Below are 119057 nucleotides of genomic sequence, written 5' to 3' on the forward strand. Positions count from 1 at the left end.
TCGTTTGTCCACTTGCTGAGCTGATGCCTTTGACCTGCATGTACAAAACTAAGTGATATGAACCAGTTAAACACCAGCATATTTTTCACTTTTAGACTGAAGTGAACCCTGATGGCGAGGCTGTCCAAAACCTCTCCTGCTTCCATTGAGTGTATTCTGCTATTTGCCTCCACACAGTCCACACAGTGTGTGTGTGTGTGTGTGTGCGCGTGTGTGTGTGTGTGTGTGTGTGTGTGTGTGTGTGTGTGTGTGTGTGTGTGTGTGTGTGAGCGTGCGTGAGTCCCCACTGATTAAATTCCACCATAAATGATTATACTTAATGAAATGCAAGCAATTAAAGTAAAAGCCTGATCAAATGGTGGCTGACGGTCAGTCAAATATGCTGACGTGTAATTGAAAATGTCCCCTTTCTCTCGTTCTCCAGCACGCCTGTAATATGAATCCGTTTAAAAACAGATCAGGTTTCCGGCATCAACAGGGGAGTAGATGATACTTAATCAACTAATTGACACAACAAAGACCTTTTCGAATGTGTTCAATGACAACTGGCCCCTCTCATGTTTAATGCTAAATTATTCACCAGGATGAGTCTTTTGCATCCAAACTAGCTGTAACTTAACATTTCAGGCGCTGGTGAACACGTCAGGCAGCAAAGGTTAAAGGTTGAACTGAAGTAAAGTAAGATAAAGTAAACTTAACAACTTTGTGGCGATATCGCTGGTGTAAATCACACTTTCTCTTTGTGAATATGATAATAAACAAGCTGGCACAAACCGTCTCATCGAACATGAAAAGCATGGAGCCTCAGTTTCATTGATCAGCTATAGCATTAAATGTTATTACTCGTCAGGCTTTTTGGATCAAAGGCAATTATTCATAATTCACCTTTCCAAAATCCTGTGGTGTCGCTCTGTACTACAAAAGCAACAGAGAGCAAGGAATACAATTTAATGGATTACCATTTTTTCTTGTGCCTTATGACACAATGACACAATTACCTTGAAGCTTATTTTCGAGGCGGGAAAAAGAGGATTGGGTGACAGAAAAATAAGGCGGATAATATGCTCTCTTGTATTTAACTTTGACAAACTTACAGGCTCAAGGCGTAACCGTTTCCTAGTCCTTTCTGTCATGCTTCAGAGAGTGGGAAGGGCCCTGTATACTGTAGCTACAGGTCATTGTTGCCGTTCAGATGAACTAAGTGACAATAATTGAGTTAAGAGGGGAAACAAATGATGTCATGAGTGCATGAAGTGGAAAGAGTCGACTGATTTATTTTCCAAAACAATACATGCCAGAGCAAATCAGTTTTATTGGGAGGTGCTGCGGGGGTGGTGGGGTGGGGGTGTTCAAACTGTAGCTCTGGTTCACTAGGCTTCACCACAGTGCCACGGAGGGTGACTGTGCGCACCGAAGATTAACTGCTGACAATAAGTCACTTTTATCGGTGATTAGTGGCAGAACAAAGAGCGAAAAGTCAGGAAGTGGTCGAGGGAGCAGTCAGATATGTTTCCTACAATAAGGCAGCAGTATGACGATGTTTAAATACTCCTTTACAAGTACAAACACTGCAGTCGAAATGTGGAGAGGCATTATCAGCATTATCATTATTAAGATCATTGATATATTCTATTATTGTATTACTATGATCACATCAGGGGAAATGTCCATTTCATTAGAAATGCATTAGACAAAGTCAGTCACACTTATGAAAAAAAGAAATGAAACCAAAAGCCAAGTATGTGTGCGTGTGTGTGTGTGTGTGTGTGTGTAAGTGTGTGTGAAACAACAAAAACAAAGGCCGTTCAACACGGCGTATTATGTTACTTACTACATTTCTGCTAGATTTGTCATTCAGCAGCATCAGTGAATAAACATATTACTTAAAGCCCTTTGCAGAGTATTAACTGCTCATGTGACAGTCGTTATGATTGTCTATGTGTCTGCAGACAGTGAGACAAAAAACGGATATGTGTCCCCAGAAATCTTCTTTTCGTCCTCTGGTTCTGGATGCATGCTTGTACTACTTTTATGAATGAATAGATATATTAATAAAAGTCAGTATTTTAATATATTTAATGGCCTTGTGATGACTGGTTTATTTATCATTCTGCACACAACTGTGATAATATCCCAAATTCTGATCATATTTGCTATAAGAAGTTATTTTGCTTGTTAAATGTTAGTGCTGGTATAATTTAACACCATATAACGGTCTCACAGCGTTCTGTGTTCAAACCTAACTGCAGACTCAAGATCCGTGTTGGAAATAACATAAACATAGTGCACAGTGCTTCTAATGCCCCTGGGCATGCAGCACAGGTTGGCAGTGTCACAGCATCAACTCAAAGAAGAGCACTAATGATGTGAAATAGGCCTGAAAGACACATCGCGTTGTTGACATTCAACTGTGGGGAACTCGTTCCATTCCAGTGTGGATTAAAAAAACAACCAGAAGAATGATTAAAGTGACAAAGGTTCTGTCTGCTCCTGTCCTTTATCTGACTGACGACTTCACAGAAGAGAGACTAATTGCGCGGGGGATGAAAGTGGCCACAATTATTTCCCTATAATGGCACAGATGCATCTATTTCAAAGAGAGTTTGCAACTTCAGATGAAGTTCACGTAATGAAGTCTGAGGTGAGGGACTTTGTTCCTGCACGTTCATGTTGGAGTGCGTGTACAACTGTGACTCTGCATGCAAGAGTTTAGATCTAATTAATCTATCTATCTATCTATCTATCTATCTATCTATCTATCTATCTATCTATCCATCCAGACCTGGTAGTTTTAAATGCAGTACAATGCAAAGTTTCAAAGGTCAAAGGCTTCATCCGTCACCATTTCCTCACCGCTGTGGAGGTTGTTTACTCCTCTAAAGTCAGTTTGAACTTGATCCAATCACATCTGTCGAACATTTGGGCTGTGCTACCAAAAAAAAAAAGAAAAAAAAAAGAAAAAGCGATTGTCCCAGTTTTAACATAGTCGACAGTCGCAGGCATGCTGAGGTGGTAACTTCAGTCTGTCAAAAGTTTCCCTGTCTGTAGGTGTGTGGTAAAGCAGGGGCTCTTGTTGTACTGAGGTAGAATGTGACTCATAATCCCTGATGACTCATGTGGTGCGTTAAAGTCACACTGAGGTTCTCAATACACCCTGATTTTCATGCTGATACGGAATGGGTACAGTGTTGACAGCGCTGGAGCTTCCTCTTTTTGTTCCACTTTTTTAACAGTTTTTTCTTTTGGAAGTGGAGGGGAGTGGAAGTTCTTAAACTGTGCTCTGAGACGGGCTTATCTCTGAAAAGCTTGATATGAATAACTATACAGGAGAAACTAGAGTCTGTTAAATATGCACTTAACTGCAACAAGAAATACACTCGGTGAAACTAGCTTAAAGGGATATGGTAGCTTTAGATATCACAGCAAATGATGCGCTGTGAACACAGTCCTTGCCTCGGGCCAACACGGTGACTAATGCATTTAGCTGCGATTAGACAGCCTATATATTTAATGTGAAAACTGGTCATGTTTTACAAGAAAGAAAAGGGAGAGCATCAAACTTGTGCTGGCCAGGAAACTGGTTATATAATAGTATTTTAGCAGATTCCAGTTTAAAAAAAAATCTTCTTTAAAGTTTATTTAATAACCATTTAAATGGAGCTTTTTCTTCTCTTCAGTATGAGGCAGTGCATTGTGGGAAAAGGGTGAGGCACTAATTTACTGTTTACTTGTTGTTGCGTGCTAAGCTTTTTCCTTTGTTTGTCACAATCCAGTCGTACAGTAAAACAAAAGGATGAATACTAAAAGAGGTCTCAGCTCAGGAAAATGTGTGGCCGAAAAGAGACGTACCATTAACGTGTTCTCAGTCCCAGCACATGCATGCACACACACACACACACACACACACACACACACACACACACACACACACACACACACAATTTAAATAAATGTAACTGCTTTATGTGTATCTTTGCACTTTTCAAACACCACTGGGAGAATGCAGTTTCTGGGTCATAGCATGGGAAAGAAGAGCCTCAGAAAAACGCGTTTAATACATTTGACTTTCCAGTACTGCATGGGTATATGCATACTGCGCTGCATATGATGATGATGATGATGTAAAAACACCCTTTGATGTCCTCTCACTCATAAAACAGCACCGCATGCGGTCTTTAGTCTAAATTTACTGGATTATTAAAACATTTGATCACATCTCTGAGTTTAATATTGTGTAATTGTGTGTCTTGCTGTGAAACATTCAGTTACACCATAAGGAACCATTTAATATGCACTATAAATATGCATTATACTTGAGGTGATGCTACAGTGCTTCATTCAAATATAAGATATCTGAGTGGAAACCTGCTCAGTGTCATATTCCCATGCGGATGAGCAGAGAGGACATCAGATCCCGTTGCTGACATTGGACTCATTTATTGATGTTTGCTGGCAACATGTACAGGATGGACGCAGACAATGTTAACGCCATACTTGAAGGAGCTCATTCCCTCTGTATTTTCAGGTCAGTGGCTTTCATCAGATGTAATGGGGGGGTGTGTTAAATTATGAATGGAGAACCACTCTGCGGACGATGAGGATGATGCAGATTATTCATCCCTGCTTCCTTCGAAGCCACTTCTCAGCAGAGGGATTTATCACCAGAGGGATGAGGACTGTGTTACCCAGAAGTGTAAAATAAGTAGATTAAAGGCCGCAGCCAGTGACTGGTATCACCATCTGGATTATGGTCTGGATCAGGGGTTCCCAAACTTTTTAATGTCAAAGACTTGCACATTGATATATATGGGTCGATAAGATTGCATCTGAAATGGCCTGTGTGGAGATTTGTTTTGCAGTAGGTGTTGATTTTTTTCTCACTGACACTTTATCTGTCATTTAAATGTAACCGTTATTTTACCTGGATAGACTCTCAGATCAGGATGTTTTTAGGAGAGTCGTGGTCAAAATGACTGCACAGTTTACAGAAGAAAGCAAAGACGTAACATCAGATGACAAAGAGTCAAAAGGCAATAACAAATGATGGGAGGAACAGTAAATACCGACAGTGGGGTGATCACAACATTGTTTAGTTGTAGGAGCTCCCAGTGAAAAAAATTAGAAAATGAAACTGTTCCTCATGTTGAGGTTTTTGTCAGTTCAGCATTACACAATATTAAAATATTCTTTTAGCTAACCTTGGTCTAACCAGGACAGTCTTGAGGGTATATTGACAGAGTCCTGGCAGCAGAGTTTATAGAAAATATATTACAAACAGAATAAGCAGAACAAAACAACAAAGACACAATATCCTCTGACTGCACGGGGTGGATTAATATGGAAAAGGACCAAATACAATGACAGAAGAGGGCATAAAATGAATAAAATCAAGCTATTTCTCATTTCTCTGAGGGCCTCCTGGAAAACAATAAACGACCTAAAGAAGGTAGCATGGATCAGAGCTTGGACAGCGCTGAAAGATGATGATGATACTGATAATGTGTAGGTGGAGGAGCAGACACATGAACGTGACGATGATGGAGAGGATGATGACATAGTCAGAGCACCCTGAGCTTCATCCTCCATCCTCTCTTCCTCTGTTTGTCATGATTATAAGCGAGCTGTTTAGCAGCCGAATAAATGTTTTAAATTTACTTGTAACACACGGGCATGCCCGACGGTTTGTGGGCCCCCGGGCTAAACACCAGCGACGTGGCAGGGGAAGAGTGATTGCTGCTGATCATGCAGTACGCCGGCTGCTGATCACTTTATCGGAACAGATCAAGTTATGGCTGATTAATTTAGACACCGAATCAATGCGTGCTGTTGGCTTCATCAGGGCTCTGTTCACCTCGCAGGCCTTCATTAGGTCGTGTAAAGTGACATATGTAAAAGGCTTCTTCTGAAGTGCTTGATTACTTTAGAAAATACAAATGTCAAACTCAGCATCTTGTCCGGTAACTGGGGCCAGTCTTCCTCCACATTTCTGCCTTTTTTTAAAAAAAACTTTTTTTTTTTACCTTATTTCAGACAATTGGCCCATAGGAAATCAATAAGTTAACCAGCAAATCAAGCTTTACTCTCAATTTGTTTGCAAATATCACCCGTGTCCCAATTCCTCTCTCATAGTAATGAAAATGTGTCAGTGAGCAGCCACCTGAGCAACACGGGGATAATAAACACAGATACAGTAGATGCTCATTTGTGAAAGCTCGAGTCTGATCCTGCACTGTTTCCCCTCTGCCGTCTGATGGAGGTGTAGGAGGAGAAAAGGAAGGAGGGGCGAGGAGAGGAGAAATGAGGTTGAGCTCTGATGAGGATGAATAGTGAAGAGAGGAAGAGGAAAAAAGAGGAGGAGGGTGGGGTAAAAAGGAAGGGGGGTGGTGGTGACTGAGAGGAGAGGAGGGGGGCGCAAAGGGAGAGAAAGGAGAGATGGGGAGGGAGAGAAAGGGTGCTGAGAGGGGTCTAACTCTGGCATAAAAGTAAATTCAAATGCATTATTCATGGCTCTCTGTGTCAAAATATCATTTACGTGTGCTGTGTTGACTCATGGCTCGTAAAATGAGAAGGACATGAAAAGAAAGAAAGGATGGAGGAAATAAACAACTCAGGAGGCTTTCTCTATTCCTGGCCCGAAAATAAAAAAAAGGAGCCCTGGCGCGCTCTCCCTCAACTTATTAGGCATCAATTATTTATTGTACTCTCTGTTTACTATTCTTTATCTGTGTAATAAGCAGCCACCTTGTCAGAGAACGTCTCAAAAACCGTCTTCAAAGTTTGCACGTTTGAAAGGGACTGAAGGAGTGGATCTCACCTTGCTAATGCAGCAGAGCCCCAGAGGAAAAAAGAACTCACATCTTGTTATTGACCTTAAAACCTGACGCATGTATGAAGGTGACAATTATCAAATCAACCCCAATCCAATCATGTCAATAAATCTTTGAGTCTTCTCGCCTGCCTAAAATCTGGGCCAAGATAACCAGCTGCTGTGAGATTTCTTCTTCTTCTTCTTCTTTTTTTTTTCCATTTTAATTTTTCTGATTTTCTGTATAATGAGAGCTGCCACTACTGTACCATCAGCAAGCCTCCAGTCTCTCTGTCTGGGACCGCTGGCTTCATACAGTAAGTACACTGACACCACAGCAGCCCCCACAGGCGGAGCGCAGTACTACCACGGCTTTCAGCTTCAGCGTTTAATCACATTAACAGTGGTTTCCAAACTAGGGGTCGAGGGCAACAAAGAGGCCCTCAAGATGAATCTCAGGGGTCATGAGGTGATTAACAGGGTAAACGCACAAAAAACATTTCCGATCTTTGCTTTTTCTTGTGAATTACTGGATTATTTGACCTCTCCAGGCTGCTAAAAATATTCAGATGAAACAGAGGTGCTCACAAAAAGCACTTTGTGGTTGACCTGGTTATAACACGAGAGCATGCATGCTTATTTTTTAAGAGGTTGCAAAGAAAAAAAGCTGCAAAAACAGTTCTGCATTGTTGAGAGATAGGATACCGGTGTGCATGAAGTTTAAAAATAAGAAATTTGATCATTACTGGGCCACACGTATCAAGAATAAACACATTTTTACAATTATATAATGTACAGAAATGACTGATGTGTGTGCAAACAAACAAAAAAACAACAAAACACACTACGTTTGCTGCAAATAGATGGTACACAGGTTTTCTTCTTGTACTTTCCCCTGCCTTCTTCTTCTCTTCTCACCCATGTATTAGTATGCATGCATGCGAATGTGAGTGTGTATATATATATATATGTGTGTGTGTGTGTGTGTGTGTGTGTACCCAGTGAAGGTGGGGGCACATATGACCTGCTCCACTTTTATTTTGATTTATAAGGCTGGTGGAGAGCATCATCACAGAATCGCTTCATCTTCTCTCCTTTATTACACCACATTTGTTTTCATTTTACTCCCAAGGCCTGGCTGAATATATTACAGATTTCCCATGGGGCCGCGGGGGCCAGCTCCTCCGCCACGAGAGACAATGGGATGACGGGGAGGGATTTCTGAACATGCTTCATCATTAGAGGTATTAGCATTATTTTGACTTCAAAACATTATCACAGGATTATCATTATTCTCTGTATTAGCAGGATAAGTAGACACATTTGTGGGAGCATCGGTCAAGCGTGTTTGGTCGTAATAATAAAAGCAATAATTGCTCAAGCCAGTAAGAGATAATTAGAGACGTTAGAAGTGTCAGGTGTCAGAAGGGACTTTTCTAAAGAGATCATTTTTTTAAATGTGCTGTTTCTAATGGAAAAATAATAACGGTGACTCTGTCTTACATCCCTACCTGAATCTTTCATTTGCAGCAGCAAAAAATAAAAATGTCCTTTGCCCACTTTACTGATGCAGCCTCTACCTCAGATCCCATTTTTGGTGATTTAAATGAGACAACCCGCCCCTACCCCACCCCAACTACCTACTCTCACATCCTACCATAGAGTCTGGCAGTGATTTGAGACTTCTTTTATGCCTGAGGGTGAAGTGGGGCACAAAATCTGATTCAGTCTTAGGAAGATAACTAAGAGCAGAACATTACGGTGGAGATAATACGGCAATTGGGTTTAGCATGCAGAGGTCAATGGCAGGCTAATGCACAATGTAATACATGATTGACTATGGGAGCCCAGGGGGGGCTCTCTGGTCCTTTCTGGGGCCTTGAGGTCAATGGGTGGTGCTGAGACTTGTTTTGGGTCAGTCTGGAAACAATATGAGCATGAGGTGGGGAATTATGTCCATTTATCATGTTTGTCATGTGACTTTGGCCCAAAAGATTTCTGTACTACACCATCATTTTTTCCTGTTTCCATTTTTGAAAAAGGAAACTGATGTTTTGTAACATTTAATAGTTAAATATTTAATTTTCTTATAAACTCAATTGAATTTAGTATTTGCTGTAATCTTTAAGATGCTAAACAAGAGGTAGATGTTGAATTTTAGAGAGCCAGTAATAATAAAATACTGCAGTCAACTATTAATACTTGCTGACGTGTCATCATTTTACTCCATGTCAGCCATATCTTCCTCTCCTTCGTCCCTTTATGCAAGCATTGTTCAACTCTATCTTCCATCTACGAGTCTGTCTTTAGCAACAATAGAAAAGGCACAAGGAGCCCATAAAAATGGGCAGACCGCCTTATTTTAAACTCTCAACATTTCCCACAACTCCAGTCATCATGATACGTGCTCCAACTTCGACAGTCATAGCGAACCATCTTTTTAACACCTCATTCACATGTTCAACATTCACAGCCAGCAGTGAAACTGATAGCATCTACATCATTTCAAGGACATACAATAACACCCAGTAGCCCAGCCTGGCTACACGAATGCATAGAGGAAAGGTTTCCAGCAACATTATTCCATGATTGAATTCCCAAGGACAAGAGGAAAGAAGAAAAAATGGAAAATGAGGAGATGGAACGGGAGGGGAGGGAGTCGGAGCAAAGCGTTTGGTGTGGTGAGAAAGCAACATAAAACACACACACACACATACACACACACACAAACACACACAAGTACACACACATTTAAAAAAAAGCAAAATATAAAAATGCATTAACCTTGTTTACATGTACGCGTTCTGTGTTCTGGGCATATATGTGTATGCAAACATACGAACGGATGCCCTTGCAAGTGTCAGATATGGCAGATAGTGCAGGAGAGTAACAGATACTGTATTAGTTGTTAAAAAGCTCACATCTAAGATCCTATTGGCTACTGAGCTCGCTGTAAGCAATGCGGTTGCACATGTAAATTGCATGGCCTTTCCACTCCTGGGGGTAAAATTACCCCTCACTGCTCACTGCACCCTGTATAATAACCGTCTGGATTCTCCCTGTTTGAGAGTTTGGGGGATAGCTGTCAATCAAATCAAAGCCAGACAGAATACATTTACATAGTTACACTACATTGCAACATCTGAGAGACACTGAAAAGATTTATTTCACAAAAAAGATCAGATTTCCACCCAAGAAATAGACGATACTGTCAGATTTGATGATTTTGACCTAAACACACTCATATAATCACACTAATGCTGAACCATGTCTGTCTTTAAGAAGTTTCTGTTCGGCTGCAATCAACTTTCATTATAGTACTTATTTGACAGTAATTATGTTCAGATTGATGGAAGGTGAACTAACATGCCTGGGCTGCTGACATCTTTAAGTGGAGACCCCCACCCAGAGGTTATGAAGGGTACTGCACCTCAAACATAACAATTTGTTGTTCTCAGGCCAACCTGCAAAAACATTATGAATGAAGTGCTTATTACAGTTTGAGTTCAAAACAAACCACGTAATTACTGTGTTGTTGATTAAGTACATTTACTGAAGTACTGCACTTTACTAAATCCTGAGGTACATGTACTTTATTGAAGTAAAACCATTTTGAATTGGCTTCTTTTCAACTAACTCATTTCATTGAAATTACTTTTCACTGAGGAAACAGTCGTTATGAAAACTGTTAGGGTGACCCTCTCATGAATCTGTTGCTTTGTCCTGCACTGGCTGGTACACTGTGGCACCACCTTATCAGGATCAGGGGACTGAATCAGATAGACAGCCCAGTAGGGCACAGGGAGCTCGTCCAGACTCATCTGAAATCAAATACATGCTGTCTCATGGAGAAACAAAATGTAATTGTACTGACTATCTCATTCATTTGCTGCTATCATGGCTTATGGACACAGAGTTTCATGATGCTCTGTAGGACAGAAGTCAGATTTCATCTACAGCTGACAGAGGAAGAAAAGAGCGAGAAGCAGCAAGCAGTGACACAAACTGCCGTCACTGTGACGACTGAGGTCTGCATTTTACTGACCGGTTTGTATGTTGGCTTTCCTGACAGACTAATGAAAGAAATCTCAGTTCATTAACAGATGTTGGTGCAGTGGAGAGTGTCTGAGAGTCTTACAGGGAGTAAAATAAGAAAATGGCAGAAAATGTGCAACAGAGGGAATTAAAAGGAAAGAGAATTAAAAGAATTAAACTTTTTAACTCCCAGGAAGAATAACACTGAACCTGCATAGTGGATTCACAAAGGAGGTGTAAACAGCTTGTCAAACTTTCTTTCTTTTTAATTGATACTTTTGGAGAAGTGTGTAATAATCCCCCCCCCCCCCCCATTTTACACTTGCAACTTCAGTTGCGTATTAACACAAATGGCCCCTAAAAACCTGCCTTGACAAGAGTGATACAAATTTTAAAGTCGCCCTCCAGTCAAAAGTTTTTTTTTTCTTGTTTCTATAGTTGAATATTTGGGCTTCACTGCATAGAATGATGGATGTACAGGGGCTGAAAGAACGAGCACGATTTGTGACATCTCAAATAGTTTGGAAGCTTGTCCAATATTCCACATATACAGTAGTGATGTGGAGACCTGAAGCAACCAGTGCACATACACTTGTGTCCAGCAGTTAAACTTGCAAACTGAAAAAAATATTTGCGTATTCATACACTCAAACAGACATGACACAACTTTCATGTGTGCCTTGATGCACATGTGGAGAAATTCTTTAAAGAAACCATTTGAGGCAGCGACCAAAAAGAAAATATGCGGACAAGCTCATAACCACCACAGTTAAATCTGTCATTTCTGCTCTTCCTCGGTTTGGCAGACTTGTTCAAATACTCACTGAATATGGGAATACACTGTGAAACAGCTGCGATGTCTTAAGAACATAGTTAAGACACTGATGGTATTTATGACTAAACCACATGTAACTCCTGATTATGCCAATAGATGGCAACACAGGGCCAGACTGAGAACGCTCCACACTGTGACGACTGTGAGCAAAGAAAAAACACTATAAATCTCAGTCAACTGATGCAAAACGTTCAGGGAACAATTGATTGTGACGTGATGCATACGAAAAGCCTCAAATCAAGGTTTAAGTTCAAGTGATGCTTTGTGTAAAAACTAAATCCACAGCACAAGAAAATAAGGCAGCACAGACAGAAACAACAGGATAACAGAAACGCTGCTAAAGTGCTGCTGAGATTAATGTAACTGCACAAAGATGAGATAATCCTTTATTAACGCAACAGTGGGGAAATGTGTAAAGCTAAAGCCTTAAAGAAAATAAATAGCATCACTAAGGTGAAGTGCAGAAACGTGAACACTGATAATCTATTCATAACATTGTCATCAGATCATCATCTTCCACAATCTGCTCAAGAATCCAATATGTTACACCTGAATTGTCTCTACAAGCCAACAGTCACACTTCAGGTATGAATCAGTGCAGCCTTTATGCCATCCAGAGCATTTTCTACTGCGACATTAATCTTGATTATATTTTTTCAGTTTTCTAGCTTCATTATCAGTCAACAAGGAGAACTTGGAAAAAGTGTGTCTGCTGTGACATCCCATCAAAAAGCTCAGGACCCCTGAAGTGCAGAGGTGGGGATGTAACTCTACAGGCACAAGGACCCAGCTCCCTCTGCCTGGGCTGCTCAGCCTGCAGGTTGTGTTCTGGGATATTTGTCCAAACAGGAGCACATTCTTGTGAGCAAGAAGTTGACATGGAGAAACACTGGTCTGCAGTTTGTGCACTGGTTCTAACACTCGGTGCATTTGTGCACTTTAACACAGTTTTTGCTGCAGAGGCTGATGGCAATTTAACAGGTATGTTTGTTTGGACTGTTTCAGTAAAATCTGCCAATTTACTGTTTACTTCTGGAAAGAAAATTGCATGTTTGTCTGTTTCATTCCACAACAAGTTGTTTAGCAAGCAGACACCTTCATTAATGTAATCCCAATTACTAACCACCAGTTGATCTTTCTCCTTTTCTGCTTCACTGCCTCTTTCTCTCAGTGATCCTTCCGAAACCAGGCCACTGCCCACGTCTCCTTAATGTTGTCCCATCACATAAGGGCTGTGTGTGTGATGAAGACTGTCCTGCAGACCACAAATGCTGTGTCTTTGACTGTGGAGCTGTCTGTGTCCCTCCTGCTTTCAGTACGAGCCACAGTGATTAACTTTTCCTCTAGTGGGCAGCTGTTAAATCTTTGGTTAAATCTTCTCAGTGTCTGAGCTGACCGTGGATGGACAGTCCAACAGAAAGTCCTGTCTAAAGCCATGTTTTTAAATTAATTATCTTTGTATACATTCGTTCCTCTTGTCCCTTCAGCCAAGCCAGGAGTGTGTCCTCGCAGGCGCTGGGGTTCAGGGCTGTGTGCTGAATTCTGCTCTAATGACAGCGACTGTCCCAATAAGGAGAAGTGCTGCCATAACGGATGTGGACATGAGTGCATTGCACCATACACAGGTTAGACATGTGGCAAAACTCACTCCAGTAGCTTTTGTGTGATCACATTTTGTATTTTGTGACCATGTTTTTGTGTTTGGTGTGTCAGTGAAGCCGGGCCGCTGCGCTCTGCCCCAGGGAACCCCCATGTGTGCTGAGTACTGCTATCATGATGGTCAGTGTCCGGGAGAGCAGAAGTGCTGCAAGACAACCTGCGGCCACGCCTGCAGCGAGCCCTGCTGATTGGACGGCCAGCAAGTCAGCTTGTTTGGTACTCCATAGCAGCACACTTTGGTCCAACATGTGAGCACTGGTTCGCAAAACGCCTCCATGTTAGTTGGAGAAAGTAAATTGCTCTCCTTAATATAGTTGAGGAGACATTTCATGTGCCTGTATTTAAAGTACGTACAAGAATCAGCATATTTTTTGTGAATTTTCTTTTGATGAAGTTTTCTAATCGACATTTGAAAAGCAAGAATTGCAGGAAAATCTGCTGTTATGTTATTATGACACAGTCGGGACAGTAGTTGGTAGGGTGCCGTTCAGTCTTCAAAAGACCTGCAGTTTGTACCTGAATTTGATGAGTTTACAACTTTGCAATACTGTATATTCTAGTATATTCTGAGTGGAGAAAAATGTATTGTACTGATGTATCTGTTGCTTGTATAGTTTGAGGTTATGGAGCAATCTTTATTTCTTTCTATTTCAACTAATAAACACGTCTGGAGAACCTAGAATTGTGTTATGTGTTTATCACCTTGCTGGTTATCGGCCTTGAGTCTCACAGGTCTCTTTTATGGGCTGTTTAGGAGAGAGCTGGGCTGAAAAAACAAATGATGAAATATCCCAAGAATGAAAAGTGCTTGCTGGCAGAAAGGAGACTATTTAAAGATGTGGCCAAGAACGTCTGCTGCCCCAAGATTTCAACACTGCTGCACCACAACCTCAAATGCTTTTCATACAGCCACATTTCATTCTGTGACTAGTGTGACTAAGTGTGACTAAAAAGAGGACTTATCGAGCATATGTGCTAAACAAAGTGAGGGCTATATCACTGAGAGCTGTGACAAGCCACTTATCACAGGAATACAGACCGTGAAGGGCCGAGCCAGCCGTGCTCTGTTCTCTGTGTAGGTCTCCTTGCTTGGACAGATAACACAGTTTACAGCTGAACAGATATGAACATCTCTTATGTGGAATGCTGCTTTTTTTTTCCTTTGTTTTTGTTCCACGTTGTTGCCAAACGTGCAGGGGTGAGAATCGCTGACCGGCCAAATACAGAGACGTCTGTGTTTGTTCTCCCTGAGTGTGCCAGAAGTGGGGCCAAGTTTGTTTACACAAAAATGTGGGCACTCAGTGGGAAGTAACACAGCTCCAGCTTCGGCGCAGCTCAGCGCGGCGGACCTTCTTTCACAGCTAGTAATTTGAATAAAATGACAAAAAGATGTTTATCAGTTTATTGAAAAGGCAATAAAGGATATTTTATGTTTTTGTCGCCCCCCCACCCCCGACACACACACACACTCACACACAGAATATTGCTTCAAACATTCACATTTTGCAAACTTCACAGCAACTGAAACAGAATGCACCTCGAGGCAGAAACGAACCACGGAGGATAGTGTTGCCCTTGTATGGTAGTATTTCATGGTAAAGACTTCTGTTCGCTGTAGACCAGCTGAAACTGCATCAAACGGATGAATGAGACAAGACCCTGATTAACTGAAGGCCATTCATTATGAAGAGACCTGCAGACAACCGAGATTAACATTCCAGCATGCATCCGACAACCAATGAGTGCAAAATAATGGTTTGGTAAGAGGGGCGTCTTTTTAACAAGTAGATGCAGACATGTGACGTTACTGCTCATGCTAACGTCTGACCTGCAAAGGCATGGTATTTTTGTGGCCATGTGTTCTTCTCTCATATATTACAACTTTTAGAAAACGCTGATCAGATAAAACAAATGAAACTGGAAGCATTTGACACAGAGGACATGTTCCACAGTTAGACTCTGATGTAGTGTTAGTTTGTGGCTGGACGTGGGAACCTCTGTGTTTTAGAGTTATTTGATATCTTGGCATTGAGTGAGGTTTGAGGAAATGTGACACTCTAGGGAGACGACGGTCAACAGGTCTGCCGTCCTTTTTCCATCTGAGCTCTGAGGCTTTATAATGTGGTGTAATGCCATCAGTCTCATGTTTGTGGAACCAGAATTTTACCACAGTTTCCTCACAGCAACAAAATGCCTCAGATGTATTGTGGCTATATTATGATGCACTGGAATTATGGCTTCAAACATCCACGAAACCAAAACTATCTGATGCAGCATACTGCACAGCTTTGGTTCCTTCTACTTATTTAACGATAGCAAAGCTCTGACTTTCCATCCCAGCAGTCCAAAGTCCACATTTTCTTACATCGTCCTTAGCCCGCAGGACGACATCACCCTGCATACAAACCAAAATACAAATCCTTCAAGCCGTTTTAAAAACATTCATACCAGTGCTTGACTCAGTTCCTCCCTGAATATCATGTTTACCAGTGGTTTCACCAAAAGGAAAACTTCCTCTCTAAATGTAGCGTTAGCTGGCACGTGTGTCCAGCCTCAGAGTGGCGGCACGCCCCTCATCTTGCGGATGATGTTGGCTATCCGCTTGGCCAATCCCGGGCTGGGCTCTTCGATCTGGAAGCTGCGGGTCAGTAGGTTGTAGAGGGAGCCGTAGCCCACGGCCACCACGGTGCAGGTCAGGCAGATGACATTATAAGGCATGCTGAAGTCTGGAGTCGGCAGGTTGACCAGCAGAGGCTCCGTGTAGACGCGCACAAAATAGCTGGACTCCTCTTTACAGGGAAAACTGGGGGGAAATGGGAAATTTGATCATTCCACTTTCCAGACAAATGTGTTTCTCTACAGGAGCTCCAAAGACACTCGAGTGAGCTGCAACGAAAGACATTTTCCTCAGCAAAGAAACAACTTACAAGCTGCTGAAAAGTGGACGGTCCTGGGTGCTGTTTGTATCCATGGCGACAATGCTTGGTACAAGCGAGCTAATTACTGAGGACCTAAATGTTGAAAAAACACATTTTAGTCACCCTGAAAGTCAGGAGTGCAAAATCCAAACAATAAACAAAGACCTCCAGAATGAAACCTTTACGGATTTTCTAAACTTACAGCCCTCAAAAACACCACCTGCAGCTCTCAGAGGGACACCGAAAAACAACGTGTGCCTCTTCTTTTCTCAGCTTCGACAGTGACTCCACGTGCTTACCCGACATAGAAGCCGTGGTTGGGATCAGGGGTGTATTCGGTCCACTTGAGCAGAGCCCTCTCAAACTGCACTGTGACCTCTGTGACGGAGTTGGGAGGAAGCTGGACCAGCATCTCCAACAGGTGGGGTCTCACACGGTCCTTAGACGGCTGGTAGTGGATGTAGCCTGGCAGAGGAAGGGAGAGCATGAGTGACCACTTTTTTAATGTTCTCCAGAGCTGTTTGTAGTCATACACATAATACACAATAATGCATGAATAACAATACTCATTTCTTAAAATATACAGATAATGTGCAAAAACCAAGCACCAAGACAGACAGAAGAACATCTACTACAGCTTTCATGACAGAAAACATGACTCATGTTCTCCTCCTTCTGGTGAGCGGAAGCATCTGCATGGAACTACATGAAACAGTGATTCCTGAAGGGAAACAAGGAATGAGCAGCATATGTAAGTCATGAACTCATGCCTATCTGTGTAAATCCAACTTTTTTTTAGGCTAAAAACCTCACAACCGTATGATCAACAGGTAGAAGAGCAACAGTGGTGCTTTCTGAATCTTTCTTAAAAATGTCATTTTCACAGCATTTGGCACATTTGTTGTTGTTTTCAGATCTTGACTGCAATTTTGTGTGCACACTGATCCTTCTCTGCTGCCTAAAGGGACTCACTGGGCTTGTTGTCCTTTCCCTTGCTGGTGACGGTGAGGGTGTGGATGTAGAGACGAAGATACCAAGGCACTGAGTCCAGCAGCAGCACGGGGAAAGACCTGTAGGGGTGGTTGTTGTACATCAGCGTGTGGATCTCTCCCGTCTGCAGCCCATAACCAGCGACGTAACGCTCGGCGTGGAGCAGGGGACGCAGCATGTCACCTGAGTGTGAAATATGTCAGATATGACAATGAAACTGCTCATTAGAATGGGAAAACTGGATGATGTATAACTGCACTGTTTGCAAATCACGACTCCAGTGTGTTTCTCTTCTCGAGTTTGCTGAAAACGTCTGTTACTGAACAAGTATCACCCTCATGTTTGACAAATTACCAGGGGGTTACATAACAGGATCAAATCAGGACAGTGCTGCTTTTGTACAAAACACAACAATCTCAGACACAAATGGTTTTTTTTTTGCTTTTTTGGTTTAACAAAAACATGTTGCAATCTGAATGTGGCTTCAGATGTTATTTGTTGAGGACTTTCTGTCCCAAAACAGAGAACAGGCTGCAGAGGAACAGATTGCAGACTCATAGGAGGAAAAAAAAACATCGTCAAAGGGCACTTACATTACGATTCAAAGGCAAACGCACAGACAACACCGAGAACAGAACAGTAGCTACGAGATGGCGCCAAGACAGACGACAAACAGATGCAGCTGATGTATTTTCGTTAACTCCTTCATCGTCTTTCTAGTTGAATTGAATAATTAAGACGAGAGTGCGTGCAGCCTTTCCCACAGAGCTGTGTGTTCTGCTGGTCTCGCTCACCCTCACTGGACTTCCAGCGGATCAGCAGGTTGAGGGAGCGCACGGTACCAAAGGTGATTTGCTGGGTCAGATCGTAGACGGAGTAGGTTCGCCTGTCGCCCAGCACCACTGCCTGGCTCAGCAGGGGAGTGGCCGGGCTCACCTCAAACTGCTCCCCCTGCAAGATGACATCCAGTTTCTATGAGCCATAACTGTTGCTCATCTCCATAAGTGCTATTATAAAAGACTTTGCCTTAAGAAAGCATTCAAACTGTAATCTGGGACATCTGTTTTAAATAATAAGAAGGTGCCCTGTGGAGTTTTCTTGCCGCATGCAAAGCCACTCTTAAGTATTGCTTTTAGGTATTTTAGATCCTGCATTGTTTACATGCATGTTTACTTGTTGGCAGTCTTCTTCTTCACCGCCTTTGTCGGTGCACTGCAGCATACCTCAACAAAACAGGGATCTGCTCATAAATAAACAGCTCCAGAGCGCGACTGGAGGTCAAAAACTCCACAGGGATCCTTGAAATATCTCCACCTTCACACTGCTTTGACAGTTTATCCTCTTTTGCTTTCTGTGAAGTTTGCATTAGAGAGGATAACAGCATATTATGTGGGAATCAAACCTGAGGGTTGTCTGTGATGTCGATGTAGATTTTACTGGAGGAGGCCAGTGGACAAGCTTCTGTCAGGGTCCGAGCGAACATCTTAAACAGAGACCACTCTGAAGGAACAAACGGCTTCAGTTAACTAAGGCCAGGGGGACATTTTTTTCTACTACAAACACAACAAACGTTAAAGTCTTACATGTGGGACAAATGTGGGAACAATGTGCTTTTCGCTCACCTCGTTTGCCCTGTGCAGAGGTGTGCAGATCAAAGACCACATTCAGTGTCTGCCTCAGCTCCCAGGATGTGGTTTTGCACTGCCAGTCCTGACACACGGGTCTGATGTGCACTGCCTGGGAATGAAAACTGCTGTGGAAGAGTTTCTCTGACTTCAACAGGACAGCGAGACCAGCCTGCAAGTGCAACACAAGAGGAAACCGAGTTAGCGTCCGTGGCTGACATTCCAACATGGAATGAGACGTTTGAAGCCTACGATTATGGATGCCGGTATGTGAATCATTCAAAGGAGCACACATGGGATGAGAGTTCGGCTGTGTTTCTCTTTTTCAGACAGACAGAGACACACTCACCTTGGATCCGCATGGCAAGAGTTTCTTCCAGGGTGTCAAATTCTCTGTGCAAACAATCTCTCGTGGGAGGGTGGCATAGCGAAGGAGGCGGTGGTCCGTCACTTCAAGTTCAACACAAAAAACAACATCAGTCCAGTACGTAAAGCAATGCATCTGTAGCACCTGCACGCTGCAAGACTTTAAGGCGCCTCATCACATCCTTAGCTTTCATACGGGCTCATCACTAGAGAGCTTCACAAAATGCAAAGGGAGACTGAAGGAGACTCTCTGTACCGTTGTTTATACCCAGCGGCTTGAAGGACGCACTGGGCTGAACTGTGTTGGTGGAGTCAATGAAGTTCAGCGAAGCGCAGAAGATCCCCGACAAAACGTTGGTCAGCTCCTTCCACGTGCCATCCACACTAAAATGGGGCAAAAAAATGGTGTGAAAATGTATAAATAGCACATAATAGACAGTTTCTGAACTCGGTTTGGTTTGAAGAGTAAACTGACATTTCCTTGTGCTGAGCATAATGGTGATTTCCAAACTTCAATAATGTGACCGTTTCTCCAGCCAATCATTATTTGCACAGTGAAATGGCTCAATGCATATTCCCCTGGTTAATAAAGGAGCCTGATTTCCCTGCCAGACACATGACATCACTTTACGAAGTGATCTTCTCACCGTGTTTAAGGAATTCACCCCTGGATTCTCACTGCTCTTTATTTTTGATGTGGCCAGTTTTCAAAGTGTCTTGTGTTGAGTTAGTTATGTCTCCCATTTCTAATTTCCATGACATGTTTGCTTTCAGTCAAAGGTAGCAAGATGGGTATAAAAAAAATACAAGCAAGCCAGTTTGTCTTTGTATCATGATGCAAAATGTGAGTCTTAAAAAGGCTCTCATATTTCTCGAAACCCTGACGTAGAAGGTTAAAACTTTCTGCTGTCAATCTGAGTGAGTCGGCATCATCACTGTCCGGCCAGCAATGCAAAGGATTAAGGAAGAAGTGCTTGTTTTAATGTGAATTTGAATACCTAACATTTATTTCACCTCCAGTGCTCTGCAGCCACCAGAGGGCCGTACTCACTCTGTCACAGAGTCCTGGAACCACACCCAGAGTTCAGCCCCAGGAGGGGACGGCTGAAAGGGCTGCCCCCACTGCATGGTCCTCCAGTAGCCCTGCGTGAAGGAGATGTGCAGCTCTCGCACCGAGAACTTGGATATGACCTGGCCCAGAGACTTGGGAAATAGCCGGTAGTGGGACACTGAGAAACATGACAGAAACATTACACAGTTTAGAGCTGGAGTGAGAAAGACCATTGTCTAATGAAGTGCACATTAAAGAATACAAACAAAAATGTATTTATAGAATTCAGGGTACGTGTATCAAGTCTATTTAATATTCTTTCACAGCTCACCACTGCTAGACGACTGTAAGGCTACAGTTGTGGTAAAAAGGCCTGAATGAATGAACAGTACGTCTGTCTCCTCACTTGGACTTTACTAATATGTCATTATTAACTTAATACAAAAAGTATGGGACAAATTTACCTAAGGACAGATGTGCCCTGTTGTACAGAACAAGGTGGCTGCACATAAGGATTTCAGAGATTTTAAGACCTTGTAATGTCAGTGAGAACAGACAATAAAGATGAGTGAAAACTGAAAAAAAATAGACCACTTAGAAACGTGAATAATGAACGTAAGCATTTAATTTCTATCCATTTCCGGCCTTATAGATTTTATGACGTATTCATATTCCATATTATCACCGTCATTTTAACGGAGGGTATGAATTCCCAGATGCACTCTGTTACCATTAGAAGAATGAACACCGTGTTTCTGCCTGGTAATGAATGGCCTGTCGAAGGACTGCTAACAGTTAGCTACCTTTGTTTCCTCTCATGAATTCGGTCTCCCACACGGTGCGGAACTGGAAGCTGGCGTAAATATCTCCGGAGTGCAGCGGTCTGATGACCAGCTCCTCCTGAAAATCGTCTTTGGGCAGTGGTGCCGATGAGGGGACGACGGCTTCAGGGTGTTGTTGTCCGGTCGGAGCATCATCCGCAGTCGCCTCTTCCACCTCAGTCGCTACCCACCGCCTCTTCTCCGTCGCAGACTGCTCGGCCGTTTGTTCAGCCCTTTTGGTGGTTGTCTGTGGACTATCGGTCGCGGGGCCGGGGCGATCAACATTTGGTGCCGTGTCTTGACTGTCTGCTACAATAAACACTGACAAACTATAAATAATCAACAGCACGGCCGAGTAGCTGCACCTGTGAGCTGCCATTTTTCTCTTCCGGCGCTGGTTCACTTCCGCATTGTCGCGTCGTACGTGGAACCGGCCAATGGGCTGCTTCCGTATGGATTTCTATAACACTGACAGGCATTGTTTCCAGCAAAATGTTTTCAGGTTTATATTTTATGAGTGAATGATAATATGTAAGGATTGTATGCAATATGTCAAGCATTATGGCTTTTTTAAGATTCAGTTTAGGAGTCATTTTTAATGTGGCAGAACGTAGTTTTGATGCGTTGCTTGGATTTTAGATTCGGGGTTTTGCAGACACTGTGCTTCTAACAAGAGGCTGCCACGTTATTATTATTATTATTATTATTATTATTATTATTATTATTATTATTATTATTTGACGAAATAACTTTCATAGATTTGAAATAAAATAAGATGATGTGTGCATTCTGCTGAACTACACTGTGCTTTGTAATGGACTGGAGGAAATTTTTAAACTGTAGGGAAATTACAGTGACATAATAAATACATAAATATCCCTACAATATAATAATATAATATATCTAAGAGTACAGTAAATGCACATCATTATTTGACCAACGTCACGTGGCCAGTGGTACATTCTAATTAACCAATTACAGACAACGTCATATAAATTGTCGATTAATTCAATCTATTACAACGCTTGTTTGAGTTAATCTGGCATTTTATAGCGTTACCTGGGCTGCTTACACCAATAACAAAGCTTATAGACCTTAAATAAACGATACAAGGGAGGTGATGGGAGCATATAAAAGGATTCTGGTGCGTTGCCAAAAACCATAAAATACGTAAATATTCAATAGGCTTCAAGAAGGGATCAATGTGTGAAGCATGTTGGTTGTTGTGATGAATATTTGGTCGTGTTGCTGGACAGGGACGGGCATCATCGGGGGCATATACCCCTCCCACATCCACACATCATCGCGCACTCAGCCCAGACTCTCTCTCTCTCTCTCTCTCTCTCACACACACACACACACACACACACACACACTCAATCACTCACTCGCACACACACTCACACACACATATACACACACAGAATTTCTGCTCAGCCATGGCTCCCTGGTAGATGCTCAAAGCGGCTGTTGTCAGAGCGAATTAAATCTGCACTCGCTCGCTGCTTTCCTCCTGACCTTGCCTGCCTCTGGTTGGGTTTTCAATATTTTATTCAGGATTCCTGTGCTGTCTCCCCATGGCTACATCGGATGGACTAGACGGCTGTCTGCAACGAGGCAGATCTCAAAGTGACCCGAACATACTCACCGAACCGGGCATCGATTTGGCTCACGGCACAGGTAAGATAGACGCGTCATTGTCTGGACACTTATTTGCTATTTACGCAAATGTTTTTATGTTGGTCGCTTGTTTGAAGATGCAGCAGTTTCCAAAACGCATCCCTTTCTTGCCTAGTGGGACATCAGAACACCAAGGGGTAATTAGCACATATGCTTCCAACCTTGGACATCAAATAGAGACTGTACCACCGAATCGCGGAGCAGGAAATTGAAAATTAATGTGCCATATCAGCGTCTATGAATGGTTGCATGCCCCTCAAGATTTGCGCGTTATAAAGACGCCTGTAGCCCATTGGGGTGCTATGGCTGCAAATAGTATTTAGGAATCAGTATGTAGGCCGTTTAATATGATATTAACGCGTGCATCATGTACAGTAGCCTATCTATCGCCTCCTGCATGATGCCAGCCTCCCCATTCAGCGCATGTATTTATCATCACAGATTCCGCATGCATGTGTGGTCCATGATGCCAGCCTGAGCGTATTTGTTGTCTTATCTAAGCCACCATTAAAGCCTCATCAGTCAGGAGCCACATGGGTTTTCGCGTTAGGTTTTTAGCGTGTTGCATTTTAAAGAGGTGCATGCACATCTTTTTGTATTAAGCCTATAGCTCTGACGATGCGTATTGACAGCACTGTCATCCGCACCCCCTTCACTCTCCCCCATACTGAACCGATAGCTGGTGTGATCAATGACCGGCCGTCCACGTGATGTGGTCTATAGGTGGAAACATCCCCAATTCAGCACAGCCATGCTCTCACAAGAGATCGACCAGCCGATTCATGGACGCTGCAGGTGCGCTTTCCAACATGGAGCCCTTGTTTATCTCTGTGGTCTGTTAGTCATCCCCTCTGCATATGGAATAATGAATTGATCTTTCATTAATAAGAGGAGAACACCAGGGAGCAGTCATGATCTGCACTCCTCTGATGAACTCCTGCAAATAGACTTCATGTGGTTCCTGCTGTGTTTGCTTCTTTTTCTTGAGTTACTAATATACAGTGCAAACACATGGTTAGATTTTTATGTAAGTGAGGCTATTTATGGTCATATTGTGTGGGCTTGGAAAGAGTCATTGCTTACTCCCACACATGGTGAGTTTTACACACCAAGAGTGCTTGACTGAATTATTCAGAAAAAAAATGCCCCAGTGTCATTCACCTTTCACCTGTTCACTAATGAGACCCTGAGTTTTTCACGTCTCTGAAATCACACCAGTCTGAACTCGTCAACTGCGCATAGCACACTTTGAACGGACCCTTGCTGGATTCATTCACACATAGGTGGATGATAATGTCACACTTTGACACACCTGAATAAACAAGAGAGCAGCTTGGCACATCGGCCATGCTAGTCATGAGAGCTAACGCTATCAGGGAACACTGAATATCAGCCTCTTCAGCTGGAATGTGCACAACTGCATTACTGTTCCAGATGTGAATATACTATGCAAATGAAAGACAGAGTAAATACAGTTGTCACTGCAAGGACAATGTCAGTGTCTGGTGACCCAAAGTACACAACCTCACCCACCCCCTCTCTGTGTAGATCATCACTGCGCTAGCGTCTGGGACACCAGTCTTTGCCAAAGGATTACTTTGGCTGAGACTGCCTTTTCCCCCAACACACTGGCCCTTGCAGCTGCAGAGGCTGACACTGTATTCATCCACTCAACACTGGGGAGAAGAGTCAATAGAGACAGCAGTTACAGTTGCCCATCACAGAGAATCAAAGCAATGTTATCTCTTGAATGAAGGTTCAGTAATCATACAGCAGGAGCCTCAGAGAATGACGAGCCAGTGCAGAGCTCAATCCAGCTGTCCAGCAATCCAATCCTACTTTTTATTAAATGCAAGGGATAACACTTGACATTGTTTAGGTTTGACTCTGATTATATTTTCCCTAATTCTTTACTCTGAGGGCATGTCTTGTTCACTTTGGAAATGGAGACATCCTCTTTCAGCTGCTGGTGTACAACCATATTTCAAAGTTATTTAGGTACTACGTACGTCCTGTAATGGGAGCAGCAGTATAAAAACTTGTTTAGTGGGTTTGTTCAGACAAGGACTCTTTAGATTCTCCTGCTAATAAAATGTCACTTTCACTCAAACTTCCACTTAGTCATTGCAGAGTGTCGACCAAGGTAATGGTGTGGAGAGGACACCTTGACGCTTTGCGGACAGGGAGCGTGTCCAAGCAGGGCTGCCCCTGTGGCTTCATTCCATAAAGTAATTCCTCTGTCCTACAGAAAGATATACACAGTGAGAGAAGCACTGGTGAGGAAGATCTAGGCAGTAAGTTTGTAAAGAGTTACATGTGGCACATATTAGGAGAGAAAAGTATAGTAAGATCAGTACAAATGTACAAATACAGCTGTAACTAGCTATTATTTCCATCATCAGTTACCCTGTTTTTTTTTTTATTTTAGTCGTGAGTAAAAAATGCACCCAAACCAAAAGTGGATGTCTTAAAAATGCTTGTTTTGTTTGACCCACAGTCAAAAAACTGTTGCACATCCTCCTCCTTGAGAAGCAGAAACTCACAAATCTCTGGCATTTTTGCTTGCTTAATAATGAAATGAAAACAAAAATGATTTAAGTTTTTGTCAATGGACTTTTGTTTATCAGTTATTTGATTAATCGAGTAATTGTTTCAGCATTACTCTAGGTCCAAATGACAAACTACTCCACTCTACTCCAAACAAAGTTGTCGTAATTCATTAAAAAAAATGCTTTTCACTTTCCCCTTCCTTTTGGGGGGTGTAAATGAAAGAACAGTGTCCTCACAAGAATTTGTCATTTTGCTCAAGGCAACTTGAACATGGTGGATCTTCGCTTACATGGTGGCTTAAACCTACGAACAGTTGGACCCAATTTGTTGGGTTATAGGACAGTGTCTCTTACTGCGAGTGTCCGCTGATAAGTGTTTTTTGAGGTTTCATCCTCCTCTGCCGGTCTCACTGATACCTGGATAATCCTCTCAGATCTGACATCAGAAGAATCTCTGAGGACTGCAGGTATAAGTGGAGCCCCCCTAATGAACAAGGAGATATATCAAACTCTGTGAAAGCTGATATAGAGCCAGGACAATGACTCACCCAAACCGGAGCAATGTTTCGTACATAATACCTCCCTATGCTCAGGCCTTGATGAGTAAATATGGGAAATTTTGAGTCAGCGGGTCTTATATAATGTGCTCCCCATATAGCAAGACCTTCTTTGAAATGAAAAAGAAATAATGTACACAAAATGGTGTTAGTGCCACAAGAATTCCTTACATAATGCATAGAACAGCAAGCCGGTGCTAATATTTGAATGAGTTGCTGTAGTATGAAACAACAGTAAACATGTACACATTTATGCAGACACACATTAACACAAAACTGCACTTAATGCACACATACAGTATCACCTGAGGATCTGCTCGTGAGTCGCTGTGTTGCTCAAAGACACATTAGAGAACATTGAGAACATTGATACCACTCTCATTATTGTGCGTTAACTATGAAACTAGCAGACAGTAAGCTTGGTTTAGCATTAAGACTGCAAAGCAGGGGAAACAGCTAGCCTGGCTCTGCCTAGAGGTTACAAAATCTATCTACCAGCACCTTTAAAGCACAACCATTAACATGTTAAATTTCATTTGTTTAAAATTTACAAAAACAAACAAAAAAAAAAATAAAAAAAATAAATAACATGAAGCTAGAGCTAGCAATGGGCTAACTTTACCCTCAAAACATGGGGAAACAGCCTGCCTTACCACCAGTAATGTCCTAGGTTGCCTGGCACTGGTCAGGTACGCTGTTTCCCCCTATTTCCCACCATTGTGCTATGCTAAGTTAGCTAGCTGTAGCTTGCTAGCTGTAGCTTCATGCTAACTGTATATACTTGAGAGTGGTATAAACTTCTGATCTAACTTCCAGCAAGAAAGCAAATGAGAATATTTCTCAAAATGTCAAACTGAAGCATTTCAAAACCACAGAAATGATGTTTTAATACATATTCTTGTGGTTTTTTGCTTTCGCTACTATTGAAGATAATGTCAGGGGATGTAAAAAGCGAATTTGATAAACAGTGAATTTGTACATATGCTATCTATCTATCTATCTATCTATCTATCTATCTATCTATCTATATCTGTTTTTCTGAATGATTCTTGGTATCACAGTCTGGAGACAGGGTGTGAACTTGTTGTATTCAGCTGTGGATAAAATAACAGCGAGAGCAACAGTGACTTAGAAGTGAGAAGTTTTTCCATCTAAAAAAAAGTGGGAAGAAGTGAAAATCAGACAGCAGAAGAGCTATTACAGTCAGATCTGCAAAATCTCAGTATGACATCATGCTGTCTTTTACTAAGCATTACCAGGAATACACCTCAGCACAACTGAGTAAGGCATTGAACGCGCATTGGCTGCCAAGTGTTTCATTTGTGTTTAAGGGGTGATTTTGAATTTAAAGTCAAGTTGCAGTAACATTTGTGTCTATTTGGATGATATTTCTTCCTGTGCTGCCTTGGAAATTTCCTCATTTCTCATAAATGTGTAGCCTATAGCACTTTTAGGTTGCAACACAAATTAAATGTATTCCCACTAGAGCTGAAACCATTTGCTGACCATTTTATGACATTTTGAAGACAAAACAATTATTCTATTTTCTGATAATGTAATAAGCAGATTAATTGGTCTTGAAAACAACCACTGAGTGCAGTCCTAATTCTCACAGTAAATTCTGTGGCTTCATATTTGTGCTCACTGGCCAAGTCCCCACGTGGTGCAGCCTCAATCAACAAGTAAACTTGCATCTCCTGTATTTGAATTGTTCTTAAGCTATATGCACACACAGAGATGCGAGACACGATCAGGTTGTACTGTAGCTAGTTCTCCAGAAGAAGCACCTGCACCTCCATCAAGCCCAGCCTAATTAAGTTCTTACTTCCTATTTTCAGTAGCAGAGCTGTAATTCACACCAGTCACGACTCATTCGTCATGGTCAGCCTTAAGGGACTGTGAGTCAGTCAAGGCCACCTGTTAGTAGTAACCACTGGAGAGCTATTCATTTCTCTCCTCCATGATGCAAAGAGGTCCCCACAGAGGCCAAGGAGATACACTCAGCCATCTAAAAAAAATTAGCTCTTACATCATGAAATATTTAGTGTTGTATATTATTAAATGATGTAGCTGAGACTGCTGTATACATATATTTCTTGAATACTTGCAGGCTGTAACGACTTAATTTCCCCGGTGTGGGATCAATAAAGTCCTATCTTAAAGCTGAGGCTTTGAGATAGTGATACATAAGTGAGTCCATGGTGACAAAATTGCTCTATAACACTATGTTATTTTACACCATAGAGACGGACGGCAAAGGAAAACTCGAAATAAATTAGTCAAAAGACATGATGCAGATTCTTCTAGACAGCACACCAGGAGTCAGATGTGCTGCGGCCTTAACAGTCGCCAAAACACCTACTGTGTCAGACAGCGTTTTATACATGAGGGACGATCTGTTGGAGGAATGATGCTCATACCTCCAGCTGAGTTCTTGGGGAATATATGCCAAGAAGAAATTAAGCTGTTCTATTTTTAATTTGTCACCCAACTGATTGTTAATGTTGTTAAATTTCTGGAAATTGAATTGAAAAAACGTTTCATTTCAATAGAGTAATTAAATTCAGTATTGTCATGAAGCAGACCTGCTTGCTGATTTGCAGCACTGCCCTCAATGTCCTCCTTGGAATACCTTTGTAGAAATTTGATAGCATTATCTGTACCGCATGACAGATCTCTTCATCATTGTCTCATGGATGAGGCCGCTCCTAACTCATGTTTATTAATTAATCTACATCTGTTATTTTGTAAATAATTGAAGTTTTAAAAAAGTTTTAAAAAATGTGAAAAGCAACTTTGTCATAGCATAATTTCATCACAAGAGTGCGCGAATGTCTTGTTTTATCCAATCAACTGTCCAAAACCAAAGCATAGTCAGTTTACAATGATATGAAACAAGCAGCAAATCTTTACATTTGAGGTATTTTTATATTGGTATTTTTGCTCGATGTTACTCTTTCGTTCCTTACTCCTCTCTGTCTCTAACAAAAGTGTACTGTTACATTGTGGATCCTCGACCACTGAGTAGTGAATGGGGGATAAGCTGCATCTGGACGCCGTGTTGAGCTCTTCTCTCTGTGGACGCCTTTGCTGTCTTTCAGCCGCCCATGAAAATGGAGCACAAAAATGACAACAACAACAAAAAACCCTACATCACGCCTGCTCCCTGTGGATGCGGGAGCAGATTAGGCATTTGACAGTGTTTGAGCCATGTGTTGCTGCGGCTGTTGTTTTCGTGCATACACCTGCGTTTCTGCGTGATCTTTGGCGTGTGCATCCATGTGTGCACTGATCTGCAGGAGAACTGGCAGGTCTGTGCAGATCAGTGCTATGAAATAAAACCAAAAAAATCACAGAATCACAGAAGAGGCTAGAACGAGACAGTCAGGCAGTTGAACAGGCAGCCCTTGGAGAGTAGAGAATGAAGACCCGAGCAGCCCTGAACACCTGTCAGAGACCCCAGCGTAAAGGCAGAATGTAATGGAGCTATTTAGCCTTTAAAGGCTGAGGTTAAATGGAGTTCAGGAAGTTGCATGCTCTATGCTGTGAAGGGTAAAGAGCTAAGAGAGGAAACTCCTCTGGGCATCAAGTCTGGAGAACAGTGGAGACATTTTTTGGAGGAAAGGAGAAGAAAAGGAGCTGCAGACTGAATTAGTGAGGCAGAGAGGAGCAGGAAAGGAGGAAAGCAGTGCGAGGAGAGGAAGAGATGAAGAGGCGGCGGCCTTCATTGAAAGAACGCCAAGAAGTTGTCCTTAGTGCTAACTGGCCACAGTGAGATGATGGATGGTCTATAGGAGGCCATTAACAAAGAGGCGATGGCTGTGTGGGTCTGATTTGGGAAGCCTCTGCATGAGCTCCAGCGCCAGGCCACTTTTTCCATGCATCCTATGGAAAATGATACCGTTAAACCAAGATTCCTCTTTTTACCTTCTTCTATATGATTTTTCCTGAGTCATTTTCCCCATTTATTCTCCTTGCAGAGACTGTAATTAGGAAGTGTCAAATTGTTACTTAATAAATGACTTAAACAATTAATATGAATGCTGTAAAATCAATGTTATAATGATTAACTTTATATGAACTGACCCTTTGAAGTTATTTCAGTATTAGTGACTTACATTGAACGGGTGACTTCTTTCTTGAAGGGCTGTGTGGAAAGTAGAAAATCAGCTGATCATGCTGATCAGGAATATAAAATGTATGTGATTTATAATTGATATGCTGCAGCATGCATAACCATTGTGCATTGCCCTTTAAACCAGGAAAGCCATATTTGCCACGTTGTCCATGACCTTTTGTCTCCTGATTTCAACCACCTGCAATTTGGTTAAACATGTAGAAAAAATAGCTGATTTGTTTGGGCCACTTGGGGGCAGTGGAAAAAATGACTGTGAACACACCACTGACTTATTATCACCGTATAAAGCTGATAAAACTTATTAGCAAATAGTTGCCTATTTATGCATCAGATACCAACAACATTAATATTCACTTGGAGTCGTGTCTGTTCTGATAGAAGTACAGTGTCCAGGCTCCTTTTAAATCTGTTAAAAACTGTTGTTGGTTTCCACCAACTACATTTCTGTTACTGAATGCTCATATGTTTACCAGTTAGTAGGTAACTTCAGTTTAGTGCTGAGCAGATAGTGTATAATGGGATTTTCTAACAAAAAAAAAGCTGCCCTCTGCTAATTGGGCTGCCCATTCAAGTGATCATGTGACTTATCGTTAATATAAAAATACTGACTAAAGCTGTGTATCACAAAACCAAAAGCTATCTTATAAGTAAAAAAGTCCCATTCATCTTCTTGCTCCCACCTCTCTGCAGACCTCCCTGTGTCTCTCTATCTCTCTCTTTAATTCCTCTGTCTCACACACAGAGACACTCATAAATCGATGTATTGTATCCTCACACCTGTTTGCAGCCGCAGTGTCCCTCTCTCCTAACGAACCTGCCAGATTCAGTCAGAGATAGATGAAGAGGGCAGACGGGAGTGCAGGGCAGATAAACGCTCCTGTCTAGGACTTAGAAACATAGGGGACAGGCAGGAAGGAGGCACAGATTAAGGCTGTAGGGAGAGCGAAAGAAGAAAACTCATGTACCTAAGGCTGGGGAGATATAATGAGGCTAACTGACAGACTTTAAATCACCGCAGAGATGAGAGAAAGTGGTGCGAGGTCTTCCATAGAGCGACTGTTTGATGGGCACTTACGCTACAGTATTATTGAACATCTCTGCCAGGGCCTCTCAGGAGATGGTAAATTAAATGCATAGCCAGATCAGATAACTGTAGTAGAAGGTATACCGCCATAAAAAGGAAATGAATGGAAGCTTTTCATTGTGTTGTCGGACCATGTGCGTCTGTGAGGTGAAGAGAGTACCCAGTGAGCGAAGGGTTAAAGAGACTTTGTTCAAAATCACTCCCTTCAATATTTCCTACATAATAAATGCTCACTAATCTATTTTTTTAATGTATTTTGAAGGTTGTTTTATAGGGAAAAGTACATCGCATCTATCAAAGCCAAACAGCACAGCATTGAAAGCCTAAGCCAGAGTTGGACACCTGGACCTATCCACAGCTTCACACATAACAGAGAGAAAATGCCACAAAACCTCAGGAAATAATGTATCACCACATAACTCATTCTTTCATATGTCAAGGTGCTGTGGACACTTCCACTGTGCCTGAAATCATTAACACATTTACTGTCCACCACTCACAATACAGGCAGTTCTACTGTATGTAGAGGATTAGGATATACAGTGTATCTGAAAGCAAGGTCAGAAATCTATTTCAGATACTTCTACAGTAAAGTCAGCTTCCTCTCATCTGCCAGCCGTCTAAACGTGATTTTTTCTGCTGTCTGGAATAAACATGGTGGTAGATAAATCTTGGTTAATGACCATTAAATGTACACAACTTTTTACAGAGCATTGTTGGAAGATTTAAGACATTTATATAGAGTGAAATCATTCTCAGTAGCTCTTCAGAAAACACTACATCATTTTTTGATTCATTTAGAAAATTCTGTCAATAACGTGTGAGAGAGGACTAAAAGATGGCCGTTACTATTGTTCAGAGTCCATGGTGACATTTTTAAATTACTTCTTTTGTACGATCAACAGTCCAAAACCCAAAAGCATTCAATTGGCATTCACACAAAGAGGAAATCAGCAGGTTAGTAATTTATGACTTATGGATCACCATAATTTTTCTCCATCATCATCAACTGTCATTTTTACATCTATGGTGTAGAGCTGGAATGATGAATCATTTAGTCAATCGACAGAAATTTAATCGGCAACTATTTTGAGAATCAATTGATCGTTTATTGTCATTTATCAGGTAAAAATGCCAAACATTTGTTGGCTTGGGCTCTGGGAACTTGAAGTTTGCTCATTGTATTTATTAATATTCGTAGACTAAATGATTAATTGATGAATCAAAAAAACAATTAACTGATTGTAAAAATAGCCATCAGTTGCAGCCCTACGATGGTGAACACGCTCTCTAGATGGATGTTGAAAAGACACAGACACTCAAATAAAATGGTGGAAAGGAAACATATCGCATACTTGGAAACATATTGTCCAATTAGGGAGTGATTTTGGACTTGAGTCCTTGTTGTAGCAGAGTGAGTTTCAGCACCATGGACAGCACCAGCCTTTGCATCGCAGCAGGCTGCTGGGCCGAGCAGAGCCGTGTTCTGGGTGCTGATGAGTCTGTCCTGGATCACAGATGCTGCAACTTAACCGGAAACCTGCATTTTTTTATATATATGTATTGTTTTTTTGGGTTTTTTTTGGCACCAATGACACATTAATGAGGGAAGCACACTGTGCAGATCTAGGCACAAATTCCATTTAATTTAATCATCCCATACATCCATGTAAGCTGTAAGCCAAAAGCTCCAATCCAATCCCATTAAAACTGCTATTAGAACTGTGGCCAAGCCTGTACTACAGAGTCTGTGGTCATTATTGATGAGTGAGTGGCTTCTAGCAGCTTCTTCATCAACACAGATTCATCATATGGGCGAAACCATTCGACAACCGGGCAGTGTCTTTTTCACCGCGGCAGCATCCTTGTGGCACAGAGCGACTGCAGACAAGCTTGTGGTGTCACACAAGTGAATGTGTTTGTGGAACTGGGCAAAATCTTTTGTAGACAGTTTTCCTGTCTGCCATCAGTCCCAGACAGCTCTCACAACAGATTCTACTGAAGGACTGACTCATTTGTGCTCCAGTCAGACCAAAACAATTTTCAAAACAGCAACATTTTCTTCTATTGACATCATCAGCTTGTCATATCATTGTGGATCTACCTGTAGGTATTTTGGGATCTATGCATGAAACCAAAATGTTCAAAATCTATCCTAAAATCAAGGTGGGAGCAGACACGCATCACATTTCCTGTCTCTGGTGTCTGAATAGAACCAGCAGGGCAGCAGCGTATTTGCCTGACCCCGTGCCCTCGGTATGTCGTCCGTGACATGCATGAAATGGTTATTGACATGGTTATTGCATGATTTAATGACAAATACAACCATGCATGTAACGTCTGGCCTCTTTAAGTATATCCCTATGTATATCCATGACAAATGAGGTTACTGGAGTGTTAGCGCACTGACACATGTCCGTACTGTCTGGCGTCACAGAATGAGCTGTTGGCCGCTGTTCATCCTGGCCCGGGCGTGATCTGTCCGCGGTCCAGCACATGGGATGAACACAGCTTTTCGGACAAGTAACGTGGTGAAAAATGTCATGCTATTTTTACCCTTTTGTGTTTCCCTTGAGGAGTAGCAGCTTTGCACACACACTACGATACACCACGGCTCCCTGTTCTGGTTCCAGCTGCTGCTCGAGTGGTTACATCAAGTTGTTTTTAATAGGCTCAAACCGTCCCACGCTCGCACTGCTGCACACTTGAGGGATTCCAAATGTAAGTGGCGTCCTTGCTGTGGGAACGTGTTTGCCGATTGCAGTGTTAACAGTGATGATTTGTACTGTTCCTCTGTGCACCTCCCATTGTCTTTCCTGCCTGGAGACCATGATGTGCTCTCCTCCCTGCAGAGCGATGGGCGCCCGGCGAAACCGAGCTATCGGCTTCTGTATCAAGTGTAGACACAAAACCATGTCCACAAACACTCATGTGGTGGCACACGTTGTGGTTTCAGTGAATATTTACTCCCATATGCTCTCTCTCTCTCTCTCTCTCTCTCTCTCTCTCTGTCTCTCTCTCTCTCTCTCAGTTTGCTTTATATGAATGTTTCAGGCACTGGCTCAAATCAGTGGAAATAACAGGAACAAATTACACACTATTGCTCACCCACCTGACTCCTGATACTGGAGTCTATAACTAGCATTGTTGACTGAAAACACCCACGCCCTGTGGAAGACCCACAGCTAACTCATCTGTGCATAAACTTTGAGCGTACCGGCTGCTTCCAGGAATCTGTGACTGCATACATTTGCTTTTATCTCGAGGAATTGAAACAAGTGAGTAAGTAGGAGTTCAGTATATTGTTCAAGGACACTTTTAAAACTGTTGATAGACATATTGGCCGCTGCAGGATTGAAGCTGTGACCTTTTTCTTGGCGGGAAAGTCTTTGTAAACGCAAGCCTGCCCCGCCACTTTTTAGACAGCAGGGTCTAAAAGTGTAATTTTATAATGAAACGTCTTCGTCAAGAGGCAAATCTTTTGAAAGCAGCACTTTTGAAGATATAAAAGCAGCTGAATGAGTCAATATGAATCTTGCAGTTTGTTAGATTAATGTGATAGACTGCGGGAACAGCCCAAGGTACGAAGGGTGAACCAAGACTTCCATTACTTGATTGGAGGGAGCTTTTTGATGGAATAGGATGAGATTTCTTATAGCAGGAGCGCAGCCCAAAACTTAACTATGGACTGGAAGTCTTCCTGGACACATTCAGGGTCTTCCTCCGGCTGGCTGTTTTTTGGGGAACAGGTTGAAAGGACATTTTCTCAGGCTCGCCCCATTGTGAGGGTGACAGGAAAAGCGCTTTTAGCAGGAACATTTTTGGTCAGCTGGGTGGATGTGATGGCTGCGTCGAGGCTTTCACAGTCAGTCCAAGATAGCCCGTCTTTTTTTGGTTAAAATGCAGAGGTGTGTCGGTGTGTAAATGTGTACGCACTTGTGTATGCGTTAGTCAAGGAATTGTCGATATTTTGAGCAGCTGTGTAGAAGCAGTTGTACCTATTTTTAACATTAATGGTCAGCAACCATTCAAAACCATTTAATTTTAGATGAACTGTAACAGAACTGAAAAAAGGGAGTTTGAGAACTGTTTGAGAACTTCAAATGTCTTATAGTATTTCAAGCAAACAAAACCTAATTACAAATAGATGAGAAATGACTGTTTTGTTTATTTCACATGAGAGTTCTGTATTCGTGTTTCCCACTGGTTTGAGGTGGGCGAGGCTCAGTTAGAAATAGATGTTGTGTGCTTCCGTGCAACAGTTTAGGAACATCACAATCAAAACGTGATGACAGTTGATGCTAATTAATCATGCCACCCACCCATCCATCCACCCACCCACACACATACACACACACACACACACACACACTCACACACGCACGCACGTACGAACACACAAACACACACAGGCTTTGTGAAGCAGGTTAGCTTTTTGGTTCTTTGACCATTAAACTCTGCATTAATAATAACTAAGATGTTTTTTTTTTGTTTTTTTTAACTTTGATTGTTGCTTGTTTGATGAACATTGTTATCGATCACAGTGTTAAAGAAAATGAGATTTAAAATCAAGTTTTAAGGGGTTTTAATAAGTGAAACGCACTTTATTTTAAGAATCTATCAGCCTTTGAGATACTTCTCAGAAATAGAGCTTTGAAGTTTAAGCATGATGTACTGTAAGTTAAATGAAGATTTGGTCCATGAGATGTTAAAGCACGAAGGTTAGCAGAGGTGTGAGGGACAGATTTTTACGTTGGTAAAGTTGATAACATCACTCGGGATCATTTTTCTCACACTTCTCAAACTCCTCTAGAGCCACATATGACACAGGCCAAGATGTGCTGCTGTGTTTCCGGACTGAGTAAACGAACCATTGCTGCCTTACATTGAAGATTCTGTTTTGTTTAAGAACATAACTTTGCTCACATACTAATATGCACTTACTGATAACTTCCAGCAATCGTCACCAAAATTGAATCAGTTTGCACTCATCCCAGCATCTATCTGCCTGCCAAGTTTCGGGAAAATCGAAAGCTGACGAGTGAAAACAGCCTTTCATCTGAAACGCAGAATGAACTAGATTCTCAGTTCTCTTTGTTGATGCTGCAGCGAAGGCTTACACATGAAGCCACCCACTAGTCCTCATTCTCAACACCAACATATGGCAACAAACAAGGGCCTCAGGCATTTCCTATTGGTTGCTGGCCTCACTGACATAATTTCTCTCTTGATGCCAGTTGCCCACACACTGGAGTTTTACACTTAGGCTGTAATCACTATGATGATCTGGAGGCTTGACCTTTGCAGCCACGCTGCCTTACACCATAAGAGAAATTACTTTCATTTCCTAACAAGTTACAGTACACAATGTACAAGTTGGGATGAGTTATTTTCACACATTTACCTCATTTTATTAGGGTTGATATGGAATGTCCAGTAGGGCAGACAATGTGTTTTTTTTTTTCTTTTAATGTTCATAATTGAATTGAGGGTAGCTGTAAAATGAGAATGTTTTACTCTAGATTGGTCATCCATTTGCGAAAAGACCCCATTCGAATGAAGTACAAAATGGAAATGAACAAACATGAGAAAATAGAAAAACAAGGACATGACCTCGGCGTCCTCAATGGCGGTTTTGACCCTCTACAGAATTGTTCAAAATTCATTTTATAATTAACCTGTCCAGGAGAGAAGAAAGCTCTCTTGCTCATTTGTGATTTTATTATTTGCGTATTGTTGAAACGCAGCTCAATGGGATGAATATTGGTGATTGGATATGCAAATCTGTGCTATGGGTCATTTCAGGGACGAGGTTCAGAGGGGCGACAAAACAAATGTCATAGGAGAGAGAAATGTTCATAAGACAAGGCTTTCAGATATTATTAATGTCTATGCTGGGCAGACTTTGTTCTTTTGAGAGCCTGAATAGAGTCATTGTGTGAAGGTGTTCATTATTCTTTTAGCTTTTCCTCTTATAAATCACTTTATGCTTGACCACGACCATTCTTGAGCTCAGCCTGTCTTTTCTCATTCATTCTTTTCTCATTTTACATTGCTTCAGCCCTTCTGCTCTTCACTCTCTCCCTGCGAGTCATTAGCTGTGTGCCCTGACTGTGGCCGGGCCCCTGAGGCAGCCGGGCTACAGACAGATGGCGGCACAGTTGTAAAGCCAGGGGGGTAAAGTGAGGAGGTTCGCTGGCGTGGCAGCGGGTAAGGAGGTGGTCCATTCAAGGGCACATTGTCAGTTGTCTGGGTGGAAGGAGCAGGGTGGCTGGAGTGAGGAATCCAGGCTCTGTGGGGTCTGCAGAGATGATGGGAGTCTAGGGTCAGTCTGATGTTGTTATTTTTTTAGGTTTCACAGTGATATATAATTTGTTGTTCTTAGTCACAGGTTTGGTGTTTACAGCACAGCAGAAGTCTACAGCCATTCTAGCAGAATGCTAACGCTAGCATGGGAACAATGGCAGTGACAATGCTAACAAGTTAATTTTTATCAGCTGTAATGTCTACCTGGTTTGATGTTTTAGTTTAGCATATTAGCATGCTAACATGCTACGCTGCCATATGGTATGCTACGTGTTTACATGGTCATAAACCAAAGTATTGGACTGACAAAGACTTCTGACCTGATGGTGCCGCACGAGCAAACGTAAAGGGATCAACAAAGTTATTACAGTTCATCCTGAGGGGAACATGAATGTTTGTACCAAAATTTGTAGCAATCCATCCAATGCTTTTGAGACATTTCACTCAAAAAGCACAAATATCAACCTCATCATGGTGCTATAGGGAAGGTCAGGGGATCACCAAAGTCATTCAAACTCATCCTCTGGGAACCGTGAATGCCTGTACAAAAATTTCTGGCAATCCATCCAGTAGATGTTCAGATATTTGTCTGTCTCAGGTAACAGATCAGCAGAAATAGCACTGCACTGTTGACTGTACATTTAAGTTGTAAATGTTGTACTGTAACTTCACAACCCTCCAAGGCCTTTGCAGCATTACTATTCCAGATATCTGAGGGTTGATTGTGTTCATGACATTGAAACTACTTGTAAAAATGAGACATCACATGTCAATACTTGAATGTGCAATGTATCTGAACTGCAGGCAAACGGTGCCGTTATTGGTGCCATTTGTGTCCCTGTGAACTACTAGATTAATGCTGGAGAGCTGTTTATTCTGATTTGTCTTTTAATTGTAGAGAGAGAGCTTTAAAACAAACCCACTCATTAGCTCAGTCCATTAGGTAATTCAGCAAAGCAAGGCCTTGCCTTTCACAACCTCACTGCTGAAACTACGCTGTTGATTTTATCCTACCCCTCAGAGTGAATCCCTTTCACTGCAAAATCTGAAAAGGTCACAGAAACATTCAGTCGTGCTCACTGCTCGCTCCCTTTCTTTGCCTTTTGTCAGTGTCACGGCAGAGCAGGAAAATTGGCGCTTCGTCATTGACAAAGCACTTATTTTTTTTTTAAACTTACCTTTTCTTTTCAGAATTCTTCCATTTTAATAGAACATATTCCTGTTGGTTAGCTCACCTTCGGGAAGGGGGATGTGCTCAGTGTGTACATGAGGGGAGAGATCTTATGCTCCTGAATGTGCTGACAAGCTGGTTAAGTGGGGTGTGGTCCCTGGTGGCACGCTAACGCTCTCTGTTGTAGTTTTCTTGCCAAGTCACATTATCATATTGCCCACTTTGTGCCACTCTCCAATCATTTTTGAGTTCACTCTGCACTAATGCAGTATAGAGCACAGCATTCAAAGTTTATACTGCCCATTCATGAGGTGATTTATGAATTATATTCTGTTTTCTGTCGGGAATTCAATCTTTTATCTTGTGTAAAGCCATGATGCCCCCACCTGATTGGAACTACAGTGTGTGCAGACTTGTGCTGGCGAGGACTATGGGCGTAGCGCAAACAGACTATTGGTCCACTGCATCAGCATGACACATGGATTTAATAAATCCCATTTAGCATTAGCATATTAATTAGAATCGCACATCATCGCCACATGGTGCATGTAGTCCATTCATGCTTATCTGACACACATTTCGATGCATCCTCATCCGGTGGATAAAAGAAATCTCCATGTGCGTGCATGTGTTTTCACCTAATTCCTGTGCCCTACCCCGACTCCTGTCATTTTCTCTGAACAACCACCCCTTCTATGAAAAATGAAGAGTTACTTGATATGCATTATAAATAGCTGCTCCGTGATTGGACGAGCCCAGATTCTCCTGCAAGCTCTTCCGTATAGCAACAGTCCCCTCCCATCTCTCCTTCTCGCCTCTTCTCCCTGGAATCCCCCTTCTCTCCTCCTCCTCCTCCCCCCTCCCATCTCCTTCCCTCTTTCAAAATGCAGACAGATCTCATCCTCCATGTGGCTTCACCCCCCTGCACACAATGCACTGGGTGCTGCCACTGGCTTTAGATGTGGCAGGCAGTGTCTACGTAGGGGGCTCCTCTGCTCTCCTCTCTCCTGGTCTCCTCTAAGCTACAGACTGACTCGCTCCTCCCGCTGGCTCCCACTGCTGCGGCAGCATCTGGATGTGGTCGCCATGGCAACAGCAGCGGGCCTGACCCCACCTCCTCTCCCCTTCTCTTCTCTCTCCACACACACACACACACTCTCTCTCTCTCCCTCTCACACAAACACAACGCCTTTACCCCTCCTACTCCCCCTCTCCTTCTCTTAAGCTTTTTTTTTTTTTCTGCGCGACTGGGTGCGTTTCCTTCAAGCTTGACCTGGATTCTGCGTGCGGCGCCACGTCTGCCACGCTGCATGTGTGACAGAAGTGATGATGACATGGTGAGATGGGTGTGCATGGTCAACTGACCTGTTTCCCAGAACTTTTACGGTCAAACAGGAAATTACCTCCTTTCATCTCGTTTATTCTCCTTTACTTCTCCCCCTGTTTTCTGTCTGCAGTTACTATTCCTCTCCTTTTCATTCTTTTTCCTTTCCTCTCCTCTTTTTGTTTCTCCTCTCCTCTCTTCCTTCTTTCCTCTCATTTCCTTGTTTCTCCTCTCCTTTACTTGTTTCTCCTCTCCTCTCCTCCCCCAATCACTCCCACCGTTCTCTTTCTACCCCCTTCCCATGTGCTTCAGGGAAGAAGCAAGGGGCTGCAAAAAAAAGCATGAAAAGGAGTCAGCTGTATCCTCCCTCCTCCATCACTGTACTCCATATCACACCCTGAGCCACTCTGCAACCCCCCCTCCTCTCCCCAACCTCCCCCATCACAAATCCTTGCCTCCTCCTCAGCTGAATATTTGAACAAAGATATCAGCCTCCTGAAGGCAGATATCGCTGCGTTTTTGTCACACTGACGTATGCAGCTCTTAAGTACATGGAATTTATTGTACATTTCCTCTTTTTCGGCTCTTTTTGTGACAACATGAAGGCAAGCCGGCAGCAATGTGTGCATAGATCTGTAGAGGCACACTTTGCCTGATATGAGTCACAGCCATCATTCATTGAAATACAAGTTTCCTTTACAGAAAGGAAAGGCTCTGTGCAGGGATGGCAGCACAGTGGATGGGGGCAGCTCATTTATTATAAGAGATAAATGAATATCTGCACTTGTCATAGATAGCTGCGCACTGTTCCACTTGTTTTAATTCTGCCTATCTGAAACATAATTTGGACATCTTTTTTCATACTTTTTGTACATTTCTTCTTTTCTTTTCTTTCTTAAGCCTTTCATTTGCAAAATCACCTTTACAGCACATCTGGTTACTGCCTTCTGTGTGCCTTTAAGTCGCTCTTATTTATTATTTTTATGTGGACCTCTGGAAGATCATCAAACACTTTGTTGGAACTAAGTGAGATACAAAAATTGGAAAAAAAGATATGAGGTATAAGGTATCTGCCTGCATGCAGCACATGACATGAACATGAGCACATGTGGTCCAACCATCCTTACACATAAGCAACATGACGAGTCCTGTGCGAGCTCAGACAGAGAGCATGTACGTGTAGCAGAGGAACAGTATGTTGGAAAAGCACACGGTTGCCACGATAAAACAATCAGCCGTGTTTTACCAGGCGGCCGAGTCCAACGTCGTTTGTGGGAAAGCATCAAGGCCGGCACACCTGTTGGTCTCTGGGGAAATGCATCTTTTGTACTCTTCTGTCCGTGTCTGCGTGCTCTTATGTTCCCTCCTCATTTGGACTGTGAGAGTTATTTATTTGGATCCATGACGTGTGGCTCGGTGGGAGGGGATTCACGGGGAAGTAACAGCCGTGAGGGAGTGTGCCTTGATCAAATTAGTCTTTCTAATTCAATCTGTTCACAGCACTTGGAGTCCATCATGCTTTATTCAGTAAGGTGAGCATACTAATTGTGCTCTGATCTCTCTCTCTCTTTCTCCTCTCACCTACTTTTGCACATTTTTTTTCTTTTTTTCTCACCATCCCCACCTTCATACTACGACACGTTCTTTGCCCTCTCTTTGCCTTCTTTCCCTGCTTCGCCTCAACACACCTCCACCCACTCTTTCCTTACCCAATTTCATCCTCCTGTAACGACCCTCGACCCTCCTCTGGGCTTCTTTTCCATCTCCACTGTCTCTGTAGTAGAATTGGTGGACCAGCAGAGGGTGCTGAGGACCGGTTGCCTGGTGACCGGCGTCCACACTCCACCCATCCGACGTAACAGCAAGCTGGCCACCCTGGGGCGCATCTTCAAGCCCTGGAAGTGGAGGAAAAAGAAAAATGAAAAGCTCAAGCAGAGTTCCACAGGTACAGTGCTGGGTGGGTGGGCGGGTGGGTGAAGGGTGAAGGGATGGTGTGAGGGTGGAAGATTTCCACATTCACATTTGCAAATGGTTGCGCACACACATTGAAATGCTCTCCTCATCTCTGCCCTAACGAATTAGGTTAGGAAGGGATGATGAGAGTGTGGGTGGGAAGGTGTGGCAAGTCATGGTCCAACTGTCTGAATTAAGTCAGTTCTCATCAATTTCATCTTATTCTGTTTCCAGAATCGTCAATGACATTCTGTGGAATATTCTGCTTCTGAGTCGATTTGTACATGAAAACATTCTGCTTGAAAATATGAAATACAAGAAGTAAAATCAACATAGACAAATACAAGTGATAAAGGTTTTAAGTTTGGTTCACATTGTACAAATTGAGCAAGGACACATGTCATTTCTGGCTACCATCTTTGTATGGTTTAGGAAACAGAGTCAAAACTGGGGAAACGGTTTTAAAAATATAAGTTTTATTGTGTATTTTTTCATCCAGTTGGTTAAACGAGTCTTTGAGGATTCTGGAAATAACTTCAGAGCAGCAATAAGCTTTGTTAAACCACTTTATGGGCTTTTCAAACTGGTATTTATTTCTCAGAAAATTTGGACCTTTAGCTCTGTGAGTCAAATGGAAGTGAAACACACGACAGAGAAAGCTGTGAAACAAAAGTCCAACAACTGCATGTGTTGATCTTTAATTCCAATCATTCATTTGGGAATCAGAATCTTAAAATGATGACACAATACGATCAGCTCAACTGAAGCAGTAATATCGACGTCTGGTACAGTCACCTTGTGTGCCTGCTCTTAAAAGCAGGCGTTGCATGCATCCACAGTATGTCTGGCGTTATATGCTGAACACAAGGCTAAATGTGATGCACGTGCTGTAATGGAGAATGCTGTTGAATCAAGGTGACATAAAGAGCGAATGTCACTCAGGGAGAGATGTGACAGCTGGTCACTTCAGAGGTCTGTTGCAGTGCTTCTCTGCTCACATGTGCACCTGATCCATCAGGAATCAGGCATGTAAGATGCTCTCATAATGCTGTTTCTGAGTATCTGTACAGATCAGCTGCATCATGAAGCAACAAGAGGTACAGCATCAATACAGAAATGCCCCTCTCTGAGTGGAGATTATTTATATGAATGCAACATCATTTTTGTTTATCCACAGCACAGAAATCATGGCAGCTAAACACCTTTCTCCACCTCTTCCTCTCTCACAGATGTAGCATTATCCAGCGGTCTTCTATGCCACGACCCGAGCTCCCCCACCCAGGGCTGCTGCTCAGATGGCACAGTCCTGCTTGGAGGATTCGGGGGACCTTTGAACCCAAACCTCACAGTCAGCAGTGTGGAATACCTTGGTCCTGAGGAGGAGCACCCCCCTCCAGGTAGGACAGTCCCTCGCTGTTCTCAGAGTCAACAAATCAATGGAAATTATGGAGCTGCAAAAGCAACAGACAAGAGGAAAAATGGATTAGTATAATGGCTGGGTGTCTTTTCCGCCCCTTAGTAGATCAATATGAGACTGTATAAGATTGCTGTGGTCAATTTGATAAAATACTTGAAACCAATGTGAATGAAGGTGGAATGACTTTTATGCTGTTTTCATACTACAAAAGATGCTAAAAAAAACTGTTGACATCATGATATAATTGAATTAGTGCTATATGTACATATAATAAGTAACGTAATGCAATCCACACAGCTATGAAGCTCGCAAGACATTTGTGTGTGAATCAATCCCCTACACATGAACCATTAGAGGGCAGCAAAGACAAGTCAATGACGTTCTTTGCCTCCACTCTCATCTGCCATGACACGTCTACTGCGTGTATATTTGAGTGTGCGAAAGCAGTACAATATAGTACATTTACGTTGTTTTGATTACAGTTTGTATTATCCAACTTTTTATTTCATTTATAGATCTAGTTGTGTCAATTATAACCACACTGTGATGTACAGTAATTCCTGCATAACCGCCCTGATCTACAGTAATTGCTGCATAATCTCCTTTTATGTTTTTCCTTCATTCGTGTCCTCCAGTAGCTGCCCCTCTCCAGGACTGTGAACGGGTAGAGGAGAGCGTACCGAACGCAGAGGAGGACGGAGGTGAGGAGGTGCACCCTGCTGGGGATTTACCTGAGGGGCTGCAGGACTTGGGAGAGCAGATGGAAGACAGAGCAGAGGAGGAGATTCCACCTGGAACTTCCCCACCACAAGTACCTCCAAAACTGTTGTCCCAGCTGAGTGCTGGAGATGGTGAGTGCTGAGAGGAGAGGAGAGGTCACTTTTATCTCAGATACAGTAAATGTGCATTCACAGAGGAGCTGTATAAAAGCTCGGTCTGATCTACAGATGGGTGAGAAATGAAGAGAAACTGAATGAATTAATGAACAGAGGAAAATAAAAAAGCTTGATGTTTCCATACAGGGCATGAGAATAGTAAGACTAAAAGTAGAGATAACGCATTAAAAGTAAAAGCTTGTTCAGTACCCCTGTGACTGATTTATTATTACTGTGTGTAATGTGAGAGCAGCATTTCACTGCTACTACTTCAAACTATATAGTTCAGTGGTTGATGCCAGTGAATCTGAGGGGTCGTGAGAAGATTAAAGGTTGAGATCATATTGCCCCAGGTTTAGCTCATCTGCACTGACGGCTTGTAAGATTTAGATCAGATTTTAAGATTTACTGATTACTTTTCAAGCACAGAAAGCCTCGAGCTACATTATGACCTTTTAACGCAGCCTTAGATCCTGTGGAGTTCAACAGTGCAGGTTCAAGAGGAAAGGTGACTGTGCTTTCTCTGTCAGGGCGCCTGCACTTTGTAAGGACCTGCCTGAGGAAATCAGTTTCATCTTTTCAATCCCCTCTTAAAAAAAAAAAACGAAAAGAAAACAGGCTTTTATGTGAATCACTCCCTATGGATGGTTTGGAACCACTGAAGGGTCTTTTTGTTTCCTGTGTTGTATAACCATTTATTTTTCAGCACACACTTGTGTGTAACGTTTTAATCTGTATCTTTGTTGGTGTGTGTTTAGTTATATCTGTTTACCTCACATATTACTATTTTATCTTTTCCTTTTTTCCTTTTCCCTGCGTTCATATTTTTCCTGCAGATGTTCAGATTTCCTCTCAGCTGTGTGAGTCAAACACTGGAGAGTCTAAACCCCTTAAGCACAAATGTAAATGTATTTCTCAAACTTCAGCTCAGTAAGATCTGAGTCTAAGAGACACCCCAGCCCTGATGACCCTGCAAACCAATATGAGGATTTATAAAAAGACAGAGATTCTGTTCATTAACCTCCAGCGTTTCTCTGCTCGTTCCTCCCTTTCAGATTCAGGCCCTGTGTCTCTCCCCGCTCACCTGCCCAACTCCTACCTCCCCAAGGAGCCCCTACCCAGGGCCACAGAAAGCCTGTCTTCAATGACCCTGCCGCTACGAGGGCCCCTGGCCAACTCCTCAGGGTCCCCACATCTAGGCAATATGATGCACCCTCCCATGCCCCCTAGCTGCATAATGGAGGAACTGCAGAGAGCGTTTGCTTCCAAGAACAGACAGGAGAGGTGAGTTCTCAGGTTAACCGGTACATCTGTTTCTATTAGCTTCCTCATTCACACATACTGGACTGGACCATGAAAAAGAAATATGTTGCTTTGTTTGTTGTCTTACTGGTGTTCAAGCTAATGCGGGCTGATGAAAGGCTTCTAGCCCTTTTGAAAGGATAAGATGATACTATATATGAGAAGCATTTGGTGGCTACAATGAAGCTCACTAATCTCCCTTTGAATACATTTAGTCTTGCTTTGCTTTACCTCCTCCCTCTGCTATCAGCATTCAGGTGTCCTCCTCCCTGTGTCTCCTCAGCATCCATGACGGGTGTGAGCAGGGCTCACCCCCGCGTCTCTGGTGTTCTGACGGACGGCTCTCTCGCTCCTGCAGCTCTGAGAACCAACACACATCATCTCTGGGGGGCGGCTGTGTGGGAGGTGGAGGGTCCGACTGGCCCAAGAAGGAGGCGGAGGAGAATAAGGAGAACGTGCGGCTGGACCAGTGCTTCTCCAACACCTCAGGCCTCCCCACCGACTTGGACGGCTGGAATGAATCCGTCATCTCTGGTGGGTTGAAGTATGATTTACAGTGCAGCCTGTAAACATTTTGTCTATCACACTCTGTTGGTTTTGGGTCTGTACTGTACGTGTTAGAATTAAGAGTTAACAATGGATGATAATAAGTGACGAGTTTTCCGTGTGTTAATGCGCGTATGCATGGTTGCAGGCACACTTCCTCGCAGGCTAAGGAAGGAGTTGCTTGCCGTCAAACTACGAAACAGGCCCAGCAAGCAGGAGCTGGAGGACAGGAATATCTTCCCAGCAAGGAGCGACCAGGAGAGGCAGGAAATTCGCCAGCAGATCGAGATGAAACTCGCCAAGTGAGCAATGAAATCTTCTCTGCATTTCTGTCTGTGTGTCTGGAGCGTTGATCATTGATGGACGCCAGGTTGTACAATGTATTTCATCCTGGCATATGAAGCGTTTTAATGATATCAATAACACGTCTTTGTTCCTGCTGAAATATCTTCCGAGCTACAATCCCTGAATATTAATCTACAGTTAGTTAATGATTCCATGTTCATCCAGGTGCAACGATGCAAACCCATGGCAGAACTGGAAAATGGATTTTTGCAGGGTAAACCTGCTTTACATGTTTAATTGCATCAGTTGCTTAACATCCAACAGTAGGCGGTGAGATAAAAAATCAGATCTAAGAGGATTACCTGATTGTTTTGACAGACTTGATTTGTGTAGTGTAATCTGCTGCTGCTCAGATGAGACTCAATGGGTGTCATACTTTCACTCGGGAAGCCTCTCTGTGATATTCCAGTGAAGCAACCGTTTTGACTAAAACGAAACTAAAAGAAATGATATATCTATTCAAACCAAATGGAATGAAGTCATAGAAATCCTTTGGCACAAAAAATACACAAATGCTAAGTATGCTTTCAGTGCAACAAGTGCAGACAGACCCTGCTTCCACCTCTGATGTTTTCCTCTATGCCCTGGACATTAATAGAACAACTGGCTTTTCTAATCCAACCGAGAAACGTAATTTCAAAGACTGACAGCAGCAGTCTCGTGTGTGAATGTGTCACAGGACCCAGGTTCTTTAACACCAGCGTATCAAACCGGGGCACACCACAGCGTTACATAACCTGCTGTGCAATAACAGCCGAGCACAAAGCACCGCCCACACTATCTGGAGAACAAGATGTATCGTCTGTCTGTGAGACGGCTAAGAATACTGCATCCCTGCTCTATTCTTAGATTAGCTGGAAGAACACGTCTTATTGTTATTTGAGAAAAGGTGCGTAAGTGTTCACAAGCAAACAGCTTATGTAAAGGTGAGGATGGAGCACGACGGGTCCGTGTCTTGAAAGACAGAGAGGTTCCACTTGTAGCACGGCAGTGAGAGCGCCTGTTACATAAAGACCTGCTGTAGTTCCACACTAGCGCTGGGTTAAATTGGGTTGAAAAAAAAACCTTTGCGCTGCTCCAGGATTTTAGAGGCGGTGTAAAATGTAAAAGGCTTCATGGAAAGGCAGTGGTTGAAGTTTGTCACTTGTTTGTTTGGAGTTATCATCACCGGCAGAACCTGTAAAGCTCGAGGCTCTAAATGAGTTATTTTGATTCGCCTACACTGTCAAGCACATGCAGGAAAATCCGTTTCCATCCCACAGTACTGTATATGCATATATTGAAGGCACACTGCACCATTTTGAAAGGAAATCCTGGTTAAATATAGCTCATGGTGAAGAGGAGGGAAAACAGCTCATTTCCCTTGTGAATTCACTCCAAATGACAAAACAATCCATCACACACTCCTCTGGATTTCTCCGGGTGACTCCCACCATAGATCCAGTCTGCTCTTTTTCTCCATCCTGTCCGCAGCTCACAGTGAAACCCTACTGTTGCATTTGCTGCAAATCAAGCAGAAAATGCCAGGAGGACTCACGGTGGATAATGACACCTCGTCTCTCCGTTGTGTCAGTGATAGATGACCTTTCTATCTTTAGAGGCTCCCCGCCGAGCACTTGTGCTGCAGCCGCACTCTGCTGTTTCTAATCTTAGCCGCTGATACTGTTCAATAATGCACTGCCCTCCCTCCACAAATGTGTTGTCGGGGAGTCATATCAGCAGAAATGATAGGGGGGGGAGCAGGTGGGGGCCTGCCTGCTACTGTACTCGACAAAAGAAAAAGCTAGGAATGGCCAATTTTGTCTCTTTGCGCAGTTGGCAGCTGATATAAAAGACTGAAAGCCTCTGCCACCCACTCGTTGGTTTTCATTCCTTTGTTTGGATTTTTCATTCCTCCCTTGGCTGGCGTGCTTACACTTTCTATTCTAGCTCATTTTATTACAGAACATCCTGAGTGGCAAATGGAAACCCATCTGCCAACAGGCGTTTATGCGTCATCACGGTATTCTGGGGATACCTTTAAGCTCTTATTTCAGCAATTAAACCCGGATGTAGAGAGTGGTGGGAGGGAATCTGGTGCAGTGAGTCAGTGTGTTGTCCCATGTAATGATATCCTCAGTTATCCCAAATAAATGATCTTGTGTCACCTGAGAGCGCCACAGATTCATGTCTCACAAAGAAGAAAATCTGACTTTCTTATCAAAATAGTGTCAAACATTGACGGTGATCTCTGGTTCATTCAGCTCAAAGATGAGCAAAGGTGGTCTGTTTCTAAAAATAGCCACAGATGCTCTGTACAGCACGCCGGCTCTGTGTGTAACAGTGAAGTCCACATTAGTGTGTTGCTAGGGAGAAGTGAGACTTTCTGCGGGAGCACTCTATTGTCTCAAAGACACGAGTGTTGTTGCTAAGCAACTCGCAGACCGGGTCAATGATACGGGATGGTCGTACTGGCTGAAGATGTGGAAATGATTTTTCTGTTTCATCTGTTTGAAATGTAATACTGTAAGAGCTGTGGGAACACCGGAGGCTCGTGAAGCCTCAGAGTGGTCGTGCTGGGCTGTTCCTCACCTGATGAGTGGGCACGAAACGTTTCATTGGATCAAAAACGTCCCTTTTTATCAAAAGAGGATACAGATGGAAATACAAGTGAATCAAATACTGCTTATGTGCAAAATGCTGAAAGTGTTCCAAAAAATTTTGTTGTGTGTTTTTGTTCCATTTCTAGTCAAAGTATTGAATTGCTCCTCATGCTATTCCTGGACGTCTGGTCATGCATGTGGTAATCAACAGATTGATTGGTGCCTGTGCTCGTTACTGTAAAGATATCTAGAACTGTGATGTTGCTTCTCTCCTCGGCTGCTGTGGCTTCACTGATGTGGAAGAGATGTTGAGAACAAACCTGAGACAAATTACATCGTGACATAATACAGTCGAGCGCTTCGTTTTAAATGGTGCCATTTGTTCCTACACAGATTTGGTTTTAGTCTCACCTAAATAGTATAACACGGTTCAGACGACTGAAGGTGTTTCATGAGCTACTGAGAGCTGCAACGATTAGTAGATTAATCGATTACTTGATCAAGAGAAAATTCATTGACAACTATTTTGTTAATTATCATTTCTGTCATTTTTCAAGCTAAAATTTCAAACGTTTGCTGGTTTCAGTTTTTTTAATGTCAGGATTCGATTCTTAAATGAAGAGTCTTTGGGTTTTGGACTGTTGGTTGGCCAAAATAAGCAGTGTGAAGACATTTTATAGAGTAAATGACGAACCATGGAAATAATTGGTAGAGTTATCGATAATAAAAATGATCATTAGTTGCAGCCCTCCAGCTGTTCCCATCTCCCCAGTGGTGCATTCACGCACACACACACATTGGGTCACCTGCTTTGTGGGTGTCCAGGTCTCAGTACATGTGACCTAACTTTGATCGTTCACAGGACAGAACTATAAAGTGTCCAGGGTTATCTGGGGGGAGGGGATGAAGAGAGTCCTGCTGTGTGGTGCCATTCTGCCCTTTCTGTCCTTTCCACCTCTGGAGGTGTGCTGTGGAGTGTGCCACACGCTGTCTCAAGCTGAGCTCTGTTGTGCAGCTCACATTTATTATTTATACAAAGTAGTCTATGAATAGTTCACACACACAGGGGACTCCGGGAAAACATTGGATTTTGGAGACCTTTTGGACGCTTTGATGGTGAGGGAGCGTGACAGCTTGAAATAAGTGTACTACTAAGCATGATCTGGATGTTTAAACTTGGTCATTTTAGCAAAGAAGATAGAGGAACTGCGCGAGAGTATAAAATAAGCCTCGGTATTTTTGAATCTATCTGTGATTTCGTTTTGTGGTTGAAATACATTGTTTTCCTTCCTTGTCTTTTGTGTGACTAAAAAGAAAATGAGCTGGTGCAACGAGGGTGAAATGACTGTGCCAGTAGCCCAGTGCACATCAGGAGGAGGTTGGGGATGCCGTGAGTGGGAGCCCGTTAGGCTCCGCCTCCAACAAATTATGCATGCAGTAACCAGGGAAACTAGGGGAGTCGCGCCTCAGCAGCCCATCACGACCCAGTTCAAAAGCGCTTGTGGGCTGAGGCGGATAGTAGAGTAGTGCCCGAGCTGCCGCGGCGGTGTACACTCAGCGTAACACGGCTGCTGCACCTGAGATGCAGCATCCTGACATCGAAAAATAATTTGGTGGAGACTTCTCAAACGGGAGAATCGCGCTTCTTCGACTATTCCAGATGTGGGGAGCGCCTCTGCCTAAGCACCACAGCCGCGGTTTGGATGCGAGATGGAGACATAGGGGATTCCTCTCCAGAACGCGCACAGTGAAGAAACTCCAGCCGGTTTAAAGAGGATAGGACAGGGTCAGCTGAAGGCACAATGGTTCAAAACGTGGTTCTGGTGTTTCTCCGCAGGAGGCTGAGCCAGAGGCCGAATGTGGAGGAGCTGGAGAGTCGGAACATCCTGAAACGTAAGTCCAAGCACTTTTCTGTCTCCGAGCGAGCGTCTCCGCTAATAGACAGCCCGCAATTAAAATGTAAATAGTGTAATGGAAATTGTGAAACATGTAAAACCCATGACCAAAAATACTTTAAAGAGGGCAGGATGATGCATTAATAATAGCACAGATTGCCCAGTGTAGTACATTATTCAGGAGCAAAAGAGCGCGAGAGCACAGTCCTCCTTCACCGTGAGCCCTGTGAGAGAGATTCAGTATTACTGATGTTTATGATATTTAAGGATTTGACATCCCTTTAATTACATGATAGGTGATGATGCTGACTATCCTGTATCTACATATATATAGATATATATATTCTTTTTTTTTTTTTTTTTGAATATGTATGCTCATCTGGTAGCTGATGAATTTCTAATTTGGCTGTTTTCTTTGTCCCAGAGAGAAACGACCAGACAGAGCAGGAGGAGAGGAGGGAGATCAAACAGCGGCTAAACAGAAAGGTACAAATTTCCATGTGTTCAGGTGCATTTGTGTCTGATCATGAACATTACATGCATGGACAACGTGGGAGACTCTGGTTAGTTCATGTTCATGTTCAATAGCAGCCAGCTGTAAATGTTTGTCCACTTGTGTGTGTTCCAGCTCAACCAGCGGCCGACAGTAGATGAGCTACGAGACAGAAAGATTCTGATCCGCTTCAGCGACTATGTGGAGGTGGCCAAAGCTCAGGACTATGACCGGAGAGCAGACAAGCCGTGGACTCGGCTCTCAGCAGCAGACAAGGTGTGTGTTAGCGTGGAACACAGACACAGATGTTTGGCAGAAACTTTGCAAATAACAGAGTCAGACTTTGTGACCTGTCGTATCACTTGGACTCAACACCAAACTAAGTTCACTATTTGGGTCAGTCTGATTACATTCCCCAAATTCTCTGACGTACTGCCCATCGACTATTCGCATCGCATGTTGCTGTTATCAGCTTATCTCACCAAATCCCCTGTTCTCTTTATTTTTTTTAAGGCTGATTATACCCTCTCTTCCTCCTGCTGTCACTTTGCTGTTCAAAGGCTGCAGCACCCCAATGGCTCAGGATGTACTTAGGGATGCACTAATGCTGTTTTTCCTCTTGCCCACAGGCTGCAATCCGAAAAGAGCTGAACGAGTTTAAGAGCACCGAGATGGAAGTGCATGCCTCAAGCAAACACCTAACGAGGTCAGCATCTTTAAGTGGAGCCTATATCTGTGTGTAGTATGTGTTTGAGAATGCATGTTTGCTCTATTCTGGGCAGCAGTGCTCTATTTTTAGCTCTCCTTGCTCATCCAGTGAGCAAAGGCACTAAAGATAGATGGAAGCACGTCTAAATGGGGGGTGGGGGGTAGTTTAGGGGAGGTTGTCCTCTGGAGAACCCGTGCTGCCAAGCAGAGAGAAATGATAAAATGCCACCGTGTCCTTGGCTAAGCTTGTGTGGAAAGCAGGGATCCTTGTTGTGTGTTGTAACAGTGACCCAGAGGGAGGATGGGCTGCGAGGACGTGTCCAGCCCCTCAGTGTGTTTAATGGCTGCGCTAAAAATAGCCCCACAGAGCTGATTGATAGCTACAATCATAGCCGGGTACGATGACAAAGGCGCCCTCTGCTCTCGGCGTGTACTTGTCCTCTTTATACACGGCCTCTCCATGTGTTTTCTCTCCAGGTTCCACCGGCCATGAGAGCAGGGAGTTTCTTCTGTGAAGAAATGCTGAGCGTGGAAATTTTCTGAAGCTGCTAGAAGCTGCTCAGCAGTGACAGTTCAAAGAGCCTGGAGCCTTTTCGTCTTCAGCGCGTCTTTAGCATTCTTCCAGCACCCTCGACTATCATATCACCAGTGCGAGGGCGCGGCTGTGGGAGAGGAGATGGCGGTAATGCTTGCGGCAGTGTGTCCTGGAGACTACTGAACGTCGCCACATGGAAGCTGGCTGGTGGGAGAGACGGAGACTCTGACTCTCGGGATGAGAGTGGAGGGAAAAAAACAATCTTGTCATTCAGTCAGTGTTGTTTTTTTGTTTTTTTTTGTACTATTTCATGGACTCCTTTGACAAGGCGGTGTGAATCCGTGCAGAGGGAGGAAGTTGTGCATGTGACCAGCTTCACCTTTTCTTAACTGATGAATAATGTGTCACTGGGACTGTCAAGACTGTGCAGTCTGGGAGATGGTATTTGGGGTTGAATTTGATATTAACTGTACATACAGTATGTCAGTCTGAATGAGACCGTCAATGTCTTCACTGAAAAGAGAAATACCTTTGTAAGCACTACTTGTCTTCAAAATACAAGGTCTTTTTTTAAGAATGGCTTATCTCGTTTCTCAAACTGCTTTATTTTCCGATTAAGAATTAGTTTGAAGAAGTCTTTGAAAATAATTGATACATTTTAAATAATACATTTTTCAGTACGTAACTAACCCACATAAATAAATCAGAAATCTGCATTAAAAATCTCACAGAGCTAAGAAAACTAAAGACATGGAAAAAAGCTTAACACTAAACATGAAAGGTGGTCTAAAAATGAATGAATTTATAAATGTCGTCGAATAATAAATATCAGAATAACACAGCATTTCTAATGGAAACAAACATACAGCAACAACACATCCAGGTCAGGATAAATACTCAACAAAAGCAGAACCCGCAAAACTCAACATTTCAGGCCAACACTTTGAAATGAAGTCACCACAACTGAAGTACACAGCAGTGTGCACAAAGAGTGGTAAAATACACAACCTTTTTACAGTGCAAAGACCTTTGGCAGGATGTTGTTCAAGCTGGCTCCATCACGGGAAAAACAAAGCATGCAGACCTCTCTTCACACTCTGGATCTCCCCCTCTTGCTACACAAGCACAAAAAAAAATAAAACAAACATTAAGGAAAGAAACTTCATCTCTAACTGTACACAACATCGTCTGAGTCATAGCTTCTCTCCAGACTGTACGTGATGTACGGGCTGTCAAAGGAGCATTGTTCTGCTGACAGAGTGAAGGACACAAAATGAAACACAGACAAAAAATGAGCCTCGATGCTGTGGCCTCGCTGAAGGGTCACCTGTGTGTCCTCTCTACTCACCATCTGACTGAGGAGTCTGTCCTGCACTGACTTCATGTCTTTTCTTATCAAGCACATCTGAAACAGCGGGCAGAGCAGCAGGGGTTTAGGTGAGGCGACATAGAACACGACACATTCAGGACAAGAGGGGGACAAGTTGACACGTTACAATGAGATCAGCAAAATGTTGTTAAGGCCACTCAGCAAAAATGATTGGACAGACAGGTTAACAGGCAGAGGTGACATATTTAAAAATAAATAAATAAATAAAAAATCGATGACCTGTGAATGAATATCCATTCGGGGCCACGTGAGCTCTGGATTTACACAGTTAATTAGAAGACTAACACTAGGACAAAACAACGAAGCACATATTAGACATCAACTGTGAAGTTCAGGCCTGAGGATCAGACCTGGGACGTGAAGAGTCTCTCCTCATACTCCACGCTGTGACACACATTAGTCTGGAGGGCTTTCGTCAGGATCTCATTTCTGGAGGGAAGGACACAGGCAGTCATGCAGCTGAAGAAGAGGGAGACCGCACAAGATAAAGGTAATAAAAATATAAATATAACAATGTGCTGCTGGTTCAAGGGGAAGCACTCATAAACATTAACTGCGCTATTTCTGTGTGCAGTTGGTGTGGAAAATTGTTGCTGGTGTACTTAATGCAATTACAGTACCTAGTAGTCAAAGAGGTTTAAAGGTACGGTTTAATTTGAAGTTGTATTTGATTTTCTCACGTTTCACATGATATTTCTCAGCAATTAGAAAGTCTACCACTGATCCTCTTCATAACATGTTAGTGATTCAGAATCAAACTATTGATGCCTGGTGAAGCAGAAAGCCTACAATGAAGCTGGGGAAGCATAATAATAATAATAATAATAATAATAATAATAATAATACATTTTACAGTTCGGTGCCTTAATGTGACCACAGAATCAGTTAAAATAAGATGACAAAGAACTAAAGAGTACTGACAAGATATGGTGAAAGGCCTTTCCACGAAGACAACAGCCACTTGCTGTAATCATGTCAATAAAATCTGTGCGGTATGGTTAAGTGGCCAAAAAAGAAGCCACGGCTCACCTTTCTGACACTGTTACTTCTCTGAATCATGGAGGCAGTAAATTAAGACACTTGTAGACTATGGACAGACGGGACAATGAATGGGGTCAACTCAAAAACTACATATTTTGAGCAAAGTCAGAAAGAGGGACTATTTCCTAGCTAGCCACTTCCAAGCATGACAGACTCTACTCAGATCATATGTGTTCATTTACTCATGGAGAGGTGAAGCTCGTTGACTGGATGCTCTATGGAGAGGGACCCTTCTTGCATTACTCTTCCTGTGGTTTCTTCCTTCTTTCCCATTAAAGGGGGTTTTGTGGGGAGTTTTTTCTAATCTGAAATGAGGGTCGAAGGACAGAGGGTCTTGTCTCCGGTACAGAGTGTAAAGCCCATTGAGGCAAATTGTAATTTGTGATGGGCTAATACAAATTAAATTAACACAAATGATGAAGTGCTTTCATGGCCATTCATTCATTTTCAAAAGGCACAACAACCTTAACATATTTTTGTCATGTCTGGGTACAACAGGATGGTCCTTTGCAGTAAGGACAGGTCTCTGATTGACAATAGTTTACCTAATCTAACTATTGGTCAGATGAAACGGCTGCATTCCCATGGAAACTGCATGAGTGTGGTTTCCATGGGGACTGGCTGGGTGTCTGCAGGGTGGGCTGCCCCTCTTCAAACACTAACCACTTCTTTGCCTTATTTTCCAGAGGTGCCGGACCCGGCCCAGCACTGGACCTGGGTTTGCCACAGCAGTGCTGGTCAGTCTGCCATTGCGTTTGGCCGACCTTGCAGTCGCCATCTCATCAGGAATGATGAGTCTTTTTTCTCCACTGTGCACCCAAAACCAATTCCACCCTGATGCCACCAAAACCAAGTAGTCTTGGTTGTATCTATCGATTTTCCAAGCTCAGTGAGAGTGGAGGGGCAGCCTGGTGGCGGCCTGCCCTACGATCACCTGGCCTGTCCGCTGAGACACTCTGGCAGCAAAGACTGTCTCCAGAGGAGGAGTGACCCCGAGAGGAATGGCAGCAGGCCTGCCAGGACAGATTACAACACTCAAAGAGGCTGGTGTGTTTACTGGGGAAAATACAGCTCAGTCCGTTAAATCAGGACCATCGCTCACTGTTTGCTTTCCAAACCAACCACAAGAAAAACACAGACACAGACAGAACTACACATGGACCCTGCGTTGGACTGTATCCTTAATCTCGCTCCTGCTTGATTTCGGCCCAGAGCTGCCCACTATTACAATGTGTGTGTCCAGACTGCCCACAGCAAAGCCTAAAACACCGGCTCCCATCAGATCTGCTTGATTTGATTTTATGTAGATCATCTGGTTAAATGATTGTCCTATTTGGTCATTATGAGCCACCGTATCTTGCGCGTGTATCCATGGCAAAGCCAATGAACATGCTCAGATTCAGTCAGGCTTTTTGTCATACCAGGACAAATTCATGGAAAAACAAAAGACGCACACAGGACAGCAGTGCCTGGCTGGATAATAGTAGGGGAAAGCTTGCTAAATAAACATCACTGAACCCAGCTTCGTCATCTGAGGAAGCACCAGCCACAACCCAAAAAATAGCTTGTGCTGCTGCGTGCATCTCTAGCTTATGATGATAAGCCTGAGGAAAAATGTGTTTTCCAGTCAATCTTTTTAATCCATGTCCGACCAAATAAACAAGTGTGTTATTCAACCTTTTACAGAGAATATGGGCTTAAGCCTGTGGCAACAGCAGTGATCACAGTGTGGCAGAAAATGGTATCAAACTAACAATGTGGCTCTTTCAGCGCTCACACAAACACCAACACACACAGGCCTAAATTTCACCTCCTGCTGTCCTGCTCCTGGTAAGAGTGGAATGCCACGCTCTGCCTTTTCCAGTGCATCTGTGAGAGGACAGAGACCAAACACTGATCATATACTGGAAACTCTACACGACGAACACGTCACATTTAAGACAGTCTCATTTAACAGAACATTGTGAGATGTGGGACATTTTGTTTTTAATGATATTACTCTCCACACTGTGCCCCCAAATGTTACACAGTGAGAGAGTGTGTGTATGTTAATGTGTGTGTTAGTGAGAGAGAGTAAGAGATACAGAGAGACAGAGTGACGTACAGTCAGGTCCTTCTCCATGCTTTTCAGCACAGTGTCATCCTGCTCCAGTTTGTGGATCTCTTCTAGGAGGACCTTTTGAACCTGTTCAAGCCTCTGAGTCCTGCACAGAGAAGAGACAGTTAACCAGTGAAGTGGAGGGTTTTCAGAGTGCAGAAAGGCAGAAAACTGTAGAGTATTTATATACAAACAGAGTAGGCTTAGAAGACTGAATCCTGACTGTGGATTATGCAGTTGTTTTCTTCATGAGACAAACTAGTGGGCTACCAGACATTAAATTAAGATACATTTTGATGGTAAAAGACAAAATTACTGTACAAATGTGACGTTATCAATTAGCCAATATGACAGCAGATGGAAAAGCTTCTAACTACATACTAACTGACCTGTATTTGGTCACTTGCATGTTGAGAGAAGAGACATGTTGCTGGACAGTCTTCAGAGAGTGCTTGTTGTAAACCTCCATCATCATCTGACGGCTCTGAATACAGATACATTTAATAGAGAGTGTTACTAGTAAGGCCATCATTAAACAACATTTTAGAGGCTCAGGATATGAAAACAGTTGCTGAAGAGATGTTGGGAGAATATATTAAGTACAAAAAAATAGTCACTGCTTTTTTTAAAGACACATGGTCACCATTTCTAACACAAATCACAGTATTTTCATTGGAGTTCAGAGCATTTTGAAATTGCTTCAGAAAAAAAGGAAACTACACAATGTAGCATGTCAGTATCCTCCTGACTTGTAGGCTATTCAAAGGTGGTTTACTGTGTGTGTATGTGTCCGACCTGGAACTTCTTCTTAAGTTCAGCGCTGAATTGCTGGCACATGTCATTCGGGTTGACTGCAATTTTTGACAACTCCAAATCCTCATCCACGTCCATTTCTCCATCCTGCACTTCAGCCTCCCAGTGACTGGAGCGCACCATGTGGGAAGAAGACATCACGTGGCTCACCTCACTCTCAGCAGACACCTCAGCAACTGAGGGTAACAGACAAATCCACTGAACCGTTAGGGAGGATAACCTCAGAGTGAAATTCTGCTTGAATATCAAAAAAATTATTTCAATGATACAGGTTGAAGATGGAAGACTCTTCCAAAATGAGAAGCGAAGGCACTGAAAAAGTAAACATCTTCACTGCATGGTTACCTTAACAAGGCCTATTGTTGAAAAAACAAACAGAAGAATGGTTTCAGCTATGCTTGAAGAAACATTGTGATAGCGCAGACTGATCGTGTTGTTAAAAACTAATGTGGTGACATTCACACTGCTACTTGATGCATTTGTTTTCAGGTTCGTGTGCACATTTCTCTGTGCCAGAGCGGAACTGATTCATCAAGACGTGTTATTTCACCAGGATATTTGGAAATGTTACTCCAGGCTGAATTACTCATTTCTAAGCAATATGTCTTACAGGACTTGAACAACTTCCTTGGTTTCATCCGAGGAGAACGCTGCCTTCTCATCTTTTTCTTCCTCTCTTCTTTCTCATCATCCTCAAAATTACTGGATGAGGAGACGCATCGCTTGCGACTGGGTCCTGCAAAAAGAACCGGCAGTTTCTTAACACAGGAGTTTCATCTAGAACAGATCAGTGGTTTAACCATGGGAGGGAATTTGTACTGTAGAGGGAAACGTAGCTGTGGGATCAGACTGTAACAACTGGTACATCCAGTTGAACACAAAAGGTCTTTTACCTGAGACATGAAACTGTGCAGGCTCTAGGTCTCGATCTGAAGGGGGTGATTTCTGTCAGGATAGACAGTAATGCATTAGTCATTTGTTTGACGGCTACAGCTATTTAGAAATTACAATATCCCAGCAACTCTTTAGGGGTCTTCCAGCGCTCCCATTGGTCCATGTATCCAATTATTATCAATCATAAAGCATAACATGTAGTAAAGCCCTACCTCTATTCTGAGAGGCAGGACAGCAGTGGAGCTGTCCTTAACTCTACCGCTGAGCACTGCTGACTCAGTGGATGACAGGCTCAGTGATACTGAAGACACTTTACTAAAACCACAATGGTGGCCACTGTCGGCGGTGTCTTCAGTGAAAGGTGACTGAGGAGGAGAGGGCATGGATGGCTTGCCCAGCTCAAGGAGTGTGGATGTTAACAGGGGCAGAGTGGCCAGAGACAAAGGAGACCGAGGTGGTGAGGGCTGCGGGAAAGAACTCATCTGGAAACAAATAAAAGAATGGAGAGGAACCGATGAGAAAATGATGAAGAAGAAGTGTGCCAAGTCATTTGGTGGTTATCTAATTACCATGTCTGTCACGGATTAGTGACAGGAAAATGATAAAGACATTTTCTATGATGCATTAAGAGGCATGATGAAGTGTTGAAGCGCTATTATCTGCTCTAACTGGAGCTATATAGGTCATTTCAATCATGTTATTTAATCACTCAGATCATCATGTGCAATTCCAACTTTATCTACATAATTACATGATGTATTTATGAGGGAAAGTTGAATTCAGACTTATGTGGTTACACTCATTTACTCCTCAGAATGTCTTGGTTTAACCTCAGTCCTCTAATGTTAACAACTCTAAACAATTGAGGGCTGAGCAGTTTGAGGTTCAGTTTCACCAGTATGCTTACAGAGAAAAACTCAAAACTCAAAAATGGCTGTTGACAGAGAGAAGTGTTTCTTCTTTACTTTCTCTGCCCACATTTTCTCAGCTGCTCTGGGAATTTCACCCAGCAATGTTTACGTCACAAACCTACTTCCGTGCACTCTAGGTTACTGTTTGTGAAGGCCTACAGTCACCTAATAATTCACACCTCCATTCATGTTACTCCAGTGAGTCTCACATGACTGCTAAGTGACGTCAATGACTTCCACATAGTGTAAGGTGTGTGAATCACTGAAAGATGTTAAATACCAGGGAACGTCCCACCAGTTGTTAGAAACCAAGACTACACTGAGATGAGCTGTTGAACATATTTAAGATAATGCAAGTCCATAACATTCTTGGCTACACCACTCAGATACATCATGGGGGTGAAAGGCAGCACGCGCTATTATGCTCCATTAAAAACCTCTGAATGTGATTCTAACCCTTAACACAGAATCCACATATGACCTACATAAGGTGTCAGAGAGGTGCTGTTTTACCTCTGCTGCACTAGGTCTAGCAGGAGTTTGACCTATGGGGGTCAGTGAAGGGAGAGTGGGGACAGACTGGATGGAATGAGTCTTGGATGAGCTGCGCTTCTTTTCTGTACAGTAGAAGAGCTCGGCATTTTCTTTACTGTTGACTGTAGAGTGAGGTTTGGGTAGCAGCAGGACTGCTGGGGAGGTGTCCTGGCAGTGAGGGTCAGGGGAGGCAGGGAGTGGGGATCCCCGTGGGCTGAGGAGAGGGGAGCTGGTGAAATCCAAGGTTGGGGCTGACCTCTCGACAGCTGTGAGGGTCCAAAATAAGCACAGATGTTCAAACAGCTGGCCTCAGAAGTTGGACAGAGGGCACAAGGTCAATATATACATGCCTTTCTACATATCAGTTTACAGTTAAGAGGTTGGAGAGCAGTCGGGTCATTTATGTAACACTTTTAAAACTTTCTTCACAAAAGGCGGTTAGAGTGGAAATAGCAAACGTAGATTAATAAACACGCTTTACAGTTTAATACTAGTTAATATAAACTATCTCTATCTGAAACTGAGCAGACCAAGTAAAGAAAAGCACAATTTGGGTTGTAGTGAAGAATATTCTATTCTGTGTTCTGTTTGAGGGTGTACAAATTTTCAGATAATCCAAATAAAAACAATAATTGCAGGATCTTTGGGCCAAAAAGTGCAAAAAGCTATTTTTTTTTACATCAGGGCCAGAAATGAAGTCAGACCCTCCATCTGAATAGTCTGCAAAGGCGGATAATTTCATTCACTCTTGAGCTAGTTAAATAAACATGCAGTGCCACCACGCAAAGTGAAATCCTAACATTACCTTGGACATGGAAGGGCTTAAATGGAATCCAAGCAAAACGCAAGATCCAAAGTGCCAAAAGGGCTATGAAGTAATAAATGTGGCCACTGTGATGGAAGTTACAAACCATTTGATCCACCATGGCACATGTAATAGACATTAGCTGATGTCAAAGGAGTCACGTGACTTTTATCTAACTCTACAGTCTTACATCTCATCCTCTCGACGGAAGGAGGGCACGGACAAAAAGAGGTCTGGCGGGCAGTCCAGCAATCCTTCAATGCATTCATCTGTTCTCGGACAGGGGAGACATTTCCCTTTTTTATCTTCAAAGTTTCTGGAACAACATTCTTAGGCCGCTGCTGCTGAAAATCAAGGGTCTCTGTTATATATGATGATCAAAAATGTTACGTTGTTAAATAATATACAGTATGATGCATAGATTTTTGCTGTAATGGCTTTAGCGATGTTGTAGCCATTCTTTAGGACTACAGAAAGTACATCAATTGACAAATATGATGAAACATTTTAGATAACTTTTTACACATTTCTCTTTGCAGCATTTGACAAGAATTTACCAAATGGGATCATTAACAGTCAATCATGACAACAAACATAGTATCATAAGATGTGCTCAATTCACATAGCCTTATACTTTTCAAAGGGTGAGCTGGAGTGACCTAATAGAGGGCTGGGCTCCCACCTTGAGACCAGATTGATTTTTCAGATCTGACTGGTTATTCCTGTCCAGTGTCCTGTTGGTATCTGTTGATTGCTCAGAGAAGGTGTTTTTTCTTCTCTTTACATCTGGAACCCCTGAGCAAGTCTTCTCATTTTTCCCCTGCTGGCCAAAAAAATGTTTCTGTTGGCAGGAAAACCAAAATTCACACTGCAAACAACACAATTAGGAACTAACCAGAAGTTTTCATATTCTACCGAGCTCAATAACGTGGACTAAGATGATGTGTGGACTGTCAACAAACTTAACAGATGAGAAAAGCTGCCCGTGGCTAAACTAGACAATTTCAGTGTTTCACATATATTCATTTGATTGCATATTTCACGTAGAGCTCTGCAAGCATTTATTTGCTCAGTCCCTCAGTCTCTGTCACAGACACACTGACAAGGGACAAGTCTGAAAAGTGCCTTCTCTCCATGCACGCTCTGAATCAATACATGATCATGCACGAAAGAAAGCATTGCTGTTGTGTAGATGACTGGTGCATGCTTTCAAATTAACTCTGATAACTTAGTCTGTGTTCTCAATACAACACTGTCAATCTCGGAGACCCAGCTCTTCAAATAATCTTGGTAATAAGGAGAACTGTGGTCAAGTGAGCCGTCAGAAGCCGCGCTCCCATCAGTTACCATTGCTCACGTGGAGCCCAACAACACACATGCGAACAGAGCCTCAGATCAGTCAGACTACAGCAAGCTGCTAAATAAGTTGATCACAGTATGAGCATGTGGTGATATGGATATGTCCACTTAATCAGGATAACATGGTATATAAACTCAGTGACCTCTACCTTGGAAGTGTGTGACTGTTCTGACAAACACTTTGACTGGCTGCCATGACGGTTGCTCTGCAGCTTCGTATCGCTTTTGGTTGGGTTTTTCCTGGCAGTCTGTTTCTTTGTCGCTTGAGAAGCCGCATGACTTTTCTCTGCATTTTCCTGATGACCAGTGGAGGAGTACTATTATTAGTGGACAAAGACAGTATGATTTTAGTCTATTTGCAACAGCACTATAAATAATTGCAATCTCTCTATAACTTTACTGAAATTCTATAGAAGACATGGTCGATTACACGTGCCTCTAATGGCATCAAGTGAATCCCATTAGTGTTTTTCCTCATGTACTCAGGATGTAAAATCTGCCCAATCAGAATTTTGACTCATCATACATGATTAAATAACTCTGCTCAACACCAAGCTTTTTAAGGTATTTGGCTTTTGAACAAGTAATATATAAAATTCACTTGTTTAGGTGTTCTATTTGTAGAGTACTCCCTGTACTGCATCCTCTCCCTGCATGAAAGATGTTAGAATTATTTTTGCTGTAATACCAAAATGGTAAATGTACAGGCAGATCCAAAAAAGTAACTCTGATCAATATTGGAAATAAATTCTGATCAGCACAAACATAGTCGCAAAGGCATGTGCATGTATAATAAGAACAACAACAATGTTATCTGTTCAGCAGTGTTTCAAACATGGATTAACAATTCATGTACTTTAAAAAGAGAACGTGACATAAGATATTGCCTTGGAAACAGGAGGCTCCTCTGATTCTGACTGGCTGTCATCGGTGTCTAGCTCTTTGTAGCTCTTGGTAGAGATAGCTGCAGCTCTTGGGGGTCTCCTCCTGCCTTCTGCATGTGGTCTGCTGGGTGCTGCGGCTGGCTTCACCGTCTTCTTTGGCTGCTCCACTCTCTCCTTTGCGTTGAGCTTCTTCTGATTAAACAACAATGACACATAGTGGCTGATTGGGATAGTGCATCACTGGATTCAAGCACATTATTCATACTAACAACAATGCTGCCTTACCTCACTGGGTTTGGTGTTGCCCTTTCCTGGTTTTTGTGAGGGTGCAGGTAAAGCTGGGGATTCAGCTGCAAGGAAAGCAAGCCCATTATGTCTATGGAAATACTAATGTCTTTAAATAATTGTATCAACATCCAGTCTTAATGCGATACATTTCAGACTGAATGTGCATGTATGTGTGGCTTTAATGGCCTACACGAAGTATGAGGTGAGACAGCTTTCGGCTTGATGGGCGCCTGCCTGGAGTACTTGGTAACTTTGGGTTTGGGTTTCCTGCTTGACTCCCTCAGCCAGCTGACCTCGGTCATGGCATAGTCTGTATCTGTGTCACTGAACAGATGCTTCTTCACATGCCGCTTCTCCTGCTACACACACAGAGAGAGAGAGAGAGAGAGAGAGAGAGAGAGAGAGAGAGAGAGAGAGAGAGAGAGAGAGAGAGAGATGCTTTATTGGCTAGCTCATGGTACACTTAAGGTTTTCAGTGTCATTGACGTAATCATAACCGTAACTTTTTAATCTTGAAACATTTCCTGATTTTGGAAGATTTGTATGCTTTCCTCCCTTTTTCCTGACATTAACAGTACTACATGAGCACATATGCAGCAAGCACACGTACACACACACACACACACACAAACACACACAATAAAACACAACAGTACAAAAGTATACTTTTGCCACAGGTTGTCCATTTTTGGTTGTGCTGAGGAGTGCTGAGGAGTCATGAATGCCACTGCAAAACAATATGGGGAATATGAGATTAGATTTTTAATACCAATTTTGTTACAGAAGTAGCATTGTTTGATAAATAAGCCCACAGTCCATTCTCTACTGTCAGACCTACTGTACCTGCTCGATACAGCAGAGGTCGTAGTGAAGGTTTTGTCCTTTCCCTAAAGAGCAATAAAACAGATGTTAAGCACTGACTGGCATACCAAGTACTCAGGTACACATTACCTGAAGGTATACATTAGTAATATTTACCTTGATACTCAATGGTGTGTCAACGTGGAATCCAAAAACATCTTTTCTGTCCAAGAGAAAAAAGGGATTAAATAAATCCTAAAATGTACTGAAAGCCACTGAGGCATGCAAACAACTTTACTGAATTATATTACTGCTGCCTTGTAGAGCTTGTTGCAGTTTTGCTGTGGGAATTCATGAGGCTTACAGCTCCAGATACTCCTCTCTATAGGAAATAAAGATCATCTTTAGTAAATCAAGTAGTGGAAAAGTAACTTAATGTTAGGCATCTTCATGATCGACACAATGATCACTTACTTTAGTTGATAACCAGCTCATATTGAAGATTGGCCTATTATAAAAACAAAGCCAATAAGTGGCACAGTTACACTAGCGGCAGCAAATGTTTATTTACTGCAGTACAACATCATTATATAGCCCTACAATAATCAATGTGTATACCTATTGGCAAAAGGAGTCCAGTTCTGAGAGACATTTTCAGCAGTATCTTTTGCTGTGGACTCATAGCGCTTAGAGATGAGCTTGACCATGCTGCCTGCAACCTCTGCATCTCTCTGAGCAGAGACAGTAGAAGGTGTAAGAATCACAATACACAACTTTAATAACCTCAGAATAGACATTAAGCTGCTTAAAGCTTGCAGACTTCATACCTTCTGTTTTCTTGAAAGGGCTCTATGAGCTTCAGCCTTTATGTTGGGTGGTATTCGCTCCTGCAGGGCTTTGGTTGTGGAGGCCTTGGCTGGAGCTTTGATTAGAGCAGCACCTGCGTCCAGTGACATCTGGCCATTGTTCTTTCCTTTCGCCAGGTCATTTCTCTGGGCCTGCTGCACTTCGGGAATGCACACTGTGGACACACAATGGTCCACAGAGCATCTGCCGTTAGAGTCCCCTCGACTACCAGACTTTTTCCTCTGGGGTGCAGCTGGCTCCTGAGGTGCAGGATCTTGGTTCCTCTCAGTAAGGACCTGCTGTAGACGGTGGGTGAGTTCGGTATGCATTTGCTTTTGGCTGATTGGGCCAAGAACTGGAACTGACAATCTCTGCGCTGAGGACTGCTGTGACAAACTCAAACGAGGCTCTGAAGGGAAATCGTTTAAAAACAAATGTTAGATGATGATGTTAGATAGTTAGGTTTTGTGTCTGTTACTAGCTTCTAATATGGAAAAACATTTAGTGAAGATATTTGATTACTTCCTTGCTTACCAGGTCTTGGCAGAGAGCTGACTTTCTGTGTGGGCATCATTAGCATTTCCGAAACAGACATTTTGCTCCAGTTAGAAGATCTGCAATTTGAACAAATAAACATGACTAGATACTGTATACACTCTATATACACAAAGCGCATTAACACAAATCCAGACAACATTACCAATCAGAGCACTGGCTGCTCTGATGGCCATAGATTTGCAAAGTGCAAAGGTTTTACACAGTGCTTACATGTTTCTCCCAGTTTTGGGTTGGGTGTCAGGCACAAAACTACTCTCTGCAAGTAAAAGGATCAGTGGTGGGTTCAACAATCTTATCTTATCTCAATCTTAAGAATAGCAATATCACTTTATTTCTGGGCTACGCCAAAGTCACTTCAGCAACATAATACCTAGAGACTGTTCCTCTCCCTGTCCATCTTGAACCTTATCTACTGCTTCTGCCACTGGTATGTTCTGCAGGACAAGCAGAGACAACAAATGCAACAGAATGATATATTTTGTGTACATACAACTTTCCTTCCACTGGAATAACATGTAAAATACTGTACATGCAGGATTGTCAGGCCAGATTATACCAGATTTGCCTGGCAGCTGGAACAGAAATCATTTATGTAGGGGTGGTTGGGACCAATGGCTCCAAACACTATCTGGGCCTGGAGCTATCAATCTTAATAATGATCACTAAAATATTACTGTGCTCATAGTTCAGTCATATTATACCCTCACACGCTGAAAACAGTTCAGAAAGATTGTGCCAAAGTAGACAACAGATACAAGCTTAACTTCATTTATAAACAAAATAATTTGGTGATTATACCCTTTTGTGTTTGCCAGCCTTAGTCTTATTGGCCTGTTTGGAAGCCCTGCTCTGTAGAGACGTATCACTCTGAGACACACACCATGAAATTAAGGTAACATTTCAAAGGCAAAAATAATATCACATTTTGCATGTAGTATATCCAGTATGTGCCATACCTGCTCTATCATGCCACCTGCTACTGCGTTGTTAGGTGTTGTGCCATGACTGCAGGTCTTACGTGAAAAAACCATCTCCAAAGATGGCTTCCCTTTACCCTTGGCTGTAGAGTCTAAAAGGCAGAAAAGATCAATGTCATAGCTGAGAGTTGAATCTACATGTTGTGCTTTAATTTTTCTACACAGACAATAAGAAAGTAAGCAAGAATAAAAACACTGAGAAGGAACTTATCATCATGTGGGACAAACTACCTAGAACGGTTTTGGGCTACAATGTTGTAGATGTGTATATGGATATGACAAGAATCTTGATACATGTGAAGTAGATGCACTGTTAAGAATAAATTTGTCATTTGGAGACTAAGTGCTTCTCTTGACTTTATGTGGCGACACAAGCCATTAGACGAAGACTGAAATTTTAAAAAAATGTGCTTTGAAGACATCCTTAGTTTGGTTCAGTCCGAATCTAACCAGTTTATTTCTTTAACTAGATGTAACCTCGTAGGATCTATGCTCACTGTTTCCTTCCAAACTAGAGGACACAGTAATGCAATCTTAAACAACTCAATGTCACAAATCTGATCAAACAAATGCCCACAGTACACTGTTCATCTTTTCATGGCATCAAATAAGAAACATACAATACAATCCAAACAGTTTAGTGAAGCAGATTAAATGCAAAATAAATGTTTACATATTTTTTTAGGCTTTCAGGGACTAAGGATATAATTAAGACAACACAATAACACTGGAACTAGATGACAGCAATTACTGAACATTTGAAGTGTCACCTACTAGATGGTGTAACAGCAGAGAGAGAAGTGGAACCATTCACACTTCTTCCTGCACTGCTGATGAAGGTGCTAGACTCTGAAATCCTCATCTTGGCTGGGGTCACCTGAATGGAAAATCACAATGACTGTGTCTGACGTAATATCACAGCATCACCTCCAGAATGATTTCTTGGTAGGGCAAATACTACTACTAGTTGGTTCCCTTGCTCTTCTCTGCCCCCTACTGGCATTAAGTGGAAGTTCTTTAAGGCATTTCAGCTCATGAACTGCAACCAACAATTGCACCTTGAGTGATATATAATATTTTTTTCAATGCAGCCATAACACAGGACAGTTGTTACAAATTAGATATATGAACTGATAATGCTATTTTTTGTTAACAATCTCGACTAAAGTGCATTAAAATCGTAACAGTTTTTACACTTTAAAGTCCTCTGGGCCATCCTTTATCTTCTGTCTCTCAAACTACCCGATGGTGAGTCGTTTAAATGATATTGGTGTAATGTATCTTATTGTAACATGAAATCATGTTATGCAAAGTAGTGTAGTAACTAGACAACGCCACTGGTCTCTCTAAACAGCTATTTAACGTACTTATGGTAATCAAAAATATATTGACTGCAAACTGAATGAGCATTAATTACCGTAACCACAAAAATTAAAAAAGATCTAGAAAGCCTGGTTATGTATGTTTATGAGCTCACAACTGTCAAAAGACTGTTGTCATTGATACACATGCATTGTATTGAAGTACACTTAACTACTTCATATTTGACTTAACATACAATGCAAAACTCTTTCACCTGGACAGGTGCAGATGGGGCAGGTAAAAGGTAGGGAGCAGTGCTTTTCTCACTTTCACCTCGGGACATCTGACTCTCTGGAACGACCTGCATGGAGAGTGACGTGCAGCACAAAGGCCTCACAGCTGTCATGCTGATGGGAACTGAGAGCTTTTTCAGTGCACCACTGATACAATAATATGATATTAATGTATATCTTTTAGAAATACCTTGCATATTGACAATTTGATTCAAACCAATCTCTAAAAGGAACCTATTCCACCCATAAATAGGCAACTGCTTCTGGGTTTAAAACATTTTGGCATTTGTAAAGATGTCATGTTCGTTAACAGACCATCATTTACCTGGGAGCTGTTTTCTTCCATTACAATTTTAACTGTAGTCTTCACTACAGATGTGCCTGTCTTTCCCACAAAGCCCTGACAGGAAAAAAAAACATTTGTTAATGCAAATTGACAAATAAATATTCTTATCAATATTGTGGCCAGAAAGGATGAAGTGAATAAGCCATGGCCTACCTTGTTTTTGCTGTGTCCATAGACACGATGAGCAGCCTGCAGAATGTCCAGGGAGGAGCTGAAGTGCATGGTAAGACTCGATCCTTCCACAGGACCAACGACCACCATTTCTGACAGCTTTAACTGCAAAATGTGCCTCTTGCCCTCCTCTGGAGAGAAGAACACTCTGTATTATTGTTACACTGACACACACATACACCGACATGAGCAAATGTTTGGCCGATCACATGCCAAAAGGGGACATTATCGTCATGAAAATTGGTGCTCTTTATTTATCTCTTGTGCTTCTTTCTTGACTAAAGCTTATGGCCTTTGAAAACACATAAATCCATCTAGTTCACTCATACATCAAAATGTTTGTGGTTTGAAGCACTATTTTTCTCCATGTATAGATAGATGCATGGAACACAATAATACACTACATCTAATTGTGTTTGGAGCTGCAGGGCTGAGCAAGTAAATATAAATACAGTGGTCTTTGTGCTTTGATTACCTGTGACAGTGTAGCTTTTGACTTCATTCTCGTTGATACATATCGTTTCCCACTCGCCCTCCTTCATGAAGGGGGAAACACACGTTAGGCTCTACGAAATATACTATACATCTACTGTTGATTACATAAATGCTGTACTTTTTGATTTTCACTTCCAGTCATGATCTTGTGGTACCTGTGCTTCGTCATCAGCTAAAGAGAAGTAAATGGAAATGCTGTGACTGCCAAGGTTGAAGTCAATCCAAAATTCTTCCAGCTTTTCATCAGCGGGCATCAGCAGCTGACAACATAATTACAATCCTTTCAACATATCTATTTATACACTTAGGGGTACACCATGAATTAGAACATTCCACATTGTAAGCAAACTATCTAAACTCTTCTGTTCCACCAAGCGCAGGTCTACAACGGTTATGTTCGGTCATGTCCATGGCTTCATACCCCACTAAGAGTGTTTCAGAAGTGGAGCATTTTGCCCAATTTTGTTGACAAGACAAAAGATTCTTGATAAGTTCTGTATCACTGCCTTGAATGTGCAGTCTGTGCTTGTTTCTTTGTACCATTGGACAATAACCTACGTTAACATTTCAAATTGTTTGGTTTTATTCTCCCATTTCTTGAACCATAAAAAATTGCTGATACTGACCTCATACTTGTCCAGATAAACCTCCAAACAAGGGTAGGAATACACTCTATAGTACAGAGAGGACATTGTTATTCAGTTATGTTCATCTGTCATCAGTTTCCCCTATCTTTGACTGATCTGATCCATAAATGCTGTACATGCTTAGAGAATGTAATGAGAAGATGTTAAAAAATAGCTGGCACAGAATTACACTGTGGTTCTATAGGTGAGTGATATCACTGGGTAAAGAGGAAGAACAGCCACTCTTTTTCATTCTCTCATTGTGCTTGAGTCTTGAGTTATGTGTGACATAACGTTAAATTGAAATATTAGTCTTTTGCAACTCTAATGACCCCTTAAGTTGCCAACCATCGTGTACCTTCTCCTGTCGCCCTGCATCCCATTCACCAAGTTCAGAAACTTGCGACAATCCTGAAATTGTACACATTCAGAATTCAATTCTATGCAGCTGAGCTCCTGTTGTCAGATTATTACAATATGTTATAACTTCAGTGCGACACAATGTAAATGCAAATGAGAGGCAAAACCTTTACCGTCTCAAACTCAGAATCACAGATCTTGATAAAGGCACTGGCCACATGTTCCATGCTGAACCACTGATATGCCAACTTCTTCCTCCAGTCAGGAGTGGCCATTCTGCACAATGCCTCCATCAGGGCTGTCTGCAAGTCATAATCTGACACAAATAGACTATGTTGTACATTATTTGTGAATATGTATGGCTCTAGGAAAAGAGAGATAGAACTACTCATAAAAAAACTTACCACCACCCTCCAATATGTGCCCAGCCAGTTTGATCCTGGAGAAATATGATGAACAAGCAAAAGTTCAAGAGTGTGTGCATACTGTAAAAAAAACTGTTATACTCATTCTTACTATAAAGAAACATGACATGACATACATGATATCTGAGGCCTCTTGTGATGTTAGGATCTTCTTCTTTTTCTTAAGATCCACTGGGATTTTGTCCAAAATTACGTTAAATTTACGAATAGCCTGTTAAAACATTATTAGCAAGTTACTTTATGAGCAAACACCAGACTCAAGGTTTTAACTGCTATTTCAAAGAAGTAGTAAAGCTATTTCAAACCTCTTTTTGGATCAGGATGTAGATTCTAGGGTCTACTGCCATCTGACCAACAGGATACAGGAAGGACTCTGTGATTTTGTATGTTCCTGCAAAAAACATGTTTATGGCAACATACTCTTCATCATGAAACCGGCAAAATTCAAGCTTTTACATGGTTATAAGAAGCCGGTCGTGTATGATGAATGATCATTATCTTCCACCTGAATCTGTATCTACAATCTCTCAGCCCATAAGGAACAGAATCACATCAAAAAAGCAATATTAAGAGCACTTCATGTGATAGTGCCTTCAAGCAAGTAGTACACTAGTGTGAGGAAATTTAACACTCTGCTATCAGTGGAAGAAACAAAGAGATTCAATTAATACTGTGACTTTAAGATTACACTTTGTTAGACAAATAAGGAGTTCTGTAAACATTTAGTGATTCAAGATGGAATAAAAGTATGAGTTTTAATTTCCATTTTGGTCCTAAAAAGGCCTAATTGAAGATGAACCACACATACTGAGGATGGAATACAAACAAAGAAATGTGCAAGTGTACCCTCTTTGCATGAGTCATGAACCACCTGTAACAGAGAGGATGAAAAATTTTTACATTATGGAGACTAACATGAGTTGTCTATGTTACAGTAGTTGTATTATACAAAGCGTATTTTACTATTAGACATTAGCTCACCATTAAGGCATCAAAGAATTCTTCAGAAAGACTGAACAAGGTCTCATCCCACTGTGGGCCACACTGGATCCACAGGTGCCTGCATTTCTCAAACCACTCCACCATGTGCACAAAACCACATTCAATTAACAACTTAGTACATTTAGTGATGCAGCTCACACAGTGTGTAGTTGTGTGTATTAGATTATACTTATCTTTTTGAGCAGGCCTTGAGCTATTAACCCTGACAGTCCTTGACAATCGCCAGGTAGTTTCAGGTTCTTCCCACACTTGCAGAGGATGCCAAGGGCCAGACTGGCTGATTTGACATTGTTTTTATCTAAACTCTACATAAAATGCAGACATGGTTTCATTAAACCCAAAAGCAACAGAGCATCATGACATGTCAGTGGTTGTACTGTGCTACATCTTACCCTGCTGACAAGTTTATCCAACTTGGTGAGAAACTGTTGGGAACATTTTATGGAGGTCCCTTCATGTACATCCCATTGCAAGAATACATCTAGCGCTTGGACATCCCCACTTTTTAATGCCTCATCAATAATTTTCTCCAGCTGCACATGAAAAGGGTTATTCCAGGTTTATTTTTCACCATTAACTAACATCAACAACCAACATTTAATAAGGGTTATTTTAAGTGACAGTAATGTTTATTCCCACCTTTGTCTCCTGACCCGGTGCCATTCTTCCTTCCAGCAGCTTTACTGCCTCTTGGGCTCTGCTGTCTTCAAAATGACTGCAAAGGTTATTGCAAATATCAACCTGCCAATCTTAACTAATGCCAATTAACTTAATGTATATTAAGTGAAGGTCAACATGGCGTTATTTGTTAGCCAGTCGATCAAACTCAGAGTGCAGCTGACGTTCAGGTTGTGGGAGAGTTTGTGAGTGTGAAGGTTTTGTGAGTTAACGAGCTGACCCTGAACAACCTGACACTAACTGTTGCATTTGTCAACACTAGCAACGTAAACCTGTCAGTACTATTAATATTATGAACCTACCTTGGATAACAGCTACCTAACTATAAGGTAACTTTAAATTATTTCTAGGTTGGCTTACAGACGTTCCACATCTAGCAACATTTACGGCCTCACCGCTTCTCAACATTAGTTTAGGGGTAATGTTAGCTTAAAGTTACCTGCTGCTAACGCTAGTTAGCTAGCTAACGTTAACCTCCCTCTCTTAACTGACGCTAACTTCCTAAGTTAACGTTAAACTAGCACTGATTAGCTACTAAAATCGTTGAGGATACGCTGTCGAATTGTATTATTGTTGTAACGCAAACGTTAAGGTTACTTACTGTGGTGTTGAATATCAAAATAAGGACCTGACACCTGTAACTTCACAACTTTGACAGGTTTACAAGCGGTTCAGCGCAAACCGCGCGAAGCCACGGCGCAAGCGCGTGATCGGTCGCTCATGTCCGCCGGTGTCCTCTCTGCCCCTTTACTTTCCAATACTCTCTGGGCCATCTCAAAGAAGCTTTCATTCATCATCAGGCCTTCTAGCCGTATTTTATCCTAAGTAGACATCTACTCCTAAAATGGATAGCACATTAATTCCCATGAGCTTTAGCATTTCTTCTGACCTCTTCCTGTTACAGTAGTTACGTCTTGTGATTACATTGGTTTATTCCCACTTAGCTTGAAACATAGACCAAAACTATGTTGAAGATTTTTTGTTACTAGATATATGTTTTGAAAAGAATACTGATACAGGAAAGATATGTGAAAACCCAAAGCAGTTGTGCTTTATTGTTAAACAAAATAAGCATTCATTTTGGATTCATTGAAAGATATACAAATTGTGTCTGTTGCATGGGCTGGCATTTGGTTTGACAACATTTGACTCAAAAATAAACTCTGAATATGGAGGAAAATGGTTCAGCAGACCAAACTCCTGCATTGTATAAAACTATTATCAAATACCCAAGTGAAAGAAAACGTGCATTCATTTCAGTTTCCCACATTAAAGTGCAATTTTTTGAAATAGCCTCAAAAATCAAATAATACAGTGCAATAAATCACAAAAGTAAAACCGTGGCACTAAAGTTGGCATCAGGTATAAGTGCACTAGTGTTATTTTCACTCTGGTGAAGTGTGACCAGAGTTAACAGTTGAACAAAGAAATCCACCATTTGCACTAGTTTAAGAAAATGATCATAATATCTTACAATGCAGTTATACATTTTTAATAGGTCTTGCTGACATCGTCATAAAGTGCATAAAGTCTACACAGATTCTTCTACTTTTAGTCAGCATCCCTAAATGAAGTGCACCATGCTATCCTCACATTCTTTGGGCACAGTCAGCTTGTAGTTATGGCAAACCAACTTATAATTCTCTCCACCATTGTTGTCCCAGTATTCAGACCCACAGACTTTGTACTGGATGGCAAACTGTAACACTGCTCCTGGCTGCAGGAATGGAGGAACAGGCAGGTGAAAACGAAATGTATCACAACCGAATTGGCCCCCTCCTCCTTCCCAGGTCTTGGTGACGGTGGACACCCAAGAGGCCTTAGTTTCAGTGCAGCTCTTCCACTCTGTAAATGAATAGCGAGCTGTCACTTCCTTCTCAAAGTCCAAATTGAGGACTTGGGTGATTCCAATGACACCCAGCTCAAAACACAAGACTCTCTCGAGACACACCTTCTGCTCATGGAGACGATGCAGGAATCCCGGCTGGTCGCCAGGTTGTTGGGTAAAAACAGGCTTCAAGTATGGCAGGGATATCTCCAGATGCCTTCCACCTGCCAATTCTGCCCCCATCAACAACCTAAAGGTAACATGATACGGTACAAGTGGATCCTCTCCAGATTTGAAATGCCTGATGTCTTCCAGGTTGACCCCTAAAGAATCAACAAACCTCACACCAACATTTCTGCATTGCTTCTTCTTCTCTGTGGCGGAGGGCAGAGAGTGTGACCGTTGTCGGATGATGGGTTTAGGAGTGGGCTCGCACGAGAGACTGCGGTGGAACTCTTGTCCCTTCGGCGGAGAGACTCTGGGGGTTGGGGGGCGGATTGGAATTGGTTTCTTTACTGCATTAGGTGTGTCAGCTCGAAGCATCTCAGTCAGGTTAACAGTTAAACAGGGCCTTAAGACGCTGCTGCAAGAGGTGGACATCTCCTCTTCAGATTTTGTTCGTTGGATCCTCTCATGTCCAATAAACCAACCTCTATCCATGCCGTGCGAGATCTGCTGGCCTGCTCACCTATGAAGAAAGTTTAATTCCTCATCATGAATGCCACATTCACCCCGACAGTGTTCTCTAATCAAAAGCATAATAGTTGTAACATCAGTGCCCTCTTTTTTACCGAAAAATGCATGATACTGTGCTGCAAATCTGACAAGTTCAACTATGCTGTTGGTGTAAATTAAACACAGAAGCAGTCACAGCAGCGAGAGAGTGGGCGTGTGCGCTGGGAGTACGTGCGTGAATGCATACACCCTACAACACTCTCTCTCAACAATCGTAGCATTACTCAAGCTGCCTTTAATATCATTTCATGAAATAAGAAGTTGACTTCACCTCACCATGCAATGATATGAAGCGTTAGTTACATCTAAGCTGCAGGATGTAGCCTAAGCTTGATCCTCCATTTAAAGAAGTATTTATGAGCTGCGCGTTTCCGTGCGTGATGGAGTCTCCGCTATTGGTCGCAGTCACACGATCTGATCTACAACTGGTAACCACCACCTTCATAGCTCTCCAACACCCATACATGTATGTAGCGTGTTCTCGATGGAGATCTGCTAACATGCGCGCAGTTAACAGGAAGCTGCAGACGCACCAGACGACCACTGACGTTACATGGGAGATCGAGTGATTTAAGATGAACAGTTGCGTTTGTTTAAATTCTTTTTGACTTATTTCCTTTAATACCATATTGGCCGTTTTCCCCATTTTATTGTACACTGTTTATGAATGCGCAGTAAACTACATCAAAGCGTCTGTTTGTGTCGTTTGACACAGCGACTAGCATGCCTGTACTTCAAGTCCCACGATGCAACGCGCATGCCCACTTCGACACAGGCGGCGAGCCAGTCAGCAGCAGGTAAACAAACCTATCTGACTGGGACGCCGAGCCAAACAAAGCGTATGCGCTGCTTGTCCGTGTTGCATTTTTAATGGCGAGGAAGATGACAGTCGTGAGGAAGATGCGTCTGCTGTCACTAATTTTTTAAAAATAATCGCTGAATTGTGATTGAGCAGAGAGGTGGGTCGACGGCGAGGAGAAGGACGAGTTTAATCTGCAGTGAAGAAACGACTGTCGACATCTGCGCATGATGCATTGCAGCACTTTTGTAAAAATGGGTGTTTTTAGCCTAATTCTGAGAATAGAGTATCTGATCCGAGATGTCGGTTGGGTTCTTTAGCTACCGTATCATTTGATTGCGCTGGACTCCAAACAACATCCCCTCTGGCGACCTGCAACATGGGGCCCATCATGCAGGAACGCACAGCATCCACGACACTGAAACGCGTCGTCTCCAAAGAGAAGATTCGGGTAAAAAATACTGAAAACAGCGGACCAGTCACCAGGTAGGCCTCATTTTACAGTGGCGCATTTAAGATAAAATTAAACTTGCAGTATTTTGTCTCAAGCATGCTGTAGGTTATAGGTGAGCCTGATGAGCCGCTATCATGTTTCCACAGTTCAAAGAAAGGTAACAAGATGAAGAAAGCAGTGGGCCAAATGAGAAATGGCCTCCCAGGACCAGGTCAGGATAAGGACACACTGACAACAGTGCAAAGGGTGAGTGAATGACATCCTGGTACATTAAAGGGAGGTAATGTTTCAGCATTAATGTCCTTTGACAGAATAGATTGAACACAGCATGTGTGTTCAGTGTTGCAGCATGTGCTGTGTGCTATGTGCTTCATACAGCTCAAGACAGAAATAATCACACATTTTCCATAATGATTGTTTCACAGGGTGCACAGCCAAAAGGTGGCAGGGTCAAATCTGGCACTGCAAGAAATACAAGCAAACTCTCCAGGTATGTGTGGATAGGGGTGTGCAGTCTTAATGAATGCGTTGCTTCAGGTGCAGTAAATCCCCAAATCCTCAACAGCTTTTCCTTCCTTTTCCTCCTTGTCTGTCTCTTTACAGCCCTGAAGAAGACGGAGATTTGAGGCCTCAACCCCGTACACACTTATCCGTGCACAGGAAAGAGGAGAAACGCGAAAATCAGCGGATGTCACAATGCAGCAATGAGCTCCTCCAAAATCGTGGGGGGATGGGGAAAAATCGGCGAGCCCTCTCCCTGCCTCTCTCCCCAATATCAGGGCTACGACACATGCCAGCACAACCCCTAACACATTCCCCAGCCCCCACCCCAGAGGCACTACAGCAGCACTACAACCAGAAGGATGTCGACACTGACAGCGCCAGTGATCTGTCAGATTCAGAGAGGCTCCCCGTACTGCCCTCCCCATGCACCCCCTGCACCCCTCCTCACCTCAACCTCCGGGCAGAGGTCATCAATAGTAATGACTTTCCCCCGGATTTCCCAGGACCCCGTGGAACTGTAGGTGATGAAGATGAGAGTGAAAAACCCAGTTATGTCTACCCAGACTTTCTGCCTCCTCCCTTCAACAGCTGGAGCCTGAGACAGCTGGCGGTGTTCCTTCACACAGAGGGCCGTGGCGCCCCGCGGCCAAAGCCTGTAGGGCCCTTAGAGAAGTACCTGGAGAGGCTGCTGCAGCTGGAGTGGCTGCAGATCCAAACAGTGCAAGCAGAGAGCAGCCGTCCGCCTGGGAGCCGTCCAAGGCCACAGGGGTTCCCTTCTGCCGCCACCGCTCACCCACCAAGGCCTCACACAGCTCCACCATCCCGACTCAACTCCCCTAAAGGGCTGCGGCACAGCCAGCGAGCCTTTCCATTCACACCTGTCAACAACCCTCCATCACCTGCCTCGGCCCAGCACCAGCACTCCCGCTTCCCAGTTTGCCCTCACTGTCACATTCGCTACCCATTGTGCAATGGAAGTTGCTCTGCCTATGCCTACCAGCGCCACTCGCGGCTGAGCCCACTGCTTGAGCGCAGAGCCAGACCTGGGGCGCCAGCGAAGAGGAGCAGCAGTGAGACCCGAGCAAACTCCACGGAAGGTAGAAGCCCAGGAGGACAAGGCGGAGGAGGAGGAGCCCAGACCCCAGTTAGCCCCTCAGCTGGAAGGAGTCATCTCAGGCACATGCAGGCCTCAGGCAACGCCCGTAAGCCACCCCAGGAATCTGGAAGTAATCCAAACAGCAGAGGTCAGGTGAGGAAAAGCCGCGTCAGAGCTAACTCTGAGACGGATGTGAAAAAAGAGCCTGGTGGCAGTAAAGCAGCTGGTGCAGAGAAACGTGTTTTTGCTGCAAGTAAGAGAGAGGTCCTCACCTCCAAGAGAGTAGAAAAGGACTGGCAGAGGACAGAGGCAGGAGGTCAGGCCTCTAAATCTGCCATGAAAAGAGCTGCTAAAGAGCCGCAGTCTCTCTCCAAAACGCCGCTTAGTAGTAAGCAGAATGGCAAAACAAAAAATGTGCACTTTGTTGCAAAGTGACCCCTGCAGACCTACAGTGTGTTGCTTTACTTAGTGTTTATTTGAACAGGAGCTTGAACCTATGCTTGCTTTCTGTGTGATTTGTGTAATACTAACATGCTCTAACTGTTGTACTGCAGTCTAAATCAGTGGTGTACAGCCTTCAAAAGGTCAAAACTAACAAGAGGTTAAGCTGCTAGAATAGAGAAAAAACAGCAATGAGTTCAAAGCATAATATGACACATGCATAGAACAGAATTATATAAACATATTTCATAGTAAATGTACAGTAAGTATAGAGTCATAATGTTGGACTGTGGTTTGACGGAAGGCTCATTATGACCCGAAACACTAGTAGGATTCTAAAAACAGCTTCTATGTAAATGGAACTCTGTTGCACTGCACCGTCATCCCTCAGTGTGCTACTAATGTTGAAATAGGCGTAAAATAAGCATCTACTGTACCACTGGACAGCTTTCAGCATAAGTAAACCATAGTGAAGTTCAACACAGATCATTACATTTTAGTCATCGAATACAACCATAGCCGTTACTAGTGGACTTCTTGATGTTGGAATGTATTTTGTTTTCATTGCTCTTACTTTACTCGATGTTTGCTTTTTGTCTTTTCTTTGGTGCCTCATGTTTAAGACATACGTTGAAGCATCTTTGGCTGAAAAGAAGGAGGCGCAATAAGTGGTGGTGTTCGGCGGTGATATAATTTGTTCAGATATATTTGTGCAATGGTATTACATTTTTGGTTATAAGGGCTTTTCATGTTTGAACAGCTTGAATTGTAGTCTATGATAATATATTGTATTTTGCATAGAGCTGAGCTCTTTCTACCATTGAAGACAGTGTAATGTTTGCTACGAATGTAAATGCATATTTTTCCAAATTTTATATGCCATAGTTATATTTATGAAAAGTGTTGTGGTTGACTTGTATTTATCATTGTCATTATTATGTTTACATCGTCATGCACAATAAGAAAATATTTAGTAAAAGAGCTGAATGTAACTTAATGTCTACTGTGCTGTACCACTGGCCATTCCTGTGATTCAATGGAATGTCGACACATCATAGCTGTTCAGCTGTAACATGGTAATGTTATACATATCATCATATTCCACTGCACACTTGAAGTCTGTAGAACACTGTGTTTACATTAGAGTGTCTTATTTGTTTGTTGTGGTTTGCCATGTGCACTTGAATCATGGGCGCACTATATTAATGTAAATAATGTGATATGTATTAAGATTGCACCTCTTAACTTACGATCCATGTAAAGTATCAAAGCCATAGATAATGGGCCAGGAGGGGCAATGTTATTATAAATGTGTACATTATATTGACACGCACGCAGAAAGATTGTGGTACTGTATGTATTTTCTCAATGTTGAATGCAAGTATTTGTAAGGCATAGAAATAAATGTTTTGCACTCAAGGGACACTGACCTGTTGTCCATTCTTTGGAACACATGAAGAAATTATACACCGTTCCTAACTGTCTTTATTACTGAGACACTGCTAAAATCCAAAACTTAACCACTTACATTTGTGCTCATTGATCATGCTAATTACTACATTCATAAGAAAAACATTTGTGTACTGGTATATTTGTCTTTGCAGTGGACAGTAATACAATTTTTGCCATAGTTTTAAGGAAATGTGGTTTTCACTCATTAGCAGAATTCAGCTTTGGTGCTTGGAATTTGATCAGATCATCACATCTTGTACATTTCATATACTAATAAATATTACCAATCTTTTTCGTTGTGTTCACTGGAACCCGTCTTGTCCCAGACACATACCAAGTACTAATGTGGTAGCATGTAAAAATTAGTGTGTTACATCCGCTTCTGGCCTGGAAAAGGTTTCAGAAGCCAGCGAAGCTGCTTCTCTCTGTCATTAACACACCCTGCAACAAAAAATAGGCATATACATTCAGCAATTTGTAATAATAGCACAGTAAAGCCTTTTTGAAGGTATACTTTTGCACACATCAGAATGGCTCAACTTTTTGTTGCTTCAAAAAGTTACACAAACATTACCTAAGTGTGTATTGGCAGTGAAACATGAACTGCCAAACGTTTCTAGGTTGACGTCCTCTCTGTAGACAGGCCCATCGTTCCACATGAGATCATAGCCACCCACCCTTTTCTCCTTGCCAGTCAGCCTAATGAGAAAAAAAACAGCATTAATTAGAACACAGCACCAGCACGGCAGAAAGAGACAAAAGGAACTCACTGTGTGTTGTACTGCATTCACCTTCTGATCTGAGGAAAATGGTAGCAAGTTGTTTATTGTTGCTATGACACAATACGTGAGTGTTTCTCAAAGGTGCAGAGAGCCCTCACACCTGATGAGAAAGAGGCCTTTACCTTCCCTCCATATCGACAACGTTCAAAGTGTCCTCCAGCAGGCGGCACTTCATTTCATAATCCTCTTGACTACTGGGTGTGTGTGACGGAGATGCGTTTACCTCAATTAACCACCTGCAAAGAGATGGAGGGTGATGACATTCGGCAAACATTTACTTAGCCTTCTGAGGAACAGCACACACAGGCACAAGCAAGTGAATGAATGATACAATAGTTGTATTTGAGAGGGACACTGTCATTAGTGCGTGTGTGTGTGTGTGTGTGTGTGTGTGTGTGTGTGTGTGATATTATTTACAGCAGAATTATTGCATACCTGTCAGGTTTTTCACATACAGAATGCTGTGCAGATTTATGAGTTTTTCACACATGGCAATTTCTGGAGCCCAACACTAGCAGATTTACTGCTTTGTTTTTAAGTACCCAGGAAAGCAAATGTGTGCCATACTTGCTTGTCTGTGCCTGTGCCACTCTGTGTTTATCTGCGAACATGCAAGCTTTAGTAGATGTTTGCAAGTGAACGTGTATGTGTAGACCATTCGAGCACTTACGGTTTGAGGTTCTCATCCAGCAGAATGTCATACCCATAGAGCTCGAAGCAGTGTTTGTCATTTATGATGACTTTTTGTACACTCTGTAGACTGCGGACAAATATGTTATCCATCTCTTTAAACAGGGTTTCTACTGTCTCCCTGCCATGTTTTGCAGTCAGGTATCTTCGAAGCTGCTGCATCTGCCACTTACATCCCTGTTTGGAGATAAATAAAACAGGAATAAAGAGGAGATAGACTTTGTCAAAGGGGATACATTTCAGGAAACCTGAGAAAATTAAGCAATAACATCATCTGTTGACAGGGTTCTTGAATTACACGCCTTTTCAGGATCATAGTCTGGTGCTGTTTTCTGAACCGCCACATTGGTGAGGTGCATATCTGAAAAGAGGCACTAAGTAAAATCTGGGAACGTTAATGACGTAATCATGCCTTCCACGGGGATGTGGATGAAAGTGACAGAATTAGGAACAACAGCCTCAGAAACTGGGTCAAACCAAGCTATTTAAAAGTGACTTTGCTTGAATATTTCATTAGACAAAAGCTAAACTTGATAATGCTGGTACTAAAAACTCAGAACCAGATTATCACATAAGTATATCAACATTTAAATGAATGAAGTCAAAATATTATGACGGCTAAAAAAGGATACACTTGTCATCAATAGTGCTGAGGGAGAAGCGGGTGCTCGAGAAGCGGGCAAAACCATCTCGATACAGCCAAGCCTTCAAGGGGACATACTAAAACACACATGCACACACACACTGATTCATACATGCAGCAAAATTGACACCATGTCAAAAACATTGTGATTAACGAGGCTCAGTACATACCGATGTGACCAGCACATAGACTCTCAGATCAAATTTCCTGCCTGCGGGGACAAAAAGCATAAAAAGTGCTTGAGCAAGTGAAGGTTTTATCTGCTCATTAATCTTCCTCTTCACAATTTGTCTATTATCAGTTCATGTTATTTGTTAGCACATCTGATTCTTCTGAATTAGATGAATAATAAAAGTATATTTTTCATTCAGTTTAATACCATTAATTAGGTAGGGGTTCTCTATATAGCGTTGTGCCACATAGCTTTCAACTTGAGCTGCATCCCTCTGTTCCTCTGATCGGGGGCCATCCTGTGTAAGCACAATATTATCAGCCTGAATATGTGGGTGTGTATGCAGAATGTCTATTTTTAGTCAATTCATTTATGCCCAATTACTTGATGAAATAAACACACAGTACCTTCTTCCAATCCATGATGTCTTTCAGTTTCCTGAACAGGAAAATGCCTTTCCCTTGAGATTTTGCTACCTAAATAAAGATACCAGTCAATTTTCAGGACTTAAATGCAATTAGGTCCAGACATAACTTGTGTGGGGTTTCTGGGATAATTCAAATACTGAATTAAAGGTAATTATCTTGCACTTATTACATCTGTGGTCTACTTTAGCTAACCGGCTTCATGATCCAGGTGCTGCCAGGGCTTCTTTTGAACTCCTCTACAAATAGATGATATTCGCCGGGCAGTGCAAAGGTGCAGGGAAAGAAATCACATTTGGATGCCTCCATGCGGCCAGCATCCCTTTCAAGATTTTTCCGATATCTTTTGAGGTTTTTCACCATAAGGTTTTTGCGAGTCAGCTGTAACATAAAACGAAGAAATGGAAAAAGACTACACGACATTTGATTTGAAGGATATATTGTACGTGTGGTTATTGCTGCTGAAACCTCCAGTTTATGGTCTGGAAGCATGCTGGAGTGATGCTGCCTCACCTCATAATGGTTGCGAAAGTGGTTTATCCTGACATGTTCCTCCATGTACGAGTGATCAAAATTCTCCCTGAGCCAGCCAACATCACACCAATTGAAGTCCCACTCTCCATCGCTGTGAGAAAAAAAAAAGAGTAGATAATAGATCCAAGCCACAAATATGACAGAGGAGCAAATGAACAGACAATTCTACTCACTCTTTGACCTCAATCCAGCCTGGTCTCTGGCGCAGGACATCCTGTATGGTGTTGAGTAGGCCACATTTGTAACGCACACAACTTCTCCCTTCCCTGATGAGAAATTGTGAGATTGTCACTGTTACCGGTAACGTGACTTTGAATACCTGTTCTTTCACCAACCAAATTAAGAACACTCACCGCTCTTCAGTTTTGGTATAGTCATATGAACCTTTGTATGCAGATGTCTGCAATGGTGAAAAAAGGAAATGAAGATTTAGCTTAATTTCCCGTGGTTTTGAGTACACAGTTAGCTACATTACACAAAAAAAACTAAAACTATGCATCAGTTAGCTACTCCTCTGGTTTGTTAATTGCTAGCTATATGACCCCAGCAACCCTACTACCAAACATCTAGTCTTTAGAGAACTATAGCTACTCTTCATTAACTTATTTGTACGCAGCGCTATCTAACACATATCATATGTATTATCTTGTCAGTATAAAACAAGAGAGCAAAATGAACATACAGTGCTTTCTATTTACCTTGTACTTTGACATGGAGGCGCGCACTACGAAATATTAGAAAGTCAGAATAGAGAACTGTATTAAAAATACGAGTAAGTAATAAGTAGCATCTAGTTAGCAGTTAGCTCTAGCGGTGTTTGAAACTGTTGTCACGGTAACCACAACACCAAATGACAAAGGGGGTTGTCCTAGTGCGCTTTCCGTAGCTGGTAGTATTAATACGCTATACTATATTAGGACGCAACAGTTTGTAGATTTAATCCCATAACATATTAAAGCCAAAAGTAAAGATAGTTTAAATGGTTACATTTTATCAGTAGTGAAATAAGAGTATTCTATGAAAAAGCCGATTGTTTTTGATTGTATTTTTGTATTTTAAGAGAATGGAGAAATCTTCAGATGAAACATGGAAACATGATACAATTTAACATCAACAAAAAATATACATATATCAATTATAAAAATAAAACATCTAGCACACAAATATGACTAAATCAGTATTAGAATAAGGGCAGAATAACTCTACTAGAATGCTTATACGTTTGCGATTACAGTTAAGCCTACTGTGTTTAGTTAACAGCATTAATAAACTGAATAAAAGCTGCCGATGCACTAAAACAGAGCAACTACTCTTTATCGTCAACCTTCAGCATCACCACCTAGTGGCGCCAAAACCCCATGTAACTGAGTAAAATGGTGCCAGTCCTTGTAACATATTAAATTGTTCCTTTTTTCAGCAGTATATATTCGTTCCTTATTTAAAGCAAATAACAGATCTGCTTATCTACCTATTTATGCGTTGTCTGTGTTGACCAATCAGTGCTTTGGATAAGTGAATGGAAGCTAAATATGCCAACTTGCTTCAACTTTGCAAGTGCATAGAGAAAGTTGATTACTCTAACTCCATCCCTTCTCAGATTTGTCTAACTAGGCATTAATCTGTTCCATTCTGTAAATGGTTCATTCCCACTGGTATATGCAATATTCTCAGATAACCAAAAGTATCAAATGGTAATTGTTAAATCAACACAAATATTAATAGGCTACTGTTTTTGTGCACAAATCTGTCGCTGAAACTTTTTTTTTTCAATTTGTAAAGCAGAGTGTTAAATCACTTATCGACCTTTCACAAATAAATATGCACTACTGAGATATTTCTTAAGACAACACCAATATTAATGGATTCATGTTGCAAACTGTCCTGCATGATTTAAGATTACAAAACCCGAGAATGAAATGGCTCAGTGATTGCACCAATGATTTACCATGATGGGAAGATCAGATAATGGTTAATGGATTGTATCTAATTTGTTTATGTTTCTTGCTGAGAGAAGCCCGTCTTGTTTCAGTGTGCCTCACATTCCTGGAAGAAGTTAGCTGGTACAAGCCTCGTTAATCCTTTGGTTGCTTATGTGATAAGTACAGGGTATAGAATTCCCTATTTCTGAGTGACAAAGCATAATAACAGCACAGTCTACAACCCTGATTCCCTAAAAGTTGGGCTGTGTAATTAAAACAGAATGCAATCATTTGCAAAAGAACTGTGTTCACCGACAACAGATTTACAAAGTCTTCCTGAGCCCATGAAGTAACGGTAATTGGAAATGGAAAATGGAAATGGAAATAATGTGCAATGTTCCAAACTGGTGTTTTTGGAGCATTCCGCAACTTTCCCAGTCTTATGTTGCTCCTGCCCCAACTTGTTTGAAACGTGTTGCTGCATCAAATTCAGAATCAGCAGATACTTAGAAAATCAGTGAAGCTGAGGACGTCAAACATTAAATATATTGTCTTTGTGGAGTTTTCATTTGAGGGTATGTCAAAAAGGATCAACAAATGATCACATTTTGTTTTATTTATGTTTTTACTGAGTGTCACAACTGTTGGAGAATTGGGGCTGTATACTCGGTTCATAAAAACATTTAAAGTTATTGTTTTAAATACCTTGTTGTCAGTATTGCACACCTGAGTCAGATTCCTGTGCAAAGCTAAATAAATGTGTAGATTACCACCTTCTGTGCTGACTGATGTGCCTTTCTGTTTCTCAGCCACCCACCACTAATCAAACAATCAGCCATACTTTGGACTCTGACATAAATAATCAGAACAGGTTTAACAGCAGAACTGAATTACGAGAGCTAAACTGAATTTGGATGCATGCTTTGGCTGTGTCCACAAGAACATATGACAGGCCTCTCAGCCTTCGAGCTGATGCAAAATGCAGTCTCAACACCTCTGTGTCATGCAGAGAAGCTATCCAATCAAGTGGTTCATTTGTATGTAATTTTATGGAAATTGATACTGTCACAAAACATATGGTCACTAGAAAAGAACTGACAAGAAAATGCAGTGAAATGCTACTAATATACTAAACGAATATATTTCATTTACAAAACAGCTGGCTCTAAGATGCCATCAGTTCTTTCAAACTTCCACAGCATCAGCCTCAGACAAGAAAACTGTTCACTGGCATCGTTCTTTTTATGCTGTTTGCTGCAGAGAAGATGTACATACATGCATGTATTCGTTTAGGCTCCGTAAGTCACTAAATATTTCCATCCCCTCCAGATCAGCTGTGTACGTCATACCTAATTATGGCTGGTTGGAACAAATAAGAATGTGATTACAGCAATCAATCAACTTTTGGCATCTGGGGGATTTGATTTGATAACTGAGAAACTGTCCAAAAAGATATATAGAAATGATGTTTGGTCAAATCCACTTCTTAACAAACTAGATGAGATCTGAGCGTGAAGATGCGAAGAGACTTAAGGCCTGTTTTTAAAGGCCATCTGAGCTTTTAAGCCAAAGTTTGACTTTCTCAATCACCCACAGTGACTCAGATTTTTGTAATTGTACAGGAAGCACAATTCAAATGACTGAATTGTTCCTTCACGAGTTGCTCTGTCTTCTAAAGTCAAAGTGAGTGATTTCCCAGGAGTTTCCATTTATGTCACAACTGCGGCTTTACAAATACCATTTGTTTTCAAGTTCTTAAACCCTATAATCAATTGAGCCATAGGAGCCTATCAAGGGTCAACCTCTCAGCAAGCTTTATTTTGAGGTAAATGTCCTGCATTTATGTCTGCGTCTGTCTCTTTTGGTTTGGCCATCCCTCTTGCTAATATTTCTGGCTAACCACTGATATTTTTGCCCTTATGCAACATGAAAAAACAACAACAACAACTACAACAACAACAGCTCCATGATCATCAGTATTTTGGAATGGATAACGAATCCATGGTTTTGTCTCTTTTGAACATGTCCCATGTTTTGTATGGATCTGAAGTGAAATCCCAACCTTATCAACTGTCATTTTTAATCCAGAGTTTTCCAGTTTATTCTTTGAAAGGCCCTCTTCGACTGGCTTAGTTTGCCAATGCTGATTTTATCACGGTGTGGGTTTTGCATAAATCTCAATTCCAGCACTCACTGTGAAGCATCCTTCAGGTCAAACAATTTCTAGTGGCTGATAGTCATCAGTTCTGGTTAACCGATTGCTCCTCAACAACAACCACAAGGCAGAGAATCTGTGGGATCCAGGGGCATCAGCTGTTATTCATAGATGCATTTTGCTATATTTAGTGCTCTAAATCTTTGGAGTTATATTCAGTTTGAGGGAAAGTTCAGCTCCGCCACAGATCTTTCTGCAGAGCTTTAGTATACTCCATTCAAACACCTCTGCTCTGTCATTGATTCAGGTCAAGGAAGCAAAGGCAAGTAGGGGTACAAGCATGAAAAGGGCCGTGGGACTGAGTCGACACATGCCATCTGTACACTGTAATGTGCCAGCAAGTGGCATAGTTTGAGGTTAAACCTACCACTGTGACATGACAGATTGATTCTGTCCTGTATACCATTGCTCTATATACTTAACTACAAAGAATGTGTAAATGTAAGTGACAAACTATCAGGAAATGATTGCCTTTAAGTGTTTCTGCACAAGATATACATGATCATACAGAGATTAAGATGGTCTTTATGAGGGTATGACAGGAATAAACAGCAGACCATATATTTCAAAAAGTTTCATGTGTGAGTGCCTCCTCAGTTGAAATGCCGTCCTCATCAGAGAACCATTTTACATAACAGTTCCTCATATTCGTGTCAACAAGCTAACATATGTTAATGCCTCCCGACTGTTTCTCAGCTCCCTACCTCACTTTCTCCAGGGCAACTGAATCTTCAAATCCCATGGATTTGTATACCCAAAAGGTTTCATAACAAAACATAAAAGGAGGCCAAGAAAAACAGGACAAAGTGGCAGCTGGGATCCGCCCGTAATGTGTTACATTCCCAGTTGTCTCCCGGTTAAGCCTTGACCTCACTGCAGCAGGTTTCCCACTGGTGGCTATAAGGGTAGCTATAATCACCACGACAAAGGCAGATGTTGGTAGGCAGAAAGTATAATCACATTAGAAGTGTTATGGTAAGAAACCATATGTCTGACTTTTTGAGTAGAACAGGACAATAAACAGATGGACAAAAAGATTCTATGAAAGTATTACTGCCATCTGGGAAACACCACAAAAACTTCTGTCTGGACGGGATGGATTTTTTCTAATGGCATTGGTAATGAACACAGGGTAAACAGTTTAAGCACTAAAATGTGTTGCATAATGCACTAAATTAAAGTGAGACAGATCTATCAAATTGACACCTATTATTAGATTTCACACCTCAGTCCATTTTTATTGCCTTGATCTGTGCCAAACCAACGGATCCACAGAGATTTTGCTCCGTACATTTACATTTTGATGGCATCTGTAGACATGAGAACTCACGCTGCAACATCAGATTCACAGAAAACTCCAAAATAATACCTTGAAAACGTGTGCATCATGTGACCACTAAACCACATGCAGTCAGCTTTCTGATAGCGTTCTGTCTCCACAACTATGGTCAGGAGAAAGAAAACAGAATATGGTCTTCATTTATCTGGAATTTCTCTCTGTTTCCCAGTTTGGGGGACGTGCCAGAGACCTGAGGTATGGCACAAAACTCTAGCCTGAGGGAATTTGGGTAGGAACCAGAGGGCAGTCATGAGTCAGATATATATGGATTCACTGGATGCCTCTGAAGCAAAGTACAGATCCAGGACACTTGATGTATATATATATACACTGTATATATCCCAGGTACACTGAACAGTTAAGGAGACTTGGGATCATAGTGCCAAAGCATCTAATTAAAAGCTCCTAATCTTCCCATTTAGGTATGCATTTGCCTCATGTAAATATGTTTGAGATTTCTGAGTTTAAGATACCAGTTTTCCTGTGTTCGTGTGAGTGCGTATATATCGTATCAGCAGGGGACACGTAAATCTTTTATTTGAAATACTTTCATTTAAAGGCATTTTCTAGAAGGGATGGAAAAAGCAGCACAGTCAAGACAAGAACATTACAGAAAACGTAAACAGATTAACATGTTTCCTCTGTACCAATCTTTTATGGCAGTCTGGTGTTTGACAGCAGTGATCACCCCAGGCACAAAGTGGAAGGAAACACGAGTTGGAGGCTCAGTGAGGTATGTTTGTTTTTATAATAAAGGTCTGAGCAGATCTGTAGACATGGCCTCTTAAAATCTCATGCTGGCCACTTTTCAGTGCCCCTACACACACACACACACACACACACACACACACACACACACACACACGCACACACACACACGCACACACACACACACACACACACACACACACACACAACACCTTCTCCTCCTCTCCTTCAAATTCCCAACGCTGTTCCTGTGAGGCTTTCACAATTACTTCACAGAGCTTGCGTGTGTTGTGTTCAATGAACTCAGCACTTCAGGAGCAGACAGACACTTAGAGTAGTTTCAAGTGGATCAACATTCAATTAAATGGAAATTTATTTTATTACATTGGATTTTCAGCAGGATTTGACCAAAATTTGATTGCCTCTCTCTTAGCCTTCATAACACAATACATTTCCCTTTGAAAATGTAACTTTCAGTGGCTTCACGCTCCAAATTGGCTTGGCATTTTATGTTGCAAATCAGTCTCACGTACAGCTTATTGTGGTGATGCTCCGCCAGACCTGAACTGCTGCCATCATTATCTTCAGTCTGGTTTTCATTAAAGGACGATGCATACTGAATTTGAAGGGTGATTGACACGGTCAGTCAAAGTCAGTTCACTATTTGGATGCAGTAAACCACCTTGGTTGCTCTGGCTGCATATTCAGGGTCATCATTCTGCTGCATGACCTCCTTCTTGTCAATGTCAATGTCTGATAGATGAGGTGGTATGCTTTCAATTATGAACTGTTCTTTTCCACTCCATACCAGGGGCGCACCAGGGAGTGGAAATCCCTGAAATCTGATTGGCCACCCCAGATGCCATCCCACATCTCAAAATTTTACATTGTGCATATACATAGACCAAGTATTTCTCAAGTGAAATAGTATTTTCTAAGGTGCAATACAATACATGTCATGTCAGTGGTTAGTTTTCTCATAAGACTACAGGCAAGAGTACTTTTTTTATGGCAGTAGGATTCCTTGGGATTTACTATTTTTGAATGTACTTATGCATAGTTTTTTTTTTCCTATTCTGTACCTTGTATACTTTTCTATTTTGATTTTGACCTCTTTATGTCACTGTCCTTGCTCTTTGTAATACTTGCTGGCTATAAAGACAAAATTTCCCCAGTGTGGGATCAGTAAAGTCTTATCTTATCTTATCTTATCTTATCTTATCTTATCTTATCTTATCTTATCTTATCTTACCTAATTTGTAGGTACTTTAGACTGTGACTGTATCTTCATATGGCCTTCCTTTGGAGATTTAATTTCTTTTTGAGGACATAAAAAACAAAGTGAGGAAGTTTTATATCACTCTGTGTTGTTGTGATTGGCAGTTATACTTAGCTTTCAAATTAAAATTTCAAACCCAGGAATGTAAGAACGCGTGAGATAGCACAATAATCAATATGAGCAGTGGAGTCATAAATGGTAAATCAATACTACTCTGGCATGTGTGTGCGTGTGCAAATACTTCTTGCCGCCCCAGCATAAGTCAGTGCCTGACCTGGACCACCCCAGTCAAAAAAGTCTGGACATGCACTGCTCCATACCATCTACCTTCCATCATACTAGAACAGATTGATCTTTGACTCATCCCACTGTTAGTTTCCAAACAGTGCAGGTGTGTTCTTGAGGCTTGTGAACCCTCTGACATTATGCTGGTGTAATTGACACATCTCTCCGCCTACATCCTGGTCGTCCACTTTCTACCACATCGTTCATATATATTAATTTCATTGTTTTTTTCTCTCTCAGTGGTCAGCTTTACCAGCATTGACACTTCGTTAGTCCAAGGGCTGTCCCTAACCCTAACCCTGACCCTTTGGTACCCACAATCAACTTCAGACAAGCCCGGCACTTCAGCAGCCAACCATACAACTGCTTTTGGGGTTTCTCTGCATGAGAAGAGAAAGTATATACACTCCCCTGTGCTTGTGCCTATCTGGCCACTCATCTATCTCAAAATGCAGATGTAGATTGGCAGACGCTCCAACTACACACATGCACACAAACACACACTGATTTCAGTACAGTCTAATTGTAGTTATTAGTCACTGAGGAAACTTTCAGACAATCTTAATGCCATCCCTGGAGAGATCTATATCACCTCAGCAATGCAAACAATGAGCACAATTACTAAAGCCAAACTTAAATCATTAACTATAATTGCTGACAAGTTGTCTGACCTTGATAGATGACAGCACTGACTTTATATATTTATCTAAACTTTATCAACTGACACAGCTTATGGGTCTCCCGAAAAACAGACTAAATCATGCAGCAGATGCCAAAGCAGTGCTCCTGTATGACAGCAGCACTGCGTGTAGAAGGCCTTGAGGTGGATTTGGATCAGTGGGGTAATAAACTCAAACACAGTAACTCTCCTGCCCAAATACATTGGAAGCCGTTGCACAAATTGATCCTGGTGTGAACATTCAAATGTTCTCAAAACATCAGCGCTGTCTGGCTTCTCGCTTTGGTCTCCATTGCTGGGCAAAAGCAGCACTGCATCTTTGCCTCCGGACAGGCTGTGATCATCTCCAGACTGACTCTTACATAACAAAGGTGTGCACATGTTGAAATTAAAATTATAGGTCTTTGGTCCAGATTGACTACATTGTGAGGCGTGTTTTTGTCTGTCTGTACTCTCAGTGAAGTGGTTCTGTTTCTTAAGTAAATTACAGCTGCAACAACAACAACAACAACAACAACAACAAAAAAGGGAACTATACTCTTATGGTACAGCTGTGTTGTGCAGTATGTGAGATAATAATAAGCCCAGGGGCTCATGCCAGTACTGATGAATGATCTCTTCTCGATCTTTAAGATAAATATCCCATTTTACATGTCATGTATCCACAGGGGCACAAGAGGAGCAGTTCCACTCAGTGAATACATGCTGAGTTGGTGCATTACACAGAGGGTGTGTTCAGACAGGCGTGGGCGTGTACCCAAACGTCGGCCAGGCCGTTTGTCTTTTTGATTTGAGCTTTTAGGAGGCGAAAGGACTTTGAGGAGCATCGTTGCGCTCGTTGCTTCAAACATCAGCTGGAGAGCAATTAGTAGAAGCCCAGGAAAACCACAGTTTCCTCCGATTTCAATGCGCGTGTTTCAGGTATAATTTATGAGATGAAGCTGGAAGAAACTGTGCAACAAGCATCCTCTGATTCATAATCTGACGTCTGGACCGTATGAAATGAGCTGCACATGGACATCTACGCCGAAGTTCATGGATTTTCACTCGATGCTGGTGGGAGATTAATTTGACAACTGCATCCTCGTCAGGCGATGATACATTTTGGAATATCTGACATGTCAAGGATACTGTCCGTCCTCGCCAAAATCATGCTTTTCAAATTAGTGGTATTGATTCTCGTACAAGGTACGTTTGGTGTCAGAAGGCTGCGACAAACTTTTCCAACAAAGTTGTATTTCATATCTGTTCTTTTATTTATTAAGCCTATATCCTCATCTGTTTTTTATGTTTGTCTGATTGTTTATTACTGACATTATTATTATTATTATTATTATTATTATTATTATTATTATTATTATTATTATTATTATTTCTTACATTTCTTGTACAATACAAGGTGTCTTCGATGCCTGGGTCATTCCCGACGTCAACCCCGGAGGTCTCCAAGACACCAGCTTGTCCGGGAGATCCGCGGGTTTAAAGCAGTCTGAGGCAACGGAGGCAAAGTCCAGAACCAAGCGCTGCACTTGTTATTCCTACAAGGATAAAGAGTGTGTCTACTACTGCCACTTGGATATCATCTGGATCAACACCCCCGAGTAAGCATGCTTTGCTAAACACTTTAAAATATCTTTCATCTTTCATAATGTCTCGTCTTTAAAGCCGAGACTGGCGGGTGGCTGGTTTGTGCAACTCAAATGAGATTCAGATAGAGTAGCAAGTCACACAAGGTAATTTCTTCCCTGGAGGGCCAGACAAAGTCAGATCAAGTGATGGCAAGCCCAAAAGAATCTAAGGCGCCCTGCAAGGTCAAACTTAGTCGCTCTTGTATTGGCTGCTATTTGACCTTCTCATCCTCTTAGTGGCTTAACACATGAGCCTGAGTCTGCAGGATTGCTATTCCCGTAGCATCTTTTGGTAATGGTTAATGTCCATGTCACTGTATTTCGGGTTCAGGTTAAAAATGATTGTTCGAAATGTTACTCCAATAACAGGAAGATATGGAATAGAGATAATTAAACTGAATTCTTTACTACTTTATTGTGGTCCAGGCTAAATTAAATCCAAAGCGGGAAATATACGTGGGTGACGGCTTGATGGCTATATCAAAATACATCCTGCACCATCATCAGGTGATTATTAATTAGGCTGCGTATATTAATTAGCATTCATGTCCCATGCAGAACAAAGGCACCAGAATCACCAAAAGTCCAGGATACAATACCTAATGCATGCTCTGATCAGAAATATGCAGAATGTCTCTCCATGCATTCACAACTCTGCGGTAAAAGTGACATAAATCACTGCTCAAGCCTCATTAATCATGGGTTTGAGGAGGCGCCCTAATGGCTCACCTGGCTGAGTGCATGCTCAATGCACTAAGGCTGTGTCAAGGCTCGATTCCAGCCTTGACCCCCTTGCTGCATGCCATTGCCTCCCCCCGAACACCCCCACCTCTCTCTGGCAGCAAAATCAAAAAGAAAAAAAAAAAAAAATTGGGAAAAGAAAACTAAAAAAACATGGGCTTGATCTGTGAAGATATGATAATAGATGTAACGACTGCTCCCCTGTCATGAGTGAACAAAGTGCCCAAGCAGCTGAAATATACTATTAATCTGCAGTGTGGGTTGTTGTGAGGCTGAATAGACAGAGATCACAAAGAAATCTGTCATGTCAAGCTAATTGTTTATAGGAAAAGGCCCAGTTCTTCATTTTCATCTTGGTGGATTTGACTCAATTAAAATGCTCTGGCCATCACAGACTAGCTGGATTTGTTCAAAGGGAGTTTTCTGTTTACCAAAATTGTATCACGGTAGTTAGCGTGGGTGTTTTTTTTGTTTGTTTGTTTGTTTGTTTTTTGTAGACCTGTCAAACAAAACCAAGTGAATTAATTTCATAAAAGATACTTAAACTTACACACAATTTAGATTAATTAACTTTTCCTTTAAGTAGAGGTGGAATTGGCCTGTGGCATTTTATGCTGTTGTGTATGGACAACCACTGAGGAAGGCAACATAATCCAGGTATTATTACTGATAATGGTGGTAGTAGTTCAGTGGATTTGTCTTGGGATCATCAACACAGTCATTTTCCCGTCACCAAAGGCCAGGGGCTTGTTACGACCAGAGGTGCTCTACCTGTATCTCATGAGTTGTCTCTGAAGGTGACAAGGAAACAAAAAAAGTGAACATTACCAGCTGGCATAATTACAGTGAGTGCGAGTTTTTCACAGTTCGTGCTTACACAAAGTGTGTTCAACATGTGCCTAGCATACCGCAGATTAGTAGCAATACCTCAAAATATATTTTCCAAGACTTTCTTGTTTGGATGTCTTTGTTTTGCCACCTCTTAACCGCATATTAAAATCCTTGGCAAGACAGTAGGAAAGCATTCTTCCCTCCTCTGTCTTCTTGTGCCAAGATTGCTGTGGGCTGTTTCAGGTAAACAGGCAACTTTATTACTGCTTAGCAAGTTGGGACAAATTGACATAGTTTAGAGACTAAGTGAGACATTGACATATACTGCAACATTAATATAAAAGCAGTGAGTATGTGCTGACAGTGTGGGGAGCATTGTGCTATAATTGAAGATGAACTCCCAAAGGGCTCTTTGGAGCTCAAGTTTCCTAAAATCTGCATGGAAAGTAACCAAGTGGATGTCACCTCTCCCCCATAGCTAGTCTTACTGTGAGCTTAATCGCTCGCAAGACTGTGGTTATGCTGTAGCTTCCAAGTGTCAGTGTGAGTACGTGTGACTTCTACCATACACTACAATTTCAATGAAAGTGCTTTTACTCAGCTTACCACATTTTTTAAAAGTCAAGTTTCCCTAAGCCCCTTCTTCTGCTGTCAGATAATAGTCTCCAGCTGCTGATGACATCACTTCCAGATCCTTTTGTGATACATTAAGATAGAACTCTGACCCACAACAGTCACTTCAGATTGGACAGGTATGAGTTTAAAAGCCTTTAACCCTGAGGTCAGGCAGGTTCACAGTCATAAATATCATACATATCAGGCAAACACAGTGGAATCGGCAAGAAGGACATCAGCAATGCTACTCAAAGAGGTTCAGGTAGCAGGCGGACCAACATAGTGGAAAGCAGTTTAGTAAATATACTGTTGATGAATTGTTTGAAATGTAATATGATAACAGACTTGATGGATCAGGATGCTCTTTTTGCCCTCATTGGCTGACCCTTCTCCCAGCTGTGAAACACCTTAATATTTCTTCCACACAAAATCCATCACAAATGGTCCAAAACATATGAGTAGAAAGAGGGAGCAAATAGTGACAAGATGACTGATGCCAGCCTGAACCTCTAAGCAGAAACAGTGCTGTCCCGATGGGGAGGGTTAAAGGTAAAACTGTAAAGTTTACAATGATTGATTCTCTGACATTGTTAATTTGATATTTGGAAATTTATTATTCACTTTCATAGACCTTCCTGGCGACCTATGTTTTTCCATTATCAAGTCCCAAAATATTTAACCTTTAACAGAATGTAAAAATATTTTATCTACCCGTCCTGCTCCACGCACATCCAATACCTTGCAGCATGGTGCCTGTGGAATTCAGCAATTCAACAAGTCAGCTACCTGCAAGATTGACTTTATCTCTGGCCACGTGGCCTTGCAATCCCTGGATTACCTTGATTTGGATCACACGAGACAATGTTTCCACCCCTGCAGCTCTCTCCCCATTTTACTCCTTCACCCACACAGCCAGACCTGTTTGCAGAGGGCATGACAAGGGTGGGGGGTTGTTTTGGGATTGCACTGGTATGCTAATCTCCACCAAAGGGAAATTTTTCCCTCTACTCTCTCCACACTTCACTCCTTTCATATTTCACACTGTGTCTGTGACTTAGGAATTAGATGTCCTCCCATCAAACATCCCCAAGTATGGGCCCCCGCTAGGACGTCTCTGTGATTCCAAACATAAAATTTAACATCTCAGTTGTTGTTGTTACTTACTCCTCTTCAGGTCTCTGATCACTTCTTCATACCTTCCAGTGGTTGTGTGACTCAGTGCGCACTGACAGAACCTCCCTACAGGCAGCTCAAAGACAATAGTGCAAATCTAAGTGCCTCGAGCACCTTCTTGCCTACCAACCTCTTCCTGCCTCTTGATCTGCAGCTAAAGCTCTGTCTTGTAATCAAAAATTCAATCTTCCCTCTTCAACCTCAAAAAACTCTTTTCTGTCTTTTGTACCCTCTTTGATCCCACCACTCTCTAACCTCCCTCCTTCCTTCTACCAAGCGACTCTGTTAACTACTTTGTTAAAACAATAGATTCACTCCATTTCCCCACCCACCAGCTGGCACCTCATGTCCTATATCTACTTCTTCACCTCCTACTCTAGCTTGTTTTTCACCACTCTCCCCTAATTCATCACTATCCTTGGTCACTTCCCATCACCCAACCACTTGCCCTCTTGATCCGATCCCCTCTCACTTTTTTCAGTCATGAGTTCCTTCATTTCTTTACCCACTTCATCAATACCTTACCAGCTGGTTGTTTTATGAACACTCTCAAAACAGCAAGAAAGCCACACTCAACCCATTTGATGCAAAGAAATACAGACCCGCATGTTGTCTTTACCCAAGTCTTTGCATATTTTTACCAGAACAACCTTCTCAACACTCACCAGTCTGGGTTGAAGGCAGGCCTCCTTGTCATGTTTCCTTGATGTCACAGAAGAATTTCACATTGCTAGTGCAGCCTTCCTCTCCTCTGTCACTGGAGGAGACCCACCAGATCCTCTTCTCCACCCTTCAAGAACTGAGAGTCTCAGGGACTGCACTCTCCCTGTTCACATCCTATCTCAAGGACCACACTTACAAATTGACTTGGGGAGCATCTGTGTCTGAGCGTTGTAGCCTCACTACTTCGGTCCCTTGGAGTTCTTTTCTCATTCCCATCCTCTTTTCTCTTCTTGCCAAGTCACTGGACGCTTCACGCACATGGTTTTTCCTACCATAGCGATGCCAATGACACACAACTAAAAACGTCTGTCTTTTCCATGGACTGAAACCCAGGTGCATGTCCTGGCTGACCTATGTGAGTCAATACTGACACAACACCTGACACATGGACAACACTGAGTTGCTTTTCTTTCCAGGGAAGGTATCCCCCACTCTCAGGCTCAAGGAACCTGCTTATGACACTGGATGACCAACTGTCTTTCGCTGCAACCACCCTCTCCTGCATATTCATGCTCCACAACATCAGGAGAATACATCCATTCCTTATCCAGAAGGGTTAGGATTTGGTCCAGGCTTCTGTCATGTCATGTTTAGATCACTGCAACTCCCTTCTGGCTGGTCTGCCTACATGTGCCTTGCAACCTCTGCAGGTCATCCAGAATGTAGAGGCCTGGCTAGTCTTCAACCTACCCAATTTCTATCCCACTGTGCTGCTCCTCCGCACCCTGCTCTTGCTACCGGCAAATGCTTGAATATGATTCAATTGACCAGTACTTTCCTACTGTGCTGGGAATGCCTGAGGCACATCCTACAGCCAGGATATGGTCAAAACATACACCATAGTCTGTCCACTATACTCTGTTACTGCCAGCTTGCTACTCCCTCACTATGAATGGGGTCCACCTATCACTCAACAAAATCTCAACTGTTTGTGAAGTCCCCACTGGGAGGATTCAGGACAGCTGAAAACCTATACATCTTTCACCACAGACTGAAAACTCACTTGTTCAGACTACATCTTGGCCCATGAGAAGAAAAAAAAAACATTCCACATCGCTTGTTACTTAATGTAGCACTTGAAGTAGTTTGCTTATTGATGGATTTCATGTATCCTTATCATTCTTGCAATAACTGAGGTGCATCTTCATGGCCAAATGCACTTACTGTAAGTCTCTTTAGACAAAAGCCTTCGGTAAATAAATGTTAAGTGAATGTAATGTAATGTAAAATATTCAGCAGTGTCACTGTTTTCAGAAAGCTTACTGTAAGCTTATGTTAACAGAATACTTACTTTACTTGTTACTTTACAGATTAATTACACAAAACACATGAAAATGTAAAAGTAGAGTTGAAGCGATTGTTGATTCATCAAGTAACAGAAAATTAACAGCCAACTATTTTGAGAATCGTTTGAGTACTTTTTCCACATAAAAGCATTTAATGGTTCCTTCTCAAGTGTGAGAATGTCTCACTTTTCCTTTGCATAACTTTTATAATCTTCATTCATATGAATAATTTTGAGGTTTGTACTGTTGGTTAGACAAACAAACATTGTGAAGGTGTCACTTTTTGGCTTGGGGTAATTTTGACGTGATTTCTTACCATTTAAAAAAAAATTACAAACAAAACAATGAATTGAGAAAATAATCTATAGATTAACCCCTAAATAATCATTAGTTAGTCAGTTAGTCCTACACATAATAAATCAAAATACTCCACCTCAACCAACTGCAACAGTAAATCCTGCTTTTACCTTACATATATTAATGCATGAGTAATACTAATCTAATTAGTACTTTTACTGAAGTGAAGTATCTGAATACTTTCTCCAACTCTGTGAGAAAGGAGAATATGTGAAGGCTGGTTTGAGGCCTGCTTGACCATATGTCCCAACACTCTCTAGACAACATCTAGTATTTGTTGTTAAGGTCTTTTCCACTGAAAACAATGGCCTCTGTTTGTTGTAACTTCTCAGACGCACTGTGCCCTATGGAATGTCGAGCTACAGAGGAGCTCAGCGAATCAGACGTGCTGTTGATGGACAAGCAGCTGAACACGCGGAGGCAAAGACAGAGCGCTGCGTCTGTGCCGTGCTCGACACAGACCCTGAGTGCCATTATTTTTGTCTGTCAAGGTCAGTCTAAATTTTTCTGCATTCACTTGATCCTTCTCTTTGTGTTTATTTACATTGTCACATCAAGCATGTCAAGTGTCTTGACTGAAGCTGAGAAAAGGCCATTAATAGTATTTAAAACTGCCAAAGTGTCCAGAGTGGGATGTTTTGCATTACTTAACTCTGTAAAGGTCAGATATGGGTATTTAAATGCTCTTCTGTTTATTTAATATTGCCGCTGTGTGTGTGTGTGTGTGTGTGTGTGTGTGTGTGTGAGAGAGAGAGAGAGGGAGAGAGAGAGAGTCGTGGGGTGGGGGTCTGGGGGTTGGGGGGGCTTTTAACATGTAAAGCACTTTGTGCTAGATTGTATGTATGAAAAGTGCTCTAAAGATGTAATTAATTGATTAATTAATTACATATTTAACTAAATTCTAAAGTTGTGGCATCCACTGTCATGGAAAAAACATTATTTTGAGATTAGATTTTAACAATCTGTTGTTGTACAAGATGTCATGAAAAAAAAAAAACGACTTTCAGTTGATAACAAAATTCATTTTGAGAGACAAAATACTCACGAGGTTTCCTGAGCTCTGAATCAATTGTTAATGAAAACCACAGAAAGAACAAAAACATAACAATAAATGTATGCCAAATGTACCCCCCCCCCCATATATTTAAATCATGGGAATCCTTACTTGCAAGATTTGTTACTTTGCAATTTGCGTATAAATAGTTAGCTAGAAACCAAGCTACTGAGAACTGTGTGCAGTATTTATATTAACACCAAAGCAGTGAGGGTCTAATAAACAGACATTAGTGGTTACATTATGAGAAATGTAGGATCCAAGGTTTTTGTCCCATACAGAGATAAAACAGTCAGGATGTCTCGACCCCTGCTCCTTTTTTTTTAAAATCTGTCTTTTGTTATTCTTCTTCAAAGTCCCCTGCAGACAGCGCCAGTCAGGAGTCTCCACAGAGCCCCTGGTCCTGGATGACAGTTTAACGCCTCTCCATCTACTGTTCGTCTCCTCGGGGAAATGGACCCTTCCCGCCTGTTTGCCTCCTTCACTCTCCATTCGGCACTATGGGCTCCACAGGTACACTCACATTCAAGAAATGAGCTTTGGAGTTTGACACTGCTGACATTCCTCACATCACATCTCTTGGAGCAAGTTCCATCAGGCCAAGTGGTTTCAAGAACTCTTCGGCAAATTCGGTAGATTCCTGAAGGCTATCCCCTTTTTGTTCCTGCTTGAGAGCAGCGTGAGGATTAATTACACCATAATAGCCACTGACTTTGCTTCTGACAAGCTTGATCAGACAAACCTTTTGTTCTGTATTTCACACCTAGTAACAGAGTGTTGATGTTTGTGAAGATTATCCAAGGAGGATTGAATATAGAATTGTCCTTGATTCAGCTGTGCTTGGATAGATTGTGCAATGAGATCAGTTTGTGTCAATCCTGAAGGGACAACAGAGACATGGTCAACAAAGTGTTATAAGTTTTAACTTACATGTTAAAGAGCAAGGCAGAGGTTATTCTATATTTTTCTCAATGTCAACAAATCCCTTGGAAAGACCAAAACCAACAATGAATTTTGTTCTATTAACAAGTATTGTCTGTGTTGTCTATATATCTTATCCCTCTGTGTCCAAAAACTATTAAAAACATTGTAAAGAACCACACTGTTGCACTGGGTGACATGTTCTCTCATCACAATGAACATGGGCACTGTAGTTCTTTTTTAACCTACATACACAGTCCAGCTGGCACGACTAAATAGTACACCAAATGTATATTAATGCGCAGGTGAAAATAGTCCCCCACAAATGCAATATTCACTCCTGTTTGAATAATGTTTGCTAAAATCTCCCAGAAAGCACTCAGCTTTTATAAAAGATGAAACTATATATTTGTGACTCATTTTTACAGATTCACAACCTCATTAGAAGTAAATGGGCATCGGGCTGAACGCTCCAGAAAGAAAAATGGGAAGTATTGAGACAGACGTAATGTAATGGGATTTACTCACAATAAGAAAAATACAGAATAACGCCTGCTTCACCCACAGCCACATTTGAGCAAATAACAACCCCTGGGTCAATATGGATTTGTGTTTCTTTTATTCACAGAACCTTTGAGGTGAAGAAAAAAACACCACGTTGCCCAAGGTCTAAAGAGACTGTAGATCAAGTGTGTCAAACTCCATGAAGCTAAAGCAGTTAAAGTGACAGGATAGCATGCAGTGCTCACTATAGTTGACTGATTGTGTTCCTTGCTTCTTGGGGCACGTGTGCTCTTCCGCTGACCTGTAACTGAAGCCTTGCAGTTTTTCTCTCCCGCACCTTCACTGTTCTGTGTCCATGTCCAGTTTGTCAAATAGTTCTTTTGGCTCCTGCTGAGCATTTACTTTTTTATCCTGTTAAAATGTTTGCAAGTTGCATAATGTTTTACCAACAGCAGAAACTGTTCTCCTTTAACAAGACCAGTACAGTTAACATCTCATGACACGTTTGTGTTGTCTCTCTTTTTCAGTTGGCAAGCAGTGTGTCTCACCAAACCAAACCACTTACCAAATTATGTGGTCTACCCTAGAAAACAAAAAAACAAAAAAAAAAAAGGCCAATGAAAACCGTAAGCGGACAAAACAGCTTCCATGAAAATTGAGGTTAACGTGAGGAGGCATTTCAAGACAACACACTCTAAGTCTGGCACAACATTTCCAGTGTGCCTTCAAGCTTGTAATTGGATTACAGGTTTCTTTTCTATATTTTTGATAATATGTCCAATTTCTTGCCAAGAATGCATCACCGCTTGTGTGGTAAAAGCATTAAATGCAGCACCGCACAGAGAGTTTGAGCTGGCCATTGTTGCCTTTTTGTGCTTGCCGCAGGTTGGAGCAAAAAGCAGACGCCCAACACGTACTTCCACTCTGACAGTATCAGTGTGATTATGCAGCTCCATCTGCAAAATCAGTCACTGTGGTCCAAGCAAATAAAAATACCATCACAGAGGAGCGCCAGTCGAACCTCAAACAGTGAAAAAAATGTAGAAAACATTTATGGCATTATGACATTTCTGTTTATTTCATGTATTAATATGTTAATCTTTGGAAACAGTTACTTCTTCTTCTCGTGTAGCCGAGACAGCTGATCGGTCATGCGAGTTACATGTTCACTTATTCGGAATTCAAAGGTGATTCCATCTCCCATTAAGCATTTTTTGAAGACGGCAAACATGTAAAGCAAGCGTAAAAGGGTATTTTTTTGTGAAATTGAGGAAGTTTTTTCAAATTTTGCTGTTTCCATCAACTTCTTCTATTGCGATACTTAAAAATGTGTGAACATTAAAGAACATGTAACTTTATTACATTAAAGTGCACAAGAATAGTGTATACTTTATAAAAGCTGTTCTATGTGGCCAACATTGGAGAGTTTCTCCTTCAGTGAATAAGTACAGTGTTTATATTTTTGTTAAAGCATTCAGTGGTGGAGCTCTTCTTCAAGAGTATGACGATGATCATAACCGTGATCTGACATTGAAACCAGACCGCTCATACGGGTACTTTGCAAAATTTGACGGCCGCGCCTCTTTTCTGGGGATAGAAAACCAAAGATCCTATAGATGTCAGTGCAATTTTACTAGTGTTTGGATTACAGTTTCGACAAGTTGTAAACAAACCTTTGCTTTATAGACCTGTAGAGTAATTGTTTTGCAGCCTTGCCCAAACCACATACCGTTCCATACCATGTGAACCAACCACTGAGTTGGGTCAGTCAGACCTGTGCCTGATTATTTGTTAACGCGTCCTTTGGCTGTCAGTCACAGTCTGTCAGTCCACAGTCTGATTGTTTACAAAAGGTGAGAAACATGCCTTCTATCTTAGCTTGACTGCGAACAGCTGCCCTCTTCTCTCCCTCGCTCCAGACTAATCTAGAATAGTGGGAATAGAATGGCCTGTAACTCACTAACATTTTAGGCTACATCACGTTTTCATAAATGCCAAAAAGGGATTCTTCTAATTTTCATGTCCTGTCCTGATGCACCAAATTGTATCCTATTCCTGATGCATTCTTGGTTTTCATAGCAGCCTCAATCTGACTAATCAAGACTAGTGCAGGTGGCTGTATCTGGACTTAATCCAAGAGGTTAATTGGCGTTGAAATGCTGAAATTCATTGAAATGAAACGATATTCGTTTTAAATGACTTTGTATTTTCAGTTTTGTATCTTTTCAACTTTGCTTCCCCAGCTGAAAACACAATCAAGTGCCTCTGATGTATATCCTTTTAAATAGTTGCCTCCTCACATTGTACATTATGTATAGTATGTATAGTATGTATGTATGACTTTATGTACATTTAAAAATCTTTATCTTAACACATCAACACATATAACTGGATAATATAAAGGGAAGCGATATGGAATTGGAGGATAGAACTTTTCGATCGTATATCAAAAGCTCTTTATCTGTGACTGATTTCATTCTTGTGTATATTTAATTAAAAGGGTTGTTACTACATTCACTTTGTATCAGCCGGTCTACACTGTCTACAGGTAAATACGCGTCATTTCAGTCTTATACATGAGTTCTGCTCCATGAGTTCTGCTCCATGGAGTGCAAGAAGTGGCACCCAGAAATAGTTACAAACATAAGCCACTAATGCGGTTCCTTATATAAAGCAAAATCTACTTATTGTCTCTCAGTGTATTTGTACTTTGCCCTTTACATAGATGACATGAAATTATTTGTTCTTTCCTTTCGTGTGGAGCGTATTTGCCAGCCCTCTGATGTCAACTACACTGCAGCAGAAAACCCAGTGAAGTGAAAGTCTTTCATGGGAATATTTGAGCTTCTCTCATCTGGCACCAAAAAGGGTAGTTCAATGTGGGGCGGTGCACAAATGGGCCGCCTGGCGTTTTTTATTGTGTCACAAGGGGAGCTACAGTGCTTTAACCCTCGTTTGGCCTTGATTGTTAACTCATGGCAATCTGAGTTGTGTTCAAGTGTGCTGAGTTGAAATTAAAGCTGTCAATACTTCAGACTGACCCCATGTACTACTGAGCTTTGAATCATATCCGGTCATAAACTTACTTTCAGTTCTCAAGGCTTCCTCTGGTGTTACTCTCTAGTTGATTTCGGTAAGCGGGCCAGACCATTTGACAGCATCGAATCAATTTAGAATGTCCCGTAAATTATATGACGAACTGCAGCAGCACCTGCATATTCTGCTGTGGCTAATTCACTAATTTTAATACTACGGGTGAGGAATACAAAAAGCTGCTGCCATAAACAGGTGTGGCTCTGTATTCAGTACACAACAGATATTTATAGACACTAAGAGCGGCCGTAGTTGTGATGATTTTCCCATTACCACAAGATCACAAGTTAATTATCCCAGTATCTGGAGATGATAAAGCTGCTGTTTCGTGATAACAGCATCATTTTCTTGTTATCTGGTGAACAGTAAATATCATTTTCTTCTCATAATGGGTTTGTTTTCTTGTTAATTGGAGATAATGTCTTTTTGTTTTCTCAAGAGAAGGAGAAAATCATCCTCTTATTACAAGGACATGACTTCGTTATCTCGATATTGCCAGATAATTTCACTTGAGGTCACAGGATTTATACAAAGAATAGGAACCGGAACTAATATTTTTCTTGTCTTTGTCGTTAATGAATCATACATTAGTTATTTGTTGTAAACCAGAACAGATTTCACATCACAGAGCCCTCAGCCTTCCCCTTGTAAGACAGAACATTAGACCAACAGAACCCCCTGAAACTCTAATACCACCTATCATCCTGGAATGTCGTGCTTAGTCTACCCTCAATAAGCCTACCCTGGAGCCTCAGTGTAAACCTTCTGCGCTGAGCACCAATAATATCGCTCAGGGAGAAAGCCCTTATTCCCACAGCATACCCTGGGAAATATGTCCATGCAGACATCCTGACCATGCGATGGCAGGTTCAGGGCCCCTACCATGGCTTACAGTTTGTTGATTGTGTTCTGCTTCATTAAGTGAATAGACCCTTTCTCCCATACTGTGAATGTTACTGACAACAGAGAGACAACAACTGCTCTGACCACACAAACATTTCCATCTTGTCCAGACACACTAATATCATGTTGATATTTTGCATAGTATATATCCTGTTTTTGAGTTTGGGGTATAAAACACGGAGCATTTACCTGAATCTATTCATTGCATTCTTGATTTGGTTCATAACTTATAAATAAAAACAAGTCTTAATATAATATTATGGATTGGGTGTGTCTTTAGCTTACCGATTGATCTTGCGACATAATATTTGTAATGATTTTACAGTAATGGCTTTGTTAACAACGTACACAGAGACAAATGTAATAAGGATGTGAAGATGGATTAAAGTCTTTTGATTAGAACGTTACCATCATCTGAGCATTTTTTTCTTTTAGTTCTGTAAGCATGAGAAAGAATTATGTTGTGTTTAAAATAATGTATCTGTGTTGTATGTACTGGGCTGTTGCTGTCCATTCAAACGCTAACCTGAGGATGGCAAACACAAAAAGTCTGGACCAACATTTAAGTCAAGTCAAAACAGACTGCAAGTTTGATGCAGCCAAAGTAAAGCCCAATAACCATGTCAGCCCTGTAATTTGTGACTAACTGGATGACAAAGTTCTGGCTAATATGGATGAATAAAAAGGTCTGCTGTTTTTTTTTTTGTTTTTTTGAATCAAACATTTTAAAATGCGCTTTGAGAGTTCACTGCAATGTACAGCATTATGGTGGTGAAGTGGACCAAATAACTGAAACTCTTCATGTAACTTACCCTACATAAATCATCATTGTGAATTATCATTTTAATGTGTGAGTTTAGAAATTATACATTTTTCAACATCATCTGTGGGTGAAAGGCAGGTCAGAGGAACACGTGCCAAACAACACACTGAGAGAGAGGAACCTCTGAAAGCTAACCAGCCTGGTAGGTAATATGACTGTTTACATTATTTGTCTAGTACTATGAACTATGACCTGCATGTCCTCATTCAGTCCACTGAGACTCAGTTTATCTTTTATGGATTTACACTTAAACTTCTCCATGTCTTTTGATAATCCGCATAAAGGAGGAAAAGCTTTTTATTTGCTTTTATCAGTGATTTCATCTTTTTGAGCCATATTCGATCAGACTATCCCCCTTTTGAGCTGCAAAGTGGTATAACGAGACAAGATGGGTCAAGGCTAACAGGTTAGCATGCTAACTTAAGTAGATCTCACTGTGCATTAGAACTGTTATGTCTTCACATTTTGTTGATAGAATTAATTTTTCTATTTTCTTTTTTAACTAGATATCTGGTAATGAATCCAGAAGAGTGCATTAGAGTGTAGCTCTCACCAGGCTTTCAAAAACAGGGATATATTCATCTCATATTGTATTTAACTTCAGTGAATCATAACATATCGAGGACAGAATTAATCTGCAGATGCTGAGATGTTCAAGATGACATGAAACTTTCCTGTGGATGTCAGTGTTTGAGTCATGACATAGACCAAAGAGGTAAGCCTTGTTTTTAGCCTAGATGATTCCAGGAAATGCTTTTTGCCTGGTTCTCCCCAGCAGAAAACAGGAATCCACACTGAAGCAGTGGTTGATCACTTGTGACCCCTAACCAGTGGGGCTCCAGAGGAGTAAGGAGTCAGCAGTATGTAACAGTACTCGGGTTTTTTAACTGAGACATGAATGAAGCTTGCTGAACTACGTCCTCCTGAATATGAAAGTTTTAGCCTGCTAAGACCCAGTGGCAAACTTGCTGCTGTATATAAAAAGCACTATCAATGTATTTAGCTATCTGTCAAAAATTTCATAATTGACGCTGCACTAAGCCCTGCTCTGCTTAGATTTTCCATCGGAGCAGCATTGTTGATGGATTTCAGCGTGAGCGAGTTTGCCCCATAGCATGGTGCTTAAACTAAAAATAATAAAATGTAGGCTTATCAAAATGTTATCTGTTCCAACGCCTCCCTTGAATTGTTTGGATACTTACTATAGAAAAACATACTTGGACAAGCAGTAAAGTGATGAGCTCTAGGCTATGCTTTAGCGTCATATTTTCAAACAGCTTGCTTCACTTTTACAAACGAGCAGGATTTGAGAATTTGAGGATCAAGCCAAGAGTTTGGCAAATGTAATGGCATCTAATACGAGGTTGGCTGCAGTTGCTGGAGTGTGAACGGCGCCAAGACAAACAAAGAGTAGAACGGAGGTGCTATCATTACCTGATAGAGTTATCTTGGCTCACAGGTTGACATTTTCACAAACAGTGGATGTGTCGACCCTGAACAGGTATTTTTCTAATACTGCCTGTAATCCCACTAATAAAATGCTCTTTGCCTTTGGACGAAACCCCTGGTGACAGCTGTAGGTAGTAAGATGGTGAGCCAGACAGCTCACTAGCATTTTCATCTGAAGTGAAAGTAGAGCGTCACTCTTCTTAGAGCCTCATGCACGCCACATCGACATGTAGAGAAATGAAATGCAAAGCGTGTCAGGCCTGCTCATGCCTAGTTACCGTGACTAAGCTATGATTGGACAGTTGCTGTTCAGAGGAGGGGTTTGGCCACACAGGATTTTCATTTCTGGTGATTGTAACACGCATTTCAATGATCTCACACAAGGTGGTTCTTTGACACTTGTATTCAAAACATTACTTTAGAACCTAGACTTCATCCAACACGTCACCGAGTCCACCCACCTTCTGACACATACACTTTACCGAGTGATGTCAAAAGGAATAAGCACTGCTGATGGGCATCATCCTACACTCAGACTTCCCACATAAAGAAGGCGTCCAAAGCAGCTTTCTTTCATTTAAGAAATGTTGCAGAGAACGGCCGTTCCTATCCCAACAAGATGCCAAAACTCCTCTTGCATTTATAAGAAGTAAATTAAACTACTGTAATGCCATCCTCATCAGTCTACCAAAACAATCCACCGACAAATTAAAGGTAATTTAGAGCTCTGCTGCCAGGCTTTTAACACGCACTGGCTATGACTATGCTCGAATCTATGGAATTCTTTAGTCAAGGCTATGAGAGATTCAAGCTCTGGAACATCTGAACAACTGGAAACTTTCATGATTGCTTTGAAATAACTGTCATCTCCCCTTTGTTTTATTCTTATCTTAATGTTATTGTTCATAGCATAACTGCTCATGCTGTTTGCTGCCTCTGCCTCGTCTGTTTGTCATTTGATGGTTGCTTGGTTTAAGTATTTGCTCTTGTATTTATTTATTTTCTTATTTTCACTGTATTTAAAAGAACTTTGAGTCACTATGAAAGGTGCTATGTCAATAAAGTTGATTATTATTATTATTATTACACACACACACACACACACAAATTTTAAATTATGACTCACAACCACAAGAGCTCCTCAAATAAATGTGCACAAAATACTATATTAGGCTTAATATTAGGCTGATGGGTTAGGTGGTATGTGAGATTAGCTGCAAAGAGACACACATGGACACACGTGATCAAACGCATGATCTCCTCCAGGCTTACCTCTGGGGGAAATAATAAGGGTCCAGAGCTTACATGTGTCTAGCATATGTTCATACCTGACTTGAAGGTCTGTTGGGTGTTTTGATGATCAGCCAGAATACAGTACGTCTTCTCTGTCTTTCCAGATGGCATTCATAAACATTTTTCACTTCAGGTGAAGCCTGTAAGGTATCTTGAATTTTTCTTTATCCTATGTAACTCCTATTAAAACAAAAAGAAGAAAACACACTAAGGTGAAAAAAACAAGGCAACAGACAAACATTCTTCATATATTATGACTTTAAAAAGTTGGAATGAATAATGTGTTAGTTGCCTATTTACACATGCAGACACGGAGCAATACAGCGTTAATTTGGAGTCGTGTTCCTGGCTGAACACAACACACTGAACACATTTATTTCCATCTTATAGTGTTGGTTTTACAACTCACAACATGACAGCTCCCGTATCACTGTAAAAATGGCTCTAAAACACACTCTATGCTACCTGCCCAGCACTCGATTCTGACGGACAAAGTTAACGACTAGCGTTTAGCAGTTACAGAGAAAAGAGATTTCCCTCATCAACTGGTGGAGACCAAAGTCGGAGCTAAAATAGTGTGAATCTTGTGCTTACATTCAGTCAACGGCCAGAGACACGACTCCAAATGAATGAAAATGTTCCTCCTCATTTGTTGGATGTTTGCAGTAATATGTCAGTGTTGTGTTTGTCACTAAAGATCAGTTCTTGCACCCCTTAAGTCCATTGTGTGAATGAAAACAACATTAACTGTGGACAATGGAGTCTCTCATTCTGCCAGACTGTGTCTTTCTCTGTTTCAAACATTTGCAGATGGGTAAGACTGTCGCAGACACCATAGAGTTAAATGAGGGGGCACGTTATTTACACGAAATTGCAAAATACATCTTCTGCATCAAGCTGTCTCTGAGTAAACAAGTGTCATGTAGTGTCTTTCCTACCTGACTAACGGTGAGCATTGAGGAAAAAACAGCTGCCACTTTTGCTCTGAAAAGGGAACATTTAGGGAACCTGACCCCGCCGTGATCCCTCAGAGCTGCTGCGGAGTTTAAAAGTCAAGCATGACTATGCACAGCTGTTGACAACTTCAGTTCAGGCCTCTTCGGTCCTCAAGCTGCAGCACAGATGTTCTTTTCTTCCTGTGGCTCCTCTGGTACCGCGTGGATTTACCAGCTACTTCATTCACGATTTCCCAACGCACCATGAAGGGTAGAGGTGTGGTGCAAATCTAGGCATGACAGAGGAAAAGGTTATTAAAGGCAGGTGATTGGAAGTAAATTGAGAACATACTGCACTACATTTGCATTTGAAATACAGTATCTACTCATAGAGAACGGTGTATCTACAGGCTACGTGCTCAAGCGCACAGGACCTGGCCTCTAAGAATGAGGGGACTTGTTTCATAAAGTTCAAGATAAATGTCTTGCTGCCCGTGGGCATGAATCCGTAGAATTCTTCAACACAAAAGTAAATCATACAAGTCTTTCATAACATTTGGTGTTCTTAAGCTGCCGAGAGACGAATCTCACCTCAAGGAAAGGAGCAACATGCAAACACTGGTTCAATCAAGTGCGGAATGTGAGGGGCGTTCCCATTTGAACCACTGTTCACACTCAGTGACCTCAGCACTAAACTGTTGTTTTATCGAAATTTTGATCAACAAACTGTTTATTACACATCATATTGCAGATTGAAATGCTGTGCTGCACATCCACCAAACATTTCTAAGCCCTTGGGGTCAACTGTTTTCGAAAATAGAACTGTAAAGTCCCTGAAGATGTATTTTCTACATGAACGCACTACAATCTGACAAGGTTTGAACAGATTTGGTTATTTTAAGAGAGATTTCAGTATTTCTTTTTTTTTTCCCCTCTGAGCTTTTCTCACTGGTTCGAGACTGGGAGGCGACACTTAGGAAGAGATGATGGCACATACATACATACATGCACCAGTCAGAATATGAAGAAGGATCTGATGATCGTTGGTGGGTTGTTACTGACTAAGTTGAGTTTCCAGGGGCTTTAAAAGAGCATTGTATGTTTGCTTTGTCTTTTTGCATGTAGAAGAGACTGAAAGAGAGAAATGAACCACAGTGAAGGTTTATTAATTTATGCAACCCTGTCTGTTAAATCACTGCATTTCCAAAGAGGCACAGAGGATTCAAACATTTTGATTTTACACAAGGCTTTGGACCAACAGGGACAGTTTACAGTATTTTCCAATAACACAGAAAATCTGAAAAATATTTACATGTCAAAGCCAAAAAGTGTGGGAATATTGATTCAGAGAAAGAGAAAGGAAGACATAAACTAATGACATTCACAGTAATGTGTCTCCTGAGGTCCAGCAGTTTTGACTTTGAACATTTTCTCTCTTTATGTGCATGTTTTATCTCTTTCTCAATTGATTTATTGCCTATGAATGAAACAAGTTAACTCATGCACACGTCAAAACCTCAGCACGACGATGTACCAAAACATGCAGTTTTCCCGACACAGGAAAACACAGAGTGAAGTTAAAATACAATAGAAGTAAGCGTGCCATTGAGAGCTCTAAGCTTAAGTAAGAGCTCAAAGTGAAAGAAGTTTATTAGATAGAGTAAAAAAAGGTTAAATGTTTGTACTTGTATAAATCAGGCCGATTTGGATGATGATTACATTCTCATTTACCTGAACAGGCTTGTCTGTTGGATCCTTATTCAATGACGTGCCCACAGGGAATTGAGAAATATAGTGTATCGGTGCATGTTGTCACACCACACCTACTGCGAGCACATGTAATTATGTCTGAAGATTCCTAAAAGAATTTAAGAGCATGAATTAACGATTTGTTGGCTTTTGGTTTTGATTCATGTCTCCCTCCAACAACTCTATTTCCACATGACAGCATCTTGTTTTGTGACACCTCACGGCTTTTGTTCCATTTCATTCCAGCGGGATTATTCACAATTTCGAAGAAATGTCACCGCAATTTTCATTAGACTGTGGTTGAGTCTCTTAAAAGATTTCACAATTTTGTGGAAGAACATTAACAGCTATTATGGGAGAGAATGGCCCTTTCCTATTATTGCCTGGATTAGGAGTCAAAAGTGGTAAGAAGGTTGCAGGCCAGAGGTTTTTACTGTGAGTGACAGTGATGGAACATACCGATTATGTGGTTTTGAGCAAATCCAGCTCGGGAGCAGTATATAATACTTGTACTGTTCTTTCACCTACTGGGTTTATTTTTCACTTTCAGCACCTTTGAGGATTTGGGATGTGTGTATTTCAACCTCATGTTTCTGGTAAATTTCATAGCTGAAACCTCATTCTGTAATATGAATTCAAACCTTTACTTCTGCAAAACACAGGAAAATACAAAGTACAAATCCAATTCCAAAAAAAGTTGGGCCACTGTGTAGAATGTAGATGAAAACAGAATACATGTATTTGCAAATGAAGAGTGGTTACACACAACAGTTTTATGAGGTGTTCCTGAGCTCATGTATTAATATCCTTTATACAATCATGCGTTCACAAAGTGGTGAACCTCGCTCCATCCTCGCTTGTGAACGACTGAGCCTTTCCAGGATGCTCCTTTCATACCCAATCATGATACTATCACCTGTTACCAATGAACCTGTCTACCTGTGGAATGTTCCAAACAGGTGTTTTTGGAGCATTCCACATCTTTCCCAGTCTTAAGCTGCTCCTGTCCCAACTTGCTTGAAACATGTTGCTGCAGCAAATTCAGAATAAGCAGATATTTACAGAAATCAATGAAGCTGATGAGGTAAATATATTGTCTTTGGACCGTTTTCATTTGAGTATATGTCCAAAAGAATTGAGTCATCATGTTCAGTTTTTTTTAATCAACAGGATTTTTTTTGTCAGATTTTATGCTGGCAAATTTGAACAAGCCTCAGAGACACATTTTACTGTCAGGTAGATGAAGTAATTAGGTCTATCAATACACAGCACAGTAAATCTCTTTACACTTCTTGACGTCAAGATTATTGACAGATTTGTACCTTTCAAACTAGCTCTGTGAGAAAAAAAAAAAAGTACAAAACCATACAACATTTTTGTCACAGCCTTCTCATCCCACACAGCATTCAGGCACAGTTAGTTCTCCAACCCTGTAACGAACAGTACACTTTGCATTGCAAAATGGTGGGTGCAAAAGTTCACACTGGAGACAGAGGCTTGATGACACACACAAAAAAAGTGGAAAAACAGAAATGCTGGAAAGTTGACCTTGAGTGAAGGTTTTTTTTTTTTTTTTTCTTTTTCCACAGAATATGCCCTTCAGGACCATGAACTCTTTGGAACTTTACAACACGCAAAAAATATTCATGCAAAGAGAAAATCAATCAATCCCTTCTTTAACTGGGTGAAACGACGTGTCAAGTCCCCCCTGTGTGTAATGCCTGAAGTCAAGGCTCACACCTAAGATTGCACAAGTGCAAGAGTGAGTGGAACCTTGGCTTTAATAGACATGTGAAAACCACTGTAAACAAAACTGTGATCACAGTAAGCACTCACAGAGAACGAAGAAGGAAGTCTCCTTCTTCTCGTTTTTTTCTGGGAGTATCAGTGCCCTCTGCACCTGCAATAGTGTTGATGATGTCTTTAGTGTTTTGTACCCGCTCATTCATATTCACAGTCACTGGGGGAGCAAAGAAGAATAGCAAAAGAAGACGACAGACAGTGTCTGGAAACCTGTGAACAGTACAAGTCGGATTTGTTTTTGTTCCAGGCCACTACCAAGAGAGTCATCTGGCATGACTTCACACAAGAAACAACCTGGAGGCCAAGCAGGAGTGAGATGATGCGTCTCACAAGGGGCAGTGAAAGGTGCAGTCGCTTCCTGGAGATGCTCAAAGCTCAACGTCTAATTAAATCCAGAAAAGAAACATGACTGCCTGTCTTATCTTTTCAGTCTCTTGTAATTTTCTGTCTGCTTGTAACTTAAATACTATCCCACGAAAAGCTCTTGTGTGTGTGTGTTTATGTGTGCCCATGTATTACTCACGTTGTGGAGACATAAATCCGTTTAGATAGTCACATTGTGGGCACTCGCCTTACTTGTGGGGACAAAATGCAGGTCCCCATAATGCAAATCATTAAATTTTAGGGTGAAGACTTTGAGTAACTCTACAGGAAATGAATGTAAGTCTATGTAATGTCCCCATAAGTTATGTATACACACACAATGTGTGTGTGTGTGTGTGTGTGTGTGTGTGTGTGTGTGTGTGTGTGTGTGTGTGTGTGTGTGTGCCCATGTCTTACTCACATTGTGGGGACAAAAAAAAAAAAAAAAAAAAATCTGTTTACACAGTCACATTGTGGGGACTCAGCTTACTTGTGGGGACAAATACAGGTCCCCACAATTTAAATCATTACATTTTAGGGTGAAGACTGAGGATAGGGTTAGGTAAGGTTAGGTATAGGGTTAGGAACAGGCAAATAGTGGTTAGGTTTGGGTGAAAGCAAAATTTCATCCTTTGCACTGATCATCTGCAAAAGATTGAACACAATTGCAATAATGGCCAGTTGTGTCCACTATGGAAGCGTAGAATTACAAATGTCATAATGCGTAGTTTTAATGGGGCCTAGAAGCAGAATGAGGAACAGCTGAGTAGCGTAACAATAGTTTGTTGAACAGATTGGTAAAGTCAATGTGCAAAACCAGGGGAGTTGAGCCAGGCGAGAGGAGTAAGAGTGAGGTCAGGAGGAACAATCGGCCAAAATCATAAACTGGCAACTAGAGCTAAGAGCCCAGACAAAGTAGCACAACAGTTAACAGACAATCTGACGGATACTGGTGTGAAGAGCTGGGGTTTATATACTGCAGGAGCTGATTGTCTGATGAAACTCAGGTGTGCAGGTGGGCTGGCAGCAGGAGGGAGCAGGTAACCACGCCCAGTTTAGTTCAAACACAGACATGGACACAAAGAGAGAGACACGATACGCAAAGGAGGGGAAGCATAGGAAACACGGGGAAACTAGGAGTGGCACTGTCAAATCCTGCCAACAAATGCATTACTTGGATACAAACAGGAGGATTACAAGATATATTTCTGGCAATAATATGATAATATACTGCCAAAAATATGCAGGCTGCATGCATGTAAAATTAATAAAATGTCTTTTCGTACACGCTGTTCCTTGACCTCTTTGTAAAATGTCACAGGTTCAAGGAGAGATGTGAAGGAGAATTCATAAGAAGTTAGGAAAAGACAATCTATGTAATTATGCAATGGTGGATGTTCAATATGTTCAATATGTTCAATATGTTCAATATGTTCCAAAAGACAGACAGGTTACTAAAAAAAAGTTACAGAGTTTGGCTCATGTGTTCCCACCTGACCACAATATTACTTAAAGGAATTATAGGTATGGATACGTGGAGTATGCATGCTGAGGGGGCTGCAGCTCCCCCTAAAACCAGGCCTTATAAAACCCATCAGTTGATAAGAGTAAAAGGCGTGATGCTGGCAGACAGCAGAGAGAGAGAGAGAGAGAGAGAGAGAGAGAGAGAGAGAGAGAGAGAGAGAGAATATGAAAAGAAGTGTTGATGTCTCTTCATCTCCACATGCAACATTGGCATCTGCCACTACTCATCATTCGTCAGTTTAAACCACGTTAAAGTAAACTGTCATCTTGCTAAAAGCTTGCTTTTTCTTGAAACAGAGACTGTTGTGATTGATTTGCTAATCATGATCTGATCACGAGTCTGTGTTTATAATAGCTTAAGACCCAACTCAGCAAACGCCTTGAAATGTCGACCTCATGGTGCTTTGCAGCTGTTATGGCCGATACAGGCTGTGGATGTGTAATGTGGCATGTTAATCATTTGTTTTAAATGTTGCTGCAGCAAGGAATTGTGGGAAGGCATTAACTCCATTCTGGTGGACCTTTCCTCAGCACTTCCAACAGCTCTTATCATGGCTGCCGCTTCAATACTTGCAGGTCATTTCACTCAGTTAGGAACTTTCGGAAGCAGGTATAGGACTATTTGGCTGCAACCTAACTGTCATCAGCTGAGCTTCCCTCCTGCCCTCATTTTCCTTCATCTACTCACCTGTTCTCACTTTCCCTCATCGGCTGTGCAGCGTATGCAGCATATAACGGCTCATTTCAGCTCATTCCCTGCCAGACTTTCCATTGTCCATATGCCTTTGTTCTGCCTGTCTCTTAAACGTCTGCCTCTGGTCTGCCTGGCTGGTTTTGATTTTTGCCTGTTCGCGACCTTGAGAATCCGCTTGTCTCGTCGTGCATTTGGGTTTAAACCTTGTTTATTTACCGAGCCTTTACAGAAAGTCTCAGTTGGAAAGTCCATGAAATTGAATAAATGAAATGAATTCCCACACTTCCCAATTTGATTTCATGGTTTTATTGTCAGGCTTCTCATATCAGGCTCCTCACCTCTCTCTCCTCATCTCCTTCGAGGAGCAAATGAAGCCCTTCAATGTCGGGTTTCCTATGAGGAGGAAAGAGTAAATGGATGCGTAACCTGGAAAGTGAGCAGAACCCTTGACAGGGAGACAGATCAAATACATTTGAGGTGGAGAAAAAGAAAAGCTGTGAAATGTTACACTCAGCATGGCTTGGATCGACCATATGTCCTGATTCACCAGCTAACTCATGATCACAAGGAATTCATCTTTCATTGTTTTAGATGTACAAGAACTGCCAAGCCTCTGCACCTAACACACTCACTTTTATCGCTTCAGTGCATGTTGCCAAAATATCCCAGTCTCAGTCATTGCCTCTGAGTTTGAGGACTGTCCCGGGGTTACATGAAGCAGTGGGAATTCCTCATTTTCCATTTTTCTGTTGCAGCTCTATCTGTGCACAGTTTGAACCCTCTATTCCATTACCAGAGATCTATAATTCAAGTGGCTTCACTGAATAATGTACAAAACATGTTCCTCCAGTAGGGCATTTGAGTTAATTAAGGTCACCAGATTTGCAGTTAAATTCAAACATCAACAGAAATACTTTATGTTTTGCTCCATTACCTCAGTATATATTATTATTATATATTCCAGTCATATAGGCCAAATGATGGTCTATGGTCTTAAAATGAGGCCATACTGCAGTTTCACATACACAGCCTGTAAGATGGGGTCATGATGTGCAGCATGTTTGGGTCAAGTAACACAAGTGTGTATATGGTGTGGTGCATGTTTGTTGACACAGGTGTAAGGTCAGGATAAACCAACTATTTTGACCGACAAGACGCCTAAAGACATTCCATTATACCAGCCTCAATATTAACAACGGTGCACACGCAAGCTGACAACACGTCCTCACGTCACTTTCTGTTTTTATGTCCTTCAAAGTCGCAATCTGTCATTTCAACTTCCTCTCAGCGGTTCTAAAAAACCAAAATCCTCCAGAGTTATGTGTTCGTTGACCCGGTAAGTCACTGCTATCATCACCTGATCTCACTGGCCTTTGACTTGAGCTTCATCAGTGACTGTCCCATTAGCACGACATACCCGAGCCTCCAGGTGATAAGCCTGGTTGAGTCTTTTGAGAGCACACATGCTGTCAATCACAAAGACAGTCGAAGGCTTCTGTCTTGGGGTTTTTTTTTTGGTCAGTAATGGGCTGTTATGCAGTACTTAAGTGGGTAAGAAAGGTACGATGAAAGTAAAGTCAGAGGTTTGAGCAACTTTCAGGGAGCTCCATCTGCATCTTATCTCATAAATGAGGAGTAGAAAGACTGCTGAACAGAACAGCATGGAGGTGGAAACACAAGAGTGGTCCGAGGAGACGGCAGCAAGCTGTGGGCTTCTTTCCACAGGTAACAGTCCTACCTTTAAGCCCTCGTGGAATTTTCTGACACAGAGATGTGTTTCAGCACTGGTCAAAGCACAGCAGTGCACTTGGTGGGATTTTGGGCCATTGTACTACAGTAACTGGCATATATTCAGCATAAACAGACCTGAAAAACTTTATCATATATATTCATTCATTCATTCATCTTCTATACCCGCGTATCCCTTTCGGGGTTGCGGGCGGCTGGAGCCAATCCCAGCTGGCAATAGGCGAGAGAGGCGGGGTACACCCTGAACCGGTCACCAGCCGATTGCAGGGATCATATATATTATCACTTTATATATTATCACAGCTTGGACAGCACAGTAGCGTGTTAAAAACAGCAACAAAACCAAAGTCACTTATTTTAATTCCTTGTAGTTCATGTACAAAAAAGAATAAAATACTTTTTTACTTTCTCTGTTTGCCTGGACTAATTTCTGTCCTTGTACTGCTACAAACACCCTCTGCAGATCAATAAACGCTTGTCTTTTCTTTTCTTACCCTTGCTTAAAAACAGAAGCTCATCAACTGTCCTAAAATGTGAGTTCATTGAGCCAAGCTTGTAGAATGAACATCCAGTTGCGAGCGATGAAACAAAGCATTTCTCTGTCAGATAATTCAACGAGAACACTTAAAGTGAAGGTTATGAGTGTTTACTGGTGGAAAGAACCTCACAGTGTGCTGCTGCCTGTTTCCACTTCCATGCTGTTTAGTAGTTATGCTCTTCCTCATTTACGAGATAAGATGCAATAAAGGGTTTTTGGGGTGAAAATATTTCAATAGGAAAGTCAAACTGGAAAACGTTGCTATGAGTGTAAAATGTCATCTGTCATAGGTTGATTGGATTACATGTGCGTGTTTTAGCATTTAGTGATGTTAACATTTGGGAGGACTGTAAACCATACAATGGTGAGAGGGTGTTTTTAAACAGTTTGCCCTAAACTTTGTCTCTTCCAGACACCGTCCCACACTGGCTCCTGTGTCTGTCTGAATAGCGTATTACATATATCAGCAGAATGCAGGGCTAAAACATAATGCACAGCAGATTATATGACAGGTAGAGTCTTGCTGTCTTGCACATTATTGATATAAAGCTCAGTGAGCTGTAATCACATTCTGATGCCATGACTGAGCTCTTGTCTCAGCTGTCTGATGTTTGAAATCAGGTCTCTGCTCAACTTCAGCTGCTGCTTGAAACACATCTGGTTATCGGATACCTAACGTTCTCCAATAAATGCTAAGGTGTTCATTGTGAAACCTGTAACTTCAGGTCATCAGAATCACTCAGCTGACACATAAAATAATATGCTGTTATCTGTTTGCTATAAATCTTAAATCTTATACATCTTTTTCTCATATGATGTCATGACTTTTCTCTCAAAATTCTAACTTTGTTATCATAATTTTAGGAT

General features: G+C 41.8%; 8 protein-coding genes across 12 annotated transcripts; 4 read left to right on the plus strand and 4 right to left on the minus strand.

Annotated features, from left to right (window-relative positions):
* Positions 1-12510: 12510 nt before the first annotated feature.
* Positions 12511-14016, plus strand: wfdc2 (WAP four-disulfide core domain 2). Of its 2 annotated transcripts, XM_076741384.1 has the most exons (4): positions 12511-12656; positions 12847-12990; positions 13163-13300; positions 13389-14016. In XM_076741384.1, the coding sequence occupies exons 1-4, from the start codon at positions 12554-12556 to the stop codon at positions 13520-13522; spliced, it is 519 nt and encodes a 172-aa protein (XP_076597499.1). In that variant the 5' UTR covers positions 12511-12553; the 3' UTR covers positions 13523-14016. The 2 variants fall into 2 exon arrangements, with proteins under 2 accessions (XP_076597499.1, XP_076597500.1); XM_076741385.1 differs by lacking the exon at positions 12847-12990 and having other exon boundaries at positions 12515-12656.
* A 706-nt stretch (positions 14017-14722) lies between these two features.
* On the minus strand, positions 14723-21511 carry pigt (phosphatidylinositol glycan anchor biosynthesis, class T). The gene is made up of 11 exons (XM_076740947.1): positions 21088-21511; positions 20285-20462; positions 19490-19617; positions 19217-19317; positions 18865-19039; positions 18645-18742; positions 18037-18193; positions 17225-17425; positions 16552-16717; positions 16262-16345; positions 14723-16137 (listed from the first exon to the last, which is right to left on the minus strand). The coding sequence occupies exons 1-11, from the start codon at positions 21482-21484 to the stop codon at positions 15888-15890; spliced, it is 1935 nt and encodes a 644-aa protein (XP_076597062.1). The 5' UTR covers positions 21485-21511; the 3' UTR covers positions 14723-15887.
* A 965-nt stretch (positions 21512-22476) lies between these two features.
* phactr3a (phosphatase and actin regulator 3a) lies at positions 22477-53716 on the plus strand. 3 transcript variants are annotated; one of them, XM_076741867.1, is made up of 12 exons: positions 22477-22785; positions 41695-41859; positions 43097-43264; positions 43923-44135; positions 45215-45443; positions 45745-45995; positions 46156-46309; positions 50772-50827; positions 51254-51315; positions 51458-51598; positions 51952-52028; positions 52508-53716. In XM_076741867.1, the coding sequence occupies exons 1-12, from the start codon at positions 22683-22685 to the stop codon at positions 52521-52523; spliced, it is 1635 nt and encodes a 544-aa protein (XP_076597982.1). In that variant the 5' UTR covers positions 22477-22682; the 3' UTR covers positions 52524-53716. The 3 variants fall into 3 exon arrangements, with proteins under 3 accessions (XP_076597982.1, XP_076597983.1, XP_076597981.1); XM_076741868.1 differs by having other exon boundaries at positions 41698-41859; positions 43920-44135; XM_076741866.1 differs by having other exon boundaries at positions 22478-22785; positions 43920-44135.
* Positions 53514-72447, minus strand: sycp2 (synaptonemal complex protein 2). The gene is made up of 46 exons (XM_076741864.1): positions 72424-72447; positions 72177-72317; positions 71958-72089; positions 71764-71868; positions 71629-71653; positions 71088-71173; positions 70899-70993; positions 70762-70796; positions 70531-70673; positions 70356-70408; positions 69998-70043; positions 69527-69631; positions 69352-69412; positions 68859-69007; positions 68685-68759; positions 68341-68427; positions 67539-67641; positions 66744-66856; positions 66586-66654; positions 66158-66221; positions 65998-66043; positions 65764-65843; positions 65211-65638; positions 65002-65114; positions 64858-64891; positions 64695-64765; positions 64561-64606; positions 64426-64469; positions 64249-64309; positions 63773-63938; positions 63580-63644; positions 63298-63486; positions 62560-62727; positions 61734-61892; positions 61242-61395; positions 60226-60512; positions 59014-59283; positions 58801-58852; positions 58518-58643; positions 57890-58083; positions 57484-57578; positions 57101-57200; positions 56807-56865; positions 54306-54384; positions 53914-53970; positions 53514-53680 (listed from the first exon to the last, which is right to left on the minus strand). Exons 1-46 carry the CDS (start codon positions 72445-72447, stop codon positions 53624-53626), a joined length of 4911 nt encoding a protein of 1636 aa, XP_076597979.1. The 3' UTR covers positions 53514-53623.
* Positions 72448-73491: 1044 nt separating this feature from the next.
* ppp1r3da (protein phosphatase 1, regulatory subunit 3Da) lies at positions 73492-75548 on the minus strand. 2 transcript variants are annotated; one of them, XM_076740961.1, is made up of 2 exons: positions 75302-75548; positions 73492-74978 (listed from the first exon to the last, which is right to left on the minus strand). In XM_076740961.1, exon 2 carries the CDS (start codon positions 74948-74950, stop codon positions 74027-74029), a length of 924 nt encoding a protein of 307 aa, XP_076597076.1. In that variant the 5' UTR covers positions 74951-74978; positions 75302-75548; the 3' UTR covers positions 73492-74026. The 2 variants fall into 2 exon arrangements, with proteins under 2 accessions (XP_076597076.1, XP_076597075.1); XM_076740960.1 differs by having other exon boundaries at positions 73492-74973; positions 75297-75519.
* Positions 75549-75796: 248 nt separating this feature from the next.
* Positions 75797-79738, plus strand: fam217ba (family with sequence similarity 217 member Ba). The gene is made up of 4 exons (XM_076740958.1): positions 75797-76310; positions 76425-76524; positions 76704-76768; positions 76882-79738. Exons 1-4 carry the CDS (start codon positions 76204-76206, stop codon positions 78311-78313), a joined length of 1704 nt encoding a protein of 567 aa, XP_076597073.1. The 5' UTR covers positions 75797-76203; the 3' UTR covers positions 78314-79738.
* A 47-nt stretch (positions 79739-79785) lies between these two features.
* On the minus strand, positions 79786-83841 carry ttll9 (tubulin tyrosine ligase-like family, member 9). The gene is made up of 14 exons (XM_076740962.1): positions 83716-83841; positions 83371-83417; positions 83191-83283; positions 82997-83108; positions 82679-82864; positions 82466-82534; positions 82266-82356; positions 82057-82097; positions 81876-81963; positions 81546-81604; positions 81224-81420; positions 80676-80789; positions 80346-80470; positions 79786-80212 (listed from the first exon to the last, which is right to left on the minus strand). Exons 1-14 carry the CDS (start codon positions 83728-83730, stop codon positions 80142-80144), a joined length of 1308 nt encoding a protein of 435 aa, XP_076597077.1. The 5' UTR covers positions 83731-83841; the 3' UTR covers positions 79786-80141.
* An 8379-nt stretch (positions 83842-92220) lies between these two features.
* On the plus strand, positions 92221-101861 carry edn3b (endothelin 3b). The gene is made up of 4 exons (XM_076741779.1): positions 92221-92629; positions 92841-93042; positions 99128-99286; positions 100206-101861. Exons 1-4 carry the CDS (start codon positions 92536-92538, stop codon positions 100258-100260), a joined length of 510 nt encoding a protein of 169 aa, XP_076597894.1. The 5' UTR covers positions 92221-92535; the 3' UTR covers positions 100261-101861.
* Positions 101862-119057: the final 17196 nt, after the last annotated feature.

This window comes from Chaetodon auriga, chromosome 10 (assembly GCF_051107435.1).
Source record: "Chaetodon auriga isolate fChaAug3 chromosome 10, fChaAug3.hap1, whole genome shotgun sequence".
In the NCBI taxonomy this organism is placed as follows: domain Eukaryota; kingdom Metazoa; phylum Chordata; class Actinopteri; order Chaetodontiformes; family Chaetodontidae; genus Chaetodon; species Chaetodon auriga.

Bases quoted from the DNA above. Each gene is read 5' to 3' on its own strand.
- ttll9 (XM_076740962.1), bottom strand. The intron at 82,357-82,465 runs GTACTGTGTGTT...GTGCTTACACAG, and splicing joins ACATCATGGATTGGAAGAAG to GATGGCCCCCGATCAGAGGA. The intron at 80,471-80,675 runs GTAAAGGCCTCT...TTTTCTCATTAG, and splicing joins GTTGTCGATATGGAGGGAAG to GCTGACTGGCAAGGAGAAAA.
- sycp2 (XM_076741864.1), bottom strand. From the start codon at position 72,447: ATGGCACCGGGTCAGGAGACAAAG. The intron at 61,893-62,559 runs GTAGAGGTCACT...TCCTGCCAACAG, and splicing joins AACAGTCACACACTTCCAAG to AAACATTTTTTTGGCCAGCA. The intron at 54,385-56,806 runs GTGAAATTTAGG...CCTTCCCTCCAG, and splicing joins CAGGAGCAGGACAGCAGGAG to AAATGAGATCCTGACGAAAG.
- fam217ba (XM_076740958.1), top strand. From the start codon at position 76,204: ATGGGGCCCATCATGCAGGAACGCACAGCATCCACGACACTGAAACGC. The intron at 76,311-76,424 runs GTAGGCCTCATT...ATGTTTCCACAG, and splicing joins AACAGCGGACCAGTCACCAG to TTCAAAGAAAGGTAACAAGA. The intron at 76,525-76,703 runs GTGAGTGAATGA...ATTGTTTCACAG, and splicing joins CACTGACAACAGTGCAAAGG to GGTGCACAGCCAAAAGGTGG.
- phactr3a (XM_076741866.1), top strand. From the start codon at position 22,683: ATGGCTACATCGGATGGACTAGACGGCTGTCTGCAACGAGGCAGATCT. The intron at 44,136-45,214 runs GTGAGTGCTGAG...CCTCCCTTTCAG, and splicing joins CCAGCTGAGTGCTGGAGATG to ATTCAGGCCCTGTGTCTCTC. The intron at 51,316-51,457 runs GTACAAATTTCC...TGTGTGTTCCAG, and splicing joins AACAGCGGCTAAACAGAAAG to CTCAACCAGCGGCCGACAGT.
- pigt (XM_076740947.1), bottom strand. From the start codon at position 21,484: ATGGCAGCTCACAGGTGCAGCTACTCGGCCGTGCTGTTGATTATTTAT. The intron at 19,618-20,284 runs GTGAGTACGGCC...GCCCCATTTTAG, and splicing joins TTCCAGGACTCTGTGACAGA to TGTGGATGGCACGTGGAAGG. The intron at 18,743-18,864 runs GTGAGCGAAAAG...TTGTTCCTTCAG, and splicing joins CTCTGCACAGGGCAAACGAG to AGTGGTCTCTGTTTAAGATG.
- ppp1r3da (XM_076740961.1), bottom strand. From the start codon at position 74,950: ATGGATAGAGGTTGGTTTATTGGACATGAGAGGATCCAACGAACAAAA.
- wfdc2 (XM_076741384.1), top strand. From the start codon at position 12,554: ATGGAGAAACACTGGTCTGCAGTTTGTGCACTGGTTCTAACACTCGGT. The intron at 12,657-12,846 runs GTATGTTTGTTT...TCTTTCTCTCAG, and splicing joins GGCTGATGGCAATTTAACAG to TGATCCTTCCGAAACCAGGC. The intron at 13,301-13,388 runs GTTAGACATGTG...TTGGTGTGTCAG, and splicing joins GTGCATTGCACCATACACAG to TGAAGCCGGGCCGCTGCGCT.
- edn3b (XM_076741779.1), top strand. From the start codon at position 92,536: ATGATACATTTTGGAATATCTGACATGTCAAGGATACTGTCCGTCCTC. The intron at 92,630-92,840 runs GTACGTTTGGTG...GTACAATACAAG, and splicing joins GGTATTGATTCTCGTACAAG to GTGTCTTCGATGCCTGGGTC. The intron at 99,287-100,205 runs GTCAGTCTAAAT...TCTTCTTCAAAG, and splicing joins CATTATTTTTGTCTGTCAAG to TCCCCTGCAGACAGCGCCAG.